This window comes from Crotalus tigris, unplaced genomic scaffold (assembly GCF_016545835.1).
Source record: "Crotalus tigris isolate CLP2741 ecotype Arizona unplaced genomic scaffold, ASM1654583v1 scf7180000017685.4511686, whole genome shotgun sequence".
NCBI lineage: Eukaryota > Metazoa > Chordata > Lepidosauria > Squamata > Viperidae > Crotalus > Crotalus tigris.
The window spans coordinates 10,894-155,072 of NW_024096565.1; positions in this window are offsets into that span (position 1 = coordinate 10,894).

The window sequence follows — 144,179 nt, forward strand, 5'->3', positions numbered from 1 at the left end:
TGTCAGGTGGTTCTTTAAAACAAAAATAATCCGTATTAAATAAATTATAAATACATATTTATTTATTTATGAATAAAGGAATAATGAATAAATGCTGAAGTGACCAGAAGAGATAAAAATCAGAAATGAAATCATAAGAGAAAGAATTGGCATAGATCCAATTTTTTAAAACTACATACAAAAAGAGCAAGTAAAGTGATTTGCTCATCTGTCTTGGGATTCCATACCATACAAGGCATATACAAAAAGAGAAGAAGGCCATAGAACATGGGGCAGGTCCAGAAGAAGATGGAGAGACAACATCAAAGATTCACTACAACAGCATCAATTAATAATGGTTGAGATTGCCAGAAGAGCAAGACCTCAGAACTTTGCATCTCTCTCAACACACAAAATAGTAAAAGAGGAGGAGGAAGAGGAGGAGGAGGAGGAGGAGGGAGATTTGATCCAATTGCATATGTTTTCATATAGTGTGTTAGCCAGTTGGAAATATAATTAAATAAGATGTGGCGTTCATGGCTCAACAATTTTGTTCATAGTTATACTCACACACATACAAAACAAACAACTAATTAAGTTTACTATTCATTGCAATTAAAGAAATACAAAACTTGAATTTCTGAATTTGGGGGACATGAAAGGAGCTTCCCCAAAGATTATATTACTTTGGCAGTCGGGCATCCCCAACAGTGTTGTTAGCAGCAAATCCTTTCAATCCAAAGTCTAATCCCTTTAGTTAGCTTTATAGGTGCTTCTGACATGAATACAGACTTCTGAATTTAATCTTTAAAGGCTACCTTATAATATTTGCAAGTATGAATATGAACTGGAGGAGGTCCTCTAGCCAGCTGGAGTACACATGTTTTTAGTAACTAGCTCCTGCCAACAACATATATTTAGCTGAATCGATTAATATCTTTAAAATTTCATCATTTAATTCCAATATAATAAAATGAAGGAGTACAATTGGGGTATCTAATAATAATAGTAAAGTTGGAAGGGACCTTGGAGGTCATCTAGTCCAACCCCCTGCTCAGGCAGGAAACTCTACACCATTTCGGACAAATGGCTGTCCAGTCTCTTCTTAAAAACTTCCAGTGCTGGAGCATTCACCACTTCTGGAGGCAGGTTGTTCCACTGATTAATTGTTCTCACTCTCAGGAAGTTTCTCCATAGTTCTAGGTTGCTTCTCTCCTTGATTAGTTTCCACCCATTGCTTCTTGTCCTGCCTTCAGGTGCTTTGGAAAATAGCTTGACTCCCTCTTCTTTATGGCAGCCCCTGAGATATTGGAATACTGCTTTATTTAAAAACAATCAGCCTTACTCCAGAAGGGATTATGTCTGCTTTCACATCAAACAGAACCTCAGACTGGGCTGTGTTTGTGTTGCTTTGTGTGATCAGTTGGTTTGTTTAAAGTCAAGGACATACTGTGGGAATCCTTGTAGTTATGCTATTGAACTAAAAAAAAAAAAAAGGTAAAAGTTGCTATCTTTGCCAGGCAGGAATCTAGTGTAATGTGATTCCTCTTTTCGTTATGATACGACAGATAATCCCCCAGCTGGAAAAGGCCTTTGCTTCAGCAACATGCTTTTTATATTTTTACAGCAGACAATGAAATAACCACCTGGTTAGCTTTCTTTTCATGTTTCATTACTTAATTTTTCATAACACCTCCTTGGCTATCTTTAAAATTCAGGATTTTCAGCCAATTTAGATTCCTATCATTCCACAATTGAAATCTTAGGGGATCCTCCTCCTTGCCCAAAGAGTTATGGTGTGTGGGTGTATGTGTGCATGTTTGTGCAGATATACACAGTATAATTAACTTAATTGATGTATAGAAAACAGTGTTCCTGTTTCCCTTCAAGTGAAGACATTTTATGCTAGAATTTTGTGAACAGCTCAAAAGAGCAAAAAGAGAAAGAAAAAAAAATGTTCTCCTTGAAAGAATTAGTGCTGTCATCTCCTACAAAATCTCTTGAGGATAGGGGTAGTATTGGATTTCAGAACTCAGGGTAACCATTTTTGCTGCAAAGTTTTTCCATCTTTCCACAAATTTCCACAAAATTAGTTCATTAGTATTTTAAGATGAATTTATTTTAATTCATGGTTAAGTTCTTAAGAAGTTCTTTGAAGAGATGTTGGGTGATCATCAGTCAGAGACCCTTGAGTGGACCTTGTACCAAGCAAGGATTAGACTAGTCGATTTCTGGAGGCATTTCCCAACTCTAGACTTTTATATATCTATTCTTTCCTACAAGTATGGAAAACAAAACAAACTTTGATATTTCACTGGTTGAAAAATGATGATGCTAATCTTGAACTCAAGCATGGATGTGTCACTCAGTCTCTCAATCAGATAAGGGAAAATCCTGTCAGATGAATTTACACAATAGCAATAGTAATAGCACTTAGATATACATCACTTCACAGCGCTTTACAGCCCTTTCTAAGCAGTGTATAGAGTCAGCATATTGCCCTCAAGAATCTGGATCTTCATTTTACCAACCTCGTAAGGATGGAAGCCTGAGTCAACCTTGAGCCGGTGAGACTCAAACTGCCAAATTGCTGGTAGTCTGCAATCAGCAGAATTAGGCTGCAATACTGCATTCTAACCACTGTGTCCACCATGGTATGAAGAAATATAATAACACAAGCAAAGATATTGCTGTTTAGCCAAGGAACCAGGAATTATTTATTAGAATAACCTAGTTGCCACCATGTTTCTATGCTTAAAGAAAAGCTAAGAAAAACAAATCTGAAATAAGATTATCTGCTCTATAACCTACAATGTTACTTACTACTAACTCTAATGTGAGGAGGTAATGGTCCAGATAATGGAGAATGAAAGCTTTAGAAAATTTGAACAATAAATATTGGTTTTATTATATTTGCTAAGCTATGGGGGGGGAGCCAATGTAACATTAGACTATTATCTCATTTGAAGATTGCTGCTGTTTTCTTGCACTTTGACCATCTGATCCAAATCAATATGCAGCTATCATGCTTGTACTCCAAGGAGGAATATTACAAAGGCTAACCTGGTTTCCACAAAAGGAAGAAGAAGAAAACTATTCATAAAATTTAAGAAAAAGCATGGCCAGCAAGCAAAAGCCTGAGGGAGTTGAATTAAAATGTCATGGTAATAAGGAGTGTCAGTCTGCAAAGATGGAGTCTGCTACTTAATACTTAAAAGCTTTGGGAGAGTTCAGATGAGGCAGCTCAGTCTATAGTAAAAAAGAAAGAAAGGAAGAAAGAAAGAAAGAAAGAAAGAAAGAAAGAAAGAAAGAAAGAAAGAAAGAAAGAAAATGAAAGGAAAGGAGATTTCCCCCCCCCCAGGCTTTTTGAAATTTCTCCTTTTCTCAAGGCAAAAATAAAATTCTACTGGTTATTTAAAATAATTAATCAGTGGAACAATCTGCCTCCAGAAGCTGTGAATGCTCCAACACTGGAAGTTTTTAAGAAGAGATTGGACAGCCAGTTGTCTGAAATGGTATAGGGTTTCCTGTCTGAACAGGGGGTTGACTAGATGACCTCCAAGGTCCCTTCCAACTTTTATTATTATTATTATTATTATTATTATTATTATTATTATTCACAAGAGATATCTTATCTTTTGTAAATAAATACAAATATAAAGCACAAGCTGGGTGACTTTGGCCCAGTCATCCATCTCAAACAATTGTTGAGGGAACAGTCAGAGGTGGGAACATTAGATATGGCTGAATTATACTATATGTTCATTCAGTGAGGAAGCTCTATATCAAATAACTCTATTTAGTTGAGATATGTAACCAACTTTATTGCTTCAAGCACACTAAGGGGGAAAAATCAAAACCCTCCCCATTAAGAATGTATAAGTATATATAATATATGTAACATGGATAGGTAGTCCAGCACTGAAGGAAAATATCAAGAAATTATGATTCTGAGTTATTCCTGAAACTGAGTTAATATCGTCATGTTTTTCTTTGTTCAGTTCTTTAACTGATTCCCATTTTGAATGCATGTCTCTTCTGACTGCCACTCCGAAGAAGAAAATGATTATTGCTTCCCCCTGCCTTTATTACACTCTTTGTCATAAAAATTGGTTATAATGTGCTGTTGTTCAGTTTAATAATAATCTTTGCTGTGGGACAATAAAAAGATGAACATTCACAAACACATATAAAAATACACTGAAATTCTGTGAAATAATGCATTCTTACCTTATATCAAGTTTCATACAAAAATCTTGGGTCTTTTGTTCACAGTGAAAGGTGAGCAACTTAGCCACTGCAGCAACGGCATCTCTATTTTGAAGATTAAAGCAACAGCAATACTTTGTCTTATTTCATCAGTGAGAAACACAGAGATAAGAATCTTTTGCTGTGCCTTCATGATTATGATGTATATATACACACACAAAGAAATTTAGGGCAAGTAATATTGGCTTGTGCATAGCTGAGCCGGCATTTAAAGATTTATCAAGTAATTGTCTCCTGCTTCTATCTGTAATCAGCTCTGGATTAGTCTGTTAAAGAACCCATATAAAAGTCAATTTCCTGCTTTGTATACTTGCTGAACGTCTGATAAATAATGGCTTAGATAGTGATCAAGTAAGAACTGGTAAAAGCAATTTGTTCCAGATTAGCCTAAAATAATCTAGGTTTGACACTAGTCACATGAGAACTACAAGAAGCACTTATGAAAAAAAAACATATTATTTCTATTATCCCCAACTATATATGGAAGAACAGCTGAAAATGGGCCGAAAAAAATCTGTCCTTTGTCACTTCTAAAGCTAGTGCTACAATTCTAATGAGAAGGAAGGATTCACTGGAGAAGGGCCTAATGCTGGGAAAGATTGAGGGCAATAGAAGAAGGGGACGACAGAGAATGAGATGGCTGGATGGAGTCACTGAAGCAGTAGGTGTGAATTTGAATGGACTCCAGAAGATGGTAGAGGACAGGAAGACCTGGAGGAACATTGTCCACGGGGTCGCGATGGGTCGGACACAACTTCGCAATTAACAACAACAACAATTCTAACCATTTACAGTATCTCTCTTGCTGTTGATAGATGGTGATGATGTCGTCCATCCAGTTGAATTTGATTCTTGGTGATTCAATCAGGACTCCTCATATCTTTTGATTTTGCACTATTTCTTTGACTTTTTCTATGCTTTGGTTGATGTCAGCTTTGATGGTGTCCAGCCACCATGTTCTTTGACGGCCTGGTTTCCTTTTACTGCTAACTCTTCTATACATAATTGTTTTCTCCAGTGAATTCCCCCGCATGACATGGCCAAAGTAAGTGATTTTTGCCTTCTAGTGACATGTTATGTGTTCCAGCACTTGCTTGTTAGTCATCTTTGCTGTCCAAGGAGCTGATGATGGAATGGAACTATAACTCTCTCACATAGGGATGGTATGTAACACAAACATGCTCAAACTATCAGAATTAGGCTCTGCCCTATAAGATTTCTCTATTGGGTAATCAGTCTGTTTCTCCCTACCCTCAGTTTTCTTGGTCTAGAAGATGACTTCTTGCCCTCTCCTGTGGCTACTAAGTTTGCTAAAAAAAAAAAAAAGCTTTGGATGAGAGATGTGATTTCATACCCTTTAAATAAAATAAAGCAGAACAAAATGCCCACTCCTTTTAAACAGGCTGCAATTCTATGACCTTGAACATTGCACTTCACTTTTTGACTGATGGATACCTCATCGCCACCACATACATAGGTCTTTTTTAGAAGCTCTGGTGGGATATTTTTATGCCATCAGAATTTCTCAGCTGTCTGTGAGCTCTCTGGTGACAAACGTTAAAACATCTCATTCTTAGGATGCCACTAAGGTTTCATACACTGAAGTGCCTGAACAGATAAATGCTACATTACAGCCACTTTTCTGACATTTCAATTCCAAGTGAAGGCCACTGGAACTTAGAATGACTGCTGTTTTCTGTTAGATATATTTTCAGGGGATTAGATCAAGCAAGACCTTTTTCCCCCTTAGAACACTTGTATGTGCTCAGCTGAACCCAAGATTAAAAATGTAAGTTAAAAATATAAGTGTGAATGTCTTTGCTTGATAAGAGAAATCTAATCTTGCCTATACATATTGCCCTTTTTAGATCTCTTAATGGAACACAAAGTATTCTGTTTTATTGAAATCAGTGTAGGTAGATAAGTGTCCCAGATTCAATGCAAAAGGTAAAAAGAGTAAAATAGGCTTTGAACTAAGCTAGAAGTAGACATTGTTCTTGTATTAATAAGAACAAAGTAAAAATATCCATTTTGCCCTGCAAAGATTTTTACCTGCTGCTTCTGAATTCAAACTAGAGGGTTTACGTTGCTTCTGGCTGCTGTGAATAGCACTCCATGTCTTCTACTTTTCTCATTCACTTTTGTTCGATATGCTGAAAATAGGCTTCACCTAGAGATCCTCTGAGCAGATTTTGTGACATGCAAAAATCTGAAAAGCCAAATACAGTCAACCAGGCTTTTCCTAATTTTTGTAAGCCTTGGTAAGTGGCTGTTTTACAAATCCTTTAAAAATATATTTGTCTGTTTGAAAATGCATGAGGTTTCAGTGCAGATCAGATGTTCCTCCTCCCTTCCCCACATCCTTTAATGAGGAACAGAATTTTCAGATGACAAAGAAAAGTTGGATAATAAGCAAATGTATCACAGGATATTGTTTGCACTGCAAACTCTTTTCGCTAGATTTGGCAAATTGTCCACCCTGTGATAAGTGAAGAGAAATGTAATATATCCACAGTCTTTTGTAGCCATTTTTATAGGCTGCAACATGGGCATCTGTTAATTGGGGAGCTGCCCACAGACTTTGCCTCTCTCCATATTTCAGGAGACCCCTTTGAAAGAAGTGAGATATTCCCATTGAGATATTCATTCCAAATACGATAAATACAATACAATACAATACACAATACAATACAATACAATAATATCCTTTCTGATAAGTACTGAGAAAAGATATAGATTTTAGTCCAGAAAGAGACACACTTTAAGGATACTTTAAGTGCATGCTCTGAATCAGCTTTTCCGCTTCAGATCCAGATCAAGCTCTACTATATAAGATGGCACAAAATATGAGCATGAGCACACTTAAATAGTAAGCAGGTCCTATTGTTTTTATTCACTGAATTATTTATACAAATCTCATCAGAGAATATAGCCTGCTGCTAAGCTGACTAAGGTTACAAATGGAGTCTTCTCCCTAGAAAAGACAGTTTTCTAAGGTCTATTGTCTGCTTGAAAAGAAGTTAAGATTTTTCTGCATAGGCCATATGCTTGGAAAGAGGTCATGCTGTATCATCACTGGCTGTGTGGTTTGTCCAGGCTACTTTTTATGATCAAATTTACTCAAATCAATCATTTATTCTATGGGAAAGAAATTGTTTTGTAAATGGTAAATGTAAATTGGTACCAAAGATACAAATCAAAAATAACCAAAGAGTTATAATGGACATATTGGAATATGAAATGCAGGGAAATCCAGGGAAACAACTGGCACTAGTATTTTTAATTTTAAATTAATATTTCAAATGCTCAAAAGGCATTTGATAATGATTTCTGGCAATTTATGACTCAACAACTAAAAACAATGGACTTTGGACAAAACTTTATAAATATGATTGAAACAATATGCCACAAACAAACAGCAAAAGTGATTGTAAACGGAGACTACACAGAGAACTTTCAGATAAGAAAAGGTACAAGACAAGGATGTCCACTATCTCCATTGTTATTTATCCTAACTTTGGAAGTTTTAAATAGCAATATTAGGCAAGATACAGAAATTAAAGGACTAGAAATAAAAGGTGAAACTTATAAACTACAAGCATTTGCAGATGACTTGGTATTCATCCTAGAGAAACTTTTTGAGATGATTCCTAAATTATTGGAAAATATAGAACAGTATGGAAAGATAGCAGGACTGAAAATAAACAAAAAAAACTAAAGTGGTAGTTAAAAATCTCACAGATAAACAAAAAAATGTCAGAAAAAATAGAACTACAAATAGTCAAAAAGGTTAAATACTTGGGGATATATCTAACAGCAAGATGTTCAACGATAAAAGAAGATATAAAATTACTGAATCAAATAAAACTGGACCTGGAAAAATGGGAAAACTTGCAATTGTCGATGTTAGGAAGAATTGCTACAGTGAAAATGAATATGTTACCAAAAATATTGTTTTTATTCCAAATGATATCTATAAAACTAGAGAAAAATTTTTGAAGACTTAAATTTACTAATTTTGAAATTTATTTGGCAAGGAAAGAAAGCTAGAATCAAACTGAAAATGTTACAAGAAGCTAAGAAAAATTGAGGTTTTGGCTTGCCAAAGTGGGTTTTATATTATCAAGCATCTGTACTAACATGGGTAAAATAATGGATAACTCTTAGAAATAAAAGGTTGCATGTCTTCCATTTACTAATCAAACTAGAACAGACATGTCAAATTTGTGACATCATGTGACGTCACGCAATGTATTGGGACGGTTTTGCCATTGTCGGCAATGGGGTGGGTGTGGCTTCTGGATGACATATCCAGCCCACATATCCTGGCAGTTTGACACTCCTGAACTAGAAGCTGTTGAACTATCAGGAAGTGCTTCAGGTTTTGATGATTAGCCTGAAGATTAGCTATTGCTTGTAAGGGGCTGCTTTCTTGGTGAAATTATCTCTGTTTATTTACTTAATTTATAAGTTGGTCAACCTTACATGATTTATAATACCTAAACTGAGCTTTTTCTCTTATCTTGTTTCCCTCCTTTTCTTTCAAGTTATTTATTCCCTTCACCACATTCCCATCCTTTTTTTTAAATTATTACCATATAAACAACATTGTGAAACCACAGCTGCCAGTTCTTTAGCTGTTGGCAATAGTCTCTAGAATGAGATGACTAGGGCTTGAGTGACTGAGCACAGGGACTCACAGTCCAGGAAAGGATGCAACTGAGGCACAATATAAAATTGTGAAAGGGGTCTCCTAGCCATGACTGCCACCTGCTCTTCAAGCAGGAATTGAGAGTCCAAGTTGGAGGACCCAAAAGTTGTGCATAGGATCTTGACTGGGCAGATGAATCCCGTCTATAGTGAAAAGTGTTGTCCTGGATTCTGAAGCTGCATGAAATTAATGCTGCTTGGTTTTAGTAGGGTTCATCTGAAATCAGTTGTCTCCCATCCAGACCTCCACAGCTTCCAGGCACTGCAAAAAGGCAGTGATGACATCACTTGGATCACCAGGGATTGAGATGTAAATTTGAGTATCATTATTGTACTGATGGTACATCATCCCATGCAGCAGATAATCTCACCCAAAAGCTTTACTGTACATGGATTTTAAAAAGGAAGCACTAAATCCTGTGGTATGCCACAAAATAGTTGCCATGGATTGGATGTCTCATTCCCTTTCAACACCAATTGGGGCTGTCTTTGGAGAAAGAAGCCAGTACAGGACTGCACTGCACAACCCAACATACCACAAACAGTCCAAAATGATGCAAAAGTTGATGGTATTGAAGGCCACTGAGAGGTCAAGGATGGATACATTACCCCAGTCCTGCTCTTGCCAGAGATCATTAACAAGTGTGACCAATGCTATTTCTGCCCAATAACTGGAAGGGGTCCTGATAATCCATTTCATCTGGGACCCTTTGAAGCTGCCATGCCACCACTTTTTTACCACCTTCCTTAAAAAGGGAAGGTGAGAAACTGGATGAAAATTGTTCAGGCAGATGTGATCAAGAGATAGATTTTGAGGAGGATTCAGACTGGTGCTTGCCTGAAAGGTCCTGGGAACATCTCTTGCAATGAAGAATTTACCACTGCCTGAACCCACATGGCGGTCACCATACTAAAGGCTTTTACCAGTCAGAAGGGACAGGGATATAACTGACAGGTGGTTGCACTGCAAGCATTGAGGACCGTGTCCACTTCATCAAGTCTAATAAGATCAAGCTATTCCCAAATAACCAGGTAAGACCATTCCCCAGTCCACTCTAAAGGACCTGTTTCACATTTGGATTCCAATTGGGAATAGATCTGAGCAACGTTGTCTATCAGGTGTTTCACATGAATAGTCTGTTCAATTGATGTTATAAGGATGAGATATGGACTTTTTTCAAACCTGAGTCAATTATCTGAAGATGTGAGCTCACCAGTGTCAGCATAGAGTATTTTCCATTTGATTTTTTTAAATTCCCAAAGTAGGCAGCATTACTCATTATTTTCAGGGAGAACCAAACATCACTCTTCTCATAATGCCTCATTCGAACTGTAAAGCTGCATTTTCTAACAATATTGCCCCTGCAGACTGACAGAAAAGAACTCTGCAGATTGATTCCAGTGATATATAGTTCACTCCGTTCCTTTGGCTCAAAATACATATAAATCTCTATTCTCAGATATGTCAAGCATCTCTTTTTTAATAATGCAGAATGAAAATCAACATGTACTCCCAGCTAAATCAGAGAGCCCCTAAATCCGTTTCTCTCAAAGCCTGGGCTCTGAATCGTATCCTTTGACAGATATGTTTGCCTCGTAAATATTTGTTTACCAAATCTACTCTTGAATTTGTGATTCTTGCAACATATATTCAGAGAATATCTCCCAGAAGACTTCTGTTCCTCTCCCATACTGGTAGACATTTTATCAAATGCTGCTTTTTTTTATCATCCATTTCTCAAGCTCCACTGTAATACAGCTAGAATGAGCAAGGAGACTGGACATTGTCCAATCAGAGTCTCTGGATAGCACTAAACAATTTCTAAACCCCTTTTTTTTCAACATGGAGAACTTGCCATGTCTTTTTATTCCATTGATATGAATTGTAAATGACATGAGGTCAAACAAGTGAAAATGATCTTGGCTGATTTCAGTTAGAGCTAAGCAAGAGTTGGACCTGCTTAGTACTTAGATAGAAGACTCCAGAATGGATGAATTGGGGAAGTGGGAAAACAACAACAGCAAATGGCAAACTCTGCATCACTGCCAAGGAAAATACATGGACATTTCTGTGTAATTCCTAGGAATCGAGTTCAAGTCAAGGGAATATTTACTTGATCATTCATTCATCATGCAGCCTATTTTGAAGGTGATAGCTATGGACAAGGCTTTCAAAAATTGTGCTAGGGAGAGAGGAAGCCCAGAGGCCATCATGTTTACAGCAAGGCCAGTCTTCTAATTAACCAAGTGAGACAGCTGCCTCAGGAAATGAGAGTGGAAGATAGGAAGACATTGAAGGATTGAAGTTTGCTCTGTGGTCCCTGAGCTACACTAGCTTATGGCCCTTAGACACTCATAATAAAACTTACTGCCAGCATTCAAGTAAAATTCAGTTCCACTTCTACAAGTTTCCATACCTGAAATGAGAATAATGATTATAATCATTATCTTTTTCTTCCTAGAAATCACTGGTCCTAAGATGCTTTGTGAAGACCAAATTAAAATATAATAGAACATTAAATGCAAAATTAATTAAACTTCATTTAATAAATTAAACGAAAAATTAATTTAGTGACTAAAAGTAGGATCAATAAAATATATGTGCTTGGAGTTGAAGGGACATCAGCATGTGCCTAGTATTGAAAGACCAAAGCTATTTGAGTTTATAGTTTATAGCAAAAGCTTAACTCTGTGCTACATGGGAAAACTTCTAAATGAACCAACTTTATTTTATTGTCTTATAAGGTATTATGGAATTACAATCCATTTCATAAGCTTTATGGAACAAAGTTCTGAGAGAGGAACTTCATATATACATAGAGTTGTTGAGAACAAGGGAATAAAAGAATCATACAATTGGAAGGAACATTAGAAATCAGCTACTCTAGCCCCATTTTATGCAAATCAACTAGACATTTTCTAACCATTGACTGCTTGGTCTCTGTTTGAAGATTTGAAAAAAAAGGAGAACTCATCATATCACATGGCAGTTTCTTCCACTGTTGGGAAGTTCCTCCTGATGTCTACCATGAATTTTCTTTTTCACAGTTTTAACTCATTAGTTCTGCTCTTGCCCTCTGAAATAGTAAAAAATTGTATGATACTCCTTCAGATATTAATTTATTATTAAGAAAATTTGTATGTCCATTCAACACACTCTTGGTGACTCTAGATAGATTACAAGGATATAACCCCAGTACAAAAGCCAATAAATCCTCACCCCCTGGTGACAACAATTTGAATACTGCTGTCATATTTCTCCCCCAAGCTACACATTTCTAGATCCTTTAGCCATGTTTCACAGGGTTTAGTTTCTGGATCTTTGTCAACTTGGTAGAACTCTTCTAAACATGCTCCAATTTGCCTTGTTTTCAAAAGTTGGAGTCCAAAAGTGGTCCCACCAGTGCAGGTTAAACAGAATATTTACATCCTGTAATGTGGTTTCTATGTTCCTTTTAATGCTCTGCAGGATAACAATTGTTTTTGAAACCCTAAATACTGTATATTAATTTCATTTTTTTTAAAATAGATGCCAGGTCAATCTCTTTCGTGATAGAATAGCATAATGAATTAAATTTCTATACTTTTTAAAAATACTTTGAAACTTTCATATTAAATCATCAAGGCACAAACCTCAATAGTAACTCAAACAAAGTAATTAAGGAAGCTCCCACTAATGCCTATGTGCCTAAACAAGAAACAAGATCTTATCAAAAAGGAAAGGAAGAAAAGGAAGGAAGGAAAGGAGGGAGGGATATCTGATGATCTCTGTCAGCTTCCCATTAAGAATCTCAATGGGGAAGCTGGCAGGAAGTCAGAAGTTGCTTCCACTCCCACTGCCTTTTGCCCAGCCATTTCTCTATTTAGCTGATATCTCTGAAACTCTGACCCCCATGGAGCCCAGTTTGTCTAGTTCTTTACAAAAGGCTCTACCTATGACAGGGAGCAACAATTCAGGGCAAAGGCCCAATAACTGGAATTTTCCTGCAACTGATTTTTTTCTGATAATAATGATGGGAACTAATGCTTTGAGGTATACAGAACAAACTTTGACTCTGATGTCTTTTTTCTCTCTAGCTTGACATATCACCAAGTGACAGATAGAATAGAGAAAATGATAATGGTGCATCATCACCATATGATGCATCATATAATGATGCAATGTTTTAAGTAGGATCACTAAAGTGCTAACTGAACATAATTTCAATCAGAATAGAGCTGGAAAAGACCTTGGAGGTCTTCTAGTCTAGCCCCCTGATCAAGCAGGAGACCCCACCATCTCCGGTAAGTGACTGTCCAGTTTCTTCTTAAAAACCTCCAGTAATGAAATATCTACAACTTCTGATGGCAAGCTGATCCACTGGTTAATTGTCCTCACTGTCAGGAAGTTTCTCCTTAGTTCTCTCCTTGATTAGTTTTCATCCATTGTTCCTTGTCTTGCCTACAGGTGCTTGGGTAAATAAGTTGACCCCCTCCTCTTTGTGGCAGCCTCTCAAATACTGGAATACTGCTATCATGTCCAGTCCTTCTTTTCTCTAGACTAGCCAAACCCAAATCCTGCAACCATTCTTCATATGTTTTAGTTTCCAGGCTTTTAATCATCTTAATTGCTCTCCTTTGCACTTTTTCCAAAGCCTCAACATCTTTTTTGTAATGTGGTGACCAAAACTGGATGCAGTATTCCAGGTGTGGTCTTACTAAGGCTTTATAAAGTGGTATTAATACTTCACGTGATTTTGATTCTATGCCTCTGTTTATACAAGCAAGGATTGTATTGGCTTTTTTTGGCTGCTGCCGCACATTGCTGGCTTATGTTTAAGTGATTGTCCACTAGGACTCCAAGGTCCCTCTCACAATTATGAATTTAAGCCAGATGTCATCTAATCTGTATTTGTATCTTTGTTTTTTCAAAATTTCATTTTGATGGATAGGGGCCATTGTTCAAGTCTGTCAATATCTTTTTGGATCCTGAGCTTGTCTTCTGGGATGTTGCTTATTTCTACCAGTTTAGTGTCATCTACAAAGTTGATGAGTTACCCTTCTATTCCCTCATCTAAGTCATTTATGAAGATATTGAAGAGTACTGGGTCTAAGACCAAACCCTTTGACACCCCAGTGCTTACTTCCTGCCATGTTGATGTAGTACCATTAAGAATGACTGGTTGAATATGGTTTGTCAGCCAGTTACAAATCCATCTGGTGGTGATTTCTCTAGCTTGCCAAGAAAAAGGTTGTGGTCTACTTTGTTGAATAACTTGCTGAAGTTTAAGTATACTATGTCCACAGCATTTCTCTGGTCTATTAATTTAGTCACTCTTCTCCTTGAACTCATTTTCTTTTTGTCTTATGAATTTGTGGTATCTGCAGCATACAAAAGCACATAAACACACATAAAAACAGGTGGAACTTTAATTATATTGCCTCTGCCACCATCTTGACTTATTTTCACCATACCTTGCAGTCATCTGTTATATATTTAATCTAATTCATGTACACACAAATTATATTCTGCATAAAATTAGATATCTCTGAATAGGAAATATTAATACAACTTTAAATATTTTCTTAGATTTTGTTGAACAAAATAAATAGCTTCTCTGCCTTTTATTTGCATACTCTGCCATGTGCCATCCCTCCCTCCCTCCCTCCCTCCATCTATCCATCCAGGCTCTCTTATATTTGATGTCAAAAGGAGTGAGAGAGTAGCAGCAAAAGTCTCTTGTGCCTTGTAATACTGACTTTTAACAAGATGTCAAAAATATTATAAGCCTAGTAGTGAAGTGCTAGCAGTGAACATAGGCATCGATCTATGGATAAGAAAGGTTGGAGGACTTGAATTGTTTAACACCAGAGGCTCAAAACACCAGCTGCTCATGGATAGAGCAGTTGCCCAAGACTCAAGATCTAGACAAACCAATCTGAACACAACCTGGATTGATTATTGGAAAGCCTGTGACTAAATGCCATAAAAATGAATCTGTGAATGCCTGATACTATATGAAGTTAACAGGACATTATGAATCTTTCTCAAGAACTCAGTGAGACTGTGGGGGACAATAATGGAGGCCAACTCAGTACAGCATACAAGTGGCCATCAAGTGCAGCACATGCCAAGGTAATGCACTGTCCCTAACTACTGTTATGCATAAGCTTGAACCCCATCAGCCAGATAATAAGAATGGACATGGATACAAATTCAAGAGTGGAATGACCATAACCCACCTCCTTTACATGGATGACATCAAGTTATATGCAAAGAATGAACAAGACATTGACTTGCTGATCCACCTGACACAGATCTTCAATGAGGACATCAGGATGACATTTGGATTAGAGACGTGTAGGAAAGGAAAGGAAAGGAAAGGAAAGGAAAGGAGGGAAGGAAAGAAGGAAAGGAAAGGAAAGGGCTTCTGATCTTCTTAACAGCAGTTAACAGTACATTAACATTTGGCCTTCTCTCTCTAAGATTACAACATCATGTTTTGCCTTTCATAATTTACCTTTTCTAATCATCAAACCCATAAATCACTTTTTAATCTTTTTTCAGCAAAAAGTCCATAAGGGGTTTCCAGTTCAAAATGTAGTTATCATCAAACCAATCAATGTTGCCATTTCTGCTAATTCTATTATCTTCTCCATTCAGTCTTACATTGTGGTTATTTCAGAGTCTTTCCATTTTTGTGCATATAATAACCTTGCAGCTGTTATAATATACAAAAATGTTTGTCCATAACTATTTTTTCTGATTGTTCTGGTTTTAGCTGAATATTGGTGTTTAACATTCTTTATGTATTTGAATCCAGAATTTGTTGGCTTATTTTGCAATTCCACGAGTGATGATAAAATGACCCTACATGTTGTCCAAATTTTCAACATAGATTTGAAGTATCATTATACTTTCTAGATGATTTTTCTGAAGTCATGTACGAATGGTATACCATTTAATGAAAGTTCTATTTTAAATTATACTGTGATATAAATTTTAGTCCTTTAAGCCACATACTTTCCCATTGTTCTATCAATATATTATGTCCAAAGTTCTTAGCCTATTTTATGATACACTCTTTGACGTATTCTCTTCCATCTCAAATTTCAACCAAACATACAAGAATATATCCAATATTTTCTTAATGTTCTATTACATTTGAACTCCATGAGTAAGTCCATGTGTAGCTGTGTGTATAGAATGGTAGAGAATATACAGCCCCTTTTTAAGTCTAACTATAATCCCCAAAGTCTCAGGCAGCATAGCCAATGTTATGTTTAAAGAATGGTAGAAGATGTAGTTAAGCCTCATCTGAAATTCATGTGCTGCTATCTCCTAGGAAAAGATTAAAAATAGCAATAATTTAGCCAAGTGTTACAAACAAGGACTGGCCAATATAAAACCCTCAATATAGACATATGGATTTCTCAGTACCTTCTGATAATGTCCTTGGTGTGACCGGTTACTGGAAATACAAATTTGGTTTATTAGCATGTGTAGAATTGACTTGAAATGCAAGGAAGTTGTTGTGCTTGTGTGAAAAATATAGCAACTTATTCTCTTACATATACAAGGCACTCCTGACTGCCTTTATTCTCCTATAGGATGTATGACAATTTGATAACAGAACTTTAGATGCCTGGAAGATATTTTTGTGAATTGCAAGGTATTTGATAAAAAGATTTATCATAAAAAGTGACACATCTCACACTAAAGTTTATCAGAATATTATTGTTTCAGATTCCTGTCTGCCAAAACATGCCTTTTTCACACCTGAAGGAAGTATTAAAAATCGATTACTTCCTTGTGGAAAAGATATATAATGAAACACTTCTGTAGAAAATACTACAGAATGTGGGTTTGCAAGCCTCTAACTGTTCTTGCTGTAATACTTTATGTGTATGATGTCCATGTGCTTGAAATGACTTCGTGCAATGGAAATGAATGATGTACAGTAATTTTCTACCTCAGTGAATGGATAGCTATCATAATAATGGGGAGAATATGTCTTAACCACTTGTTCCATAACTACAGCTTTCAACATTATAAAACGCAAGGAAATACTACGAGTGAATGTGAAATGTTAAAATAGGGTAATGACAACTCTTAGATGAATCTTGCTACAAATTTATCTTGCTACAGCTTTCTCTTTGTTCATACTGACTTACCATGGTTTTGGATTTTGGGAGTAAGTAATATTATGCAGTGCACAGAAAAGAAGTAAGAAATAGTAACTCAAAGAAATGGAATTAATTAAATGAACAATACATAATCATATTCCAATGCTAATGGGAATAGTAATAAAGACAATGGTGTTATCAAAAGATAAAGTCCATTCTCCAGTTAAGTTTTCTTCTGAAAGTTTTGTTTGGCTTAAATGTTAAACTGTTGTCATGCTTTTGTTCCCCAAAGCACTCCTGACTGACTTAACATTTTGTACTGTCCCTCCACAGAGTTCTGATAAATGCTAATACTCCCTGACAATTAAAATGGTTCCCAATAAACATCAGTAATGAATGGATTTATGCAAAGGACTGTATAAGATAGGATCACAATGTTATTCTAATATGTGTAGAAGGATAAATATCAATTGCGAATTCTCTGGGTTGCCATCCCTAAACAATACAGTTCAGTTTAATACCCAATGATATTAAAATGATTGTTACCAAGAAAACATAGATATCACAACATTATACAGGCATGTTGCACTATTATACAAATATAACCCACATAACCCAGCATCACCATGATTATGTGATCAAAATTCAGCTGCTTGACAACTGGTTCATTTTTATGACCGTTGCTGTGTTCCCTTTTGTGACCTCCTATCAAGCAAAGTCAATGGGAAAGCCAGATTCACTTAACAACCAGGTTACTAACTTATTGACTGGAGCAATTCACTTAACTACTATGGCAAGGAAGGTCATAAAATGAGACAAAACGCACTTTACAAATGTCCCACTTAACAACAGAAATGTTGGGCTCAATTGTGGCCCTAAATTGAGGACTAACTGTATAGATTATTATGCCAACTGAATCTTTTTCAATGAAAACTAATATTTATCCACCAACAATTTTTTTCTGAAAAACATTTAATTTCTGATACGGAACTGTTGCTTTCGTAACACAGTCTTATCTGAGATGTTGTTGAATTAAACTAAATCAAAGTTCATAATATTGATTGCGGGGGGGTGTGGGGGGAGTGAAGATAACTAAAAAAAAGTATTTCAGTAATGAAAGGGGTGAAAATGTGACCTTGTCCTAGTACTTTGATCTCAGAATGTTCTCTCTCTTCTTTTTAAAATCTTCTTCAGAATTTAATTGTTTGGGTTTGTCCTAAGGTGAATGCATTTGATTAATTGATGTCATTACCTCTTAACTGTACTAATTAAACATCTATTTAAATACTATCTATTAGCACTGCAATAGATTTCCTTTTTATATATGAGCTATTAACCCTTTGACTTGCCAATGTCATGATGCCAGAGTTCAATTTAGCACATTAACTGGTTGACATTCATTAATACCAAAGGCTTCCTTTAATGCTAACATATGTATTTACTTAAGACCCTATCAGTTGTGATACTGACAGATGAATGGAAGACCAAAAGATTACAGCAAAACCTGGATGAAACCTCTTTATAGGGAATTGAACAGATTGTCTCAACCTAATGAATGTGAATATGTCCATTAGCATGGCTTTATCCCTGTGCATTTCTAAAAACTAGAAAGTAGCCCCCCCCCACCCGGAAAAGTAGGGAAAGTAAAGTCTATGAGCATGGACTTCTGAGTCTCAGGGCTCCTTGGTCTATATATAAGCTTCATTTCAGCTGGAAATGAAGACAAACATAAAAGTTCCCATCATCTCAGCATTTATTTTTGGTGACTTCATGGACACGTGCATTCATTTCCTTGGCTGCAATGTGTTCTGCCTGTGCTGACTTCTGATATTTGTTTATTTGTCTTTGTTGCTTGTCAAAATAAGTCAGAATTCTGGGATTCCCTGGCTGCTTGCTATCCTCATCTTCTCTAGGACCAACCTTAATTCCAAATTAAGCTCAAGAACAAAGCAGAAGTTAGAAGAACTAACTGACATCTCCTGAGAAATGTAGTCAACATCTTCCTTTTTCTTCCATTTGGAACTTATTTGTGTTGTCTTCTCTACTACTATCTTCAGTGGTAGAGCCCATGTTTTGTTTGGGGAATGTCTCAATTCATTTCCTGTCCATTTTCAGCCAGAATGTTAGATGTAGATAGCAGAAATCAAGAAACTACCACTTGTGTCCCAGCATTGGAAGCATATAGAATGCAATAAACAATAATAATCTAACTTGCTACAAGTCTGTTTCTTATCTTACTTGTTTGTTTAAAAACGAGTGAAGAATTTTTTCGGGACCAAACAATGGCAACTTTTACAAGAACACTAGTTAAGGAAAAAAAACTACCTAATCCTCAAGGCGATTATTGTTCATTAATCTAGATATCAAACAGCCTAAAAAGAAGATTGCTTTGCTTAGAGTGGAAAGACAATTGACAGCATTGAGCTTCTGGACTTCGGCTTCCTCAGGCTATGGATGTCAAATCTGCAAACTGAATTTAACATCATCAGCAGTGGTTATGGCTTTAATGCATCCACTAAAATGTCATTGATTTAACAACATGTCTGGGCTTACCTACTGAAATTTAAATTCAGTTAAACTACCCAGTCTCTCAAACTGAAAGACTCATCTGTCTTTGTAACATGGGATTATGGCAGTGAAGTAAAAAAATCTGAGAAAAAACGATCTGTTCAAAACCAATGAGAAGTTAAAGAAAAACTAAGTAGGGGACAGGAAACTAATGTTGCCTGCCCTTCTACCTCGGTAATCTGGGCCATAAACCTCTATCTGTAGACATTGACACAGAATAACAGAGTTGGAGGTCATCTAGTCCAACCCTCTGCTCGAGCAGGAGAGTAAACAGAGGTAAATGTGTGAATCAGGTAAGGTATGTAATAAAATGTACATTTCCTGTTTGTTTCTTTTTCAAATCAAGTAGAAAGTATTCAGATTCTGCTGATTTGCAGAATTCATTCATTCATTCATTCGTTGCTTCAATTTGTACATCTCTGGGTGACTCATAAAAGCAAACATAAAATGCAATAAATGCACAGACTATATCATCTCAAAGGTAATCCAGAAATAATCTAATCCTGAGCTTCTGGAAAGCAACATAAGTAAGAGCAAAGTACAGCTAACTGGAACATCCAACAGTTGTGAAATCGATACATTTCTTCACATAACTTCATCAATTAAGGATTGAGACATTGAATGGTATCTTTCACAGATAAACCATCCTGCAGTCAAACATCAATCATCCAAGATAATTTGAACACAATTGTTTTTTGTTGGAAAATGTATTACACTCAGCTGATAAGTATTTTTGTAAATGTGTATCATATTAAATCAAGTGAAACAGACTTCAGCATTGGAAATTTCCAGATTCTGCAATGTATTAAACATGAAAATTAGTACGGAAAACCAAATAGACAGTCATCAGAAGTGGTATAGCAAAGTTTCAATGTAATTCTTGGACACCATTTAGAAAGTGGATTACAGGTTGTCCTTGACTTACAACAGTTTGTTTAGTGACTGTTCAAAGTTACAATGGCACTGAAAAAAGTGACTTACGATTGTTTTTCACACTTACCACAGGATCACCACAGACACGTGATCAAAATTTGGACGCTTGGCAATTGGCTCATCTTTATAATGGTTGCAGTGTCCTGGGGTCATATGATCTCCTTTTGTGACCTTCTGCCAAACAAAGTCAATGGAGAAGCCAGATTCACTTAACAACCATGCTACGAACTTAACAACTGCAGTGATTCACTTAACAACTATGGCAAGAAAGGTCATAAAGTGGGGCAAAATTCACTTAACAAATGTCTCACTTGGCAATAGGAAATTTTGGGCTCAATTGTGGTTGTAAGTCGAGGACTACCTGTGCTGTGTTTTGCAGCAGTGGAAACTGCCACAGCTTTTTCAGGAGTAGCATAAACTCGTGTTTCATATAAACCTAGATTGTCACTTTAATAGACACGTTATAACTTTGTTTTCTATCAATCCTGAGCCTATGATCTGCTCAATCAAGACCACGACAGGGGAAATTATATCTTCAGCTATACAACCACAAGGTAAAAGATTGTACAGGGCCTATAGGACTAAGACACAACTTCATCCATATAGATTTGTAGGTGAAAAGCAAGTGGAGCTGGGGGGAGGCAGAGTTAAACAGTCTAGAGTCTTTGCATTGCCCCAAGAGATCCGGTCCAGCCCCCCCAACCCTCTGAACTCCATTGATCCTTATATAGTGCCAATTTAGATTTGAAATTTAGTTGACCAAATTCATATGTACAGGCTTGAATGGATCTTCTATCTTGTAACCTTATGAATGGTTCTGTTCCTTTATGCCAGACAGGATATCACATCTATGGGAAAGCCGCTGGAACGACCCAATCATGTTTGCTTTCCCTTATTTTGTTTGAGCTTTAAGCTTTAAATTTGTACCTTTAAGCAATAGCAGCAAATATATTTTGAGCAGTGTGTCTTGCTTTATATTGTCCAAGAAAAGTGATGGCATGTAATACATAATGAGCTCTAAATGAAAATGAGCAATGATGTCCAAAGTAAAGTATACAAATATTCAAATAGCAATCAGTGGCCAGGAAAAAAATTGGGGTAGAGGGAGAAAGAGAGAGAGGCTACCATAATGCCTTTATAATAATTTTAAGAATTTAAATTTAATTTCAATAATTTAATGTAATAAATATTTTTATTTTGTTATTTTTCAAAAAATGTTTTTATGTATATTTTACTTTGATGTTACATCTTCTAAAAACTTTTGCGGGTCATACAGTATATATATGTATATGTATGTATTTATGTTTACATATGTATATGTAACTTTTTTTTGCTTTTTTTTTTTTGCATGGCTCCTTTTACAACCACATTGCTTAGCAATGAAAGTTCCAGTAGTTACAAATCAAGCACTACCTCTCTCTCTCTCTCTCTCTCTCTCTCTCTCTCTCTCCACATATATCCTGTTTTTGTTTCTTTTTTTAGCTTTCCCCTGTTTTTTTACAATTTTGTATATTTTTTGTTTTTTCTATTTATGTAATAAAAAAGAAAAAGAAAAAAAAGATAGTTGGCCTCACCAGCAATCTGATAAGTAAATTAAGGATGTCCCAAAGGTGCATTTTCAGGAGGCAACTGGACTTTCTTGTTTTTCTTTGAAGACGTTTCACTTCATCCAAGAAGCTTCTTCAGCATTGACTAGATCAGTGGTTCTCAACCTTTTTAATGCCGCGACCCCCAACCGGTCGTAAGTCGAGGACTACTCAACCGGTCGTAAGTTGAGGACTACTCAACTGGTGCAGCACCGTTTGCAGAATGGGACTTTTGGTGGGCTCAGCAGGGCAGAGACAGCCTGGACAATTCCTATTGGCTTTTGAAAGCAATAGAATTAGACTCTATTCAAGAGAGTCTATTCTATTGGCTTTCAAAAGCCAATAGAATAAAAGGGAGTAGCACAGCTAAGGAAAAGGGGAAAAAAATGGCGGACTGTGTTGTTCGGTGACCCCTGTGAAATGGTCGTTCGACCCCAAATGGGGTCCCAACCCACAGGTTGAGAACCACTGGACTAGATGGTGGGGAACGGAAGGATTTATATTCCTTGCAGACAGGAAGAGAATCCTTCCATTCCCCACTATCTAGTCAGAGCTGAAGAAGCTTCTTGGATGAGAAGTGAAACATCTTCAAAGAAAAACAAGAAAGTCCAGTAGCCTCCTGAAAAAGCACCTATGGGACAACCATGATCTGGATGACTGAGAATCTCCACAGGCATTTAAATTAAGGATGAATTAAAGCGAGAATCAGTGAATAGAAAATATAAGTGTGATTTATTTTTTAGCCGTCTGATTAAAGGTTGGTGCATATATTGCATTAATCCATGATTTGCTTCTTCCCTGATATGCTATAAATGACTGGTTTTGTGTAACATCATATGCAAACTATATATTAGCCACAGTTCACAAAATGAAACCAGCCCCATTATGGCTTAGCAATTCTTCTTTCAGTATCTGTCTTTACTGCAGCAATTTACTGATCAACTCTGGATGAGGACACGTTCTTAATGGAAGGAGGCTGTAGCAATTTTGCATCTCTTCTCTTAGTGCCTGAAATTTATTATTAGAAGAAAAGTCAACATGGCAGATTTTATACATCGATACAAGTCTTCTTTGAACTTAAGGTGAACTGTACTTTTCTCTGGCTCTTAGAATTTTATGACAAAGAAAGTAATTGCTTGCAGGGCATTGAGTTGGCCACTGATATAATACCACTGGATTATTGAGAAAAGGCTCAGCTAACATCAGAGTTGAATTAGGAGCTGAGGGTTATTGTCTAGTATAGTCCCCAAGCTGTGTGAAATGTCAGTTAATTGAAAATTGTAATTATCCCACATTACAACATAAACTGTTTCATTTTAGAAAATGTTCTGCTGTTAAATTAATAGTCATTGATCCCCAAGCTATTTCACAAAATTCTTTCCATCCATTTATCCAATCATTCAACTTTCAGTCTTTGGGATAAAGAAAAAAACCCCCACCAATTTTGTCATTCTTATTGACCACAATTTAATGACTGCTCTACCCTCCCTGTTTAGATAAAAATAGGTTCTATCCATCTGAGTGATTTTTGGCAAGTTTTGCCTCAAAAACATTCAGAGATAGATATAATATCTATTCACAAAGGGATCACAAGAGTGATTAAATTTATTGTTCTGCTTCTGCTAATAAAGAAAAAAAAATACTTGGTCAGTAAAATGGCAAACAGTGTACCTGGCAAACATTTCTTTGAGTTTCCCACTGTTTATTTTAATCTTTGTTTTGTCATGTGTATATAAGTACCTGTGATATAATTTAATACTTTAATGAACTCACTAAATATTAATGTGATGCATTTAATAAACCTGATACTTTAATTAATTTGGTTTCATGTCTAGTTGCTGAAGATTTAACCAGCAAATGCTGCCTGAGGTGGGTGATCTAAAGCATGATGTTGCCGCTATCATGAATGAGGAAAATGTTTATATACATTTGGGTCCTCATTATTATATTTATTGAAAAGGATTTCAACAACTTCCACTTTCATTAGACACATTTCTACCTTCAAGCATGCACATGTATTTCCTTCAAAACCTGAAGTAACTTTTCTCCTTGAATATTTTTCCCTGGACTACGGTGGTTATTATTCATTTATTTAAGTATAGAAGAGACACAAATTCAACAGTGCCATTGTACTCAAAGTATAGACAAAAGGGCTTAGAGTTTATATAAGAACAAACTACATGTTAATTAACTATATTTTGTATGTGGGAGAGCCAATATGAACAGTAGCTAAGATAGTGGTTAAATCATAGAAGTTCCCTGGGGAAGTCTGGGTTAGTCTGACATTCTCAAGCAAACAACTGACATGAGATAGCAGTGAAGATATTGGAGTAAAAATAGAGATACCAGAGGTTTTAGTCTCCCTACAGAAGATCCTGGGTGATGCTCTCTTTCTGCTCAACATATCTTACAGCAGACATGTCAAACACAAGGCCCGGGGGCCGGATGCGGCCTGCGAAGTGGTTTCATGTGGCCCGCGAAGCCATCCTGGAAACAGTGAGGGAACGGCCCCCGCTGCCTTGGCCCTGGCCCAGACCGGCCAGGAGGGAGCCAATGTACAATTTTGTGGTGGCCATCTGTGCTGAAATGCATTCAGTCTTAGCTCCACAAGGCCATCTGAAAACAGCAAGGAACCAGCCCCTGCTGTGTCGGCCCCGCCTCCTGGGTGCATGCTGGGGAGGTGACACCCTTTGTGAGGAATGAAGAACTGCATCATCACCTGGAAGTGGTCCTGGTCCCACCCCCTTCTGGCAGAAACCCTCAGATCTGTCCCACTCCTGCCCAGGCCCCCACAGGTGTAGATGTAGAGCTGGCCACGCCCACCCAGTAGACCACACCTACTCCATCAATGCCCACTCAGTATGCTGCACCCACCCTGGCCACACCCACTCAGCTCCCTGAGGGCAATCGCAATGCTAATGCGGCCGTCAATGAAATTGAGTTTGACACCCCTGACTTACAGTGGTGTTGTTGCAGAAGCAGACAACCTACATGTATGCCTCCTTCTGCTCCTGAAGAAAGTGTGGGATATCTCTAATAAAGCGTGAGGCAATTGAAAAGGAACAGAACTTATCTAAAATTCAGTTTCAGTTTCTTGCAAAGAAGTCCTAGGAAACTTATGGTGTTTCTGTGATATTGTATTGAACAACTCTTATATGCAAGTTGAATCTAAGATGTGGGGATTGGGGTATTTGCATCCCATTTGTTTCCTGTTTCTCATGAGGGTTTCAGAGGAATCATACAATTCTTGTCAAGTGCTTAGCTGCTCCCTTTTCCTATATGCTAATAAAAAAAATAAACAGGCAAATTTGCATTCTTCCCCTTGGCAAATTATCACAAGTGCTCAGATAATCACAATTCCCTCAGGGAGGAGATGCACCTTCACAGAGTTGGCCAAGCAAATCTTAGCTATCCAGGCTGACTCATTCAGTCTTACCTTCCCAATTCCAAATCTGCAAAATTAGGAGAAGTGTTAGAGAAAAATTAGATTACCCATCCACCTCTGATCTTTTTTACAATATTGGAAGAAATGTCAATTTTTATCATTTAAAAAAATAAATAAATAATAGAAGCCATAAGATAAGAACATTTTCTGTTTCCCTTCTTTCTTAGCTTTCTTAAATTTAGACATTTAACACTTTTCATTTATTTAAATTAAATTTAATACTGATATGATTTAATACTGATATTTTTCAAATCTTACCTTGCCACTTCTTGAGAACCAAGTATAAAATTATGCCTCTGTTTTTGAGCTACTAGAATTCTTGCTATTGCAAGCAAATTAGTTAAAAGCAAAGCAAAACCAAAAACAAACAAAAAAAATGATTCTGTACTGGGGATGAAACCAATAACATCTCTTTAAAAAATAATGACTAGACAATATGATCCCCTGTTCAGTGTAGCAAATCTATAATAAAGCTAGGGTCATTAAAGCTTCACATCTAAGAAGAACATAGGCTGAGGAACAGTTAGAGCCTAACATATAAAGCTCAGAGCAGAGATAAAATATAAGCTTTATGAAGCCTTAAGAAGTGAATCCACAGATGAACCTTTTTAGGATCATTAATTGGCCATGTCTGCCTTTGAAGAAGTTAGAGTTGTTTTATCACCCTCTTATATAAGTGAGATGTATGTGTGCATGCAGCATTAAGATATCTACCAATTTTGCACTTATCTTGTAATTTCACCAAGACAGGGCAGAGTCACAGGTTCATATTTGCTTCCGTATTTTTCCCTTCTCCTCCAATTTAACTTGCCCCTCCCCAAAGCCCCATATAACAAGATCCATATGAAACACTCCTAGATGGCAATGAGACAGATGCTTAAACTAAGTAATTTCCTATTCTTTGATGCAAGGTAAGCAAAAGAAGACCTATGCTAATTCAGTGTCATTTCTTACAGTTAAGAGATTTGTATAAATCTTATTGTATACATTTAGAAACTATAGATGGTTAGGACAAAGAGAGAGAGAGAGAAAGAGAGAGAGAGATTAAAATGAAGGTGAATGTCCTGAAATAAGTGGTGACATGAATGTAATAAGAATGTGAATGAGAAATTGGGAATGGATGATAATTATGAGCAACTACTTAGGAAAAAAGATTTGTTTCAAATACAAAATTAAAGCAAAGATAAGAAGAAAAAAAAGGGGAAAGGAGCACAAGTAAAATAGAATAACCAAAGGAAGAAAAGTACAAGTCCTATATGAAAAAAAGTGTTAGAATACAGATAAATCTCTCCAAAGGATAACTGGGACATGAACAGAGCAGAGACATTGGTAAGATTCAACACATTTTATAAAAAAATGTAAGAAACGGCTCCCTTCTTGTGGTATACAATATCATAATGCATATACAAGTTTTCCTCCAACTGGTATGTGACACTGTTTTTTGATATGTGCATTCCCCTTAACACTCCCCTTAACACACACAGACACACACACAGAGAGAGACACATACACACAGAAAGTTTCTGGCTCTGGAGCAGAATTGTTTACAGGCAGTCCTTGTTTAATAAACACTCATTCAGTGAAATTGCAACAGGACTGAACAAAGTGGTATTTATCACTGGTTCTCAGAGTCTGCAACACCTCCATACTTACATGAGCACAATTAGATGCTTGGCAACCAGCTCAAAATTACAATGGTTAAAGCATCCCATGGTCACTTGTTCATAATGTGTGACCTTCCCTTCTGCCAATGCAGAAGCTGACAAGAAGTCGGAAGTTGTGGTCACATGAGATCCTCAATTACTCTAACAACCCACAGGGCTCAACAACAACCAACAGTTGTCATGTGGCATTGCCATTGTTAAGCAAGTACCTCATGAGTACCACTGAAGTAAGTTGAGTGGTGTTAATGAAAACTAAGAGAAAAGAATACTTAGTAGAAAGGAACTGTAGATGAAGAAACAAATGCCTTGAAAATGACTGCATCTGTATGTGATGATTTGAAGAACATGAGATTGTTTTCCAGTGAAAAGGATAAAGTAACCAGAGTAAACACAAAAATTACAGGGGATCAGGTTTGTTAAGACAGGAAGCTATGGTGAGGTAAAGTAAATAGGGTTAATGTACCTAGTATTAGCTATGCTTCCCTTTTCTTCCATATAGAATCATAGAGTCATAGGGCTGGAAAGGACCTTGCAGGTCTTCTATTCCAAATCCATGCCCAAGGCAGAAGAGTTTATAGCATCCCAGATAAATGGAGGTTGAATCTTTTCTTGAAGATCTCCAGTGATGGAGCACTCCCAATTATAGGAGGCAAACTGTTCCATTGAATAATTGCTCTTACTGTCAGGAAATTCCAGGTTAGATATCTCTTTAATGAACTCAACCTGTTGCTTCTTGTTCTTCCCTCAGGTACGTTGGAGAATACATCAAACAATCCTGATAGTGATAAAGATTCTGGAAAATATCAACTAAAATTGATCAAATCATGTTACTTATTTTTAATTAAATTTAACCTCATTTAAATTAATTAAATGTAATTAAAATAACCATAAAAGGAAAGAAAGGATGTTCATGAGTATTTGTGCATGCATATGATATATGGATCCATATAGATACACATTCTTACACATATGAACACCCAAATGTGTGCACATATACAAAAACATACGCATACATATTTCCTTGGTCAATACCAATATGTTATGGCATGTATTTCTGTGAAATTTATGGCCATGGGGAATAAGACCCTTGAAAGTTGTGAAGTACAATACCTATGTGTCACCTCCAGCTTCAAAACAGGTACACTTCTTAGTTTTGAGCAAGCTTTATGATTCTGGAATCTACAGTATTTTGTTGTTGTAACAGAAAGGTCTACCAATTTGATCAATCAACTGGCACAAAAGTGTTAGCTAGAGAATGTTTGGAACCATAAATAAAATGGTGGCCCAAGACTCAGATATGTTTTCTCCTATGTTTAATGGGTACCATAGACATTAGGAGTCTATATCTGAGTAACCACACATACAACATAATTTAGGGGAAAGAAAATAATCCAGTGTTAAGCATTGTTCAATATTTAAGAATCCAAAATGCTTGCTGATGTACTACAAAAAGATCTTGATGTATTTTCTGTGAAGTAACGGATGATTTTGTAGTTTAAGGTTTGCTATTAAAAGTTACATTTTAGTCTATTGTATAAAAAAATGAAATGGTCAGAGAAATACATTATCTCTTAATTGCTGTGAGCTTTGTGCTTTTTTTCCTCTCTTACCTTTTAAAAATCTACAATTTAGCTACTTTTATATGCTGTGAATTTGGTGAGTGTGTTCCAGGAATCCTTACTCCGTAAACTGTCAACACATCAGGAAACTTGGTATGTTCTTAGTTAGCTCTGCAAAATTCATTGTCCTGACAATTTGACATTAGCTATTTTTGTTGTCAGTGGCAGGGAAAAGAAGTGTAGCTACTTTGTTTTAAAGCCCACTTGGAAAGTTCAGGCCAACTGCTTGGTCAAAGAAGTATTTAAAATGAGGGGCTGAAAACTTTCTCTTTGTAAATCACCAGTTCTGTAATAATCCCACTAAAGCTGACAGGACTATTCCCAGAAGATATGGTATGGAATTATTGCCACAATATGTTTCATTTTATATTGTTGTGTAGTATATAAGTACAGTTTACGATTTCCTCTTCCCCCAAGCTAAGGAGAAACAAGGTTTTTATTTTTCTTGGTCTGGCAAAGGAAATAGAGGAAAAATGTTCTGGATACTTCTAGAAAGTATTAAAAGTGTCAGGCAGACAAGACATCAGGGATGGTGAGGCAATAAAATATGCACGATTGAAGGCACAGTAACAAGGACAAGAGAATTCTTTTTCCCATTTTACTTTCCTTATTTTATATCTGCAAAATAATACTATGTTTTACTGTTGGTAGTTTTGCCTGCAACACAGTGGTCAATCCAGACAATATGGTATGTGTATCATAATTGCTATTCACCAAGAATATTTTGTTGGTTGAAAGGAAGATCCAGAGATAATGTTCCTCTTGGCCATGTTCAAAAGCTGACTAGATGAGCATTTTAATTTAATATTTAACACTGGTGGCGGGACTCAATCTTCTTCCATACTAAAGACAGCTAGGGCCCCTCCACACAGTCTGCTTATCTCCACGTGAAGAAGCTTCTCTAACATTCTATGTTTATTTCGCTTAAGTCAGGCTATAACTGAATTTCTATGTTCAGTACTAATTTCCCTGTTATTTGCCCCAGGTCTTCCCATGTAAACATTGTAGTACACATAGAGATGGAGTCTTCAGAGATTAGCAATTTTCTGAGAGAGTGCCTCATCGGGCCTTTTGCAAAAGGTTTGAAGGGAAGCCTTGTGACTTCTGCTAGCTTAAGGTGGACTTGAAATCACCTCCCACAAGTGAAAGAAATGCTGGTCTATTCAGGAAAAAGCAGCTCTTCTCCATCCCACATGCTTCTAGGATTTTGGCAGATGCTGTAGGCGATGGTACCTTTGCCATACTCTACCTCTAAGATGTTTGTAGGAGCTCTAACTCCCCTCTCATCCCTTTCTCATCTAGTCTCCTTTGGTTTGTTGTCTTCCATGTATTGTGGTCTACAGAGTACACCCAGGGGAACAACTGGTGGTGATAGAAAATAATATGGAAAAGACAGCAGGGAAAGGACACAATTTATGCTGTATTGAACTGAGTACATCTAGCAACATACTGGCCTCACTATTATGTCATGATAAATGTAGGCTATGGGGACATTTTTCTACCAACAACAGCACTTTGGCACTGTTGTGTGTATCAATCCTTATAGAATGCAAAAGTCTCATGGACAATATCTTAATGACATCACCTAGCATCAAAGAAAACCACATCACCCTGTGCAATGGAAGGGCCTATTCATATCAATAGATGTATCTATTCAGTCTAATTGTCTTAATGAAACATTATGAGAAAGAAAGAAAATAGATCCTGATGTGTAATGTACATACAAGTTATCATATCCTTTCTTGCTGCCTGAGCACACCTATTTACAACTTACTTAAATACATTATGTGAAGTTGGGAAAAGAGAATATAAGTTAATTGTAATCTATCTCCATCTACACATTTATGTATTTGAATTTTACTTCTGCTTTTTCCAACTGAGAAGGAAAGGAAATAGTTATGACTTGTAACTAAGCAATAAATACATAGTTTTTAAGGCAGACATTGTCTTTTTTTTTCCTTTGTCAGGAAGAAAATGCTTTCTTTATAAGTCATTTTAAGTCTTTAAATCAGATCTCTAAATTGATATTGTAGTCTAAGATTCATGCCTAAAAGTCATCTTATTTGCCTAAAAAAAAGGAAGCAATTTTTAAATTACTAAATGATGAGTGGCTTCTCTCCTATGTGACTTTGGTTCTAATTAATCTTCAAAATCCAAGGGTTTACTTAGAGATTTTGGAAATTCAAACCATTCAATCGGGCAATTTCTAACTTCCCTGAGAGACTGTTTAGTTTGTCAGAAATATTCTGCATATGCTTTTAAACATGTTGCTTTCATTAACATCATTTAAAGATGTTAATGCAATTTCACTCCACATTAACCATTAAACAATGCAGTAGCTTCTTCATTTTATACTGAGAAAATATTTTTTTTAGTGCCTGCCTTGACTCCTGATGATTGTCTGGTGACTCTCTGCATTTTTCATGTCAAGACATTTCAGAAGCGATTGGCCATTGCCTCCTTCCTAGAGCTGCAAGAAAGTGGCTGGCCCAGCATCACACTCAGCTGGCTTTGTGCCTAAGTCAGGACTAGAACGCATGGTCTCACAGTTTCTAGCCTGTTGCCTTAACCACGATGCCCAACTGGTTTGCTATATTGAGAACTATTTTTCATCAAGCTATCTAGAAATAGGTACAGATAATGATATAGAATGTAATTGTTGAAATTACTACGTAAACACAAGGAAGCAACAACAGAAAATTCAATACCCTAAGATCAATAAAGAAAATTTGGCTATCATATAGCAGTAATAAAAATAGTAAACACTGAAAATATGAAATAATTCACTCATGGTTGGCTTTTATAAGCAAAATGTGTGCCAATATCACTATAAGGAAAACTTGTGGCTGCTAAATTACCTTTTATCTGCCAATAATTTAAGGAAATATTGCCAGTTATATAAATATTGAGAAGATATACATACATCTTTGTATATGACTAGTTGTCTTACTCATGACTGAATATTGATGAGTTTCTCATTCAGATGTCAATCAAAATCAGCTAATTTCCTTCCTACATCATTTGTTGTTAAGGTCCCATTTTGGAATTTATAGCATCAGCAAGAGTCTGCAATACCTACTTTTAGATGTTGCCATGTAACTTGAATCAAATCCTGCTCCTTGAATTTATCTTTTAAAAAACAAAAGACATTTGTTTCTATCTCTTTCATGGAGAATATTATTATTTGGGGAGAAGAATTAGCAGAAGTACTTTAAACATTTAGGAGATGGTAAATGGTCTGTCTCTTCCTTTAATTTTTTCAAAAGTCCTCCAGACACAAATATTTTTCTTCTTGCTGCTTGTCTCAAGAATATCATACAATACAAGCTTAATTTAAGGGCATCTTTATCTTCTGACTTGGTCATTATAAATTAAATAGAAACACACTATAACTTACTATATTTGGGAAAACTCTGTAGCCCTTGTGCTAAGCATCAAGAAGCAACCTGAAGGCTGATGTTTTTTCTTGAGGTTATATATAAATTACAATTGGATCATGTAGTCCTTCAGAAAAGATACTTTTAAGCAGAAAACTATTTTATGAAAACTCTTCACAAAACTCTGCCTAGCAGTGATGATATTACATAGTTGGATAATGTAAGGTCTGCAAGAAAACAATCCAACTTAGAGGGTATCAAGGACACCACAATTATAAAATCATAGGGCTGGAAAGGACCTTGGAGATCTTCTACTCCAACCCTGCTCAAGGCAGGAGACCTTATATCATCCCAGTCAAATGGTTGTCCAGTCTATTTTTGAAAATCTTCGGTGATGGAGCATTACCACTGCATTTTGTTAGATAGAGCACAGTGTTCAAGTCTGTGAAGATCTTTCTGAATCTTAAGTCTATCATCTAAAGTGTTAGCTATTCTCCCCAGCTTGGTGTCTGTAAATTTGATGAAGTCCCCTTTTATTCCCTCATCTAGATCATTTATGAAGATGTTGAAGAATACTGGGCCCAAGACTGAATCCTGACATACCCCACTGCATGCTTATCTCCATGTAGCTGTAGTCCCACTGAGGACTACCCACTGTGCAGTTGGTCAGCCAATTAAAAATCCAACTGGTGCTGATGCTGTCTATCCTACATGGTTCTATCTTACCAAGAAGTAGGTTGTGGTCTATTTTGCCAGATACCTTGTTGATATCCAAGTATATTATGTCTAAATCTTTTGCTGATCCATTAATTTAGCTACTGTATGAAAAAGGGCAAACAGAAATTCAGTACTGAGCTATAAATTTTTTCTTCTGTTGTTAAGTCTGGTTCTCTAGATGTTGCTGAATGACATCATACGGCCTGGCTTATTGTGAGGGGAGATGGAAGTTACAGCTAACTATCATCTAAAAAATCAACAATGCCCCAATTCTGTACCATCTGATGGTGTTGTGAGCAAAAGAGCAATTGGACTCAACTCTAGTTGATATTTACACAATTGGTCATGTTGTCTGGAACAATATTCTATTCCCCAGAAGAGTCATAGCTATCGCTGAAGCAGAGACACTAAGGTCACCTTTTTGATTTAACTGACCTTTATATTTTCTTGTCTCCACATTAATTAGCTTCTGGCTTTCAAGTCCATTTCTGCCCACTGCTTTGGACAGGAGGTTGACATTATAATAAACTGTTTTTCTTTCATTCTTGGGTCTCTTTTTGAAAAAAAAAAAATAGAGACTCAGAACATATACCACAATTGACATGGCTGACCTCTTTCAGAGCTGTCACAAATCACAACTAGTCTGCTCTATTTGTATGTGAGAAATATTATGCAGCTATGTGGCTATATGAAGCCCCAAAATGAAGTTACTGAGGGGGAAAAATCTATATATAGGTTGAGAATTGCTACACTATATAAATGCAAACTGAGTGAACGAAATTTTTAAGCATAAAAATAAGACTTTCCAAGAAGAAGAGCTATCATGAATTTAAAATATGGAAAAATAAGTGCAATCCTATATAAATAACTTGGTCTAGATTTTTCTGTGTCTCAATCTTTCTGAATTCAGTTTTTAAAAAGTATCCAAAATTGATCTCATTGTTATTATTGTTGATTGAACAGTCGGCCAGATGTTTAGACTGGATTAGGCATTTTGCATCCACATATAAAGTCCTTCCCATGGATCTGGGATAGGCAGACATTGTTGTTTGATGGTGTTAAATATTACACTGAAGGATGGGTAAGTGGGTTCAAGTACAGCTGCCTTTTGCAATTGACTGATGGAGATTTTGTCAGTGCCAACGGTGGTCAAGTAATGCTCAGCATCAGCATTATTATTATCATCTAAGAGTTTCCTACAAGCCAACATCAGGGGGACACACTTCCCCAAGAATTTGTTTAGAAGGATGTTGAAAAAGGGTCTGCAAAGGGACACCCACAGGTTACAATTTAAAAAGTCAAGATGATGGCCACAGTGGTGCAATCAAAATTCCAGTTGTTTTTTTATATGTGTTGCATCTTTGATCACATTCTTATGGTCACCATCTTGACTTTTGTTAATAAAAAAGCTCATTGGCTGCATGTATAATACACAGAGCCTATCCTGCATGCAAGTGAAGATGGTCACAAAGAGGAGAGTCTTAAAGATGCTACAAATATTGATAGGAAGGTTCTTATTTTGAGCTTTTGATGTTTTTTGTGGATTAAGAAAGTGCTTTAGGTTTATTCAATTATGAAGGCATATTATTTATGCCTGAACATTTTTCAATAGATAGATAGATAGATAGATAGATAGATAGATAGATAGATAGATAGATAGATAGATAGATAGAATAGAATATAAGATATTTCTTAGCAGCTATATAATTCTGGAGCATGGTCAAGACAATACAAAGGCCAAAGAAATGATCTCAAGGGTTACTGCTCCAAACAGGAAAGAAGCAACTTCTGAAGTTCATTGAGGTCAGGTCCTCCATTCTGGAACAACATTGCAATGAGTGAGAAATTTCCATCTACTTTCCACAATGATAAGTAGAATACAATATGAAGGCTCAATTTACAGCTTAGCTAAATGTCATAAGACATTATTATTTTATTGTTTATGTATTTATTAACTAAGGTTGTTTGGACAGATTGCTAATTTAAAAGACTTTTTTAAAAGAAAGTAATTAGCCTGGGAAAAGAAACAAAGAAAAGAAACTAAAAACCCCATCATCCCAAAATATAGTTATAAAATTAAAGTTACAAATCTAAACAAATATTTAAAAGCTACGTAAGAAGCAGATTGCAATTCACAAAAAAAAAAAAACTAGTCAAAACTGCTGAAATACTGTTTTTCAGATAGAACTTTTGGTTGAAAAGAAACTTTTCAGAAACTCTTAACTCTATTTTAAATTCTAAAGCAAGTCTGAGCACAGTCGTGCCATAAGCCTCCCATTCCAGCCATGATGATGCTAAAATAAGAAAAAAGAGTGACAGGATGCAAGCTCCTTCCTTTTGTACTTGTGTTATATTATACATAAATATATAAAGGCGGGAGATTGCATTGTGATATCACAATGCATGTTTCATTAGTTCTCCCCCTCCTATGGATGTTTTTGTCTAAAAATGTTCATAAGCATTATACTCATTCAATCTGGAATCAACATTTTCCCCACCAAAAGAACATGGAGTTACTTGTAATCTTTAGCAATTGCGAGATTTAAAATATCTTTTAGTCAGAATGGAACCAATCCCATAGATGCCACCAATATTAAAAACAAAACAAAATAACAAGAACAAGAACAAAAATCCTACTCCCAGAAGGAAAAACAAATAAAAACATTTAAGGCTGGAAATGGGATAGAAATTCACAGCAACTGGACACCTTGTGTGACAGCTAACAGGACTAAGAAATGGATGCCATATGACATTTGACTCAGTCATCAAGAAGTTTATTTTCTAGGGATGAAATGATTGGATTGTTTGTGTCATACAAATACAGCCATGTTGATCTTCCAAACTCCTTTTTAAAGAAAAAGCCCAAACCTTTGCTTAGCAGTACAAATTCCATAAAAAACCTTTCATTAGACTTTAATAAGAATAGTTGGCTATGCCCTCATGTGTAACAATTAGGCCTTTTCAGAATCATTACAGAGTTCAATACTGTTGTGTGTCATCTTGAGTTTGCATTGACCATCTTCATTTACTAGAAAATGGAATTTAGATAGTAATCTTGTTAGGATTCAGCACAGTCTAAAAAGCAACAAAACCTATATACTCCTAAAACTCTCCTTGTCATGACCTTTAACTGTGTGCAAAAGTGCATCAGAGACAACAATTTTTGGATTTAGATGTCTCAAATTGATTAACTCACAGAACGTACCCAAAATCCAGGAGCCATGACTCTCAAGGGAATGAAATTTAGGAAAGTTGTAGCTTCTTCAATGCTACTGGTTGTTGCTATGCTGCTGCTGCAGTCATGTGATCTTTGTTTCAACATTCTGTGACAGTTTCCCAGCCACTCTTGCAATCGCTCCTCCACCCAGTAGCAGCTGGAAAGTGGAAGGAAGGAAGGAAGGAAGGAAGGAAGGAAGGAAGGAAGGAAGGAAGGAAGGAAGGAAGGAAGGAAGGGAAGAAGAAAAACCCATGCATTCTTCTTGGCTCATGCCAATCCCCCATTGCCCTCAATGTGCCTTCCCTGAAATCCTGAAGAATTTTACACTGGTTGGAAGTGTCATACAGCACCTTTTCCAGTGCCATTGTAAGCTGTCATTAAGCAACTGGTCATATATTGAGGACTACCTATATAGAACTCCACAAGATAGCACTGGTTTCATTTTGATGTTGATTAAGTTAAGAATTTCACAGAGGGAAGGTTTGGAAGAAAGGAAAGGAAACTAATTACCTCCCCATCCCATTTCTTATACTGTCAGAACTAGAGAAAAGAAGACCTGGATAACTGCAATGTGTCAGATTGATGTTAGTCATTGAATCATAAAGTTGAAAGGTACCTTAGAGATCTAGTCCAATTCCCTGCCCAAGACAGGAATCCTCATTCCATCCCAGATTATCTAGCATTTGCTTGAAAACTTCCAGTGATCCAGCACTTTCACTGGAGATACAAGCTGATGTGATAATTTATAACTCCAGTGGTCAGGAAATTCTTCCTTATTTTAAGCTTGGATCTGCTCTGTAAAGCTTTCACCCACTGATTTTTATCCTACCTTCAGGTACTATGAAGAATAAATCCACACCCCTCCTAGGTAAATACTTATCAAATGGATTTGCTTACTCTTAAGGAATCAGTTTGTGAACAGCTGGAAAAGAAAACACTACTTGGCAGGAGTCATCCTGGGGTTCCTAAGAGCAAATTATGCCGAATTAATCTAATACAGTGATCAGTTTGCTTATTTCTCAATTTGTATGTGGCATCAATCATAGGATAATTCTATCTGACTTTGGGAATGTGGTTAATATGGTGCACCTTGACTTTCAAAAAGCATTTGACTAAATCTTTTACCGGGTTATAGTAGAGAGTTTATACTATTGTTACATGGAAGCAGAGTTGCTTGAATAAGATAGCAAAGTGTGTGTGTTCCAAGCTGGAAAAAAATGTCACATGGCATACAACAAGATTGTTCTACCACTTGTTTTATTTAACATATTTAGAATTAATGTGGTTGAAGGATTAAAAGATATGATCACATTTGCAGATGACACAAAGATAAGAGCTTTGGGTAAAGACTCAATTTTCAGGAGGACAAACAGAAACAGCAGAAACCAGAAAGGTGAATTTTAGCAAAGGCAGATGAGTTAAAAATCAAAATCCCTAAGGAGAGTATATCATGCTTCAATTTCTTTCTTAGTAATAGTCCCCAGCTAGAGGAAGTGATATCCTCTAGCACACTTCCACCAATATAATTGGCCTGATCTTTTACTCAGGGCAGAATTTGAATAAACGGTAAACAGCAACACAGTCCATGCCTCTACCCAACTGTCACCCTTTGAGGTCAACTTTGACTGCCACCCTCAGTGTATCCCAGAAGTATTCTGATTCTGTCAAGTGCTTTAGGGAGTTAAATGCCTCTTTCAAAAACAGTTACAGGAGTGCTGATTTACCACCAGCTTATTGAGTACTTAGGAGCCAAGGATATGGCAGCACAAGGAAACAACGACCAACCATTTAATAGTTGGCCATCCACACCCCAATTAGTAACTACAAGCCACACAAAACCAGGCATCACACAAATACTATGCACAGGACAGCCCAGTGCACACATTCATGTATTCATATTCAAATCTCAGAAGGGTATGTTTGGCTGATGAGAGCTAAATAGCTCGAAATAGCTATTCCATTCTCCCTTAATTCTTTGTTAGCAATCCAAATTTTATATATATATATTTGATTTTATAAGGATGGGGGAGGGAATGAAATAGGTAGGGGTATAACATAGGGTAAAGAACAAGGATTAAATCAAAGGTAGGGATAGGTACAATACTACCCCCAACATTAAATCGACACTTTAGCAAGCAGACTACCATCTGGGTGTACTTGTTAAATGTCCGTAGTTAATATAATACTAAACAGCTATGTTAAATAGATTTATCACTAATAATAAGAATGAGAAATTAACCAATACATATCATTCATTCTACGAATAACAATAATTGATATACTATTAATAATATGTTACTAATTGAATATAATTACTTAAAAATACTGATATATTGCTTATTAATTATAATTACTTATAGGTAAAATCAGAAATGTAAGAGTATTCACATCAATGAGATAACATAAAAGTTGAATAAAAAGTATCATTTATCCTATTTAATTTCATAACCTTTTCTCATTCTGTCGTGTTGCTAACCATTGATAGAATTTTTCCCATGTTTTAAAATAAATTGTGTCTTCTTTTTCTTTGATTTCTAAAGTTAATCTATCCATTTCTGCACATTCCAGTGCACACATTCTGATGAGAAAGAAGTTCCCAGGGGATGGGCTCCAGCATGAGTCCAAAAGCTTGGAAGACTAAAATTCTGGTCTTGGTGACCAACTCAGATTAGATCCTGCAACATTATTCTGGAACATGTATATTTGCCTTCATTTGTAAATATTTGTTGGTCAGAGAATGATTCATAACTATTCTTAAACAGATGAAGTGGACAAAACAACTGCAAAGTAGCATTGATTTTGTACAGCTGAAAGTAAGATCTCATCACCATCATCAGAGCCTCTAACTTTATGAAGGAGAATTTCTTCTGCTTTAGTGACTCATCAATGTTTCCGTGATTTGAGGTCAGTGGCCTGGGAGGCATATTTTCATATCAAAAGTTAAAGCCCTTACCCAACAGGTTTCTAGTGCTTTGATCCCTTTGGCCTTAGTGTTTCCACTTGCGGAGAAGAATGATGATGGGAGCTGACTCTATTCTGTCCTATTCTGTATTCAACCAACAGCACATGATGGATTTCAATGTCAGACTGGATTGTTGTTTTCTAAATACAACCCACTCACCAATCTGTCTCATAATCTAGTTATCTATCTCATAATCTACATTCTGCATGTACATTTTGCTTATTGTGGATTTTGAATATGATTACTAAAAATATTTGCAAATATTAATGAATCAATCATAGTTGCTTAACCAGCACTACGGTGAGGGTAGTATTTGCATTTATAGACAAACATTGATTTTAACATATAACCTTTCCAACTTCCCTGTTCTACATATTTATTAAGATCATTAATCATTTGTCAGCATATTTAAAAAGGTTACACTCAGGCCTATACATAAAAGGACACTGTGATTTTTTTTAAAAAAAGGTTGTCTGTCAAACTCTGAAAGTAATGTATCTAATACACAGATTTCCTTAATTGGCATTGCCTTCACTGAGAAATACCAAATACAGTTTATACTATGGCAGGCTCTGACAAGCTTTGAAGAGATGCCTTGATCCATCTTTGACAGAATCATCCCATTAAAGCAGACTTACAAACCAAAGCAGAAATCAACCCTGAAGCAGCAAATCAAACCAAAATTCTTGAATTTCAAAATTCTTCACAATTCCCCAAGAGCTTCATGGAGTCAATTCCTTTTCTGATTTTTATGATCAATAATATGTAAATTACAAATTCATAAATGGGAAATTCAGGGGTGGGGTAGGTTGAATGATACAATGGACTCTCAGATACTGAGAATGTTGAGAATAATGGATGAAAGATAATATACAGCCAAGCTCGTTACTTTGGTTTATTCCAGAGAGCTGAAATTTTTTGAGACAAATATGTTAAGCTTTTTCTTCTCATATCTGGGCTGCAAAAACATGTGGAGGACCTCTAAATAATAGCAACCATCTAATTATTTGCTGCCATTTGGTAATCATATCCTACCTACTTTTTAGGCAAATAATCAGCTTATTCTACTTTCTTAGCAAAATGCTACCACTTTTTAAATATGTGCTATGAATCCAACAAATGCATAAAAGGGGACAGATACTGTTGTGTCCTGAGCCTGCAAGAGCTGAAAGCAGGCTCAGAATGTTGCAAATGGTCCCGGGCATTCCAAAAGCTGCCCGGGACCAGACAGAATGGCACCAGCCTTGTGCGCATGCGCAAGGCGTGAAAATGTTCAATTCCTATTGGTTAACACTGTCTGGGTTTCTGGCCCTATAAAGGGCCTTGGTGAAGGTCGTAAACTTTACGATGTTGAAAATTGGCCGCTTGACTGATTTTGATGTCTCCCACCCAGAGAGATGGAATTCCTACGTAGCATGGGTGGAGAACTACTTTAGAGTAAATCAGATAAGAGAAGACAGCCTGAAGGCAGCAACTCTTTTGTGTGTCTGCAGACAAGAAGCTTTTGACATTGCAGAAAATCTGGTGGCCCCTGCACTTCTAGAGTCAGTAACATATGCTGACTTGAAAAAAGATGGTGAAGGAACACTTCCAGCTGGAGTTATCTGTCATTGCTTGGAGGCATGCATTCAAGCAGAGACACCAGAGGCTATGGACTTTATTGCTGCCTTAAGGCAAGCGGCTAGGCCTTGTGAGTTCAAGGATCTGGAAGAGAGGCTGTGAGATCACTTTGTATGTGGCTTAAGAAGCAGAGACTTACAACAGAAGATTTTTGCAAAAGAAGATGTCTCCTTCCAAGACGTGTTACAAGAGGTGGCAGTTGAGGAAGCAGCAGGCGGAGCTGTGAAGGCTTTGTAGCTCGCCAGAAACCCTCCAGACACAGCTACCATCCATCAAGAGGATGCTTGAGAAGAATCAGAAGTGGATCCTGAAGAGGAGGTGGACAGACTTCACCAGCCAGCTGAGAGGAGGCCGAAGGGACGTCCAGACAAGGCCCCAGCATCTCTTCAGTGCTTTGGGTGTGGAGGACACCACAAGCAAGCTGACTGCAGGTTCCGCTCCGCCATTTGCAGGGCATGTGGCAGGCAAGGCCACATCGCGTCCATCTGTTTGGGTCGTCAGAAGGTCCAACCTCTGGAAGAATTGCTTCAGAAAGGTACCAAGGTCCCCAGCCAACACAGGGTGGGCTTCTGCACATCGCACAGGATTATTCTAAGGATAGGGACACACAAGCCCCTTAAGAAGAAACTTTGCATTAACGTGAGGTTGCAAGGGGTTCCCTTATTGATGGAGTTGGACACAGGGTCCGCTCTCTCAATTATTTCAATTAACACCTTCAAAAGGATTTGCAGCAGCAGTGGCCTTCAAGTTAAACTCAGGCCATCGAACCTAATACTCACTGATTTTCAAAATTCTAAGATCTGTGTGAAGGGGGAGGCCACACTCAAGGTACAGCATAAAGATTTTGAAGGTTTCCTGGATGTGGTGGTAGTTGGGGGTGAATGTATGAGTCTTATTGGACTCGATTGGTTCGAGGCTCTGGGAATCCAAGTAACTGGGCTGCACAACTTGCAAATGTTGGGCCTTGCAGAGGTTTGCAAGGAGTTTGCAGATGTGTTTAGTTCAGAGCTAGGATCCTACAAGGGGCTTCCCATTGCACTACGGTTAGACCCAACCATTACACCCATTAGGGTCAAGCCTAGGAGGGTATCTTTTGCCCTCAAGAGTAAGATAGATGCTGAGCTGGACAAATTGCTCCAGCAGGGCATTTTAGAACCTGTGGATTCTAGTCCATGGGAAACCTCCATAGTAACGCCTCTAAAAGCTAATGGGGAAATCCGTATATGTGCAGACTATAAGTGCACACTGAATAAAGTGTTGCAACAGCACGTTTATCCAGTGCCTGTTGTAAGCCACATTCTGGCTTCCCTCAAGAGGGGGCACATTTTTGTGAAACTTGACCTGGCACAGGCCTATCAACAGCTACCTGTTGATGAGGCATCTGCAGAGGCCCAGACTATTGTAACTCACAGGGGGGCCATCGAGGTCAAAAGACTGCAATTTGGGGTAAATGTAGCCCCTGGCATATTCCAAAGTGTCATGGAGAGCACACTTCGAGGTATTCCTGGGGTCTTTCCCTACTTCGATGACGTCCTCATTGCTGGGGAGTCATCTCAAAATTTAGCAGAAAGGTTAAGGGCTGTCTTGCTTCATTTTCGAAAAGCAGGCCTTAAATTAAAGCAGGATAAATGCAAGATAGGAGTCACTTCCACTGACTTCTTAGGTTTCAGGATTGATGCCCAAGGCATTCACCCTGCTGAATCCAAACTGCAAGCAGGCCCCAAGCCCCAAGTCTAAGAGTGAGCTGCAAGCGCTTACATTTTTACCATGCATTTCTCCCACATAAGGCTGCAGTGGCAGAGCCGTTACACAGGCTTTTAGACAAGCAGGCTCCATGGCAGTGGACCAAAGTCCATGACAGGAGTTTCAATGAGGTTAAGGCCTTGCTCACTTCAAATGCTGTTTAAGCGCATTTCAATGGGCAATTGCCTGTTTGCATCGCATGCGATGCATCTCTTTATGGGGTGGGAGCAGTACTTAGCCATCTGAAGGCTGATGGAACACAAGTCCCTGTGGCCTATTATTCAAGGACTCTGTCATCTGCAGAGCGAAATTACGCTCAGATTGACAGAGAAGCCTAGGCCATAGTGGCTGGCATAAAGAAATTCCATGATTTCTTATATGGCCACCACTTCATGGTCTATACAGACCATAAGCCTCTGCTGGGTTTGTTTACCACTAACAAAAGACACCACATATCATTTCTCCTAGTATGCTGAGATGGTCCATTTTCTTGTCAGCATATGACTACACTCTAGTTCACAAACCTGGTAAAGAGATGGGTCACACAGATGGCCTAAACAGGTTACCTCTGAAACAGGTAGAGGCAGACCCTGCTCCTGCCATTAATATTCTTTCCATTCAGGAGTTGCCTGAATCTCCCCTAAATGCTAGGGATGTGGCTGCAGAAACTGTCACTGATCACACACTTACATGCGTGCTGACCTGGGTGTTGTCAGGATGGCCTGACAAGTGCCCAGATACTGAGTTCCAAAGCTTCTGGCACAAGAAGCATGAGTTTTCCACTTTCAAGGGTTGCCCATTATGGGGTAGCAGGATAGTAATCCCAGCCTCATTGAGGTCTAGAGTCTTGCTCTCTCTGCATGAGGGACATCCTGGTATAGTCAAGATGAAAGCACTTGCGCGCAGCCATCTTTGGTGGCCTGGGATTGATAAAGCCATCGAGGCTCAGGTGCACGGGTGCCAACTGTGCCAACAGTCATGGCCTGAAATGCCTCAGGCCCCAGTACAAAGGTGGGAGGAAACTCAAACCCCATGGTCAAGGGTGCATATAGATTATGCTGGGCCCTTTCAAGGGCAATTCTTCCTGATTGTTGTTGACAGCCATTCCAAATGGCTAGAGGTTGTTCCTGTTTCCTCCACTACTACTGCCAGGACCATCCAGGTGTTGAGAGGAATTTTTGCATCGCACGGGCTTCCAGATGTCCTGGTTTCAGGTAATGGCCCTCAATTTACCTCTTTTGAGTTCCAGGCTTTTCTTCAGGCCAACTTGATCCGGCATGCGACTTCTGCTCCCTTCCACCCATCCTCCAACGGACTGGAAGAGAGAATAGTGTGCACTACCAAAGATGCTCACAAGAAACTGACTTATGGTAACTGGCATCACAGGTTAACAGATTTCCTTCTTGCACACTGCACCACACCATGCACAGCAACGGGGAAGAGCCCTGCAGAACTCCACTGGGGTCGCCGCCTCATTACCAAATTGGACAGATTGCACCCAGACTGGGTGGCTTCACAGGTGTCACAACTGCAGGCACCTAGGAGACTTCAGGTGGGCGATCCGGTATGGGCTAGGAACTATGGGCCTGGACATCTTTGGGTCACAGCTGTGGTCTGCAAGGTCTCTGGGCCGTTGTCATACGAAGTTGCCTTGGAAGATGGCCGTGTTCTTCGCAGACACATAGACCAACTGCTGGACAGCCACGTCTCCGCTCCTGGCTCTGCTCTGGGGGGGGGGGGAAGACCATAACATGGGTTCTGAGTCACCGTGTCCTAGGCCTAACAGGGCCTCACAAGCTGCTGGGTCATAAATGCATACAAGGGGACAGATACTGTTGTGTCCTGAGCCTGCAAGACCTGAAACCAGGCTCAGAATGTTGCAAATGGTCCTGGGCATTCCAAAAGCTGCCTGGGAGCAGACAGAGTGGCACCAGCCTTGGGCGTATGTGCAAGACACGAAAATGCTCAATTCCTATTGGTTAACACTGTCTGGGTTTCTGGCCCTATAAAAGGCCTGCGTGCCTTTTGCTGTTTGCTTGGTTGTATGAGAAAGAGAATAAAGTGTTTGTTATTTGTCACCATGTGTCTTCATTAATTGCACACGAACCACGAACTCAACAGATACATTTTCATGGCCACCATATTGACTTTTTTGGAAGAAGACCCTGGTTCTTCGGATGTGGGGGGGAGGTTGCTTAAATAAGCACAGAGCAATGTTTGTTCTCTTGCCAAAATGCATTATGTTTAGCACACAAATGAGATAACGTGTTTTTTTCAAGGGTATACTACCTTTACAAAAAAAGAAGCTTATGGTATAGCCTTGGTTAATAGCTATGCCTAATAATAGCATGGGTACCAGTGTTTTGCTCTATTTTTTTCTGGAAAAAATGTGATAAGTAATATTAGATCCAATCTCCAATTAGGAATGCACTTTTTTTCTCTTTCATTGCCACAATATTGCAACAACTCAGCTGTCTTGTTGACTGCAATACCACCGTAAATAAATGGGTGTTCCAGTACTTCTCTTACACAACCAAACTCCCTCTATCACCCATCTAGTTTCCAAAAGCTGCTCCATCTTGCTATATTCTCCCAACTGATAGGTTGAGATGATTACTTTCTATATCTGATCATTCACTATCTCTAAATATCTGAAATGTACCTGCAGTAAATATCCTAGGATAGGACAAACCTTTCCATTGAGACTTGTTCCTGGAGACTTTCTGGGTGATTTCCATAAGGAATTAGACTTCCTAGGCTTGAAGAAGGGCTGTCTAGGCTGATAGCCAAGAAAGTGGATGGCAGTGATGGAATAGTACACTTGTCTCCTCTGTAAATTTGGGGAAGTCTGGGAATTCTATCTACCTGAGATACACTAAAAGCTGCTCTCTTGTCCAACAAGCCACAGATCTCAAGGTGGGATTAAGTCTCAAATCAACACTAATTGAAAAATTAGTGAGAGCTATACCCAAGGGCTATTGGGTTACTTAGTGAACAGGTAGACATAGACTTATACAATGCTTCACAGTGTTTTACAGCCCCCTCTAAGTAGTTTACAGAGTTAGCATATTGCCCCAATAAACTGGTCCTCATTTTACTGACCTCAGAAGGATGGAAGACTGAGTCAATCTTGAGCTGGTGAGAATCGAACTGCTGGCAGTCGGCAGAATTACCCTGTAATACTGCATTCTAGCCATTGCGCCACCACGGCTCATGCTGCATCTTTACTTTCTCTTGTGCAAATGGGATAAGCCATTTCTACACTGCTCCTCCAAGCACATCTGGAAATGTTTTGCAGATTAGCCTAAAACTCTTGGAGCAAGTCTCTTATATTCTGATGAAGGTAGGTGAACGGTTGCCAGGGTAACAGCGAGGCACTGGTCCATACATTATTAGAATTAATAGTGTACAATTCTATATTCTCTTTGTATTTTATTTTTCAAGTTGATAAAAATAAGAATATGGGTAAGGTGCACATATCAATAAAGGGACCACATATTGACTTTGTTGGTGTTCAATTCAGAAAATAATAATAGGTGGTTAAAAATGTCAAATCTAGTCTAAACATCTGGATGACTATGTGAATACTAATACCAATACATAGTGCGCAATATTGCAGTTGGCATTTCACCCTAGACTGAAATAACAAAAGCATGAAAGCAAAGTCATTAAAATGCTATTTCTGAAGAACAATTCATTATGTCCAAAATTATCTACTTCCAAATTAAGTAAGTAACAAGTTATAAATGTATTTTATTTTCAGGCATTTTTAGGAATATCATAAAGATCCTATGTCGTCTTTTCCATACAAGGCATAGGTTTTCATCAAAGAACAAAGCAGAAAGCAATTATTCTGTAACTACACATTATGGATAGCTTAGTCTTCAGAAAGACTGAAGAGCAAATCAGAATTTCACTGAGGTTGACTTATAACAAAGTCATTTAAAATACAGAAAGAAGGCTGATTCATGCCTGTCAGACATCTGGTAAGCACTTAAGCCCTGTTGTGCAGACTGAAATGTTATAAGATAAATTAGTAATAAAACATAAAAATTGCTCTCCTGTGAGGAAGGATGGAGTTAGCAAATATAAACATCTCCAGGTTTGAAGCAGAGCAGCAGGAGGAAGAAAGTAGCAGAAAAGAAAATGTGGTTTCAAATTGGGCTAGGTACACTTAAATGACAGCTTTATTAAGTAGGCTGATTTAAACTGTACAGCCTGCCTTGTTTGTAATCAGAGTCATTCTGACCATCTGTCTATTTCCCACTGTCCTCCTTTGTAGGTCTATCACTTTACAGTAAAATGAAGAATTCATCCTGAGACTTGGTAACTTGGTAATTGCCATTCACTTTTAACAAAAATAAAGCAGTATGTTTGGAGAGCAATGCATGTCAAGTCACTCATCTTCTACCCACTGGCGGGACTCTCATGAGTGTTGCTATGCCTGCCTTCACACAACACAGTAGCCTGCCCACTCAAAGACCAATTTCAACTACTAGCAAGCTTGGCTAACATTGGCCTCAGTGAATTTATATGTGTCTGTATGTGACTGACTTGGACATATTTACATAATTTGCAGAGGAGAGGAGAGGAGAGGAGAGGAGCATCATAGGGCTGGAAGGGACTTTGGAGGTCTTCTAGTCCAATCCCCTGCCCATGGCAGGAAATCTTATATCATCCCAGACAAATGGTTGTCCAATCTTTTCTTGAAAACCTCCAGTGATGGAACACCCATAACTTCTGGAGGAAAGTCATTCCACTAATTAATAATACTCATTGTCAGGACATTTCTCCTTAATTCTAGATTGGTTCTCTTTGATTATTTTCCATCCATTGCTTCTTGTCCTGCCTTCATGTGCTTTGGACAATAGATAGATCCTCTGTACTTTGTGACATCCCCTTAGTTATCAAAACACTGCTATCATGTCCCCCCTAGTCTTCTTTTCATTAAATTTGACATACCCAATTCCTGCAACTGTTCTTCATATGTTTTATCCTCCAGTCCCATAATCATCTTTGTTCCTCTTCTCTGCATTCATTCTAGAGTCTCAACATCTTTTTTGTATCATGGTGACCAGAACTGGACTATCTACATTTCTTTCTTGCAACCACTAATAACAATCTTCCCAATGAAATTATGCACATGGCCCATTAGCACCTTAAGCCAGTCTAGGGAGTGCAGTGCAGGTTGGAGAGGGTGCACAGGGGTGAAGAAAAGGTGCTGGTAAGGTTGCATAAGGGATACTTACTCAACCCATTTTCAACCTTCACTGCCAGTTTCTCCAATCACTTGTGGGAAGTTGTGAAGAAATATTGGAAAGGATTGCATGACCATGGCTGACCAGGACAGCATGGCAGCAGTGAAGCAGCATAGTGCTGAAGTGATCACAACTTTTCTAAATTTAATTTTTGCAGGAATAATGTTTCCTAGAATTTTGTAGGTCCATACATTTTGTAGGCTCAGTAATTGTTGGTCTATGACACATTGTTTCATAAGAATTTTAGTAGTATGTAGATTTAAATTGTGGTTTTATTCATTTTGTGTATTTTACTAATGTATTTTGTTTTGTTATGTACAATTGTCCAGAGTCACAATGTATGATAGATGGCTATACAAATATGATAAATAAATAAGTGTTCCAGTTAATTTTCAGATGACATTGGTTTCCTGATGGCACTTGTGTGTTCAGCATAACTGCTGTCAAGGAGACCAGCTACTGAAGTACAATTGCTCATATGTAAAAAAAAAATCAGACTTTATGCACAGGGAAGAGTTCACTTCTGCAGATAATATTAAAGTGCTGCATTCATCTGGAGCACTTACACATTAACCCTCTTGACTGCAGCTGGAAATTTAACTCAATTATTGTGACATTCTTTGGAGTTTGATCTATAGGATATGATCCAGACTCTTTCAGGAAGGCATTATCAAGTTCAAACTGTCAGGTTCAAATCCTAGAGAAAGGTTGATGTTTCCATCCCTCTTTTATGCTTAGATCTCTGAAATATTTGAACCAGGCTTCTGGTTTTAAACAATTCAGCATTATAAGAAGAACATCTAAAATACTTTGGGTTGCGTATTTTTTTTTTAACCAAACTGTTGCCCTTCTAATGATGAAACATAATTATACATGCTCCATTTGGATGGTAAATTTATGACATTTGTTACAATTTCCATTGAGTCTGATTTCCAATTAGTCCTATTTCCTCCCCCCCCCCAAAAAAAACACTTTTGATTTAGGACTTCGATGTGAACTTCTGTTGAAATTTCCACTTTATGACTAAAGTCAGTATTGTTTCTTGTCATAAAAATGCTGAGACAAACAGCTCTCTGTTGCTTTTTCCTTCTTTTCTTCCCCCTTCCCTCTTATTTCTTGCCTTAACTTTTCTTTTTAATAGAAACAATTTATTTGAAGAGGCTGAAATGGAAAAAAACTAAAAGTGGGGAAAGACTAATAAAAAATCAATACCTCTCTCCTCAGAGGAGCATCTGTCAGCATGACTGAAATGGAAGGTAGTTCTGCATGTTAGTGTTTTGTTTTTTTTAAAAAAAGGCCTTTATGCTAGATGCAGTTTAGTATCCTCATTAGCTGGTAACACCCGCAGCCTCTATTTTGGCACCATTTCTTCACTCACATTTTTTTCTCCACTAACTATGGGAAAAAGCCTGCAGGCCTGCAACATACATTCAGAGCTTAAGTACTAGTAGACTTAAACTCAGGAAGACTGATTGGAGGTATCCCCACTCACTGAGAAACCATTAAGAGGAACTACTTCCTCTCTAATGGTGATCTTCACCAGTCCTTCACTTAGGAAGAACTGAAAGGGTTTGTTAAGATATTTAAAATTTAATAGCTGGAGCTGTGAAGGGTTGGACAATGAGTAAGAACACAAAGTTACAGCTAATTGGTTAAAGAGAGCTGGCCACTGAGCTGTGATTGGTCATTCTAAGTAAAGGGAGAGTTTCCTTGTTTCCCACCTTTTTCTTCTATGCCCTGTGCTCTCTGTGACTTACCTGATGATGTTCCTGCTGTGCTGACTATGCTCCTATTTGCCTATCTTACATACTGTAAAGTCAAAACAGTCTGACTTCATTTGGACGCCAGCTGCACAATTCCCTGACAGGGTTGCTCTCCAGCTGCAGATCATAAACTACACATGTTAGTGATATTTTTATAGTTAGGACCAGGTTAGTCAGATTTGCCAGATTGTCATCTTAGAGTGGAACCAAAATTTTTGGATGCCATTGTGAAATCCATTGCCCAATGTCCTGAAGGACATACTGCCATTGTTGTGGTTTTCTCAAGGGCAAGGCATTTACTTTTGCCCTTTAAGCTAGTTCCATTTTCACAGAACTAAACTTTTATGTTCATCATCACAGGATTGCCTTATAACAAGGAGGGAAACATCATTATTCATTTATTTATACACACTTACAATTATTCTTGGGGTCCATAGGATCATGAAGAATCAGGCACGACTTAGCAACTGAGCAGCAACAACAATTATTCATAGATTGCTTATTTCCCAAAGGAGTCAAGATGGCTTACTATACCATATAGTAAAAATATGGCAATTAAAAAACATTATTACCCAAAAGCTTGAAGATGAAAAGCGTACTTAAACTCAAGAGTTGGGAGGCACTCTCAAGAGAGAGGGTGATCCCTGAAGGGTGTTTGGTATTTAGAGTTATATTAAGAATGGACCTTCTGTGACCCCAGCCTGTTTTCTAAATCTTCTAAATGAGATAAATCAGTTCATGCTTTTTTGAAATGTGGTATCTTCTCCCTGTCTGTGGAAATTCTCTATCATCCAGGTCATGATTATCTCAAAGATGTTATTTCCAAAAGGCATCTGGACAATCCAGTTGCCTTTTTGGAAATAGCACCTCTGGGACTATCTGCTCTCTGGAACAGAAGAAAGAATATGTGAGAAAGAATTATCTTTAAGAAAGAGACCAAGAAACAACTATTTTTTTCCTTTCTTTGCTTGCTCTGGCCTTGGTCCAGTGAATCACCCCTGAAGATGGTTAAGCAGTGAATAAAAAAATAAAACATTCTACTGTGCAGAAGAGTGACAGTGCACAGTTGTCTCAGGATCACCCATAGTCAAGTCCAGCTACAATGCTTGGGTTGGGAGCAGTGGTGGGATTCAGTCAGTTTGCACCACTTTGGCAGAACAGGTAGCTAATATTTTGTTTGCCCAGGCCCAGAATGGACTTCTGGAAGTGGCATCCACACAGAGAACTGGTTGTTCACATATTTCAATCCCACCACTGGTTGGGAGGATGGGGCTACAACTGCTAGGGAAAAAGCAGAGCACCTGCTGGAGTTCTATATTGGTGTATATAGCCAAGATTCCTGTGCAGTGGATCAGCCATATTGTCTCATATCTATGTTTTCTTTATAATGTCAGTTAAATCTTTCTAAATATGTCTAGAAATGATTTTAATTCTTTCTATATAGATCCTTCCGGAATACTCATTTGGTTAAGGCTTTGCTTTATAATTAATGTGTCATCTCTTGTCCTCTGGATGAGGGCTGTTAAGCTTGTATCTGATTAGTAATTTTGAATATTTATTAATTTCCTTTCATATCTTCTTTGAGATTTCTTATTTCCCTGAATTAATAATCATTAAAGCAGCGATTGCTGAAGTCAATCAAATACCACACCAATTTCCACACTAGTGTGATCTGATTGGATGTTGATAATTATCTGACCTTGTCAGTAAACCAAAGCCAAAAGTCTTTGACAAATAAATTCCTTACAGCTGAGTTGAATGGATCATTCTATGATAACATCACTGATAAATGCAACAGACTTGCTTTTCTTTGACGATTGGCCCATTTTTTCCCCTCTAGGGCTACTTAAGACAAGTGAGCCAAGGAGAAAGAGAATTGAACAAGACTGAATCTGAAAGGCTGTATTATTCATTGCTAAGGTAATCAGTCTGATGATGTTTCAATATTCTATATTTTATAGTCTTTCTTGTACTGTATTAATAGTTACAGTATAATGGTACTATATTAACGCAAAGATGGTGCGATGGCTTAGCAGTTAAAGACGCTGAGCTTGTCAGTTGGAAAGTTGATAGCCCGGGTTCAAGACCTGAGTGCTGTGCAATGGGTGAGTTCCCGTTACTTTTCCCAGCTCCTGCCCACCTACCAGTTTGAAAGCATGCAAGTGCAAGTAGATAAATAGATGCAATATCAATGGGAAGATAACAGTGTTCCATGTTTTGCTGCAAGCTCTGTGCTGCAGCACAATGTTATGCTGGCCACAGGATCACAGAAATGTCTTCAGACAATGTTGGTTCCCTCAACTAAGAAATGGAGATGAGCACCCAAATACAAAAATAGAGTAGTGATATTCAGGATAGAATTTTAGCCTTAGAAATGGTCCTGGATTTTTTCTTAAAAAAAAAAAAAATCAGGTCCCTGCCTGGAAAGAAAATTTCAATAGCAGGCACAAGTGGAGGGAGGTGAGAAAAATTTCAATCCAAACATTAAAAGAGATGAGATTTAGGGTGGGCTGTTATGTTTAGAAATGGTCTTGGATTCTCTTTTCAAAAATCAATTCTACTCATGTAATTCTCCCTGGCTTAATTAATTCTCCCTGGCCTAATTCAGCTGCTCTGAACTTCCTCCTAATGTCTCCCTCTCTCCTGGGTTAAGAATCTCTTCCTCAACAGTGCTGCTTCTTTTCCTCCATATTCCCCAGCTCCTTTGGGCATCCTGTCTTCCTGGCTTGCCATCTGGAAAGGAGTGGACCCATCTCCTCTGATTTGAATCTCTCCTACCTCCAGTGCAATATTCCAGAGGGGTGTTTTGTTAACTACCAGTTGTCAGGCCACAGATGTTGAAGCGATGTCCAGTGATGAAATGGCGATTGAGAAAGGGGCAGAGTGCCTAAGAATCCCTTTGTCTTTTCCCAGTCCACATACAGCACACACACACACACACACACACAAACAATGCGAGTGGAGTAAGTATGTTTATGTCACACAACCAATCCTGTAGATCTTCGAGTTCTAACTTCAGTGTGGAGTCTTCTAAAGTTTGCTCCAAGTGATTGAGACAGAACAAAGGCAACAGGAGCAAACCATGCCACAATCTTTTCTGCACCTGTGGCCCAGGAACAAAGCTGGCAGAAAGACAACACCCGCAATGCTCTGGATTCAAGGCATGGCAAATGCAATTTTAATGGGTTCAAAGCACAACAGGACAACATGACTCCAGCAGGTTCAAGGCATGATGAAGGCGACTTGGCTTCAATGGATTCAAAGCACGATGGAGACATGACTCCAGCAGGTCCAAGGCATGGTAAAGGCAACTTGGTATCAATGGATTCAAGGCACGATGAAGGCAACAAGACTCCAGTAGGTTCAAGGTTCAATGAAGATGACACGACTCCAGCAGGTCCAAGGCATGGCAAAGGCAACTTGACGTCAATGGATTCAAGGCACGATGAAGGCGACACGATCCCAGCAGGTTCAAGGCAAGACAAAGACAACCCCCTCCCCACTCACTGTCCCCCTCCCCTTCCCTCTCCCCTTCTTCCTCATCATTTTCTAATCTGGCTTCACCCGTCTCCACCCCTCACTTCCCCTCCTCCACCACATCCCGATCTCTCTACCCTCTCCCTCCCAATCACCTTCCCTTTCACTATTCCTCCTCCCTCTCCTTCCCCTCTCCACTCCTTCCCCATCATCCCCCAATATGGCTGCAACATCTGTCACCCCATTGATTGCCAGGGTTGATTCGGCTGATCTGGCTTGCTGGGCAGGTGTCCCCTTCCTCCCTCACTGCTCCACTTTTATCCCTTCCAAAGCTGCATTGTCAGTGGAAGAGGTCCCCCAGATAGGAGTTTGGCGATCTTCGGTCAAGGGTCAAGGGTATACGATAGCTGCGCTCCTCTGCTAGAACCTCCAGACAAACATGCCTCTTGGAAGGGATTTTCACTTTGATACTTGTCCCCCTCCCTCTCCTTCCCCTCTCCCCTCCTTCCCCATGATCCCCCAATATGGCTGCAACATCTGTCACCCCATTGATTACCAGCGTTTATTTGGCTGATTTGGCTGGCTAGGCAGGTTCCTCTTCTTTCCTCTGCTCCACTTTCATCCCTCCCAAACCTGCATGCTCAGTGGAACAGAATCAGTCCAGATAGGAGTATAGTGATCTTAGGTCAAAGGTCAAGAGTCAAACTATCCAATAGCTGCATTCCTCTGCTAGAACCTCCAGACACATATGCCCCTTGGAAGGGATCCTCTCTCGATAATTGTTCCCCTCCCTCTCCTTCCCCTCCTTCCCCATGATCCCCCAATATGGCTGCAACATCTGTCACCCCATTGATTACCAGCGTTTATTTGGCTGATTTGGCTGGCTAGGCAGGTTCCTCTTCTTTCCTCTGCTCCACTTTCATCCCTCCCAAACCTGCATGCTCAGTGGAAGAAAATCAGTCCAGATAGGAATATAGTGATCTTAGGTCAAAGGTCAAGAGTCAAAACTATCCAATAGCTGCATTCTTCTGCTAGAACCTCCAGACACATATGCCCCTTGGAAGGGATCCTCTCTCGATAATTGTTCCCCTCCCTCTCCTTCCCCTCCTTCCCCATGATCCCCCAATATGGCTGCAACATCTGTCACCCCATTGATTGCCAGGGTTGATTCAGCTGATCTGGCTGGCTGGGCAGGTGTCTCCTTCGTCCCTCCTGCTCCATTTTGTCCCTTCCAAAGCTGCATGCTCAGTGGAAGAGGTCCATCCCAGATAGGAGTTTGGCGATGTTCGGTCAAGGGTCAAGGGTATACAATAGCTGCGCTCCTCTGCTAGAACCTCCAGACAAGCATGCCTCTTGGAAGGGATCTTCACTGTGATAATTGTTCCCCTCCCTCGCCTTCCCCTCTCCCCTCCGTCCCCAATATGGCTGCAACATCTATCACTCCAATGATCACCAGTGTTGATTTTGCTTATCTGGCTGCCTAGCCAAGTTCCCCTTTCTCCCTCCTGCTCCACTTTCATCCCTCCCAAACCTGCATGCTCAGTGGAAGAGGATCAGCCTAGATAAGAGTATAGTGATCTTCAGTCAAGGGTCAAAACTATCCAATAGCTGCACTCCTCTGCTAGAACCTCCAGACACATATGCCCCTTGGAAGAGATCCTCTCTTGATAATTGTTCCCCTCCCTCTCCTTCCCCTCCTTCCCCATCATCCCCCAATATGGGTGCAACAACTGTCACCCCATTGATTGCCAGGGTTGATTCGGCTTATCTAGTTTTCTGGGCAGGTGTCTCCTTCCTCCCTCCTGCTCCATTTTGTCCCTTCCAAAGCTGCATGCTCAGTGGAAGAGGTCCATCCCAGATAGGAGTTTGGCGATGTTCGGTCAAGGGTCAAGGATATATATGATAGCTGCGCTCCTCTGCTAGAACCTCCAAACAAGCATGCCTCTTTGGTGATCTTTGGTCAAGGGTCAAGGGTATACGATAGCTGCCCCCCTCTGCTAGAACCTCCAGACAAGCATGCCTCTTGGAAGGGATCTTCACTGTGATAATTGTTCCCCTCCCTCGCCTTCCCCTCTCCCCTCCTTCCCCAATATGGCTGCAACATCTATCACTCCAATGATCACCAGTGTTGATTTTGCTTATCTGGCTGCCTAGCCAAGTTCCCCTTTCTCCCTCCTGCTCCACTTTCATCCCTCCCAAACCTGCATGCTCAGTGGAAGAGGATCAGCCTAGATAAGAGTATAGTGATCTTCAGTCAAGGGTCAAAACTATCCAATAGCTGCACTCCTCTGCTAGAACCTCCAGACACATATGCCCCTTGGAAGAGATCCTCTCTCGATAATTGTTCCCCTCCCTCTCCTTCCCCTCCTTCCCCATGATCCCCCAATATGGCTGCAACATCTGTCACCCCATTGATTGCCAGAGTTGATTCGGCTGTTCTGGCTTGCTGGGCAGGTGTCCCCTTCCTCCCTCACTGCTCCACTTTTATCCCTTCCAAAGCTGCATTGTCAGTGGAAGAGGTCCCCCAGATAGGAGTTTGGCGATCTTCGGTCAAGGGTCAAGGGTATACGATAGCTGCGCTCCTCTGCTAGAACCTCCAGACAAACATGCCTCTTGGAAGGGATTTTCACTTTGATACTTGTCCCCCTCCCTCTCCTTCCCCTCTCCCCTCCTTCCCCATGATCCCCCAATATGGCTGCAACATCTGTCACCCCATTGATTACCAGCGTTTATTTGGCTGATTTGGCTGGCTAGGCAGGTTCCTCTTCTTTCCTCTGCTCCACTTTCATCCCTCCCAAACCTGCATGCTCAGTGGAACAGAATCAGTCCAGATAGGAGTATAGTGATCTTAGGTCAAAGGTCAAGAGTCAAACTATCCAATAGCTGCATTCTTCTGCTAGAACCTCCAGACACATATGCCCCTTGGAAGGGATCCTCTCTCGATAATTGTTCCCCTCCCTCTCCTTCCCCTCCTTCCCCATGATCCCCCAATATGGCTGCAACATCTGTCACCCCATTGATTGCCAGGGCTGATTCAGCTGATCTGGCTGGCTGGGCAGGTGTCTCCTTCGTCCCTCCTGCACCATTTTGTCCCTTCCAAAGCTGCATGCTCAGTGGAAGAGGTCCATCCCAGATAGGAGTTTGGCGATGTTCGGTCAAGGGTATACGATAGCTGCGCTCCTCTGCTAGAACCTCCAGACAAGCATGCCTCTTGGAAGGGATCTTCACTGTGATAATTGTTCCCCTCCCTCGCCTTCCCCTCTCCCCTCCTTCCCCAATATGGCTGCAACATCTATCACTCCAATGATCACCAGTGTTGATTTTGCTTATCTGGCTGCCTAGCCAAGTTCCCCTTTCTCCCTCCTGCTCCACTTTCATCCCTCCCAAACCTGCATGCTCAGTGGAAGAGGATCAGCCTAGATAAGAGTATAGTGATCTTCAGTCAAGGGTCAAAATTATCCAATAGCTGGACTCCTCTGCTAGAACCTCCAGACACATATGCCCCTTGGAAGAGAGCCTCTCTCGATAATTGTTCCTTTCCTTCTGCTCCTTCCCCATCATCCCCCAATATGGCTGCAACATCTGTCACCCCATTGATTGCCAGGGTTGATTCGGCTTATCTAGTTTTCTGGGCAGGTGTCTCCTCCCTCCCTCCCGCTCCATTCTGTCCCTTCCAAAGTTGCATGCTCAGTGGAAGAGGTCCATCCCAGATAGGAGTTTGGCGATGTTCGGTCAAGGGTCAAGGGTATACAATAGCTGCGCTCCTCTGCTAGAACCTCCAGACAAGCATGCCTCTTGGAAGGGATCTTCACTGTGATAATTGTTCCCCTCCCTCGCCTTCCCCTCTCCCCTCCTTCCCCAATATGGCTGCAACATCTATCACTCCAATGATCACCAGTGTTGATTTTGCTTATCTGGCTGCCTAGCCAAGTTCCCCTTTCTCCCTCCTGCTCCACTTTCATCCCTCCCAAACCTGCATGCTCAGTGGAAGAGGATCAGCCTAGATAAGAGTATAGTGATCTTCAGTCAAGGGTCAAAACTATCCAATAGCTGCACTCCTCTGCTAGAACCTCCAGACACATATGCCCCTTGGAAGGGATCCTCTCTCGATAATTGTTCCCCTCCCTCTCCTTCCCCTCCTTCCCCATGATCCCCCAATATGGCTGCAACATCTGTCACCCCATTGATTACCAGCGTTTATTTGGCTGATTTGGCTGGCTAGGCAGGTTTCTCTTCTTTCCTCTGCTCCACTTTCATCCCTCCCAAACCTGCATGCTCAGTGGAACAGAATCAGTCCAGATAGGAGTATAGTGATCTTAGGTCAAAGGTCAAGAGTCAAACTATCCAATAGCTGCATTCCTCTGCTAGAACCTCCAGACACATATGCCCCTTGGAAGGGATCCTCTCTCGATAATTGTTCCCCTCCCTCTCCTTCCCCTCCTTCCCCATGATCCCCCAATATGGCTGCAACATCTGTCACCCCATTGATTACCAGCGTTTATTTGGCTGATTTGGCTGGCTAGGCAGGTTCCTCTTCTTTCCTCTGCTCCACTTTCATCCCTCCCAAACCTGCATGCTCAGTGGAAGAAAATCAGTCCAGATAGGAATATAGTGATCTTAGGTCAAAGGTCAAGAGTCAAAACTATCCAATAGCTGCATTCTTCTGCTAGAACCTCCAGACACATATGCCCCTTGGAAGGGATCCTCTCTCGATAATTGGTCCCCTCCCTCTCCTTCCCCTCCTTCCCCATGATCCCCCAATATGGCTGCAACATCTGTCACCCCATTGATTGCCAGGGCTGATTCAGCTGATCTGGCTGGCTGGGCAGGTGTCTCCTTCGTCCCTCCTGCTCCATTTTGTCCCTTCCAAAGCTGCATGCTCAGTGGAAGAGGTCCATCCCAGATAGGAGTTTGGCGATGTTCGGTCAAGGGTCAAGGGTACGATAGCTGCGCTCCTCTGCTAGAACCTCCAGACAAGCATGCCTCTTGGAAGGGATCTTCACTGTGATAATTGTTCCCCTCCCTCGCCTTCCCCTCTCCCCTCCTTCCCCAATATGGCTGCAACATCTATCACTCCAATGATCACCAGTGTTGATTTTGCTTATCTGGCTGCCTAGCCAAGTTCCCCTTTCTCCCTCCTGCTCCACTTTCATCCCTCCCAAACCTGCATGCTCAGTGGAAGAGGATCAGCCTAGATAAGAGTATAGTGATCTTCAGTCAAGGGTCAAAACTATCCAATAGCTGCACTCCTCTGCTAGAACCTCCAGACACATATGCCCCTTGGAAGAGATCCTCTCTTGATAATTGTTCCCCTCCCTCTCCTTCCCCTCCTTCCCCATCATCCCCCAATATGGGTGCAACAACTGTCACCCCATTGATTGCCAGGGTTGATTCGGCTTATCTAGTTTTCTGGGCAGGTGTCTCCTTCCTCCCTCCTGCTCCATTTTGTCCCTTCCAAAGCTGCATGCTCAGTGGAAGAGGTCCATCCCAGATAGGAGTTTGGCGATGTTCGGTCAAGGGTCAAGGATATATATGATAGCTGCGCTCCTCTGCTAGAACCTCCAAACAAGCATGCCTCTTTGGTGATCTTTGGTCAAGGGTCAAGGGTATACGATAGCTGCCCCCCTCTGCTAGAACCTCCAGACAAGCATGCCTCTTGGAAGGGATCTTCACTGTGATAATTGTTCCCCTCCCTCGCCTTCCCCTCTCCCCTCCTTCCCCAATATGGCTGCAACATCTATCACTCCAATGATCACCAGTGTTGATTTTGCTTATCTGGCTGCCTAGCCAAGTTCCCCTTTCTCCCTCCTGCTCCACTTTCATCCCTCCCAAACCTGCATGCTCAGTGGAAGAGGATCAGCCTAGATAAGAGTATAGTGATCTTCAGTCAAGGGTCAAAACTATCCAATAGCTGCACTCCTCTGCTAGAACCTCCAGACACATATGCCCCTTGGAAGAGATCCTCTCTCGATAATTGTTCCCCTCCCTCTCCTTCCCCTCCTTCCCCATGATCCCCCCATATGGCTGCAACATCTGTCACCCCATTGATTGCCAGAGTTGATTCGGCTGTTCTGGCTTGCTGGGCAGGTGTCCCCTTCCTCCCTCACTGCTCCACTTTTATCCCTTCCAAAGCTGCATTGTCAGTGGAAGAGGTCCCCCAGATAGGAGTTTGGCGATCTTCGGTCAAGGGTCAAGGGTATACGATAGCTGCGCTCCTCTGCTAGAACCTCCAGACAAACATGCCTCTTGGAAGGGATTTTCACTTTGATACTTGTCCCCCTCCCTCTCCTTCCCCTCTCCCCTCCTTCCCCATGATCCCCCAATATGGCTGCAACATCTGTCACCCCATTGATTACCAGCGTTTATTTGGCTGATTTGGCTGGCTAGGCAGGTTCCTCTTCTTTCCTCTGCTCCACTTTCATCCCTCCCAAACCTGCATGCTCAGTGGAACAGAATCAGTCCAGATAGGAGTATAGTGATCTTAGGTCAAAGGTCAAGAGTCAAACTATCCAATAGCTGCATTCTTCTGCTAGAACCTCCAGACACATATGCCCCTTGGAAGGGATCCTCTCTCGATAATTGTTCCCCTCCCTCTCCTTCCCCTCCTTCCCCATGATCCCCCAATATGGCTGCAACATCTGTCACCCCATTGATTGCCAGGGCTGATTCAGCTGATCTGGCTGGCTGGGCAGGTGTCTCCTTCGTCCCTCCTGCTCCATTTTGTCCCTTCCAAAGCTGCATGCTCAGTGGAAGAGGTCCATCCCAGATAGGAGTTTGGCGATGTTCGGTCAAGGGTCAAGGGTATACAATAGCTGCGCTCCTCTGCTAGAACCTCCAGACAAGCATGCCTCTTGGAAGGGATCTTCACTGTGATAATTGTTCCCCTCCCTCGCCTTCCCCTCTCCCCTCCTTCCCCAATATGGCTGCAACATCTATCACTCCAATGATCACCAGTGTTGATTTTGCTTATCTGGCTGCCTAGCCAAGTTCCCCTTTCTCCCTCCTGCTCCACTTTCATCCCTCCCAAACCTGCATGCTCAGTGGAAGAGGATCAGCCTAGATAAGAGTATAGTGATCTTCAGTCAAGGGTCAAAATTATCCAATAGCTGGACTCCTCTGCTAGAACCTCCAGACACATATGCCCCTTGGAAGAGAGCCTCTCTCGATAATTGTTCCTTTCCTTCTGCTCCTTCCCCATCATCCCCCAATATGGCTGCAACATCTGTCACCCCATTGATTGCCACGGTTGATTTGGCTTATCTAGTTTTCTGGGCAGGTGTCTCCTCCCTCCCTCCCGCTCCATTCTGTCCCTTCCAAAGTTGCATGCTCAGTGGAAGAGGTCCATCCCAGATAGGAGTTTGGTAATCTTCGGTCAAGGGTCAAGGGTATATGATAGCTGCGCTCCTCTGCTAGAACCTCCAGACAAGCATGCCTCTTGGAAGGGATCTTCACTGTAATAATTGTTCCCCTCTGCTCTTCCTCCCCACACCCCACACCTCCAACATCCCTCAATCTGGCTGCCATATCTGTCACCCCATTGATTATCAGGGTTTATTCAGTTGATCTTGCTGGCTAGGTGGGTGTCCCCTTCTTCCCTCACCTCTCCCCTTTTTGTTCCTCCCAAAGTTGCACACTCAGTGGAAGAGGTCCATCCCAGATAGGAGTTTGGTGATCTTCGGTCCAGGGTTAAAAGTATCCAATAGCTGTGCTTCTCTGCTAGAACCTCCAGACACATATGTCTTTTTGAAGTCTGTTTCATTCTGATAATTGATAACTGAAAGTAACTGACAGTTATCTGTTTGGATGAAGTGATAAAGCCATTAGAATTCATAAGTTAATGAAGGCCCTCCTTCCTTCTCCCCCTCCCCCTTCCAATTCTTCTTCTCCCTCCCCTTCTCCCTAGCACACATATACACCTTGTCTGCCTTGTCCCCTCTTACCCTCAATTCACTCATCTAACATATACTTGTTCTTCTTTCCATTCCCCCTTTCTCTTCTCTTCTCTTCTCTTCTCTTCTCTTCTCTTCTCTTCTCTTCTCTTCTCTTCTCTTCTCTTCTCTCACTATCCCTCTCCATTCTTAACTTTACCCCTCCTTCTCCATCTCCCTGTCCCCCTCCCCTCTCCCTCTGTCTCCCTGTACCCACAACCCATCTCCCCTGCCCGCTTTCCCTCTCTATCTTTTTCCTTTCTTAACCCCTGCATCTCCCTGTCCCCCTCCCATCTCCCTCACTCTCCCTGTACCCTCTGTTTCACAGAGTCTTGTTGAAGACCAACCACCTTTTTGAAGATCTTCACTCTTATAGCTGATAACTGACAGTAACTGACAGTTTAGCCTGCAGGAATGAAGTCATAAAGGCATTAGAATTCCCAAGTTGGTGAAAGGCCATCTTTCCCCCTCCTCCTCCCCCTCCCTCTCCTCCTCCCCCTTCCCTTTCCAACTCCTCTCTTTCTCCCCCTCCTTCCCACTCCCCCTAACACACACACACACATACATCTTACCTTCCCCCTCTTCTCCTCTTTCCCTCCCCCTCCTCAGTTCCCTCCTAATTGCAGACCCCTGCCCTCAATTCCCTTCTCCACTATATACTCATCCCTCTTCCCATTCTCCCTGCCCTCCCTTTTCTCTTCTCTTCTCCTTCTGCTTTTCCTCTCTATCCCTTTCCTTTCTTAACCCCTGCATCTCCCTGTCCCCCTCCCATCTCCCTCACTCTCCCTGTACCCATAACCCATCTCCCCTACCCCCTCTTTCCCCATTTCCCTCATCCTCATCCTCTACCTCCCCATCCTGCTCCCACTTTCTATCCATCTCCTCTATCTCTCTTACTCTCTCTCTGCCTCCCCTCCCTAGTCCCAACCCTCACCCAAAACCTAAACCTAATCACAACCTTCACCCTCATTCTAAGTTAACCCTCATTTTAAAACTTAAACCTAAACCTTACCCTCACTCTTTATCTAACTCTGATCCTCATCCTTACTCTCATTTACCTCTTGGATACTTGGCTATAAAAAGAGAAGGTTTCACAGACTCCAGGAGCCCTGTTGAAGACCAACCACCTTTTTGAAAGTCTTCACTCTTATAACTGATAACTGGCAGTAACTGACAGTTTAGCCTGCAGGAATGAAGTCATAAAGACATTAGAATTCCCAAGTTGATGAAAGGCCATCCTCCCCCTCTTCCCCCTCCCTTTTCTCCTCCCCCTCCCCCTCCCTTTTCTCCTCCCCCTCCCCCTCCCCCTCCCCTTTCCAACTCTTCTCCTTCTCCCCCTCCTTCCCACTTCCCTTAGCACACTCACACATCCCTTGCCTTCCCCTCTCCCCTCTTCTCCCCTTTTCCTCCCCTCTCTTCAGTTCCCTCCTAATTGCAGACCCCTACCTTCATCCTCATTCTAAACACTAAGCCTAAACCTAAACTTACTCTCATCCTAAATCTAACTCTAATCCTAACCAGTGGTGGGATTCAGCCAGTTCACACCAGTTCGGTAGCTAATTTTTTGTTGTCCAGGCCCAGAATGGACTTCCGGAAGCGGCATCCACACAGAGAACCAGTTGTTCACATATTTGAATCTCATCACTGATCCTAACTCTCATCCTCATTCACTTCTCTGATAGTTGGCTACAAAAAGAAAAGTTTCCTAGAGTCCAGCAACCCTGCAGAAGACCAACTTACCTCTTTGAAGGCATCTTCACTCTGAGAACTAATATCTGACAATAACTGACAGTTTAGTCTGCAGGGATAATATTGTTGTTGTTGTTAATTGTGAAGTCGTGTCCGACCCATCGCGACCCCATGGACAACGTTCCTCCAGGTCTTCCTGTACCATTTTCTTGAGTCCATTTAAGTTCACACTTACTGCTTCAGTGACTCCATCCAGCCATCTCATTCTCTGAGGGATAATATACTCAACTCTATTCCCATTCCCCCTGCCCTCCCTCTTCTCTTCTCTTCTCCTTCCCCTCCCTATCCCTTTCCTTTCTTAACCCTTTCATCTCCCTTTCCCTCTCCCTCTCTCCTGCCCCCGTCCCTACAGTCCATCTCCCCCTATGCTTTCTATCCCCATCCCATCTCCCTCATCTTCATTGTCCTCCTCCAGATCCTTCTCCCACTTTCTATCCACCTTCCCTCTCTATCTCTCAATTCATTGTCTGCCTCCTCTCCCTGATCCCAGTCCTCACCCTCATCCTTTTGTTGTTGTTGTTAATTGCGAAGTTGTGTCCGACCCATCGCGACCCCATGGACAACATTCCTCCAGGTCTTCCTATCCTCTACCATCTTCTGGAGTCCATTTAAGTTCACACCTACTGCTTCAGTGACTCCATCCAGCCATCTCATTCTCTGTCATCCCCTTCTTCTATTGCCCTCAATCTTTTCCAGCATTAGGCCCTTCTCAAGTGAGTCCTTCCTTCTCATTAGGTGGCCAAAGTATTTGAGTTTCAACTCAAAGTTTCAAAGGATCTGGCCTTCTAAAGAAATCCTAACCTTCATCCTCATTTACCTCTCTGATAGTTGGCTACAAAAAGAAAGGTTTCCTTGAGTCCAGGAGCCCTGCTGAAGACCACCTTACCTCTTTGAAGGCATCTTCACTCTGAGAACTAATAACAGACAATAACTGACAGTTTAGCCTGCAGGGATAATAAAGGACTTAGAATTCCCAAGGAAATGGGAATTCTCTCCCTTTGGATCTTACTAAACATCACTTGTTCAATGTTTTCTATACACAATGCCTGGCAAATGCCCCTAGGAAGTTAGCAAACCAATCACTAAAGCTGCATATTTCTCATTTTTTTGCACAGAAGGCGTAGCTCTTTGGATGTAGATTGTCACATTTTATAGAAGCTCCACTAAGCCAGTTAACTAAGAAAGACTCATTTTTTCAAGAAATGCAATGATATTGCATTTTTTCAAGAAATAGGGTCAAGAATAAGGAATAAATAATAGTTAAGAAGGATTAAGTTGGTGATTGTAGAAAAGGGAAAGAGGGATAATCACGCTAATATATAATGGTGCTTTATTTTCTCTCTATAAGTAATAGCAGAATTTTATCCAGACACATTCTGTCCTTTGGGGGGGGGGTGATGCTTTAATGCTTATTGTATATCCTATCATAAATTTAAGCCATTTCATTTCAGTAGCAAACTGCTACTGAGCATAAAAAAATTGTCAAGATGAAAGAATTTGTTTTGCAATATTTGCCAATATTAGGAAACTATATTTTCAAGTTTATTCTCATTAGAAATACAGAGCAATATTGATTATTATTCTAAATATATCACATCTCTACTTGCTGTCTATAGATTTTGAAACAGCAACCAGTTGATAGAATGGAGAGACAGGGAGAATAAGAGAGTCCTTCTATGTTATTTCTCCTCTTGTTCCTAATACATTAATATCTTCTGGTAAAACCTGTATGAATAACCCTTTCCCATATCCCACAAATAAATGAGATTATGCAAAATGGGATTAGGACTGTAGCTGTTCATATGATGGATTTAGCCAACAAGCTTAGACTTAATATTGACACATTATTAATTTGATTTGATTAATTAAATGAGGTAAAGGCTAGCATTATGAAATACCTAGGGGAAATTTAGTGATTCAGTAATAGATACTTTGAAGCTAAAACCGGACACATGGTTAGCCAATTAAAAAAAAACCTCTGTGGCATTATTAATTTACTGCTTTAATGGTTATTGTTTTCATGATCAAATTTAGTTAAAAAACTGATGAAGGCACCAGGCTCAAACCCAGAAGACTAGAAGTTCAAGTCCTATTTTAGGCATGAAAGCTGGCTTGGGTGACTTTGGGCCAGTCAATTTCTCTCTCAGCCAACCTTACCTCAAAGGGTTATTGTTCTGAGGAAAATAAGAAAAGGAAGGAATTTTAGGTATATTTGACCACTTGGGTTATTTATAAAAATAATAAAGAATGGGATAAAAATAAACTTAAAATGATTAAAATATTTCTGTTAAGTTGAACTAACACTGTGTCTAATGCAACATAAATTAATTGTAACCAGCAAATATATTTGAAAAGTCATAATTCATTCATTTTCTATAATCTATTAATTCTACTTCAAAATTTTTGAGCTTTTAGCGTCACAGGAGGGCAAATGATTATAATTTAGAACAAGAAAAGAAAAAAAAAACAAGAATAGCATTAGTGAAGTAGCCATGCAGTTAGAAAAAGTACAGAAGATTAATCCTTCAAGTACTGGGGGAAATGCATGCTTCCTCTGTTATTTATAGAGTGGTTAGTAAAATCTACAAGTGCATTTATGATTAAATAGTTTTATTGTTTTCATGACTCAGGAACTGATGAGATATAACAAAAATAATTTTAAGTGTGTTTACAGTGAAAGCAATTCTCCAAAACAGGTGAAAATTTATTTATTTATTTGTTTGTTTGTTTGTTTATTCACTTATTTTACTTATTTATTTATCTTATTTATTTATTTATTTCAAAAATGTATATACTGTAGTTGCCTATTCACTCACAGCAATGCTAGGTGGCTTACAATCACCCAAACAAAGATTCAGAGTCCCTTAGTATGCAGGCAGGAAGAGGTATTCCCACTGAAAAAAGAAACATTCAGAATGACTCAGAACAATTTCTCACCAAGACTTGCAGTGAGCAAACTAAACACATATGTGATGGGATCTCCAGTTGAATTGTTGGGAGACATTTAGTTCCTAAAATTTAATTCTGTAGTTTTGATATGTTCCCTTTCCTCTCTCTTCAAATAACACTTACCTAACTTGTAGGTTATGAAGTTGAGAATCTTGTCAGGATAAAGAGATGACAATTGAAATTCAGGGCTGACTATACACCATGATGAAGATGGTGGTTTTCTACAGACTGCTCCTGTTCTAAAAAAATGATATCTTTGAATGCACAAAATGACCTTCAGTAGTACTTCACTGACATGAGCACAAAATGGCCTTCATTGGTACTTCAACAACATGAGCACAAAATGGCCTTCAGTGGTACTTCATTGACAGGAACACAAAATGGCCTTCAGTGGTATTTCAACAAGATAAGCCTAAAGGAGGGGCTAGAACAAAAAGTTTTGGAAACATTCCTCTGGCTCTTACTAATTATAGGGAGGTTATGCTGTCACAGCTGGAACTGAAATAGATTTATCAGAGAAAGGGGTGAAATAATAACCTCGAAAACACATATAGTATTCAATGCATACTATATTCCTAGTCTTCTGAGCAGAAATATCCTGGGTTGGGTGGGTGGATGCATAACAACAGAGCATGGTGTCTCAGCCATGTGACCATTTGAGGCTTGTATTTCAGCTCTTTGTATATAAAACGGGAAAACATCTGATTGCTCTTACAGAAGAATTTTGTTTTAAAAATTTCCTCCTTCAGCAGAACTGACCTTAGTATTTTTGGGCGGTGGGGAGAATTCATTTATCACACTGTAATAAGCCAGCCAACTTTCAGAAATGTGAGGCAACTTTGTCATTCATCTCTCCCAACTTCCCAACTGGGCACAAAATATGTGATTTATCAAATTCTTGCAACCAAAATGGTTTTTGATGCTGATGGTATGTAAATGAGAGGGAGGGAGAATAATCAATATCTAAATACAATCTGCCAATTTTATGTGATTGTCAATCTCCCTATGCTAATTGCTTTTCATGTACAGCAGCCTTTGTTAATATGTTAAACAACAGGGGCATTAATTTTAATTAATTAAACCAAAAGAAAAGTTGGTCTGGAACACTATTTATGTTTCCTGATGAGAAGAACATGCCTGAAATGAGGATGATCTTTGGCAGTGATACTAAAAAAGGTGGTGTGACAAATGATCAAGGGCCTGTTCCCTTTATAATGTGTATCGCATCCTATAACATAAAATACAGGTAGTCCTCAACTTACAACAGTTCATTTAGTGACTGTTCAAAGTTAAAATGGCATTGAAAAAAGTGACATGACCCTTTTTCATAGTTATGACCTTTGCAGCATCTCCATGATCACGTGATCAAAATTCAGACGCTTGGCAAAAGGTTCATATTTATGACCGTTGCTCTGTCCCAAGGTCACGTGATCACCCTTTGCGATCTTCTCACAAGCAAAGTCAATTGGGAATCCAGATTCACTTGACAACCGGGTTACTAACTTATCAACTGCAGTGATTGACTTAACAACTGTGGCAAGAAAGGTTGTAAAATGGGGCAAACTCACTTAACCAATGTTTCACTTAACAACATAAATTTTGGGTTCAATTGTGGTCAAAACCCAAGGACTATCTGTTTGTGTGTGTGTGTGTGTATACACACACACACACACACACACACAGAGTTGTGCCTTTTCAATTCTCCACATAAAGTATTTTGCTACAATCTGAAATGTAAATACTAAATCTGTATTTCACATCACAAAGCTGCATTTGAAACTTTAGACAACTGAGCCAAAAATTTTACTTAGCACTTAGCAATGTGGTTAAGCAATACAGTTGTTAAGTGAGTTTTGTCCCATTTTGCAACCTTTCTTGCCACAGTTGGTAAGTGAACCCACTGCAGCTGTTAAGTTAGTAACACAGTTGTTCAGTGAATCTGGCTTCCCCCATTGACTTTGCTTGTGAAGAGGTCGGAAAAGGTGATCATGTAACCCTAGGACACTGCAACCGGCATAAATACCGTGTTTTCCCGAAAATAAGATCCAACAGGAAAATAAGCTCTAGCGTGATTTTTCAGGACACTCATAATATAAGCCCCACCCCCAAAATAACCCCCAGTTAAGATTGTCAGCCAGACAGACACATTTAGTACCATATTTCCCCAAATATAAGTCCTAAATGGAAAATAAACCCTAATGCATCTTTTGGAGCAAAAATTAATATAAGACCCGGTCTTATTTTTGGGGAAAAACGGATATGAATCACTTGCCAAGCATCTGAATTTTGATCATGTAACCATAACAATGATGCAATGGTTATAAGTTTGAAAAATGATCATAAGTCACTTTTTTTTCATTGCTGTTGTAACTTTGAATGGTCAATAAATGAACTGTTGTAATAGAGGACTACCTGTATTTGTTATATTTATAGCCTGTCTTTCCACCACAATATATCATCTTCAGCAATCCCTCATTTTTTCCTGAAAGCATCTCCATGAGGAAGGTTGGGCTAAGTAAGAAAAACTGGCTCAAAGTTATCCATGGAGAATTGGGGCAAAAAGGGAATGAATGGGGCAACAAGTCATGCACAACACTGAATGCTGACATTTCTACCATTCAATTGAGTTGATGTCTGTTGTGGGGGCTACCGTTTTCCATAAATGTTCAGCCATCCTTAATCCCTTAGTGTGTTTTACAATAACATTATTCTCAGTGGTATTATTTAATGTCATATGAGGTTTTATAGGATTTTGACTGTAATGTAGAGTTAATTAAATGTTGTTATGAATTCCCCCAGATAAGTTGAGCTTTCCAATGGACCAACAATTATCAGATCCCTCCTTTCATATCCTGTATTGTTTGGGAAAGTCTTGAAAGTACTTTGGTTTGCCATTTGAATCAAAATATCATAACATTTAGAAAACAGTAATGATGGTTTTAAATACAGTCACAGCACTGTCTGATTTTCAGACAGTTTAGAGGCTGACAGCGGAAGTGAGTAAGTGGGAAGCTAAAGATCAGCTCAGTTGGGAAAATTAAATTATGGCAGAATTATCCACTTCATAGGACCTGAGGGAATTTACCAGACTGTTGCTGAATCATTGCAAGGTGGCCCCTGGGCTGAAGTGGCTGAATAAAGAAAGAGATGGAGAAAAGTACCAGGGAAAGATGATAGTGATGGTGATGGTGGTGGTGCTTAAAACTCAAGTTTTCTAATTATTATATTATTATGGCATTACTGTTACAGATAATTCTAAAAGATATCAGAGACCACTGTAACCACTAATTCCATTATGGGAGTATTTTCTTTTTCTCTAAGAAGTAAGCAATGAATTGCTAGGCCACGAAATAGATGGAGCCCTTGAGGTGATGAAAGAAGGAAAAGAACCAGAAGCAGGACAATGTGCCCGATATTTGCATTTGCAATGGAAGGCAGCCACTGCTGAGCAACATTGTGTGTTCCTGCCTCCCTAAAATGGCTTCCTGTTTTGGTGATGGGGTAACCATAGAAGTGTCATGAGTTATGTGAGAGTTTCCCCAGGAAGTCTGATATAAATTGGCTTTAATATACCTCTTGTGCAAATCATAAGACCATTCAATCTTGCTTTTCACAAGTTCCCTCTTCATTCTGCTCATCATTTCCATAAGTAGGCTAGGACTCTATTGCCAAACATATTTCCTCAAACCCATCCTGTGAAGAAGTCTTTCTTCACAATTATTTTATTTGTTCTGCATATTATGGAAAGCAGACAGAAAGTGTCAGACTCCTTCACCTTCTTGATGCCAGTAATAGCTGAAAATGGTAAAGAAAGAACAGAAGCAGCTGTAAAACACAGGTAGGAGCAAAGCAAAATTTATAGTCTCAACATTAGAGGAATTTATAGCATATGGTTCCTATCATTGTCAAATAGATTTAAGTCCACTTTTGCAAAAAAATTCCAAGGCCTGTGAAGCACAGAGCTGCTCAGCAAAGATTATTCATGGCTTATGTGCTGCCATGTAGCAATTTGAATTAAAAAATGTTTTAAAAAGATTCATGTCAGGAATAATAATGATTATGAATATATTTTTCTATTGAAGCTGCTGAGCAGCTTATTAAAAAAACAAGGATAAAAGGAACAATATATTATCACTGAAGCCTAAACTGACCAAGTCTTAAATTGTTATATATGTCTGTATTTATTTTATGTTTCTGGGTGTATTTGTGTATAGCGTTAAATAATATGGTACCCCTGAAAGTTACAAATATTCAGCAGCTGCTCAAAGTTGCTTGCTATGGAGCACGTGGAGTTAATTGCATTGCATGTTTATTTAGCAAACAAAAGGCAGCAAAGCAAACCTGCATCTGAGGAAGGTAGATTTGAAGAATCTTTAGGAAGTACAAAATAATTACTGCCATGCATCAGGAATATCAAACCTTCGCCCAAACCGACTCACAGACTTTCTATAATGGTTCTTATAGAGCTGTACCACACTATCCTGCTCCATATCTTTAAAACCTTTTTTGCTTTCTGAGGAAGAAGCTGTCAGGCCATTGTCCCTGCTTCCTGCCATAATTCTTCCCCTGGAGCTCAGTGCTCTTATAGGTAGTCAAGGACTTGAACTGAGTAGACAGGCTTCTTTATTATAGATACAGGCAACTGTAGCAAAAATGAAAGGCAGAAGCTTGAGGCAATTTAACATGGAAAATATGTTTCAGAAAATGGTTGGGGAAGATGATGAACTTGCAGAGATGGATAAATTAACTTATTGGATTAAAGAACATCTACATTTATGGCTGACTAGAAATCCCTTGCAGATTTTTGTGTGCACTTACAATTTGTGGTCTTGATGATTAGGAAAAAAAATTGGATAACAGAAATAAGTGAGAGTCTTTTTTTTGTTATCAAAGGGCAAGAGATAACTTTCTAATTATATTTCCATTTGCTGCAAACGAAATCAGAAGCTTTTTTTTCTCTCTCCCTGTACTTTTTTTCTTCCTCTTTGTCTCCTTTCTTCTGTATTAGTATCTGTTAGTTTTTATGCTCACTTTAAAAATGTAATCATGTTTTAAATATTGTAATATTTAAACATATTAAATATATATATTGATGGTAAACAGGAGAGTAATAGATCGCTTTTGCTCCCCCCCCCCAAAAAAAGGTTGTTAAATCCATTCTGGCAACAGGAAACATGGACATTTAAAGAGAAAGAGAAATTTAAAGAAAGAATCCCCCTTTCCAACAGCAGATGGGATCAAGATGGTGGTTGTGTCTGTGTAATTAATACCCTGCCCTCTGATGTGCACCACAGGGGCTTCAATCCCATAGTCACAGCCACCATCTTGACTCTTTGTGCCTCCCCGTGAAAACTTCTGTTCCCCTCCCCCCACCTTTGTTTGACAGAGAACAGATAGTTTAGCAGGCAGTAGATCAACCTAGAGTTTCAGCTAAATTTGACAGAAACAAAACCACAAAATAAAATATGCTCTGTATGGCACTGGTGAGGCCATACTTGGAATATTGCCTTCAGTCCTGGTCACCATGATACAGAAAAGATGCTGAGGCCCTAGGAATTGTGCAGAGAAGAGCAACAAAGATGATAAGGAGTTTGGAGGCTAAATAGTATGATGAACTGTTAAGGGAACTAGATATGTCTAGTCCAGTGGTTCTCAACCTTTTTAATGCTGCGTCCCCCAACCGGTCGTAAGTCGAGGACTACTCAACCGGTCGTAAGTCGAGGATTACTCAACTGGTGCAGCACCGTTTGCAGAATGGGACTTTTGGCGGGCTCAGCAGGGCAGAGACAGCCTGAACAATTCCTATTCAAGAGAGTCTATTCTTTCGGCTTTCAAAAGCCAATAGAATAAAAGGGAGTAGCACAGCTAAGGAAAAGGGGGGAAAAAATGGCGGACTGCATTGTTTGGCGACCCCCGTGAAATGGTCGTTTGACCCCAAATGGGGTCCCGACCCACAGGTTGAGAACCACTGGTCTAGTCTAACATAGAGAAGGTCTAGGAGTAACATGGTAACTGCATTGCAGTACTTGAAAGACTATCACAGGGAGGAGGGGGGTCAATTTATTCTCCATAGAACCTGAGCAGTGGTGGAATTCAAATATGTGAACAACCAGTTCTCTGTGTGGATGCCGCTTCCAGAAGACCTTTCTTGGCCTGGGCAACAAAAAATTAGCTACCGATTCTGCCAAACTGGTGCAAACCTGCTGAATCCCACCACTGAATCTGAAGGTAGGACAAGAAGCAAGGGTGGAAATTCCTCAGAGGGAGATCTAATATGGAACTGAGGAGGAATTTCCTGACAGTGAGAACAATTAATTAGTGGAATACTTGCCACTTGGAATTGTGAGTGCTCCATCACTGGAGGTTTTCAGGAGAAGATTGGACAACTATTTCTGTGGGATAGAGTAAGACCTCCTATGCTGGACACAGGGTGGACTAGAAGACTTCCAAGGTCCCTTCCAGCCCTATGATTTTATTATAAAAAGAGCCAAACTTAACAGCTTGCCACTTTCAGAGCCCTTTCCCATGATTTGCTAACTTTTAGAATGACTGAATTTATGCAGAAAATAATTCTAGCAAATTAGACTAAATATTGAAAAATCTGGGATTGATTCATGTGAAACAAGAATTACTCAGCTGGAAAATATGGATAAACAGTGTGCTACAGATGGACACAGTTTTGGAATAAATTAAAGATTTTCAGCAAGAAATAGCCCATTTATGTATCGCCATCATCAACAATAATTTATTATTTCTCAATATTCCATATAATACCAAAAATCCATCTGCACTGTAGCAGCTCTCACAGAAAAAAAAATGTATAGGAGATTTTTCCCCCTCTGGAAGCAGCATAAAAGCTTGAAATTTAAATTCTTTATTGTGGGGGTTTTGATGTTCATTCAGCCCCCCCTCCAAAAAAATCCCAGTCCCATTATTATGAGATAGTCATTTCAATATTGTATTTTGCATTTATCTTGGCAAAGGGAATTTCTGGAATGAAAAGCAAAGAGGATAATAATCCCTCCAGATCTTTCTATAGTGCAAGGTTTTCAATGCAGCTTGTTTGAGGGCTAAATAAAAAGGGATTGGTCTTTCTTATTTCATTTTCCAGCATATTTTTTTACTATTATTGGATAGAATGTGGACTCCAATATTAGCCTCTCTCTTCTCTTTTATTGATTAGACTGCAATCAGTCCAAAAGATCAGGGCACATCAATAATAACCTCTATTTATCAAAAGGGGGAAAGAGATTTAGCAGCTTATTATTGCCCAATCTGTTTATTACTGTAAGTATCATTAGCAAACTGTACGCCAATCAACTCAACACAAAATTGTTGGACAGATTGGGAATAAAACAACCTGCAGGGAACAGCTTTAGGGCTGATCGCCTCCCGTGCAGACCATCTTTTTATCCTATAACATATGGCAGAGAAATATAAAGCAAGAGCAGGATCTGCATTATATGCTGTTTTTATTGACTTTAGGTCTACCTTTGATTTGATATTGAGAGTTAGACTGTGAGAAAAATTCCATGATATCTAGACATTTATTACTCTTGCCAATTCCATAATAGCTAGGCACCTATTACTCTTGAAATACAAGCTTCATGAAAAATTCAAAGTTGAAAATTCATTTTATTCCACAAGGGCATTTAACTGAAGTAACCAGTTAAAGGTAATATTTCTGCCCATAGGTTTGACTGAGAATAGCAGATACTGTAGTTTGAGTGATATCCCCTTGAGAAGTTGCACTTTTATGGGTTCTATGAGGAAGTTATCAAATTCCTTGGGTACAAATGGGTTTAACAAAGGTACAGACACAACATTCTTGGTCATACAATAGAAAGAGAATTACTCAGGGATGTTTTCTTATTAGCTGGTCTTTGTCACCCAGGCCTATGGGATATTTAAATTGTCCAGAAAATATGTCTGTCAAACATATATGATGCAATCTGAAACTCTGCTAGGAGTACAGTGTTTAACATTTATAGTGAAACAAGTAGTAAATATTCCAGGAGGATTTTTGTTCAATACTGGTGATTGTTTTAATAAAAGTATTACATGCATCAATAATCATAATCTAAGTACAAATTATATGGGTATATTATACAGGTGCATTTAACATTTTTTTATCAGTCACTTAAATCATTGACTAGTTACCTTAATGAATTGTTAAATTCTCAGTTAAATTGTAACACTATTTCACCTCAATTGAATTCTTCTTAGTGAGAAATAATGCAAGCTTATACTGCATATCTGTGTTCAGTTTGGTAAATATGAATATCTTTCACAACTATATTTTTTTTCCAATCTCTAGCTTAATTACTTTTAGTATCTCAATCCTTAGTTGAAAGGATAAATACATGCACTGTTTCTATTGTGATATCCAACCATGTTCCAAGAACACCATCAATTAGTACAATAAAAAGTCATCCCATATTTTTAGGTAGTATTTTAATGTCTCTGCATTATGTTTTATAACAAGGAGAGAGCTGACTTTAATTTAATGTCTTTGCATTATAAAAATAATAACAAGATGAAGGAGTCCCTTGGAGTTTTATTCTGCTAATTATAGCTGATTTTAGGGGACAGTGCTGGTTTAAAGCCACTGAACCAGCATCATTCGAAGATGTTACCATGGTCATGTGGTCAGCATGACATCATGCTGCAGTGGTATTACCTTCCCAATAAAGTGGTACCTATTAATCTACTTGCATTTGCATGCTTTCAAACTTCTAGGTTTGCAGGAGTTGGGGCAAGGATGACATTCTGGTCTCGAACCTGGGATATTGGCTTTCCAGCTGGCAAGCCTAGCATCTTAACCACTGAGCCATCTCACCACCCAAATATAATAAAGAAGGTGTTTATTTAGTTTTCTTGTTTTTTATGGTTGTTTCTACAATTTCTGTTTAATGTTTAATGTGTCATTATAAAATAATCAATTTTTTTACAAAGCAATGCAACAAGAATGTGAAGAAATACTCTGAATGTTAAAGAGGAACGTGATCCAGTACATTCAATGAATATTACGGGTGATGAAGAGGAGGAATGGAATTACTCCACCACCCCTGGACAGTATACCCTGGATGTACTGAGAGATAGATTTGGAGAAACCGGGTTTCTCCCTAAACATGGGGGGGTCCCTGGCTCCCAACCTCCAATGGGTTCCTCTGGCTTTCGCCTAGCAAGCCCACGGTTGTGCTTATCGCAGTCCCAGCAAAGACAGGGAGCCCAAAGTGGGACAGCATCAACATCCGCACATGCTAGTCGCTCTACCTCTTTCCCTCTTCCTCTGGGTTCAGGGGAACTAGGACGTCAACCTGGTTTGGGCAGCAGCCAACAAGCAGGGCAGACCACCACAATATGGCCTACAGGTATGACATGGATTCCTCCGCCTATTGGAGTGACTTTCGATGGAGACCCAGATAGACTAGCCATGTTCCTGGGACACATTCTTAACCATCTGGATTGATTCGCCTATCTCATATTACTATTAAAGCATTGTTCTTCATGCCTGGCAAGTGAGCTATTTGCTTTCAAATGGATCCATTAGGTCAGGACGTTGTTAACAATGAAACAGAAAACAAATAATTGAAAATGAGGAAAAAGATTGGCAAATATTGGCCTCTTGATGGAAACAGTTATGGCAAAGTTATATTATTTCCATTGATGATGCTGGATGGTGGTGGATGGGGACGATGAGGATAAAGTATACAATGACTAACATGTAATAAAATAAATTTTAAAAAATATTTCTATTTATGTAATATACAATTAAGTCTAAGGAAAAATGAAACTTTATACAAGATACGTTATCCAAAGTTAAATGTTATTGATCTATTAATTTAATTTCAACTTTATTTCTTAAATAACGCTTTAAAAACTAAATTTTGGACAAATATGAATTTCTAACTTGTTCTAATTAATTGGATGAACATGTGGTGTTCTAGCTCCTCACACAGAATTATTATAGATGAAATTATTTCTACATCTATAAAGATGTCTTGCAGAGCCCTTCATGGATTTCCCTGTAGGTGTTTTTTTAAAAGGCAATTTGACTTTCTTTGTTTCTCCTTGAAGACGTTTCCTTCTCATCCAAGAAGCTTATGAAGTTTCTTTATTTCTGTCAGAGCTGAAGAAGCTTCTTGGATGAGAAGCGAAATGTCTTCAAGGAGAAACAAAGAAAGTCCAGTTGCCTTTTGAAAAAGCACCTTTGGGACAACCATGATGACTGAGAATATAGACCTACAAGGATTTCTTATTTTTAATTTTATATGAAACTATTGGCCTGTTTTATTGCACAAATTGAAGAGATTTGAAGTATAAGTATAGCTGGAGCTGAACATGATTTTTTAATTTATGCTGATGATATCTGCCACATTGATACCGTAATTACGTGTGTATTTCAAAATGTACTGTAATTGCGCAAACTTTTGATCAATTTATCAAGCTATTCAATTAAATAAAGCCCCAATACTTCCTATAGACTCTAATGTTTCTATTGCAAGTTGTAGGCTTTCATTTTTTATGTGAAATCTTTTGAACACTTGGGCATAATTATTAGAAAATAACCTTTTCCATTTATGGACATAAATATAACAAGCTGTATTTCTTATATTAATTATGATATAATTGGTGGTTAAAAATCCTGTTCTGTTTATAGCAAAAAATAAGTGCTATAAAAATGAATATTACATTAAGATTGATATATTTACTCAGAGGCATTCCTATGTTAATTTTTTAATATAATTTAACATAAGCAGAAGACAAATGGAAAGAATATTTATCTATTTATATAATAATAATAATAATAATAATAATAATAATAATAATAATAATAATAATAATAATAATAATAATAGTAAAGTTGGAAGGGACCTTGGAGGTCATCTAGTCCAACCCCCTGCTCGGGCAGGAAACCCTACACCATTTCGGACAAATGGCTGTCCAGTCTCTTCTTAAAAACTTCCAGTGTTGGAGCATTTACTGCTTCTGGAGGCAAGCTGTTCCACTGATTAATTGTTCTCACTGTCAGGAAGTTTCTCCTTAGTTCTAGGTTGCTTCTCTCCTTGATTAGTTTCCACCCGTTGCTTCTTGTCCTGCCTTCAGGTGCTTTGGAGAATAGCTTAATTCCCTCTTCTTTATGGCAGCCCCTGAGATATTGGAACACTGCTATCATGTCCCCCCTTGTCCTTCTCTTCGTTAAACTAGACATACCCAATTCTAGCAACCGTTCCTTATATGTTTTAGCCTCCAGTCCCCTAATCATCTTTGTTGCTCTTCTCTGTACTCTTTCTAGAGTCTCAACATCTTTTTTACATCGTGGTGACCAAAACTGGATGCAGTATTCCAAGTGTGGCCTTACCAAGGCATTAAAGAGGGGTATTAATACTTCACGTGATCTTGATTCTATCCCTCTGTTAATGCAGCCTAGCACTGTGTTGGCCTTTTTGGCAGCTGCAGCACACTGCTGGCTCATATTTAAGTGATTGTCTACTAGGACTCCGAGGTCCCTCTCACAGTTACTACTATTGAGCATGGTGCCACCTATGCTGTACTTGTGCATTTGGTTTTTCTTGCCTAAATGTAGAACCTTGCTTTTTTCACCATTGAATTTCATTTTGTTAGTTAGTGCCCAGTGTTCAAGTCTGTCCAGATCCTTCTGTATCTGAAGCCTGTCTTCTGGAGTGTTGGCTATTCCTGCCAGCTTGGTGTCGTCTGCAAATTTGATGAGTTCCCCATCTATCCCTTCATCCAAGTCGTTGATGAAGATGTTGAAGAGTACTGGGCCCAGAACAGAGCCCTGGGGCACCCCACTACACACTTCCCTCCATATAGATGCAGTTCCATTGAGGACCACTCGCTGAGTACGGCCGGTCAGCCAGCTACGGATCCATCTGGTGGTGGTTCTGTCTACCCCACATTTTTCTATCTTGTCAAGTAGTAGGTTGTGATCTACTTTATCAAATGCCTTACTGAAGTCCAAGTAAATTATGTCCACAGCATTCCTCTGATCCACTAATTTTGTCACTTGGTCAAAGAATGCAATAAGATTTGTCTGGCATGATCTATTTTTGACAAACCCATGTTGGCTTTTAGTAATGACTTTGTTTGCCTCTAGGTGTTCGTTGATTCGTTGTTTGATTATCTTTTCCAGGATCTTCCCACCTTTATTTTTATGCCACCTTTATTTTTATTATTTTTAGAAATAACTAAAGGCACCTAATACTCTTTCTTCCTTTTCCTCTTCACCAGATCAACAGCTCTGTGAGATGAGTTGATTGAGAGTGACTGCCTCAAAATCACCCAACACGCTAAGACAGGACTAGAACTCACAGTCTCCTAGTTTCTATCCTGATATTTTCACCACTACAGTAGACCAAACTGGTTTTCATACTCATATATGAAAAAAACAAGAGAAAGAATAATAATTAAAGAAAGAAGAATCAGAAAAATATAAAAAGCAACTTCCAGCCTTCTTTTCAATAGTTAGAGACAAACTCTCGTGTTGTCCCTGTTTCATGACACAAAAAATCCCTTCAGCCCCTCATTTAATCCTTTTTCAAACATCAAATCCAGAAATCATCTTTTACTTTTTTTTCCATTTTCAGCAAAACATCTGTAAATTTTAGATTATTTTTCATTTTTTATAAAAGATATTACTGTCTTGTCCCTGACCAGTCAGGTCAATTTTACCATTTCCGCCAATTCTGTCATCTTCACAATTCATTCCTCCATTGTGGGAATTTCAGTATTTCTCCATCATTGTGCATATAACAATCTTGATGCAGTCAGCATATATAAAAACAAACTTCCATGAGTCTTTTCTAACAGGGTATCCATAAATCCCCCCAAAAGAGTTCTGTCTTTTTCTTAATATTATTTTTAAAATGATTTGTACCATTGTATATGTTTGTATCCAAAACTGGCAATGATTTTGTTCCAAGAAGATATGGATAACAGTAGTTTCAGAAGTAACAAAGGGACTCAAAAGAGTTTTTTTTAATCAAATATATTGAATATATTTTTATATATACCTTTAAACTATGAAGCAATTTTTTGCCAAATACTTTCATTTTTGAGAGTTTATATTGTCTACTTCCAAGGGTAATTGTTATAAAATAATGACTGATACATGTACCATCAAGTTGTTGTTGATTCTTAGAGACCACATAAATATTCTTCATGACAATCTGTCTCTTATTCAGGCTTTGTTTGTTTATTTATTCATGTCAGAAGCATCACAATTAAAATAAGGCATACTATATGACATAAGATATAAAATATAAAACATAAGATCTTTCTAATCCCAGCTTCCTGGCTCCAATCTTTTTGACAAGATTATTACATCTGCATTTCTGCAGACCTGGTTTCTGTTTGGGGCAGAGAGACTTGGGGGGGGGTTGGTTTCTGCCTTTAAGATCCTTTGGGGAAATATAATATTCTGCTTTTTAATATTCCCCAAAAATATTTCTTTCTCGGGGGGGGGGGCTGACTTCCCACAATACAAAATGTTGTAAATATCTCTGTTGTTGTTGTTGTTAATTGCGAAGTCATGTCCAACCCATCGCGACACCATGGACAACGTTCCTCCAGGTCTTCCTGTCCTCTACCATCTTCTGGAGTCCATTTAAATTCACACCTACTGCTTCAGTGACTCCATCCAGCCATCTCATTCTCTGTCGTCCCCTTCTTCTATTGCCCTCAATCTTTCCCAGCATTAGGCCCTTCTCCAGTGAGTCCTTCCTTCTCATTAGGTGGCCAAAGTATTTGAGTTTCAACTTCAGGATCTGGCCTTCTAAAGAGCAGTCGGGGTTGATCTCTTCTAGGACTGACCGGTTTGAACGCCTTGCAGTCCAAGGGACTCGCAGGAGTCTTCTCCAGCACCATAATTCAAAGGCCTCAATTCTTTGGCGCTCAGCCTTTCTTATGGTCCAACTTTCACAGCCATACATTGCAACTGGGAAAACCATGGCCTGGACTATACGCACTTTTGTTGGCAGGGTGATGTCTCTGCTTTTTAGTATGCTGTCTAGATTTCCAATAGCTTTCCTCCCCAGGAGCAAGCGTCTTTTAATTTCTTGGCTGCAGTCCCCATCTGAGGTGATCTTTGATCCCAGAAAAATAAAATCTGTCACTACCTCCATTTCGTCCCCATCTATTTGCCAGGAATTGAGAAGGCCGGATGCCATGATTTTGGTTTTCTTAATGTTGAGTTTCAAACCTACTTTTGCACTCTCCTTCTTCACCCGCATCAAGAGGCTCTTTAGTTCCTCTTCACTTTCTGCCATTAGAGTGGTATCATCTGCATATCTTAGGTTGTTGATATTTCTCCCGGCAATCTTAATTCCAACTTTTGATTCATCTAGCTCTGCCTTTCTCATGATGTGCTCTGCATATAAGTTAAATAGGCAGGGCGACAGTATACAGCCTTGCCGGACTCCTTTTCCAATTTTGAACCATCAGTGGTTCCGTGTCCAGTTCTCACTGTTGCTTCTTGACCCGCATATAGGTTTCTCAAGAGACAAATGAGATGGTCTGGTACTCCCATCTCTTTAAGACCTTGCCACAATTTGTTGTGATCCACACAATCAAAGGCTTTTGCATAGTCAATGAAGCAGAAGTAGATGTTTTTCTGGAACTCCCTAGCTTTCTCCATGATCCAGCGTATGTTAGCAATTTGATCTCTAGTTCCTCTGCCTCTTCGAAATCCTGCCTGTACTTCTGGTAGTTCTCGATCCACATACTGCTGGAGTCTAGCTTGTAGGATTTTAAGCATAACTTTACTAGCATGTGAAATGAGTGCAATGGTGCGATATTTTGAACATTCTTTGGCATTGCCTTTCTTTGGAATTGGAATGTAAACTGACCTTTTCCAATCCTGTGGCCACTGTTGAGTTTTCCAAATTTGCTGGCAAATTGAGTGTAGCACTTTTACTGCATTGTCTTTTAAGATTTTGAATAGCTCAGCTGGAATACTGTCCCTCCACTAGCTTTGTTGTTGCTCAGATTTTCTAAGGCCCATTTCACTTCACATTCTAGGATGTCTGGTTCGAGGTCAGTGACCATCTCATTGTGGTTATCTGGGATGTTAAGCTCATTCTTGTATAGTTCTTCTGTGTAGTTTTGCCATCTCTTCTTAATCTCTTCTGCCTCTGTTAGGTCTCTGCCATTTTGGTCCTTTATCATGCCCATCTTTGCATGAAACGTTCCCTTCATATCTCCAATTTTCTTGAAGATATCTCTGGTCCTCCCTATTCTGTTGTTTTCTTCTATTTCTTTGCACTGTTCATTTAAGAAGGCATTCTTATCTCTTCTAGCTACTCTCTGGAATTCTGCATTCAATTGGGTGTATCTTTCTCTTTCTCCCTTGCCTTTCGCTTCCCTTCTTCCCTCAGCTACTTGCAAAGCTTCCTCAGACAGCCATTTTGCTTTCTTGCATTTCTTTTTCTTTCGGATGGTTTTAGTTGCTACCTCTTGTACAATGTTGCGAACTTCCATCCATAGTTCTTCAGGCACTCTGTCTATCAGATCTAATTCCTTAAATCTATTTGTCACCTCTACTGTATATTCATTAGGAATATGATTTAGTTCATACCTGAGTGGCCTAGTGCTTTTCCCTACTTTTTTCAATTTAAGCCTAAATTTTGCAACGAGAAGCTCATGATCTGAGCCACAGTCAGCTCCTGGTCTTGTTTTTACTGACTGTATAGAGCTTCTCCATCTTTGGCTGCAGAGCACATAGTCAATCTGATTTCTATGTTGACCGTCTGGTGATGTCCATGTGTAGAGCCGTCTCTTGGGTTGTTGGAAAAGAGTGTTTGTTATGACCATCGTATTCTCTTGACAAAATTCTATTAGCCTGTGCCCTGCTTCATTTTGTACTCCAAGGCCAAACTTGCCTGTTATTCCGGTTATCTTTTGGCTTCCTACCTTAGCATTCCAATCCCCCACAATGATAAGGACATCATTTTTGGTGTTAATTCTATAAGGTGCTGTAGGGCTTCATAAAACTGGTGAATTTCATCCTCTTCAGCACCAGTGGTTGGGGCATAGATTTGGACTACTGTGATATTGAATGGTTTGCCTTGGATTCGAATTGAGATCATTTTGTCATTTTGGGGATTGTATCCCAGTATTGGTTTTCCTATTCTTTTATTGACTATGAAGGCTACTCCATTTCTTCTGAGGGATTCTTGCCCACAGTAGTATACCTGATGGTCATCTGAGTTAAATTCACCCATTCCTGTCCATTTTAGTTCGCTGATTCCTAAGATGTCAATGTTCAGTCTTGTCATCTCTTTTTTGACTACGTCTAGCTTGCCTTGATTCATGGATCTTACATTCCAGGTTCCTATGGAGAAAAAATCTTTACAGCATCGGACTTTCCTTTCACCACCAGATATATCCACAGCTGAGCGTCCTTTCTGCTTTGGCCCAGTCGCTTCATTCTTTCTGGCGCTACTAGTACTAGCCCTCTGCTCTTCCCCAGTAGCATATTGGACACCTTCCGACCTGAGGGGCTCATCTTCCAGCGTCATATCTTTTTGCCTTTTAGTAATGTCCATGGGGTTTTCATGGCAAAGATACTGGAGTGGTTTGCCATTTCCTTCTCCAGTGGATCACATTTTGTCAAAATGACAAAATGTGACAAAATGTAAATATCTCTAATCTATCCTATATATAGTACATCAAACCTTGGCTAATTGCCAAGTCACTTCCAGGTCTCTTTCAGTTCATTGATTACTCTTTTAAGATTCCTGAATCCCCTGGACTTGACCACATGCTTTCCTCTGTAAGATTCTCACTGCCTATTTAAATCATCTCTAGATGTCCATCTCTGGTGGCAGTCTGTTAATCTGGCCATCACATAGAATAGGGCTTTTCACATGATAGGGAACTCAGCAATCCAATAAATAATCTTATTGTTGGTATCTTTGGGTTTAAAATGCTTGATATTTTTTACACCACCTATCTAAAGAATTCTGTAGAAAGTAATCTAGAAGTTTAATAAATAAATTACTGATTTAAGTGGCAGATTGGGATAGATAGAAACTGACTCTACCTCCCCCCATTCCTTATCCAGAGAGGGTATCCATTCCTCAGGTGTAGGTGTTTGCCTCCCTAGAATTTAATTGAAGTGATCTAAGAACCAATTACTATGCAATGGCTGAAGCAGCCGGCATGTCCAGAACTGTATCCTCTTCATATAATATAAATGACCCAGCCAACCCTTCTTTCAAGTTTTATTTTGCTAGCAGCACATGCATGATTCTGTTTCAATTATCCAATGGCCATTCTTCTGCTCTTTTGAATCAGTACCTTCAAGTGCAAAGGGGTACATATGTATTCCCAAAGCTACAGTCCTTTCTCACATTTCCCATTTGAGCCCTGGGGGTATTAATGCTAAAATACATTGAAATGGAGTGTCACATAAAGTTTGTTTTGTGCTACCTCCCTGGGAGTTTGTCTCAGTTCTGGACAATGGAAGAGAATTCTCCAGTAAGTGGTTCATACAACATGGGAAAAGTTAATTGGCTGGGGGAAATTAATTCAAGTTGGAACAAGATGTGGTAGGAAGGAGTAATCAGGAAATTTCTGCAATTGTATTTGGATATTCTTGTACCAAGTCAGAATGAAGTGAGTATTGAATCCAAGAAGACAGATTAGTAGCTATGACATAACATCTATCCCCTCAAAATTTAAGCCCGATTGCAAATAAACTTGCCCACAGGTATACAATACCTATATTTTTCCTGCATATTCTAACACAGCTCCAGAAATTTCTGGGAACTAGAGGATGTTTTCAGCTCCCACTTTGAGAATGTTGAGTGGTGGAGGTATAATGGTCCGATTCTTCTACTTTAGAAAACCCCAGAATGAGAGCAGTGTGCATTTGAATGTTAATTCTGCCCTCATTGTGCCTGGTTCTTAATAGAGAGGCTACTAGAGCATCTTCTGTCTTCAAACAAAAGTAGAAGCATCATTTTAAGTTAAATGGCCTGGTCCAGAGTAACAAGAAAAAAGAAGCTTTTCTAGTAAACAGTGTGAGAATCATGTTTACTTACAGTCCTTCCTACCCACAATCACTTGAAATGCTTTCCCGATTCATAGCCTGCAAAATGGATTTCTTAAGAGGAATATGCCACTTAGTCCTGAGTATGGCTATTTGAATTGAGCTGCTGTTTACAAGTAATTTACCTTTGGGGAATTTAAAGAGTCGTAGGGTTGCTTCCTTTACCTTGTGAGAAATTTCTGTGTGAATAGCTTGAAAGCAGCTTTGGACACTTGCAAAAATTCTCTTTTCCAGCTTTCTCTGCTGGAGTAGTAAAATAGTACCATCTTCAGCAAATGGTGGCATGGGGCCTATCTTGGGTGACCTCAAAAAAAAAAAAAAAAAAAAAAAAAAGCCAAGCAAGGATGGAGTTTTTAGCATTTGAGTAGGGGACCAGCAGAAAATGCCAGGGGTATGGCCCAGACTGGGAAGTTGAAATATCCCAAGAGAAAGGAATGGCAGATTGTTTTAATGTGGTTGCCAAGGTATTAACACAGAGAGTTCTATATGATTCTTGCAAGCTAAATCTCAGATTAAGAAAGATTTTATCTTACATCATACAACTTTGTTTTTGAAATGTTAAACTATTACTTTTTACGTTCAGGAAACATTATGAATTTAGCATTAGAGGACAGAGAAAGCATCTTTTGTCACTGTGGAAGCATCTAAGTCCATATAATAAGATGATCTCACCCAGCACGAAACTTGTTTGGTGCATTGGTATGTAATGAAGGAGACAGGCAAAATATATTTTACTAGCTTTATCTTATACTAATAATGAAGGAACTTTATAAATTTTATAAATAATGAAGGAACTCTATAAATTTTATAAACAGAGGCTAACTTGTGTTATGGAAATATTTTATTTGCTTTGTAGTTATAGGATTTTCCAGCAATGAATTCAGGCTGCTTACTATTTATTCTATTTATTTATAATGTAGATAATGTATCATATACACTCATACATACACCTGCCATATTAAGTCATGCTCAGTAGAGTTGTGCAAAGCCTCAGTCTGGAGATTCAGTTTCAATTTTGAATCAACTTTTCAAATCATATTGCAAGGCCCTGCCTCAGCTGATTCCCTCAAGAAAGCAGAACTCTTGAAACTGGCAGCATTTCAAAAGCAACTTTTATTGAGAGATAGTGAAAGCAGGAAAAGCAGGCAGGATCTGAAGTTCCCGTACAAAACTGTTAGGTTTAAACCCATTGTTCAAAACCCCTCCCAACTGCCCTGTCCATGGGGAACCAATCCAGAGATGCAAAGGTGTTGTGAGAACTCCAGCCTTTTGTGAAGAACTTTTACATATGTGCATGTTTTCCCAAATTGATTCAAAAAAATCAGATCAGAGCATTTTGATATTCAGATGCATACTGTATCTAAAATTAATTCTATTTTCCAAATGGATTCAAATCTGTGGTTCAGATTAATTCTTTGGAAGGAATCAATATAGATGCTCCTTATACTGATCATAATTTAATGGTTAAACAATAATTTGCCTGAGTTAGCACAATGCTAACTCATAAACTGTGGTTTAACAATTAATGAGGGATAACTACATCACATAAAGGCCCAATCAAAAAACATAATTAATTGTGTTACTCTATCAGTATTTATTTGATTGTGTGCATCATTGTTATATCGCTGTCCTCTGTTGTATATGGCATATCATAACTCTCAATTCCAAGGCAACATTAATTTCTTTTTTCAAGGTATATACTCCATTGATTTTCCCAAGCTAATTTTCCTGATTTGAATTAGTACTTCATTTACTTTGTCATACATCATCCAGATATTCTTTCCCTCATAATAGGCTGTCAATCTTCCCCCTTAATGAAAAGTACACTAACGCAAAAGTTATGTTCCATATGTTGAGGCATAAAGGTCAACCACCTAGCAATATGTATCCTTAATAGTTAAATGAATAATTCAGTAAGAAGCAGCACCAAAACAGTGGGGGCAACTTTTGTATGTTCATGAATATAGAACAGAACTCAGACAGGCAGGCTATTTAAACCTGAAAATATTCCATTAACCTTATGTCCAGATCTGTGATTCATCATGGGATCTGCTGGTGATAAATTCATAAGGAGAATGTTGGCAAGTTATTTCACCCAGGCATCTCCATTATTCAACTTCTCAGTCTTAGTTTGCTGTCCAGCAACTTTTCCAACCTGGCATTTCACACTTTTGGGGGAATGAGCCCAGGACCCTTCAGGATGGAGATTCTGGACATTGTAGTACAAGCATTGAGAGCCTGTGGGAAATGCTCTGTGTGTTGAATGGGCATGCAAACCAAGTATTCAAAAGCCCACCGCTTGTACAACAATATACAGCAAAAGCTCTGCATGTGACAACTAAATAAATGTTGATTTAAGAACATCGTTTAAGTAGTTGACATGAATTATCTCCAAATTATTGAAGCAGCCACATCCTTTGATGTTCACACAGTTGTTTCAAAAGCTGTTTCCAACTAAATGTGCATATTCCTGCCATTGCATTTTGCTGGCACCCTTTAAAAGTATTGTGTGTATATGCACATACTGACCGCCAGAAACAATATTCAAATTGGCTGCCTGGGCCTTCCAAAACATGGGCTTGCTTAAACAGTTCACAGAAAAGGGCCAGTGCAGATTTGTAAAGCACTTGTAAGCAACAGATAGCTAGACAGAGTTTAAAAATAATAAACATTAATGTACTTTCATTATCAAACAAGCCAAGAGTGCCAGCAAATTTAAAATCACAAAAAGCCCAAGCTTACAGCCTGCAAATGATATTCAGTTATAATGAGGTCACTAGTATCCAATTTCACCCAGCTCATAGCTCATGCTATAATGTACAATTGTATGTTCCGATGGAAGGAACTCTTTATCAATGTGGCTGATACATCAATTGTGCCTTTCTGGAAAACTGAGATCTCATCAGCTGAATGACCAGAGATCTTGCTGATACTGGAAGCATTACTGTTTTTATCTGAGAGAGCCTTTTTCTGGACTGCTGAAGCAAAAGCTAAAGTAATCTTCATACAGCCATCGTGCATATGCAATAAGTATATGACCCTAGAAACAATTTCTTGCAATTTATAATCAACCCCAGGAATTCCAGCTCTCTGACCATGTAATGTACTGTTTTTCACAATGTAGATTTGTTTCTGTATGGAAGCATTCATTGACATTTTCTGTTCAAGAATACTCCATAGGTCAGCCTGTTTCAACATCCATTAATATAATACCAGTATATAATATCACCCTCGTCATCCTGTTGATGACTCTTGAAATGAAAAGACAAACATATTAATACACTGTGCTTAAGTAACTTTTATGCAGTTGAGTGCTAATGTAATTTGGTATCCAGCCTAGAAAACATTAGTACAAGTAGTTCTTATATTGATTTAGCCAATTAAAAAAAAATAGTTTCCAGGCTTTAGCTCCATGTAGACAGAAATTCATTTATTGTTTATCCTATTGTAAATTCTGCTGCTAGATGACCTGCACTGATTATGTTGGGTAACTTAAGTTTTCTGTTGCAAAAGGTAATGGATGCCTGATCTGGCAGAGAGGAAACAATCAAGCTCATTTGTAAAAGTAAACAGATGTACATTAACATTAAAGACAAACTCAGTCAAGGACAAGCTTTTCAAGGATGTTTTTTAATTGAATATTAGGAACATTTGTTAAACGTCTATCTAATTTCAATTAAATGTTATTAAATTTTGATTTTATCCATTATCAAATAAACAATTATTCCCCCTTGGTCTGTCTGTTTTTATCTCTATCTCTCTCTTACAGACCTGCACACACATACCCCCAAGCCATTGGAACCCAGGAAAAGGATAAAAGTTGGTTGAAGACTTTGCTATACCTTTTAAAACTTTCCTAATTCTCGGATCACATTATTGGCTACCTTGTTATGGTAACACTTCAGGAGCTTCCAGGAAATTACAAGTTGATTACTTTAATGCTCCTTCAGAGAAATTTGGTGGAAAGTTGTTAAGGATAAATTATCAGGTCTTTGAATTAATCCAACTAAAGGTGAATCAACATGGCTTCTGCACAATATGACCTATCTTTTTCATAAATTTTTATTTTTTTTCCATTTAAACATTATAAAAATACAATACAATTTTAAAATAAGATAAATTCATAACCATTGGTGCGACCCACCCATTCCCCCCAGGCTGTGTCCACCCTTTCTTAAAACATTCCCTACTTCCCTCCTCTTTCTCTCCTCCCCTCCTACTCTTTTCCCCTCCCCCTCTCCTCTCAATACCCTACTTCCTCTCTACACCTTCTCTCCTCCCATCCCTATCAAACCCATGAACGCAGCATAAGGGAGTGCCCGGGCCGCACTCCTATAAACAACCATTATCTATACTACACTTACCCCCCCTCTTACCCTCCCTCCCACCCCCAACCCCCCTCCCTCACTTCCCAGAGCAGAATACAGGGTTAATAATAACAAAATTTATAATAATGAAAAAGAAAAGAAAAGAAAAAAGAAAATATCATAATTAACCTTTAACTCCATAACCTATAAGACAATTCTCTATAATATTTGTTATAATATTCATTCATAAAATAAGTGAAACTTTTTAATTCCATACTTTTTCTGAATATAATCTATCCATCTTCTCCATACAGTGATATATCTTTCTTGTGTATGATCCTTTAAATAAGCAGAAATTTTTGCCATTTCTGCAAAACTAGATACTTTAAATGTCCATTCTTCTAAAGTAGGCAAGGAATCTTTCTTCCAATATAAACCTACTAATAACCTTGCTGCAGTTACTAAATTCAACATCAAGATAGTTTCTTTTTCATTTAAATCAACGAAAATACCCAATAAAAATAGTTGAGGAGTAAACTTTATCTTCCTTCTAAAAATCTTTTGAATATTCCACCAAATCATAATCCAAAAAGCCTTTACTTTTTTACAATTCCACCAAATATGAAAATATATCGCATCATTATTACCACATCTCCAACATTTGGGCTGTATATTAGAATACATACAGGATAATTTTTTAGGATCTAAATGCCATCTATAAAACATTTTATAAAAATTTTCTCTCAAATTTTGAGCTTGTGTAAATTTAACATTTCTAGTCCAAATTGTCTCCCATAAGTCCAATGAGATCGGTTCCTGTATATTCTGAGCCCATTTAATCATACAATCTTTAACCAGTTCTGTTTCCGAGTCTAACTCTAATAACACATTGTAAATTCTTTTTATATGAGCCGGACTCTGGTTTTTAATCTGAATAACCAATTGTTGTTGTTGTTGTTAATTGCGAAGTCGTGTCCGACCCGTCGTGACCCCATGGACAATGTTCCTCCAGGTCTTCCTGTCCTCTACCATCTTCTGGAGTCCATTTAAATTCACACCTACTGCTTCAGTGACTCCATCCAGCCATCTCATTCTCTGTCGTCCCCTTCTTCTATTGCCCTCAATCTTTCCCAGCATTAGGCTCTTCTCCAGTGAGTCCTTCCTTCTCATTAGGTGGCCAAAGTACTTGAGTTTCAACTTCAGGATCTGGCCTTCTAAAGAGCAGTCGGGGTTGATCTCTTCTAGGACTGACCGGTTTGAACGCCTTGCAGTCCAAGGGACTCGCAGGAGTCTTCTCCAGCACCATAGTTCAAAGGCCTCAATTCTTTGCGCTCAGCCTTTCTTATGGTCCAACTTTCACAGCCATACATTGCAACTGGGAAAACCATGGCCTGGACTATACGCACTTTTGTTGGCAGGGTGATGTCTCTGCTTTTTAGTATGCTGTCTAGATTTGCCATAGCTTTCCTCCCCAGGAGCGTCTTTTAATTTCTTGGCTGCAGTCCCCATCTGAGGTGATCTTGGAGCCCAGAAAAATAAAATCTGTCACTACCTCCATTTCTTCCCCATCTATTTGCCAGGAATTGAGAGGGCCGGATGCCATGATTTTGGTTTTCTTAATGTTGAGTTTCAAGCCAACTTTTGCACTCTCCTTCTTCACCCGCATCAAGAGGCTCTTTAGTTCCTCTTCACTTTCTGCCATTAGAGTGGTATCATCTGCATATCTTAGGTTGTTGATATTTCTCCCGGCAATCTTAATTCCAACTTTTGATTCATCTAGCTCTGCCTTTCTCATGATGTGCTCTGCATATAAGTTAAATAGGCAGGGCGACAGTATACAGCCTTGCCAGACTCCTTTTCCAATTTTGAACCAATCAGTGGTTCCGTGTTCAGTTCTCACTGTTGCTTCTTGACCCGCATATAGGTTTCTCAAGAGACAAATGAGATGGTCTGGTACTCCCATCTCTTTAAGAACTTGCCACAATTTGTTGTGATCCACACAATCAAAGGCTTTTGCATAGTCAATGAAGCAGAAGTAGATGTTTTTCTGGAACTCCCTAGCTTTCTCCATGATCCAGCGTATGTTGGCAATTTGATCTCTAGTTCCTCTGCCTCTTCGAAATCCTGCCTGTACTTCTGGTAGTTCTCGATCCACATACTGCTGGAGTCTAGCTTGTAGGATTTTAAGCATAACTTTACTAGCATGTGAAATGAGTGCAATGGTGCGATAGTTTGAACATTCTTTGGCATTGCCTTTCTTTGGAATTGGAATGTAAACTGACCTTTTCCAATCCTGTGGCCACTGTTGAATTTTCCAAGTTTGCTGGCAAATTGAGTGTAGCAATTTGTAGAATAGTATAGAATAACCAATTGTTTATCTTCTAATGTTATTCCCTCTTTCTTATCTACAGTCCATCTATCCACTATTTGTAAATATTGAAACCATGACTGTAGAATATTTTCCTGCCTTAATACATCTAGGGATTTCAAATGCCAATTCAAACCAGACCAGATTAACAATTCTTTATATGAAATTTTATCAAAATTTATCCCCTTAGATGTTCCCTCAATTGCATGTCTGGGAATCCCCCAGATAGGTATTTTATAATTTAATCTATAATAATACTTTTTCCAAACACGAAATAGGGCATTCCTCAAAATATGTGATCTAAAAGTCCGATCGACTTTCTTATTAAAAATTAAGTATGCATGCCAACCATATATTAAATCCCAACCTTCCAAAAAAAGAATATCCATATTTGTTAAATTAAGCCAGTCACTTAACCAAGTTAAGGTGGCTGCATCATAATATAATTTCAAATTTGGTGCCTTAAGTCCCCCTCTTTCTCGAGCATCCTGTAGTATCTTAAACTTAACCCTTGGTTTCTTCCCGGCCCATATAAAATTGTTGATACCCTTTTGCCATTCATCCAAATTTGCCTCTTTTTTTAAAATAGGTATCATCTGAAACAAAAAAAAGAAACTTTGGTAGAACATTCATTTTTACAGCTGAAATTCTCCCCAACAATGACAATTGCAATTTTTTCCAGTCTTTTAAATCCTTTGTACTTTTACCCATAATGGTTCAAAATTATTCTTATACAATTTTCCATTTGTATACTCCGAGATATTTAACCTTTTTTACCATATGAAAACCTGTGGCTTTAATCAAACTTTCCCTATCCTTAACTGATATATTCTTAGATAATATCTTGGTCTTGTAATTGTTAACTTTAAAACCAGAAACATTCCCATACTGTGTTATAAGTTCTAATAAACAGTCAATCGCTTGATTCGGTTGTTCCAAAATTAAAACCAAATCATCCACGAAAGCCCGCAAATTATACTCATTCTTCTTTATCTTTACACCCTTGATTAGCTTTGATTCTCGAATCTGAATCAATAAGATTTCCAGCATTAAAACAAATAACAATGGGGATAATGGACATCCTTGTCTTGTCCCTTTTTGAATATTAAAATTCTCAGTCAGTCCCCCATTTACGACAATTTGTGCAGATTGTTGCTGGTATATAGTTTTAAGTGCATGTAAAAAATTATCCCCAAAGTTCATTTTCTCCACCAATGAAAATAGAAATTGCCAGTCTAATTGATCAAAAGCTTTTTCAGCATCCAAAAAGATAAAAGCCACAGGAATCTGGTTGTTCTTATCCAAGTACTCAATTAAGTTAATAATTTGTCTAACATTATGTTTCATGTATCTCCCTGTTATAAATCCTGCTTGATCACTATGAATCAAATCTTTCATAACCTGCATTAATCTATTTGCCAAAATTTTTGCAAAAATCTTATAATCAACATTTAATAATGAAATTGGCCTATAATTCTTAGGCTCTGTAAGATCCTGATCCTCCTTTGGAATCAATGATATAAAAGCTCTTTTCCAAGAAGGAGGAACTTGCATACCCAACAAAATACTGTTAAAGAGTTCCTTTAATGGCCCTATCATTTCTTCAGATAAAATCTTATAATACCTCGAGGCCAGTCCATCTGTTCCAGGAGACTTTCCAATCTTTAACTGCTTGATAGCTAAACCAATTTCCTCCACAGTAATTAAACTATTCATCCCATTTTGTTGTTCCTCTGAAAGTTTAGGAAAATGTACTGATTGTAAATATTTATCTATGTCAAAACCCTTTATATTATCACTTGAATATAATTTTGTGTAGAAGTCTAAAAAACTCTTTTTAATCAGATCTTGCTGAAAAACCTCAGTACCTTTATATTTTACTTTCTCTATAATTCTAGCTTTCTGTTTCTTTCGTAACTGATAAGCCAACCACCTCCCAGGCTTATTCGCATTACAAAAAGTATTATGTCTCATATACGACAGATTAGTAGCTACCTGATCTGCCATCAACATATGAAATTGTTCCTTAAGCATCTTTATGGATATCTTTAAATTATTATCAGTTGGGTTAAGAACCAATTCTTGTTCTTTTAATTTAATCTCTTCTTCTATTTCTCTACATCTTCATAACCCTTTTTCCCTAAAAACTTTATTCAATTGAATCAAAATTCCTCTCATATATGCCTTACTGGCATCCCAAACCATAGACATCGATGTACCCTTATTCATGTTTATAGCAAAAAAATCCTTTAAATGTTCTTTACACTTTTGTACGAACTCTTCCCGATTAAACAAATTCTCATTCAGTCTCCAAGATCTTCTATTCCCATCTTCCAGATGTAGTTCCATCCACATCGGACTGTGATCTGACAATGTTCTGGGAAAAATCTTCATCTTCCTCACTCTAGAGAGGAAGTCACTAGTGACTTGAAAATGACTGATGTCTATCCAAATAGAAAGTAAAGTCTCTATCACTTATGTTCCTTTCTCGCCAAATATCAGTAAGCTCCAATTCTTCTTTCAAGTCAAAAAAAGTCTTAGGTAATTTGGTTTGGATAAAAGTTTTAGAAGAGCTCCTCTTATCCATAGCTGAATCTAAAACCCCATTCCAGTCACCCATCAAAATTACCGATTTGTAATCCAACTGAGATATCTTCCCATGCAGCAACTTATAAAATTGTTTCTGTTGTTGATTGGGAGCATATAATCCAACAATAAAAAATTTTTGGCCTTGTGATAATAGTTCCACAAAGAGATATCTTCCTTCAGAATCAGCCTCAATTAGTTTAGATGAAAAAATTTTCTTCACATAAATTACCACTCCCCCTTTTTTCCCTGGAGCTGGAGCAATAAAATGTGAACCCAGATGAGAATTTATCAAGAATTTAGAGTCCTTTAAAGTTATATGAGTCTCTTGCAAACATATCAAGTCGTTATTATGTTGTTTCAAATAGTGAAAAATCTTTCTTCATTTCTATGGCACATTTAAGCCATTAACATTCAAAGTCAGGAACCTGGCCATCTCCACCAGCCTGGAGCCTCTGGAGCATGGCCTGCAAATCAACTGTCGAAGATCTTTTTGGTCTTGCTCCTCCCACAGGCTCTGTAGTAACTATACTTTCAACTTTATCACCATTCTTCTGCTGCTGCTCTTTTTCTTTACGTTTATGGGCAGCTCGTGTCATCCTTTGCTCTTTTATCTCAAGATTCTGTGCAGCTTGTTCCATAACCATCATTGATGAGACTCCTGCCATAAGAGACTCTTCCGTTATCCTTATTTGTGGAGGTGATGATGATGTTGCCTTTAAAATAGAATGATAAAAATCTCTTGCCTTCGAGACAGTGGTTAATCTGTGACATATCCCCTCATAATTCACTATTATTCCTCTTGGAATCTCCCATCTAAACTGAATTTGATGATGTTTTAACTCATCAGACAGAAAAGTAAAATCTTTTCTGCCTCTTAGAATTTTTGGAGGTATTTCTTTTAAAATTATCACATCTTGGTCTGCAATTTGAAACTTTTGTTTATAAAAAGCCTGTATAATTTCATTACGAATAGATCTTCTGGAAAAATAGATAACCACATCTCTTGGTAAATTTCTCTGTCTGGCAACCCGTGAGTTAACTCTAAAAAAATTTTCTATCTCATTCTCAATTATTTCAGGCCTCCAACGAAGATTAAGAGCAACATCTTTCACAATAAGCATCTTTAAGTCCTCCTGAGAATTCTCTCTCAGCCCTCTGATATGCAATGCATATTCCATCTCTCTATATTGTGAAATGATTTGTTCATCCTGTATGATTTCTATCTTGTTCTCTACCTCCTGCATTCTAGATTCAGTTCTTGTTGCATTTTCAGTAATCTCCTCCATTTTGTCATCAATTCTCTCTATATGTAGAGCAAGACCCTGAAAAGCAAAAAGTATGTGATCCCTTACTTGCTTGTTCTTTTTCTCCAATAGTTCTTCTGTATTAGCCCTCTCTGCAATTATAAGATCTTTTACTTCCTCTTAATGTCCAAAGCATGCTTTTTTAAAGCTTCTTGTAAATCACTAAGAGAAATTGCAGGAGGAGGAGAGGATGGAGGTGATTTTGGTTTCTGAGAAACAGACTGAGGCATTATGGAAGAGATAGGAGCTTTAGGAGCAGGAGGCAGGCATTTTGAAGCCATTTTCTTAAGTTCCAAGAAGAAAGATTCTTATTGAAGAAAAGAAAAGAAAAGAAAAGAATCACAGTTCTTAATTATTCTTTAAAAAAAGGAAAAAGAATAAAAGCCAAATTCTTAATTCTATATTTAGAGAATTAATCTATGTCTAGGTTTTGCTTTATAACGCAAATCAAGCAAGAAAGACAATCACCATTTTGCCTTTCACTTTCCCTTTCTTCTAAAGGGAAAGTGAACAAAGGAAGAAGAAGAGGAAACTTGCTGAAGTTAAAGACACCATCAAACTTGAGCGCAGTCTCTCCTGGTCTGCTCCGTCTGCTTTCAAATACTCACAAGCAGCTAAAAGAAGCAGATGTGGAAGCGGCAGCTTGCTTCATCCCAAAACTTCGGGACGAAGGCTCCCTGGAACACGGAGATTGCTCAGGCTCCGAGGGAGCTCTACCCTCCGATCCCCAAAATAACAGGGATCCAGGGGAGCTCTTACCTCTACTTGAGAGCTCTCCTCCTCCCTTTATCCAGGGAGGAGATTCAAGCCGCGGGACAGCTGATTGTCAAAGTCCCACGGCTTTTACACGGACCAGGAACGGGCGGCTTTGTAAAACGCCGCCATCGTCGTCGCTGGAACCACCGGAAGTCACAATATGACCTATCTTGATAACATTTTAAAGTTCTCTTGAGATTCTCACAAAAGCTGATCTAGCACACAATCATTTATTTGGACTTTCAAAAGGCATTTGATCAATTTGTTTACCAATACTCTTCAGTTTGCCTACCAATAATGGAGCAAGAGCCAAGGATTGAGCCAATAAATGGCTCATAATGAAAGGAGTAAAAGTTAAGTATTATTAAAGATGTCTTCAGGGACTAAAGTTTTAGAGCTAGGATTCATAAATTATCTATAGTTCAGGCAACAGAACCTGGCAGAAGGAATTTTCCAGCATATATATGACTAAAATAAACAACAACATGAGATCTGAAAGATCCTAGAAGCAGAAGTGAAAGAGGGAGGCAAAGAAAAACTAATTACAACATTTGTTGCTTGTCATGAAAGATTGGCTTGCTAAAAATTAGAATTAGTCTAAAATAATGTAGCATCATTAGCAAATTTGACCACCTAATTCATTGCTCAAATTTAATTCTAGACCAGATATTCAATGAGGAAGAACATCTGATTAAAGAGAAGAAAATGCTGGTTGTTTATTTATTTATAAATAACAGAATTCACTGCAATAGTTTTAAGGATGAAGGGAAAGTATCTTGAATCCACCATGACAGAAAAGAATTTATGGAATCTACACTGAAAACCAACATTGATTGTTCCGAGGTATTTCATCTTTTGGACTCAAAGAACTCATTATGAGGAAGATTCCAACCAATGTTACAATAACCAAAGCATGGCACATGAACCAAATAATGAGGAACTGACAGAATCTCTAAGCATTCAATAAATAGAAATTCTATATTTGAAGAGGGTTTATTTTTTAATGAAGGATAGTGTTGAGTCCCTCGCGAAATGGCAAGACACGAGAAGCAGTTATAGTTCTCAGATTTGCTTTATTCTTCATTTAGCTTACAGATCAAATGCTCCGGCAACGTCCAAAACTCCCGTCCTCTTATATAGGCCTTCCCCGGGTCAATGTGTTACTTTTCGTGCGCCAGCACCCGCGCATGCGCACAGGCGCTGGCGACAGCCTGTCTGGTCCCGGGCAGCTTGCACCTGCCCGGGACCGCCTGCAAACGCCCCAAGCCCGTTTGCAAGGCTCGGGACATAACACCCCTTTCCCCCGGGCTAAAACTACTACCAACATACAACCCCTTTTCTTGATGCAGTGCTCTACTCCCCAGTGCTCCTACCCTTCTACTGGTTCTGTTTAGCCAGCAATGTTATGTAATCCTCTAAATACTTAGGAGATTTCCTTGCTCTCTGTGACCTCCTAAGCTCTGGGTGTCTGGCAGGTGCCCCCTGACCGAGGGGTGACGTGTGCCTGTTCCCCTTATCATGCCTTGCTGCCTTCCAAGGACTGTGCCCCAATGCCTGGCCTGCTTGCTTGCCCACCGGGCTCGTCAGGCCAGGGCTTCTGTCACTTTGTGACCTGGTTGACCTGCCTAGCTGTAGGCTCTCTGGCCCTTCTAAATGATAGCCACTGTTGGGCGTCTCTGTAGAACCTCCTAGGTCCGTCCAAGACCTGTCAGGAGGCTGTCCATCCCCTGAATCCCGTTCTGTGTCCGGGCTTGTGTGGGTTTCTGTGCCTTCCCAAAACTCAGTTACTCCCTGATTTGGGCTAGAGGTGTTGTAGTCGGGACTTGGTTCCTCGACCACCTCCCTGTATGTTTGCCCCCGTAGGACTAGGGGTAATGACTAGGGGTAAGGTCAGGCCAACTCTGGGGATTATGTGCCAGCTCTCTTGAGGGGTATGATTTATTGGGATGCTCCCGGGTATCCTCCCTGACTGGAGTACTGTGTGGTGCAGGTGAATAGTGATTGTGCCCCCGGGGTGACTCCCTGGCTGGAGTAGGTGTGAATGCCTGGTGGTTGGATAAGCTCCTAGAATTCCTGTTTGGAGCTCTCGTGGAATCTTGGAATGGGCCGTTTGTGGCTCCATCATTGGTGATGGGCAGCAGCTCGTGCCCTTCCCTTTGCTCAAAGGGGTCCCCCTCCCCCCTGGAAAAGACTCAGGAGTCTCAGCTGGAAGGTCCCACCTAGGGCGGAGTTGGTCAATGTCCGACGCAGGACACGACCGTTGTCCAGGGAGACCTCGTAGGACAGAGGACCTGTGACCCTGGAAATAGAAGCGGGGACCCATGTATGACCAGGCCCATAATTACGAGTCCAAACTGGGGCACCCACAAGTAGTTGTCTAGGTGCCCTAGGGTGTGAGGTAGATAAAGGCAGTCTGTCCGGATGCAACCGGTCAAGCTTCGTAGTCAGTTTGCGCCCCCAGCGAAGTTTAGCTGGGCTTCTTCCTGTAGAAGTGGATGGTGTGGTGCGATAAGAAAGGAGAAAGTCAGCCAACCTGTGATGCCAGTCCCCATAGGTGAGTTTCTTCAAGGCGTCCTTGGTGATGCGAACCATGCGTTCAGCCATACCGTTGGTGGACGGGTGGAAGGGTGCAGAAGTGGCGTGACGAATCATGTTAGCCTGCAACAAAGCTTGGAATTCGGAGGAAGTAAATTGAGGGCCGTTGTCAGACACAATGACATCTGGGAGCCCGTGTGCAGCAAAAATCCCCCTCAGTACCTGAATAGTCTTTGCAGTGGTGGTGGATGAGACAGGTACAACCTCAAGCCATTTTGAATGGCTATCAACGAGGACCAAAAAGAATTGGCCCTGAAAGGGCCCAGCGTAGTCAATGTGCACCCTAGACCATGGGGACTATGTTTCCTCCCATTTATGCAAAGGAGCTTGGGGCATCTCTGGGCGAGAGCGTTGGCACAGGTGGCATGCATGCATCTTAGCCTCAATGTCCTTGTCTAGGCCAGGCCACCACAAGTGGCTGCGCGCAAGGGCTTTCATTCGAACAATGCCAGGATGACCCTCGTGGAGGGACACTAAGACCTAGTCCTCATTGAGGTGGAGATGACAACTCTGCTTCCCCAAAGCAGACAACCCTGAGAGGTGGACAACTCGTTCCTTTTAGACCAGAAACTCTGAAACTCAGGACTAGGACAGTGCTCAGGCCATCCAGACAAAACCCAAGAAAGGACACGTGAAAGTGTATGATCTGTGCCCGATTCAGTGGCTACATCCCTGGCGTTCAGAGGGGACTCGGGCAAGGCTTGGATGAATAGAATGTTAACAGCTGGCGCAGGGTCAGCTTCTATTACTGGCAGGGGCAATCTACTGAGGCCATCAGCATGGCCCATTTCTTTCCCAGGTTTGTGAAGTAAAGAAAAATCATATGCAGACAAAAAAATAGACCACCTGAGCATTCTAGGTGAAATGATTTGGGGAGTTTGCTTACGTGTGGTAAACAGTCCCAGCAGAGGTTTATGGTCAGTGAAGACCGTGAAATGCCTGCCATATAAAAAATCATGGAATTTTTTAATTTCAGCAACAACAGCTAAAGCCTCCCTGTCTATCTGAGCGTAGTTGCACTCGGCAGAAGACAATGTTCTGGAGTAATATGCAACAGGAACCTGAGTTCCATCAGACCTGAGGTGGCTCAGGACAGCTCCAACCCCGGAAGGGGAAGCATCACAAGCGATGCACACAGGAAGGGACTCATTGAAGTGTGCAAGTACACTGTTAGAAGTGAGCAAGGCCTTGACCTCATTGAAACTAGCCTCATGTGTTTGTGACCACTGCCACACTGCTTGTTTATCTAATAGCCTGTGAAGAGGCTCAGATACACTAGCTTTATGTGGAAGAAAAGAATTGTAAAAATTCAGGAGGCCCAGAAAGGCCTGAAGTTCGGCCTTAGACTTTGGCCTAGGTGCTTCTAAGATGGCAGTTAGTTTGGATTCAGCAGGGTGAATCCCAGCAGCATCAATTTTGAACCCCAAAAATTCAGTAGAAGGCACCCCTATTTTGCATTTGTCCTTCTTGAGCTTGAGGCCTGTTTTCCTGAATCTTAACAGAACAGCCCTTAGTCTTTCAGCTAGAATGTGTGTGGAGTCTCCTGCAATTAAGACATCATCAAAGTAGGGGCAAACCCCCGGTATACCCCGTAGTGTGTTTTCCATTACGCTTTGGAAAATCCCAGGAGCGACATTCACTCCGAACTGTAGCCTTTTTACCTTAAAGGCCCCTCTGTGGGTCACAATAGTCTGAGCTATAGCAGCATCATCATCAACAGGCAGCTGTTGATACGCTTGAGCTAGGTCAAGCTTTGCAAAAACACGCCCCCCCTTGAGAGAGGCCAGGATATGACTGACCACAGGAACAGGATAGGCATGTTGCTGCAATGCCTTATTCAGAGTGCATTTGTAATCAGCACAAATGCGAATGTCCCCATTTGCCTTTAGAGGCGTGACAATGGGGGTCTCCCAAGGACTGGAATCAACAGGTTCTAGAATTCCCTGTTGGATCAGTTTGTCCAACTCAGTGTCAATTTTACTCTTTAAAGCAAAAGGGACCCTTCTTGCTTTAATTCTAATGGGAGTGACAGTGGGGTCTAGTTTTAAGGACACAGGGGGTCCTTTGAATGTGCCCAGCTGGGGGCTGAAAACATCTGCAAATTCTTTGCAGACTTCCTGCAGGTCGAGTGTTTGTAAGCTGTTGAGCCCTGTGACGTGTATCCCCAAGCCCTCAAACCAATCGAGTCCTATGAGACTCGTTCGTTCACCACCTACTACTAATAGGTCTAGTGGACCTTCAAAATTCTTATACTGTACGTTAAGGGTGGCCTCCCCCTTAACACACACTCTCGAATTCTGAAAGTCTGTTAACACAATGTCAGAAGGCCTTAACTTGGCCTGAGTTCCATTGCCAGAACAAATCTTTCTAAATGTATGCAAGGAGATGATTGAAAGTGCAGACCCCGTGTCTAGTTCCATAGTTAATGGAACCCCTTGTAGCTTCACCTTGAGTGATAGCTTTTTCTTGATGGGCTTGTGTGTGCCTATCCTAAAAATGCTCCTTCGCGAAGCACAAAACCCCACCCTATTCTGGCTGGGGACCCTGGTACCTTTCAGGCGCAATTCTTCCTGAGGTTGTACCTTTCGTCGGCCCAGACAAACAGCTGCAATATGTCCTTGTTTTCCGCACGCCCTGCAGATAGCGGAGCGGAACTTGCAGTCAGTTCTCCTGTGGCGACCTCCACAGCCGATGCACTTGAGGGGAGCTGAAGAGCTTCCTTTCTGGTTCCCTTCCTTCATGGGGTGGAGACGGTCGACTTCCTCGTCCGGATCCTCCGCGGAGTTCCCTTGGACTTCTTCTTGGTGCACGGATGCAACATCTGGACTGTTCCTGATCGGCCACATGTTCTTGATGGCGCCGCCTGCTGCTTCTTCTGCGGTGACCTCTCTCAAGGCATCTTGGAAGGACAAGTCCTCTTTGGCGAAAAGCCTCTGTTGTAGCTCTCGATGCCTTAGCCCGCACACGAATCTGTCCCTCAGTCGTTCTTCGAGGTCCTTGAACTCACAGTGCTTGGTGGCCTTTCTCAATGCAGCGATGTACTCTTTGGCTGATTCTCCGGATCATTGATCCCTCTGCTCGAAGGTGTGGCGCCATGTGATGACGGACATCTTAGGCTGGAAGTGCTCCTTCAGTAGCTTCTTTAGATCTGCGTAGCTGACATACTTTAATGGGACAGGTGCTGCAAGGTTCTCCATGATTTCGAAGGCGTCTTGACCGCAGACACACAGCAGGGTGGCAGCCTTCAAGCTATCTTCCCTCACTTGGTTCACCTTGAGGTAGTTTTCCACCCTGGCTACGTAGGACTCCCACCTCTCTAGATGTGAGACGTCGAACTCCGAAAGCCTTCCAATTTTTGCCATCTTCAGGAGACGGGTCTATCAGCCAGCCTACCCCCGAATGCGCACTGGATTGGCGGGTAGCTGCCAAGTCAATGCCGTTCTGCCACTCAGGAGTCACTTGGGTAAGCTTACACCTTTTCCTTTTCAGTCGATGTAAGGCATCCCATCCTCGTCGCCAGTGTTGGGTCCCTCGCGAAATGGCAAGACACGAGAAGCAGTTGTAGTTCTCAGATTTGCTTTATTCTTACAGATCGAATGCTCCGGCAATGCCCAAAACTCCCGGCCTCTTATATAGGCCTTCCCAGGGTCAATGTGTTACTTTTCGTGCGCCAGCACCCGCGCATGAGCACAGGAGCTGGCGACAGCCTGTCTGGTCCCGGGCAGCTTGCACCTGCCCGGGACCGCCTGCAAACTCCCCGAGCCCATTTGCAAGGCTCAGGACATAACAGATAGGACCTTAGATAATTGGAAAACCCATAAATAGCAACTTTGAAACTCATAGTGAGAACTGGGAAGGGGAGAGATAAGATGTTCAGTTCTCTCTACTTTGTGTTCAGTTTAAGATGCTTAGGCAATTGGAAAGAGATGCCTACGTTAAAACACCCAAAATAGGGATACATGAACAAATCTGAAAATTGTCTACATGTTTGTATTTGCAATTAAACCTCGGATATGATTCAAAAGAAAACTGTACAAAGAGAATACATTGATTTGTGCATGTAATTTTCAATTTAGAGAAGAATCATAAGCAAGACAGTATGCATGGTAGCCTCTTATTAGAAAAGGAGGGTGATGGTGAAGATAGTGTGTCTTTGTCTATGTTCTGCAGTGTATGTACTGAGATTAAAAGTAAAGGAAAAGGCTTAGACTTCTGCAGTCTACATTTCTCTCTTTTCCTTTGTGAAAGACAGCCATATTCATTTGATGGACAGGTCCATGCCATTTTCAACACAACACCGCAGAAGTGGTTTGGCATTATCTTCTTCTAGGACCAAGAAAGATTAATTGGCCCAAAGTCATCCAGTTGGTTTCATGTCTAAGGAAGAAACTAGTATTCCACTTCCAGTCCAGCACTTAATCCATGACCCCATTCTGGCTCTTAAAACAGACAGAATAATTTCAAATCAGAAGGCAGAGAAATATGGAGGATTCTGCTGTCACATAGATTATTTTGTACAGAGGGGACTCAGACAGTGACATTCTGTAAAATGAGCTCATTTCTTTTTTTTTTTAATGAAAGTTTTTTATTTTTTCCATATAAACATTATAAAAAAAAGTATACAATACAATTTTAAGATAAAATAAAATGAGCTCATTTCTGATGTTTCTGTAGCAGACAAAAGTGGAGGGGGACTTTGGAAGGGATTAATTTGTCTCCAGGAAGGAGAAAATATTTATTCATACATTATTAAAACTCTAGCAAACAGATAATGAAAGACTTTCAGAAAATGTATGGTGAAAATAACATAAAATCCTGCAAAAAAACAAACAAACCACACGCTTTTTAAAGAATATCTCAGACATAACAGCAGCATTAAGAAAAAGCAAAGAGACAGACAATTGGAAAGCTTCTTTTGGTCCTAAGCCTTGGGATGGCTTTTATCTGTTTGAATATTTCCTGAGATGTTCTTGTTATACAAACCAATGCAAAAGGCTGGCATTGTCTGGTTCCCTTTTCTGTCAAAAATGAATGACATCCACACAAAGTGAAACTGGGTTTACTCCCATGGATTTCTGTAGAAGGATTCATGGACATACTTAAATGTCTTCTACTGAAATCAATGATAATTCAAAACATTTAACAATAGCATTTTTTATGCCTCAAAGAGTAGAAGGAGTATGAAATATTCTAAAAGTTTTAATGAAGAGTTTTGTGTGAGATGCTAAGCCTTAATTATCCGTCCTATTATAATGCTAAAAATGGATAGCCTTATAGATGGATATACAGTGTAAAATCTATTCAATTGGATAATTAGTTTGTTTTTTTTTTTAATAGGAGCCTGAACCTTGAAAAGAGGAAGAAGGGGTATCTGAGAATGTGCAAATCTTTGTTCGGGCCTAATATTTGTAGTTTAGAAACAATTGTAGTTTTTTGAAAACTGGAGAGCAAATGGTACATTGATACATAATATTAAAACATTTGTTTCAATCATGTTTTATTTACTATGTATGTTGTTAATACAACTGACTAGGTAATGTATGTGCAATTCAATGACATAAAAACATTTATAAATAAAAAAAAATTGGGTGCACACAACTCAATAAACTAAACCAAAGAAATCATAGCTCAGTGTTTTGTCTGTTAGTAGTCACTCGTTAGAGCAGTTGTCTGATTTGATATTGGAAGCTTCCAATGAAATCCATGACATTTTGTTATTTATAAACACATGCAACTAGGAGATATAATAGAAAATATCTGTATGGCTTAGAACAGGGGTCCCCAAGCCCCGGGCCGCAGACTGGTACCGGGCTGCAGCATGCCAGCAACTGGTCCACACAAACAAGCAAAACCCCATCTATGGGATGCAGGCAGCACACAAAACCACACACACTCTGGTCCACAGAAAAACCTTTCTCTGCAGAAATGGTCCTTGGTGCCCAAAAGGTTGGGGACCTCTGGCTTAGAAGCTAAAGCAAGTCAATACTGTCAAACCTATAATAAAACATAACAAATCAACTGTTAAGTAAAAATGCCACTTTAAAAGGGGAAACAAGAAGAGCACACAGCTCCAAGCACTAAATCAATATAAAACTTAGAGCAGAGGAATAAATATTCAACTATCTGTGTAGTGCTAGTGTAAAGATAATACAACTATTCAAAATACACTGCCTTCAGTTTTTCAGAAATCTGTGGATTCTTAATACAATAAACAGTACATATTAAATTAACACTGCCTCATATTGAGTAGTATCTTTGATTAGGCAAACAGTGATTTAAAATTAAAGCTTTGTTCAGTGGTTAAGGCATGATGCTAGAAAGCAGGAGAATTTGAGATCTAGTCCAGCTTTGGGCATAACCAGGTGGGTTACTTTGGACCAGTTATTTTCTCTCAATCCTAAGAGGATGGCAATGGCAAACCATTTCTGAAAAACCTTGTTTGGAAAACTGTAGGTACTTGCCCAGGCATTTTCTGAGAATTGGGCACACACACAAAAAAAACAAGTTTAAAATCACAGTGATTTTAATAACTAGGTTCAATAACTTAGACAATTACTAAAAATGTTTTCCTATTTTGAGAATAGAAAAATGTTAAGTGGACTTATTGTGTAAGTGGACTTATGCAAGGTTAGAAACTGATCAGCGTGAACTTTCTGTATGGTTGCTAAGAGTCAACAATAAGTTTGGGGCTCATAATCAGTCAACAGTATAGCTGAATGTTGGCTGCCCTATGCAAGTGACATGGCCCCATCACCCTGCATGCTCCAGCTCTTGTTCTTGCAAATAATATGAAGTGTTTTATCACCCACAATGCACAAACGTTGCTCACCTTGCATTCAGCACATATCAGTTAACTATTACTAGCTTAGGCCCAGTTATTGGGGGCAATATGTTGACTCTGTAAACCACTTAGAGAAAACTGTAAAACAGTGTGAAGTGGCATATAAGTCTAAATGCTATTGCTATTAATTCATCAAACAAATACAATAACCAACTTCTCACATTGTACTTTTGTTCCATTTCACTTATCATGATGTAAGATGAGAGCTGACTTGATCTAATAATTAAGGCAACCAGGCTAGAAAGCAGGAGATCATAAGTTCAAGTCCCTAGCCATGAAAGTCAGCTGGATGATTTTAGGCCAATTACTTTCTCTCAGCCCAACCTACCTCATAGGGTCGTTGTTGTGGGGAAAATAGGAGGAGGAAGGTATGTGTCAACACTGTAAACATTGGATGTTCCCACTCTGACAACTGATGAAAATTGCAGCCATTTTCTCTTTGCTTTTAACATGTTTTTTCTGGTATTTAGAAATTAGGTGCAGAAGCGGGGGTTGGGATAAATGCTCCGGTTCAGCTAGCCATAATAATAATACTGCTCTGTGGGAACCCAAGGACGAACTGATAACATTTTGGTGGGCTGAGGAGCTGGGGAGAAAGCCCACATTTTAGGCCAATTGGAGAATGTGATTTATGACAGCTTATTGGGAGTGGGAATTGCATTTTGTTACTTTGTATCTGGGGGATGGAAATTTAGTTTTGGGGTTCAACTATGTAATGCTGATACTTTGTTTCCTGAATAAAATGTTCTTTAAGGAAATTTTTTGCCTTGAAATTCTTTTGATGGGTTTCATCTATCGGAACCATGACAGTATGCTGGATATGTTTGTAGCATTGAATTATTTGTAAAAAAAATAAAAGTAGGGGAGACAAATAAATAAATAAAATGAGACCCCAAGCAGTATAAGGTAGCATTATATACAAACATGTACAAATCATGTTCAACTTGATTTAAAATACCCAGCTCAGCACAATATCTAAAGAAAAAAAACAGAAGAACCAGAGCATTACATGAAAAAAAATTGCAGGAATTCTTTTTAAATTAACGTCAGGTGGTAGAATACAAAAATACTACACATATAATATGCAATATAATTCATGAAAACCCTCTTATGGAGATGCCTATTTGTGCAGCACAATATCCGTGCAATACACATATGTATTGTACAACATAGGTTACATGAAACAGAACATACTGAGCAGCAGAATATACACAACACACTATTCTCTCCACCCACAGTGCAAAATGATACATGCAATGCACAACACAAATGGTGGAATAAACTATTCTACAATATCCTGTAGGCTGGATATAATTTTGGAAGCCCTTTGAACTTAGATAAAAATCCCCAGAGGAACAGAGTCTGACTAAATCTTTCTCCAACCCTGCTTTTTCTTACATGAGGCTACCATGTTGAATGTTCCCCTGATTTCCAAAATGATATATTCCACTTGTTCCTTTTCTTCTATAAATGTCCCCTGATGATCTTTGCCCATCCAAAGTGAATGTTACACTAGTTTGGAGCTTGTTGCCGAATAACATGTTGTCAAGCTGCTTCTGGCAGTTCTGACTAGCATGCTAATGTTGAGATACGTGGCTACCTCTTGTTAGCACCATTTTTCAGTACTGCTGTTTGCAAGGGATAATGTTGGAGATCTTCAGAAACATGAAATGAAACATTTACAATCACTATAAAGTTGCAAGAATGAACAATGTGCAGCCAAGTATAAAATGGACTAACATGCTTCTTCCTTGCAGGGTTTATATTTTACAGAAAATATTAAAAAAACCTACAGAGGGTTTTTTTTAATATTTTTTTTCGGACTTTCATTGAGAAACAATCAGAGCAGAAATGAAACAAGATTCTGGAAGTTTTTCCTGCTGGAAATTATAAGGATTATTGTACTCATTCATTTCCTTTACATAAAAAGAAAATAAATTATTATAGTACAATCCATTCAGGTATAACATGAACTAAAGCTTTTAAAATTGGGCTCAATAAATAACAAAATAACAATTCCCGTTGCCTCAGTTGTTAAGCTGTAAAGATATTTAGCTGATGTAAGCAAACATGATTTTTTAATTCATTGGTGTTCCATATTAATAACCTTCCCTCTAAAGTTTGTTTTAGCATGATCAAACTCTTAAGCCAAAATATATTTTGCCATGCACACAAAATTTAATTCTAAATGTCAGCTCCATGGATACTAGTAGGTATCTGTATAAAAGGACCAAGTCCAAAACTAGATTTAACTTCTAATAAAAAATAAAACACAACAGCCCAAATCCTATCTTCAGCTCTGAATAATTTAGACCTTAAGCAGTAAATCTTAGAAATTTGGATAGGCACACTTCTGAGAAAGAGATAAATTATAGCATAAGCCAAGGAGAGTTCCAATATATTGCACTAAGTCTTTACCTTTAAAGGCCTTAGGTATATATGACATTTTTGTTCAAGGAAAATGCAAATATTGCATCAATATTCTGCTAGACAACTGGGGCCTACTGTTTACTATGATCTAGAGTCATGAAAAACAAGCCCCAGATATTTAAACTTCAGAGCTGTTCAATGATACGTTTTTATAGATAAAGATTTGAAGTCTCTTAACAAAAACTTTTGGTTTATGATAATTAGCTTCTCTCTTATTAGGGTTCCACTGTGAAAGTGCACTTGATGTACTCATCAAATCACTCTCCTGTTTTTATTTTAGGAGCAAATGGTAACCTAATCCAAAAAAATCAGGATTTCGATTCTCTAAATTAACATTTGGAGAATGGAAACCATGTCCTGTTTTTTCTTTCTACTATTGAGTTAATATTAAAATTGAAGCTTGATGGGCCAAAGTTGTAATCTGGTTTCACTTTTCTTAATGTAGATACAGGAGCCATAAAACACTCATTAATACTGTGTCAAAGTTGTTTGTAAAGGCAGCTGTTCAAGGAGAATAAATACTTCTCAAATAAGATTTCACTCAATTTTTTTTACACTTTAGTTCTGGACAATGAACTGAACAGAGTTTTAAAACCAGTGAACCCTATATAGAATACATTGTTGGATTTTGAAGTATACTTCCCAATTATGTATTTTAAGAATTAACTAGTGGACAAGAAAATATTTCCCTTCACCAAAACTTGTTCACTCCTCCAGTTCACTTTCTCTGTTCATGAAAGTGTCCTGTGTTGAAAAAAAAGGTACAAAATTGAATGAATGAATGAATGAAGTTGATGGTTTAAGGAGGAGGAGAGAGAAAATGGCCAAAACAATTTTAGATGGGACAGGACAAAAAAGGGATTCCCCCCCCCAATTGAGACATATAACATATTTACCAGAGTGTTCCTTTTTTAAAAGAACATTGTGATATATCAATGGAATAATTTTGCTTATTATTAGTGATTAATTAATTAGCTATTAATTAAAAATATTCACATTATTTTTTCAGATTTACAACAGAGTCTGACCAGCTGCTGCTCTGGTTAGCAAAGTCATAGCAAATAAATATTAACAGAAAAAGAAGGTTCTTACGCTGCTCAAAAGCCTAATTTGTAAAAAATGCTTGATAGGTATCCTCTGCTATATCATAATGCAAGTTCCTACAAGTAACCAATCAGAAACTATCCATATCCTGTGATAACGTCAAAACAAGTTGCAAATTGCCAGATAGACATTTCTGATTACTGTTATCAGCAATGAGGGAAATTGTTCTGTAATGGAGCTCTTGAATAATGTATTGCCTTTACCTGTAGGCTAAGAGTCATATCTGGAATTTGATCATCACTGATAAGGCAGAAAGCAAGACTTTAAGATGTATAGCCATAGGAAATATGAAGATGTGTTGATTTATACTTTGAGTTTCTAGGATTCCTTGCCTATCCTGGTTCTAGACCTGAAAGAAGATGAAATGAGTAGTGCTAAAATTGGGGTATCTATAAGTTGATGAACTTTCAAGATCCTGAAAAATACAAAGGATGAATTATTGAGGGATCTACTCTTGCTAGTCAGATATTGCTTCAGCAAAGTTCTGTGAATAATTGAGGCCTTCAGGAGGCTGGAATACTCTGATCTTCCACTACTCCATCTTTGTTGAATACTATTGATCCTTAGACAGATTTTGTCCATTACCCACATCTTAGACTCCTCTAAAATAAGAAATTCAGAATTCAAAGTTGAATATATACTTATATCCTTGGTTGGAAGAAACCCAGGATAAGATACTGCTGCTAAATAAATAGGAACAAATAGAACTCAGTTAAATAACCTCTTAAATGACCTCTGGTCTGGCTGAGATGCATAATATATATATTATGGTACCTGAATTTCGAGAATAGCTTCTTCACTTTTTGGAGAAGAACCACAAAGCTTTTCTTTCATTCTGTACTTGATGCTTCAGATTAAATCTTGGGTGTCCCAAGTTTTCACAGCAGCACCTGAGGATTGACAACAAAAGTATCCTGAACCATTTGTACCTTCCTTACCACACTAAAAATAGGACAAATTCTTCTGTTGTTGACCTAGAGCAGTGTTTCTCAACCTTGACAATTTTAAGGCATGTGGACTTCAACTCCCAGAATTCCACAGCCAGCAATGCTGGCTGTGGAATTCTGGGAGTTGAAGTCCACATGCCTTAAAATTGTCAAGGTTGAGAAACACTGACCTAGAGGCAAATGAAAAAATAAATCTCCTATTTCTAATCCTGGTTTCATCCTGCAAGCCAGATTACCAGGCTTTTGGTAACCTTGCTTTTGAATGCCAAGTCTGCCTGTCCTTGGTTTGAACATGGCTGAAAGGACAAACCAGGCTTGCATAAATGAGACCTGAATGTTTCCATGGCAAGGGAAGAGGGCTGCTGATTGTTATTTGGGAGGCTCTGCAAGTTACCAAGTACTATTCTGTACATAGTTGGGCAGGAACAGTGCTTTTTTTGTAAGAGAAAAAGGTGCCGGAACTCACATCTTGTTAATCTTTTATTTAAAAAATTATACATTCAGTTCTTAGCAGGATCGGTGGTGAAGTAATTAGTATTTTTTTTTTCATTTTTAAATTTGGAGTCACACTTTTACACTAAAAATTTAGAAAAGATTTTCAATTCACCAATGATTTTTTAAAATAAAGAAGTTATTTACTATTCACACTGTACACACACTCACACATGTCAGTTGTGTAATGAAACATAATGGTCGCTTTTAAGTATTAGGGTTTGTGGCATTGAAGCGACACACAAGTTGTTAACCAAACTCTTCTTTATTCATTCCACGTTACCACTCAGTAACCCAGTAGGCTCGCAGGCCTTTTTTAGTTTTCCAAACAATCAATCATAAATCCCCTTTATTCGCGCCTTGTGCCTGCGCGCAAGACCGGCGCCAACCAGTCTGGTCCCAGGCAGCTTTTAGGTTGCCCGGGACTGTTTGCAACATTTCTGGGCCTGCTGAATTTCCTAAGCAGGCCCAGAACAACAGTCGCTGCCTGCAGTAAGCACTCAGCGAGTGACCACATGAGCAATCGCAAGCCGAGCAGTGCCACAAGCCGAGCAACGCCATCACAACCAGTGCGGACAATGTACACATGCATCGGACCTGACACACAAGCAGCCTGCATGTACCATTTTAATGATTTTGCTGCCGACCTGCTACGCTCGACAGGGCAATTCAAGTACACGTGGACCAAACATCAAATTTTCAAAAATTACTTTTAAAACGTGGAAAATCTGTCGAAAAAAGATGCCAGAACTCCATTCCAGTGCGTTCTGTGACAAAAGAAGCACTGAGCAGGAGTATATCAAAAGTATTTCCCCATGCTTCTTGCATCTGCCAATTGTCATCCCTTGTTTAGAGTAAACTACATTTACATATAGTCAATGTACCAAGGTTTTTGTAAATGACCAGGCTTTGTCAAATAAGGTGAAAGAGCTCACTACAGAGAGAGCTTCTTCAATCCATGGAATCTCTCTCTGTAATGTAAACTCTTGATCACGTAGAGATTACACCATCATGACAGCAATGATGAGGAGAAGTAGACTTTCCATAGTTCTTTGTTGTAGCTAAGTTTAGCTGATTGGGGCTTGCTTCTTCTATGATTTACAAGCAATAGGTATGTGATTATTTGACTTAGGCATATACTTTAGCTTTCACAAATGAAAACCACAATTTTATACTGTGACTATTCCACACTGTGAACTAGAGCAGCCCTTAAAGCATAGGGACTTCAGTATCCAAGTTCACAGAAGGAACGTATATATTTATAGACTAGCAACTTTGTGTAGGCATTACAACAATGATGTTTTATTATTAAAATTTAACAAAATTCTATTGAATCTTCACAGCTTTACCCACACATCCCTTTGGAGGAATGAATGCAAGAGTAGTTATGAATCAAATATCATTCTGGCTACAATAAATATACTCAAGTGAAGAGCCCTGAGAGTAATTTCAACACAGTAATTTACTCCTTTTACTAGCTATAAAATGGTCTCAAGATCTTGTGATATCCTTATTGTTCTTCCCGAATCATTTGCTTCTTTGTGTTTAAAACTTATAGTACTGTATGTCACTCAAATCCAGAGACCTTTGATTAATCTGCATGGATAATGAAGGCTGATGCATCTTTGTGTAAGTATTTCAAGATAACCTTAATCATCTCTGAGATTCTATTCTGTTTATCCTATATTTCAGGGTTGGTACAAAGCATTTCCTACTAATGTGGTTCAATTTTGTCTTTTTATACTGATTTATACTGAATGACTAGAAATTTTATTTTTAAGTGGGAAAGGAAGCTGAAATAATACATAGCAAATTATTTTTGTAATATTGACTTTCCTCAAGTTCCCATTTCTTTTTTCCCATGTTACTTTCACCCATTAGAACATCTAGACATCATGAATAATTTCATTTAGGGGGGGACAATCAATATAATTTAATAAACAGTATTTTTTTTACTTATCAGTGTTGTAATATTTAGCTTAAAAACATTACAGCCTAACACAAAAACTGACTACCTCTTCTAGCCTTGTGCAAGACTGGCGCATCTAGTTTGAGAATGACAAAATCCCATAAGGTTTCAGTAAGCCTTTATAATGTTTTGCCCCTTTTTATTTAAAAGGGCTGGGGTAGGTCTAGGAAGTATATTAGAGACCCTCATGCTCCAAAATGCAGCATTCCAAAACTCCAAGCCAAAGTAAGCCAAATTATTATTATTACAAATACACTGCAATAAGAAGCTATATTATCATGATATCTGTCTTCAAATATCTGATGTTCACACACGTTGTGGAGGGTTCAGGTTTATTCTCTCTTGTTCCATGTGGTAAGGGTATACCTAATGGGATGAAACGTCAAGGATGTAAATAAAAAATAGACATTAGGAGGAACTACTTCTCAATAAGAGCTATCAATTAGTGCAGGGGTGTCAAACTGCCAGCCCGTGGGCTGGTTTCATCATACTGAAGCTGCGCCCACCCCATTGCCGGCAATGTAAAATGAGTCACGATACGTCATGACATGTCACATGATGTGGCGAGTTTGACACCCGTGAATTAATGGAATAAGTTATCTTACACAGAGGTTTGTCCCCCTTCACTGGAGATTTTCAAACAGAGGTGGATAGTCATTTATCAGGTGTAGTGTAGTGAATCTTGCAGGGACTGGAGTTGATGACCTCTTAAGTCCCTTCCAACACTATGGTTCTGTCATTTTTTGTACTGGTTTCTAATATGGCAACAAAAATTCATCCTTCTGAATGTTTTCAATGGAATAGCATTGAGCTTCCAATGCACTTCAAATATTAACCCCTTGAACCCTGAATGAAGGCTTTTATTGACTGTCTTTTTGCTGTCTTAATATTTTTGTTGCTGTTGAAGGAAAATATGCAGAGCATGACTTATTTCCAACCCCTTTATAACAAGGGGAAATATTGGAAATGCTTGCATTTTTATCTATATAATTAATTTGTTGGCTATACAGACTTTATTCCCCAGGATTGCTTAGAGTGTGCTCATGTACGTTGCTTTTGTGTGTGTATATCTATATGATTGAAGATCTAAACTGGGTGGATACATATTGTTACCTCTGTGTGTGGAGAAGAATGTGCTCTCTGCTCTCCTTTCATGCTGCATCTGCTTTGTTTTGAACATATATAGGCACTAAAAAGCCCAGGGCAGAATGTATCTACTCTGTTCTTGACCACCTGATGGAAAGGGTTTCTGGCTTAGAAGGAAAGGATCAGCATGAAATGAATTCTGATTTAGAATGAAAGGGTCATAGCAGTGCTCCAGTATTTGAGAGGCTGTCACAAAGAGGAGGGAGGCAAACTATTTTCCAAAGCACCAGAAGGCAAGACAAAAACCAATGGATGGAAACTAATCAAGGAGAGAAACAACCTAGAACTAAGGATGTTTTTGGAGATTCTCAGTCATCCAGGTCATGGATGTCCCAAAAGTGCTTTTTCAAAAGGCAGCTGGACTTTGTTGTTTTTTTTCCTTGAAGACATTCCACTTCTCACCCAAGAAACTTCATCATGAGAGTCCCACATCTGGGACTAGAAGTAAGGAGAAAATTCCTAACAGTGAGAACAATCAACCAGTGGAATGGCTTGTCCTCAGAAGTTGTGGATGCCCCATCATTGGAAGCTTTCAAGAAGAGACTGGACAGTCATTTGTCTAAAATGGTATAGACTCTCCTTCTCCAACAGGGGGATGGACTAGATTACTTCCAAGTACCTTCAATGTATTCTATTCTATTCTATTCTATTCTATTCTATTCTATTCTATTCTATTCTATTCTTCTTCAAGCTCTGATCAGATCTGAGCAGATTCAAGTTCATTTCTCCTCCTCTTCCTCTTCCTTGCTGGCTTCTTCTCCCAGAGCAAAGAAGAGGAAGTGACTTCATTCCGTTCTGTCTAGTGTTCCTCACTCTTGGCAACTTTAAGTGGAAGATGAGAGTTTATTGGGTTTGTATTTGAGGTTTTACTTCTGTAAGCTATCTGGAGTCAGTCACTGTGAGTGAGTTGGGCAGCCCTATAAATGTTCTTAATAAATAAATAATAGTCTCAGAATTCTGCAGTCAATATACAGTCACAACCCCTTTACATAATTTATTCCCAATATTATGTTGAATTGGTGTGTAAACTCAGAAGGGTTGTAACTGAATATTTACTGCATTTGACTTCTTTTTTTGAGGCTATAGAATTGATTAATAATAATAGTAATGATAAATTTGAAAATATCCCATATTAGTAGACATCACTACCATTGAATATAATTTAATTTGCAAAAGAAAAACACATTTTCAATCATGCCTTATTCCCAACTCCAGTTAAATTTGTCCACTCTTTCATTATAAGTAGAACAACTTTTGAATGTTCACAAAAGATGATTTATATTCTTCCCAGTTCCTCAGAATTAAATCTGTGCATTAGACTGAAAAGTAAAATTATGTCCTAAATGGGCAGATTAAATTTCATTGCTTTCCTACAATGAGTATGGCAGATATTGGATTACACTCCAATATAAATCTGCAAACCAGAAGAAAGTTAATTCAAGGGCTCACTTTTAAACCACTAGCTCTTTATTTCCTTGTGGCTGGCTCAGGTTTTCAGTAAGATATTGGCCAGATAACCACAAGGTTTGCCTTATACAAAAAAAAAAAAAAAATCTTGTATCACTTCCTTATCTTCTGACATATCTCTTCTTCACTCAATAATGCACTGATAAAAGCAGACACAAGATTTTGTGGGTTGTATCTAGGCCAGTAAGTAACTTACACCTCTTCTCGATCTTTGCACTTCCTCATGTGAGTCCATAGCAGAATGGCAAATTATAATTCTGAAGTAAATTTATTTAAAAGGGAGTAGTTACAAATACCAAACTTATTTTTTTTGATTCCAGCAATAAAGCCATTTCCTAACCTAGCCAATCAAGTTCATTGTTCTATACCAGCAGCAAACATCTCTAGAGAGCACCTTAATACTGGAAAAGGTTGGAGAGATGAAGAGGATGACCACCAGCAAAGTGCATTGAGTCAATTACAATTATAGGACATGTAATTGGAAGACCCAAAGGCCAGATTAGCGACAGATGGAGAAAATTTATCTACCTAGTTGTTATGAATCAACAATCACTTGATGGCAAATAATCAGTCCATCAATCAGCAGCATGCAATTGTGGATATCTTTTGCTGATCCTTTCTACAATTCTTCCTGACCCTCAAAAAAATTCTTTCTTGCCCAATTTCTTTCTCATTTTTCCCCAAGACAAAGCAGAAACAAAAAAAGGGGGAACAAAGTGATAGCAAAGTAATCAGGTGAACTGATAGCGGGAGTCTGCCCACTTACCACCCATTTCTGATCATTTTATCACTTCTATTACCGTGAAAACTTAAAGGATATAGGGATGTACTTCACCCTGAGCTCCAGAAAGCTAAGGTTTAGCCTCCCCCACAGCTGACTGGGAAGAGAGTTAGTTTAACCTTATAACTTGTTCTGTGTATGACTAATACAGCTAACTCCTTCCTGATGCTCCTGCAATGCATAAACCTCCTGATTTAATATATTATGGGGAAAGCACCATTCTGTGTATTTCTGCCTCCTTCCCTTTGCTTTTAGTAACATGACTGTAGCTTCAATTGTCTCACATTTTTCAACTTGTGCTTTACTACCACACAAAAAAACAATCCCTCTAGGGGACAATGTGTCATCTTGCCCCAACCCATCAGAAACTAATTTCTTATTGTTCTTCTGTGATTAAAATTATGTGTTTGAAATGGACTGGTATCTCTGACCAGTTATATGATGGTGGCTCAGTGGTTAAAATGCAGTATTGCAGGAAAACTCAGCCCACAGCCTGGGGTTCAATTCTGACAGGGCTCAAGTTTGACTCAGCCTTCCATCCTTCTGAAGTCTGTAAAATGAGAACCAAGATTGTTGAGGGAAATATGCAGATAATGTTCTACATCAGGGGTGTCAAACTCGCAACATCACATGACGTGTCATGACATATCACAACTTTTTTGCCATTGCTGGCAATGGGGTGGGCACAGTTTTGCTATGATGCATCCGGCCCACGGGCCAGGAGTTTGACACTCCCTGCTCTTCATTGTCAGGTTTACAGAGAATGCTGTAAAGCACTATGGGATAGTGTACTAACCTAAATGCTATTGCTATTGCTTTTTTTAAAAAAAAGAGTTATGCAGTTTGACCTTTATTAATTAACTTCAAATCCAATGGCATAATCATTAAATCCTAATAAATTTATGTAGAATTCTTTTGCTCAAAGTTGAGGTACTTATTTATTTTCTAGACCGATTCCTGCATTTATTGTTCTGAAACATTATCAGAACATCACTCATAGAAGAAACAGAATGAAAGGGAAGATATTTATGAAAGCATGTATTCCCCTGGTCACACTGGAGAAGGTTAATGTGGGATATCTACCCAGCCACAGAAGCATATGGATATGTGGTGTTATGAGCACAGGATGAGGAAAGCATGTGGAAATGAAATCTGTCTGCATCTGTAATGGTGAAGGAATGTCTAAATGATGAAACATATATAGACAGGAAATGTCCCTGGGGTGTTGCTAACAGATGTGAAAAAGTAGGAAATTGCTGTTTTTTTCCTCCATCAATTGCCCATTATCTGTGTTCCTGACTTTTTAAAGCACCATCTGTCCTTCAAAGCTAAGCTCACCTGAATTAATTTTGAGTTCTGTAAAACCAAAAATAAGAGGTGATTCTAATGATAAGAATCTGCTATCAGCAATGTTTTGATGATTTTACTAGTTTTTTTGGCAAACTGAAGAACCCATAGTGGAATAATTAAGACTGATTTTTTTTAATTGTGTATATAGAACGTTATGACTTCTTGTACTCAGTTCATAGGACTTCAGTAAAAGCCACAATCTTCTTTCAATGACAGGCAAGACAGTGGCATTTAGACCAAGAAAGTGTTGGCAAATGTGGTTTTTAGGAAAGTGTAAGGAGACTTATTAAGACTTCTGGGCCTAAATTGGTATTCCCCAGCAATTTCCTGTGCCAGCACCAGCTCAACCCCCAATGAAGCCAACACTAGTTCTCAAGGCAAAACCATGTTCAGTCCACTAGGGCAAAGCAAGTTTCCAGGGCAAACACAACTTCCAAGACAAAAGCAAATCAACAGGCAAAGACAAGGCAAAGGAAACAGCTGAAGAGACACAATCCAAAGTTCAAGGCAAGAACACACAGCAAGAAAACAAACCCGTTGCTCCCAGCATCATCTCAATCTGTCTGCTGTGCTAAATAGCCAACTTCTGGTGCAGCCCATTAAAAAGGGTGAGGCTGTTTCCTCTCAAGTAATCTGGCTGACTTTTGCTGCTCCTGCCTTTTCTCTGCTCTACGTGTTCTTGGATTAAATGCAGAAGGCAGTTGTTTTTCCTCATTACTGACTGGCTGCAGCTGCATGCTTTCCCCACCTGAAGCCTCAGAACTGTCCTACTGCAGCTGTGCTTCAGCCAAATCACTTTCAGATGGCTGCTTGGAGCCATTATCCAACTTCCCTCCTGACATGCCTGGAACTGGTTCATCTTCCTCCGAGCTGACATCTGGAGAGATATCTGGAGAAGAACCAGGGGAGTCACCACAGAAAGTATACTAAACCCTGATTATGTTACCCATATTCTTGATTTACAACTTGTTTGAAATGTTTCAATTAAAAAGGATTCTCTGTTTGATTTCACAAGAGAGAGAAAACAAAGGGAGAAATCACACCTTCCCTTTTATAGATTGCTAATAAAAAAAGTATGAAAGAACATTTTGACTGGATAAGCAAAAGTCAGCAGTCCAGTTACATCATAAGAATTAAAGCATCCAAAAATATGTGAGCATTTAGGATTGAAAAGAGCATTGTATTTTGAAATTATCTGAATTAGACATCAAAAAACATCCAGCAACTTTTCTGATGAAGAGCTGAGAATGGTAATTTAGATTCAGATAGGAAAAAAATTCTCATAGAGGTGGAGATAACGGATTGAAGCAGCAATTGGAAAAACCTTAAGAAAATACTCAGAAGGACTCTGAGAAGAAGCAGCTTAGAAGGTGAGGGCTGCCAGCTAATGTGACTAGCATGAACTTGGACAGTTCTAGAGGCTATTGAAAATAGACTGTCAGTTTCAGTGTGGATACCTAATAAAATGGTTTGGTCAGTTCCACAGCATAAAACCTTTCAGTTCATGAGTGGTTCATTGTCCAGTAAGTCCTCATGAGCATAATTTGTGGAAAAGTGCAGAACAAAGGAACATACATTGGACCTTATCTAATCACAGAGGACATTTACTGGGACTGAAGATAAAAAAATGTGTACATATGTGAAGCTTACCTAAGAGATGAATGAAAAGTGATACCTCCAAAGTTATAAGTGATATGTTCCTTCACATCTGTTCCTCTATTTCAATTGGTAGACACCTAGTATATGAGAAGGTTGCTATTGTTAATAAAATGGAAGCCTGCAGTGAATTATTGAATGTTTCATTTCAAAGGAGAACAGTCCTGCTAACTGAAATTTGCTATCAAATACAGGTTGTTTTTGGTGATATCTGTTAACTTGAATACTGTGCATTGCTGGGCCAAAAAAAATATCAAAATAGTGAATTCCAAAAAGCTAATCTGTATGTGAAAGAGTATTGAAACAATTAAGGGCAATTGGTAGCTTACTGAAAGGAAACTATTCAAGGTTCATATTAATGTTCTTTAATATCAGGTTGGTGCAAGATAAGTTATTTGCATGCTGATGGCAGAGATCAAATTTCAAATTGAAATTTGTCAGTAATTGCTGTCACAATATAAGAATAAAAATGTGGAATTTCATCACAATATCATGACAGCCAAAGAAATATAGGTTCATTGTTATGACCCAGAAGGATAGTATTAGTCTATGGAATATGAAAAAAAAAAAAAACCAAACCAGACCCCAAGTTTCAGCAAAAAGCTCACATTTTTTCCCTTGAAGCTGGCACCATTGCCAACTCAGAACACTACATTGTGACATTCAAAACTTTGAGACAATGATTTGGAAGCAAAAGATATTTTGCTACAACAGTTCAATGTTAAGCTTTAGACCTCATGAACCATCTAAGCGGCAGCTGTAAATTAATTCTCACCACCTTTTTTTACCTACCATGCAGTCCTGACCTGGCACCATGTATCCATTTCCTCAAATAGAAAAAAAAAATAGTTGGTGTGCATCTGTTTGATTCAAATGTGCATTAGCCAGGTTATTTGAGGGATCCCCTATTTTCCTTGGTTGTGCTCAGCCTGTACATGCTGGCAGAGTAGAGCTGCTCAAGATCTCTTTGATAAACAGGGCCATCTCATCAGGATTCAGGAAATTGTGGTGCTTTCTCTGTTGTTGTACCAGCCCTTTGGAATGAATTCTCCCTACAAGCTATGTGACCCACATCCTGTTGGCATTCTGTAAATCTTGGGAACCTGTTTTTCTATTGAGTCAGGATGGATGGGTGTGCCTGTATTATTTTTGTTTCTATCTATATATAATGATTGGATCCTACCTTACTTTGCTGGTATTGAATTGTTTATGACAATATATGATGAACTGCCTAGACACAGTTAGAGTTGGGCAGTGCCTAAATGGAATTAATCAATTAAGATATGTTAAGCACTCTCAGGACCTGTTTGAAGAGACAGTTTGGCGTTCTTCCATGATGGCTTTTAAGACGTTTGGCCATTGTAAAGATAATCAAAAAAATTTCCTTACTCCAAAGTCAAACAATATTGACCAATTCTGCCTCCTCCCCACTTCATTTACTAATCAGACAAGAAAGCATAGCAAAGACTTTTGATCAATAAAATCAAGAAAAAAAGCTATCTCACTAATACCTTTTTGTTTTCCTAATTGAATTGAAAGCAACAGTTTCTTCTCTGTCCTTGATTGAATCAATGCAAGGCTTAATAATGCAAGTACAATATTAATTAAAAGTATCTCCAGTAATTCTTTGAAGTTAATTGTTTAGTAAGGAAAACCCCTTGACCAAGTCCTAGAAAAGGGTTGGTTTTTTTAAAGGAATTGTCAAACCAGCAACCAATTGACACAAAAGCCTTTGAAATTGACAACCAACTGTGTTATTTGTACCAAGAATTCAATTTTCTATATAAATTTACCTTTTGTAAATTGTAAAGTGTAAATTGTAAAGTGTAATAATGTCTCACTTTCATTATAGTTCATATAAGCTTTTAGTTTTCCTTCTTAGTGCTGTGCTCCATTTTTCTTCTTTCATAACATCTATGTTGGCAGAAATGTCTTGTGAATTATGGTGATTATGTGGAGAAATAAAGGTAACAAAAGAGCTTATTTCGGGGATTAGTTTCCTGTTTCATTTATTAATGGAAGTGGGGTGTTATTTTTCATTCAATCCTTGTATCATAATACATATAGATGCTTAGAGTTGATTAGAGCAGAAAATTGGGAGTTCACAAAAATAATTATCCCATGTTTATCTTTGAAACAGTATCTTAACTGGAGCAGGGCAAGAAATGTCTTGTGGGTGTGTAGAACAATTAGTGGCTGCAAATCAAATTTAGCTGGAAATGCAACTATTTCTACTATAGTTTTTATCAGCAGTTGCTTTAAGAGGGGGCAAAACCCTGGAATGCTGCTTTTCACTGTCTCTTTGAATCAAATCTTTCAAATTTTTAAATATATCTCATAAACCTACATTCATAAGCCTAATGGAAAAGTAAAAAGTAAAAATAAAGGTCAACTCGCAAAGGTTGATTGAAATGTATCAGTGTTGATCAGTTCTACAAGATATGCAGAACACAGAATGTTGCTTAAATCATGAAGAAAAAAAATAGCATGTCTCTTAGCTCCTCCCAAATTTACCCCTAATCATGAGTCCTTGCATAAGCACATATCTTCTAAAACCAGTTGATAAAAGATATAACTAAAAACAAAGAAATCATTGCAACATCTGCCTTTTTTTAATTTTTAAAACTCCGAGATGAAACATACAACCCTCCCCATTTTTCTGTAGAAAGGAAATCACCTATCCTTTTTTCTCCATTCCTCTCTCTTCAACCCATTCCTCTTTAGTTTCAATTTAAATAAAATTAATTCTGGGACAGCAGAATAAGCAGTTGTCTATTTTGTGAATGGGTAGCTTTATCTTTCACATGTATTGTTAGCAAGAATTGACTGCAGCCTAAGAAAAGTGTATTTGTATGCATGTATGGGCATGTATGTATGTCTTCTCTAACTAGAGTGACATTGCCACAGCTTCATAATCAAATCCACTGGCAGCAAGAAAGTGGAACAATTTCTTGTATTCATTTGCATATTGCATTTGTTACATAAAGGTATGGTAATTGCTATGATTTGCCATGTTTCTCCTTCCTGTAATGCAAAAATAGGGGGTTTTTTTTGGGGGGGGGGGAATAAAACTGTTAAAAGCTAGCTATTTGGAATGAAAACTCTTTAAAAAGCTCTTTCAATTTGTCAATTAATTAAAAAGGCAGAGATAGAAGTAAACTAAAATATCCAGTGGGGTTATCCTAAATACACCAGCATATATTATATAAACTATATTAGTCTTGCACTTATAAAAGTATGTTATTATCAAGAACCGACATTGGCTTGTCAAGAACAAGTTGTACCAAAATAAACTCTTTTTGTAACCATGACAAATTTGGTAGATTAAGGGAGTATTTCAGAGGTAGAATAATTGATTCCAGTAAAGCATTTAACTCTGAAATAATATCCTTGTGGTCACAATGGGATACAGTAAAGGCAATGGAAGTCTAATAGATTTGCCACAGACTGAAGAACAAATAGGAAATGGTCCTGCGTTCTCCTGGAGGGAAGTGTAATGGGATTCTCCCAGACAAGCACTTATTGGATATCATTATGCATTGCCCAGAGCATCCTCTAGGTCAGTGGTTCTCAACCTGTGGGTCGGGACCCCATTTGGGGTCAAACGACCATTTCATGGGGGTCGCCAAACAAGGCTGTCTGCCATTTTTTCCCCCTTTTCTTTGGCCATGCCCCTGGCATCCGGTGATGTATAAGTGGTTGGGGGTCACCACAACATGGGGAACTGTATTATGGGGTCGCGGCATTAGAAAGGTTGAGAACCACTGCTCTAGGTAATGGAATAGTTGTTTTCAGATGACAAATGGCAAAATCAATTTCAGTTAGTAGGCTTGGGGTATATTGGTAGGAGGATGTTCTATAGCAGTGGTGGCGAACCTATGGCACGGGTACCAGAGGCGGCACTCAGAGCCTTCTCTGTGGGCACGCACTTTGTCACCCCAGTCCTAGGCCTTCAGCTGGATTTTATAAAACCTTTTCGCTTTAGGTCTCCACCACTATGTGCAAAAAAAAAAAAAAAAGGTTCAATCAGTCAATTTCAACTTCTCGCGGAAAAAAAAAAGTTCTTGCAAAGTTGGAATTGATTGATTGAACTTTTTAGTCCCACCCAGTCTACGTTACCACTGCAGTCATGCCCACCCAATGGGCCACACCCCAGCCAATGGGCCACACCCACTTGGCACTCGACAATGCATAAGTGGGTTTGGAGTTGCAGTTTGGGCACTCAGTCTCTAAAAGGTTCGCCATTACTGTTCTATAGTGAAAAATGCACATTTTATATATATTTGGGTAGAGCAAATAAAGAGAGCCATCTGGTGTAGTAGTTAAGACATCAGGTTAGAAACTGGGAGATGGTGAATTCTAATCTTACTTTAGGTGTAAGGCCAGCTGGGTGATGTTGGGCCAGTCACTTTCTCCCAGCTCTAGGAAGGAGGCAAAGGCAAACCATACACCAAAAATTTCCCAAGAAATCTGTGGGGACAAGTCCAGACAATTGCCAGGAGTCAATAATGATTCAAAGGCAGAGAGACAGAGACAGAAACAGAGACACAGAGACAAAATAATAAAATCAAATACATAGGTATAAGAATGAGGAGTTGTGGTTTAGTAATATTGCTTGTGGGAAGAGCTAGTGGCTCAAGTGAACCAGAAGCTACATATGAGCAAATATCTAAATTAACCAGTTCAGGCTTTTGAAAAGAGAAGGTCAAAAGACAATATGATACTCAGCAAATACCTAGAAGGCTCTAATATACAAGAGTAGGTGGACCTATTCACTATGGAACCCAAAGGCAAAATGAAAACTACCAGACTGAAAAGAACAGAGATTTAGAGCAAATATCAGAAGCCTTTTTCCTCATGGTAAGAGATGTTAAGTAGTAGAATAGTCTACAGAGAACAGCATTTAATATTTTCAAATGAGGCTGGATGTTCATTTGTTGGGGATGGCTTAAAGCAGTGTTTCTCAGCCTTGGCAACTTGAAGATATGAACTCCCAGAACTCCCCAATAGCCTGGTTGGCTGAGGAATTTTGGGAGTTGAAGTCCACACATCTTCAAGATGCCAAAGTTGAGCAATATGTGAATAAAGGATTCCTATACTGGTTGGTCTAGACCAGGGGTCTTCAAACTTGGTCCTTTTATGAATTGTGGATTTCAACTCCCAGAATTCCTTAGCCAGCGTGCCTGACTGAGGAATTCTGGGAGTTGAAGTCCACAAGTCATAAAAGGGCCAGGTTTGAAGATCCCTGGTCTAGAGGGCCTATAACTTCCTTTCCAACTCATACAAACATGGACAGAATTTCTGTGGAATAGAAATTATATTATGAATCATTCAAGAGTCTGTTGGTCAGCATAGAAAGGTCAGCATAGAAAGCAATGAACAAAAATCCTGTTATTCTGATTTTCACATTTCCTTTTACCATTACTGATGAGGTTGGACTTTTTTTTTTTTTTTGCCTTTTCATGAGCTAAGCACTGTATCAGCACTTGTTAGGTTGTCAAATGAATTAGGTTAGCATTCTACCTATTTGGCCTAACAGGGCTTCCTGGCTATAGAAACTACAGCTGCTCTTCTCAACTTCTATTGATCCAGATGCATCCTGACAGTTGGCCATATGCTTAATCTGCCACAGACAGCAGGAGTCTCTTCCTTCAGAAACATCTGGAGATACACCAAAGTTTAGCAAGAAACCTTGGGGCAACTTGGTTTGCTAAAGCACACATAATTTAAATCCAAAATTAAAAGAAATTTCAAGGATATTCAATGTATTTCTGCTTAAAGTGCAATTCTGGATTATGCAGAGATTCTATGGAGGACTCCCCAGACACATGGGAATAGGATTTCAAAATTATTTAGCTTTTGCAAAGGTTTTATAGAACTAAAATATTATAAAGCTACAGGTTTAATTAATAATAAAAGCTGCAGGATCTTTTTTAGCTTGAGTGCAAAAATGAGGAATGAGATATTTCCATTTACATTAGAAAGAGTCTTCCTTTAAAAATAAAAAAAAAATCATGTTTTCTCCCATTGCAACCAATGACAAGAAATTATCTTTCTATCTATTCACCATCTCTCCGTACTATGCTTTAAGCTTCGAAATAAGTACTTTCATGACTGCACATCTAAGGATGTGTCTTGTAGTATTAACTTAAAGCTGTTTATTTGCAGAGCTCCAATGCTGATGACTGGGTCTGTGGATTTTTTTTTTTTTTTTTTTTTTTTTTGTCACTGAAGTAAAATACATTTCCACAGATTGTGAAAGGCACAGCCTGGATTATGATTTCTCTGAGTGCCCCCATTTATGCTCATCTAGAGTCAATACCAGCCCTCTACAATCCCCGCAATGCCATGAGGCTTTCTGTAACTGAACCAATCACATAATTCTATGTAGAGCACAAGGATGGTTGATGGTTTGTCATTGTCCTCTTCTATGCTCTATCCATTCTTCACTTGTTAAAATGATGATGTGCTACTTTGTCATTGTTACAAAGTGTAGTTGGGCAAAGGAAGGAAAGGGATAGATGAGGACTTCTTCCCAACTGATAGGAGTACTGGTTAGCTCATCAGGAAGACTTGTAGCAGGAGTAGGGATAGCAGCAAAGAATAGTAAGGCCAGCACAAAACTGTATCTGAGGGCTTCAGACTTCATTGGTGGCTATATGGAAGCCCCTCTACAGTATCTGTTTTCCAAGTGGAACACTCTTTGTGAAGGCTATTTTGAGGAGCCCTGATGACACAGTGGTTAGAATGTACAGTAGTAATGCAGGCTAACTTTGCCTGCTGCCAGGAGTTCAGTTCTGATGGGGCTGAAGTTGACTCAGCCTTCCATCCTTCTGAGGCCAGTAAAACGAGAACCCAAATTGTTGATGATAGTAGGCTGTCACTGCAATCTACTATGGATTATGTAAACCACTAAAGCACTATGGAACAGTATATGAGTTTAAGTGCTATTCTTACTGTTTTTCCTTTATTGTGAAGACAGACTTGAAGTTCAGTTAGAAGATCTCCAGTTTGCTCTAGCCCAAGTTGTATTTAGTCTTAAAATTTCAGAAAAAAAGTAGGATTAATATGATTCTTTTTTATGTATATATTTTATTGCTTTTGTTGTGATTCCTCAACAGCCAGTGGATCCGGCAACTGAGTCTGAGAAATCAGATGAGGAGGATGGGCCTGGAGTGACATTAGAGTCAGAGGAAGAGTCTGAGGAGCTTCAAGACTTATAATCAGACAAGGAGTCTGACCCCTCTACTCATGCTAAGGCTGAGACACAGCTGTGCTGGGAGTCTGAGTTGGACAGTGATGAAGAACAGTTGGGAGAAATCCAGTATGCACGAAAGCGCAGGCAAGAGAAGTGAGTAGGACAGAGGAATGCAATGGGGCACTCCAAAGGCAAAGAAGAAGGCATTAGGAAAACACGCCTTGGCTGAATTATAAAATGGAAGGTATGGGAGGTGCTGGTTGCTGAAGGCAACCGTTCGTGTCGAGGATCGAGTTTCTGTGTACTGTGTTTGTTTGCCTTGGACATTGACTCAGACCTGTGAGAACAAAAGGGGTTGTTTTTTTCTTGCAGTTCCTGCCTCTTTCTTGGAAGAGGGGTTTCTCCTGGTGAGCATAACAAGGACTCACATAGGCTGGGACAGAACAGCTTTTTAATTAATAACAAAAATGGCCATAATAGTGATGAAGATACATACAATTGTTACAAGTACTTACAATTCTATATTTACCTGTCAAATACAAATATTATTCAGATAGACATATTTCTTTTATATTTATAAATAACTTTTTAACCCACTTTATTTTTTTTATAAATGTGTCCCATATTTCATTCTACTTGTTTATACAAAATCTACATCTATAGGCAATCTGTTCGTAAGTCGCAAATGCAATCAGCTCTTCAATCTGTTGAATAAATGATCTATATATTTATCTTTCCAATGCTGGAGTAGCAGTTTTTTAGCTATGGAAAAATCAAAGAGAATCCAAGAATTACCATGATCTCTATTTCTGATATTCTTGTTTCACTGCTTTTATTGAGACTAAAAAAAAACAGTGAAAGATTTTTTTTTTATTTCAAAAGACCCCACTTAAAATTCAAATGGTTGTTCAATTAAGCAAAAAAAAAAATGCTTTGACAATCAGGACTTAAAAGAAAAGACTCTATAAGCAATATTTAGAATTATTGTCATGTTAATTCTTTATCTTATTGGAGGATATATATAATTACTACCTTTAAAAAGATTCAGATAGTTCTGCCTCCAGATGGAAAATAAGGCACACATAGAACAAGAACAGCAAGTGCCTTGAATAAAGTTGAATATAGAATTGGAGCTTCTAAAAGTCTTCCTTCAAACTATCTCATTTCCATGTTTAAGTGATTTTCAATTATTAACAAAGTCTAAAACAAGCGTACTGCATTTTAATCTTTCAAAGGATAGTGGAAATTTCCATGTGTTTGGACTGATGCAAAGAAAAAAAAAAGTTGTCATTCTAAAGAAAGATTTGACTACCACCAATAAAACATTTTTTTCATACAGATGCTGATTCTGCACAAAATAGATTATGCCGTGTTCCAGGGAGTCATTTTAACCATAACTCTGAAAAATATGACTGGAGACATTGCTGCTCAGATGCTCTTTTCCCATGAATATCAGGGAAATATCACCAAAGAGAAATGTTTCAACCCTTAACAATTTATGATTTTTTTTTTCTTTTTTAAAAATTGTTGTGACTACATGGGAGACAGAATTATCATTTCTATATTCAGACCAAGACTGAGATTAAAAGATTAGGAGAGTCAAGCATTTTGTACATAGATGTGAATATTTGTAATAGCTGGGGTCTAATCTGAGAAGTGAGTAGATATTCTACCTGTAATAATGTTGAAAGGAAAATTTTCATCAGGGTCCAGTCCAAGCCAGGAATAACAAAATGGAGACTGCTTTAGAAAGAAGGTTGTAGTTTATTGAAGAGCAGAGCCAGACAGAAATGTGGCTCTGGGAAAACTGGCCACATGTTGCTGGTAGTGGTGGGTTTTTATACCTTCCTAGACTTTTGTGTTTGGAGTTTCTGTTCTTGTGGCATGAACTTTGACTCGAGGTTCAGTGTGTCCTTTTTGGTATTGGTGGGTTAATCCTATTATGTCCTAAAGGTCATGTCTTTAGATTTTGGGTGGGTTATGTAGATTTTAAGGGTCTTTGTCTTCCTAATCTCATCAGCTTCTAGCTTCCTGGCTCCAACATCTCTGAATAGGATTATCAAATCTGCATTTCTACAGACTTAGTTTCTGCTTAGGGCAGAGAGACTTGGGCTTGCTTTCCTTTGGGGAAATATAATATTCTGCCTTTTTAATATCCCCAAAATATTTCTTTCTCAGGGGAAAGGCTGACTTTCCACAGTAGGAATGAGATTTTTTTTTCCCACAATATAGAAATAAGCAAAATCCAGCATCTAATGACTACTTCCTACTAGGATATATGTTTTATGCTTCTCTGCCCATGAATAAAGCTAAACTGAAATGACCTCAGATTAGTAAACTCAGTAAATGAGTAAGCAAAATGATAGACAAATAAGAAGCAAATAACTTACTATGAGTTTCTGGCTACATCATATTCACTCCTTGTGGTCAGTAAGTTAGATGTACTGAAGACTCGGTGCTATTAGATTTGGATCTCCAAAACAATGACTTTGGCATTCTCTAGATATGTGGACTTCAGACTGCTTAATAATGGCGAGTGCAAGAATTTGTGAAGATCACTGGCCATTGAATAAATTACAATTCAATCTTATATATGTTCATTTAGAAATGAATTTCACTATAGGAGAGTAGCTTTCATGGCTTATCTGAACTCTAAACCAGGAATTTTAAACTCTAAAATAATGTTTTTATATTTGAGCTACAACTATATTTGGGAAGAGAGAGAAATTAGGATTGTTTGGGAAGAAAAATAGAGGCTACCCTTCAGAAATCTTTTCTTGCAGATGTTTCGTTACCCTAACTAGGTAACATCATCAGTGCTAGTAAGGACTGCTGTTTGCTGTCAATTTATATTCTGGTGTCTCGCCTGTTTGTGTGGGTGAGGGCATTCTTAGGGATTCTTTGATTGGGCTGTTTGGTTGCAAATAGATTACTACAACCACATGGAATCAGTGTAGCGCATAAGCCAACTAAAGCCATTCAAAACATCCTAAGCAAACCAAAAGACCCAGCAACCCCAGAAGAAAAAACAAGAGTCATCTACAACATACAATGTAAGAACTGCAACAACCACTATTTAGGACAAATAGGCAAAAGATTGACAGAACACATCCATGAACACCAACTGGCAGTCAAAAGGCTTGATGAAAAATTCTTTAATTTCACAACATATAGACAGGTTTAACCATAGTTTCAACTGGGAAAATATGACAATCCTTTGTTGTTGTTCCTAAAATGCCAGGGAATTTCTAGAAGCCTGGCCCTCTGACAAATCAGCCATCAATAGACACATAGACATTAACAGCATCTATAGATTATGCAAAAGAGACAACCAGCTCAAAACAGAAAAAGACTCCAGCAGTTGATTCCAAGGTCAACTTCAGACCAACAATTAAGTAAGCAACAAACTGCCAAAGAGCAGTTCTGTTCTTCGTTTTTTGGGAATCTTGTCACAAAAGGCACAAGTCCTTTTATAAGAAAAATAATGTAACTGTGAATTATTGTATCTTTTATTTCCGTTGCTATCAAATTTTCTGTAAAATTTGAAAAACTGAAGAGAAAAACCAAACTTTGCTTTTCAGGAAGAACTTACATATGAATGGACCTTTAAAACCATTAACTTTTATGCAATCCCTTTCATTATTAATGAATCCCTTTTTCAATTTTTTGAGTACTCAAAAGAAATCTTATTCCTATATTAGGAGTAAGTAATGAAATACCATCATAGAGATTTGGTTCCTTTCAAAGCTTGATTATTGTCAGCATAGAGTTCCTTGCTACAGCTGATACTGCCATGAAATTTTAGTTGGTACAAGTCAGCCTGCAACCAATTATATCATATGTCTGGGTTTGTGCAGTTCTCAAGTCTCTTACATATTCAGTTAAGAAACAAAAATTAAATGAGAAAGAAAAACTGATTTTAGGCAAATGAGTGACACTAGAAAGAAATAATCTGGGACTCTAGTAGTAGACTGTGCTTAGAAAATTGGAATTGAGTTTTATGTATTGCATATAGCTTACAACTGTACAATATGTATGTACAACAGCTACAGTACAGATAATCACATCTTCAAACATTTTATAGATGTAAATTGAAGCACAGATGTAAAACATTTAATATTCTATCAACATTTACTGTTCAATTTCTTCCATTCTCATCTCCAGAGAAATTGAAGAAATGGATTTCTTATCAAGCAAATGAAGTAATCCACTAAAATAGACTCCATCACAGTACAAATAGCTAGGCAATTCACAAAAAACCCATCACCATCCATCTTGAAATATTTCTTGGTTCAGAAATTATATACATAAACTTATATACAATAAAACCTCAATTGAATGCAGCATCAATTATACCCAGATGTCCCTTAAATCTGCATTTATATTATTTGCCTCAGTTGACATCATTTGCATAATTATGATGTAAATTACAGAAATGATGTTAATGTATGTAAATAGTCTGATCTACTTTGGGTACATCTAAAACACATCTAAAATACATCCATTTCGAGTTAATATCTAGAAGAAATCTTCTTCTACTATATCCAAGTCCACCAAGTGAATCTTTTAAATAAAGGCCTTACTATATTTGGAGAAGTTATGGGCCAAAATAAATGCAATAGTGAACCATTGGTTGGTTTAACGACCACCTCAAAAATATCGAGAAATCAGGTTGGTCACATGGGTGATCTAATTTACAACTGTCACAACTTACTACCATGATAGGCAGGCTCCATTATGATTATTAGTCAAGGACTATTTGTATTCCATATAATTTCATTTGCAACATTATAGAACAGCATTCATATTAGCAAGGTTCAATTACCAAAGCACTAAAAAATTGCTGATGTGGTTCCCATCTTCAAAAAAAGCAAAAAAAAAATGGATCCAGGAAACTATAGATCAATCAGATTGACATCAATACCTGGGAAGATCCTGGAAAAGATAAACAACTGCAAAGACCTAGAAGAAAGCAAAGTTATAACGAGAAGCAAACATATGTTTGTCAAAATAGATCATGCTAGACAAACCTAATTGCATTCTTTGACAAGGTGACTAAACCAGAGGACCAGCAAAATGCTGTAAATATAGTATATTTGGATTTCAGTAAGGCATTTGACAAAGTAGACCGCTTCTTGGTAGGATAGAAAAATGTGGGATAGACAGTATCATAACCAGATGGATATGTAACTGGCTGACTTACTGCACAGAACTTGTAGTCCTCAATGGAACACATTTACATGAAGGAAAGTAAGCAGTGGAATACCTCAAGGTTCAGTCCTAGGCTCTTCAACATTTTCATAAACAATGTTGATGAGGGATAGAAGGGGAATTCATCAAATTTGCAGATGACAGCAGTAGCCAATACTTAGAAGATAGGTTCAAGATCCAGAAGGATCTTGACAGAATTGAACACTGAACCCTATCCAACAAAATCAATTCAGTGCTGAGAAAAGTAAGGTTTTACACTTAGGTAAGAAAAATAAAATGTACAGGTATAGTATAGATGGTACCTTGCTCAATAGCAGGAACTGTTGAGGGATCTAGGAGTCCTAATAGACAACCACTTAAGTGTGAGCCAGCAGAATGCTGCAGCTGCCAAAAAAAGCCAATGCAATCCTAGGCTGCATTAACAGAAAGATAGAATCAAGATCACGTGACATGTTGGTACTGCTTTGCACTGCTTTGGTAAGACCACACTTGGAATACTGTGTCCAACTCTGGTCATCGCAATACAAAAAAGATGTGGAGACTCTAGAAAGAGTGCAGAGAAAAGCAATAAAGATGATTAGGGGACTGGAGGCTAAAACATATAAAGAATGGTTGCAGGAACTGGGTATGTCTAATCTAAGGAAGAAAAAGAGTAGGGGTGACATGACAGCAGTCATCCAATCTTTGAGGAGTTGTCATATAGAAGAAGGGGTAAACCTATTCTTCAGAGCACCTGTAGTCAAGACAAGCAGTAATGGATGAAAATTTATCAAGGAGATATCCAAACTAGAATTAAAAAGACATTTCCAGACAGTGTAAATAGTTAGTGCAACGACCTGCCTCTAGAAGTTGTGAATGTTCCATCACTGGAGGTTTTTAAGAAGATATTGGACAGCCATTTGTCCAGGATGGTACAGGGCTACCTGTTTTGGCAGGGGGTTGGACTGGAAGACCTCAAAGTTCCTTTCCAACAACTCTATTAATCTTTGCTTTTGACCCTTGATAGAGAAGGTTGATATAATAATATCCCTTGGGCAGAATGTTTCTTCATTAGTTCTAACTCCACAATCAAATCAGGAAGTCATGTTTTACTTCACTGCCTCCAACACACTTGGCACCAAGAGTTCATAACCTCTCTTCTTAATCATTGTACGAGCTGGACCAAACCTGAAGCAATTTGCTTTTTGCTTGCTATTGCAATTTTCAGGAGAGAACTAAATTTTGGTTCAGTTGCTATTGCTGTTAGAGGACTATGGGTTTGAAGACTATGGTTATATTTTTCCTTTATTATTTATCCTATTCTGTTATATTCTATTTAATTTATTTCTTCTTGTGCACTGTTACCTAGACATCCGGCTACATGTTAATGAAGTCAAAGCTGTGACCTGGGATATACTTTTTGTTTTAAATTCAATAATTAAACATAATATTGATGGTATGCTTTAACAAATAGTATGTATTATTTATATGAATCAGAAATAAACTGTACTTATTTACCTATAGACCTTCATCCCATATTACTATTTAATGCTTTATTCAGCTGTGCCTCTAGAATACATTTGTATTACTATCCAGTATTTTAAACATCTGAAAGTTTGTAAACATCTGTTAGTTTGTAAGAAAATACCCCAATTAACCTCACCTGTGTAATGTCTAGTTTCCTTGACATCAAGCATATACATTTGGTTATTGTGCATTAGAAGCAAAGCTTTGTAGCCAATGGTGGCTTTGCCTTCAGGGAACCTTCTTCTGTTTGCACTTTCCTGATATTCTCCACTCCATACTTAAAGAATATGAATTTTGGAAACCGGACTATAGTCGGAACATCTGTGATTCTCTTGATAGTGTTGGACTCCAGCTGAATCCAACATATCTGACAATAATAATGTATGGGCTGTGGGAGTTGAAATAATAACACCATCAAACAATAGCATTTGCTGGATTAAAAAATGCCAAATTCACTCTAAACTGTGTGATCAACCATAATAATATTTCAAGATCTGAAAACTGAAGTTGAAAGATAATGGCATAAATCAGATGTACTGCTACATCAAATGAATGGCACTTAGAAAATCTGCACAATGACATCATTTCTGTTGGTCAATTACAAAAGGCCACACTGCTTGGATTTGCACATATACTAAACTGATACATTACAACAGCTAAGGTTTTTGGAAACAATTTAGTGCATATGAAGACCAACACCAGCTAAAGAACTGGCAGTTACAGTATAATTTTACACTGTTATGTATTTAATAATTATTTATTAAGCTTGTATTTAATAACATATGGATGATGTAGATTCTGTACCCAGATCTAGCATAATAGGAATTTAATGAGGCACTTCCAAAGTTTTACTTATTTGATAAGCCTAGGTGGAAAAAAATATACCCACCAGTCATTATTGCTGGGGGCATGCATTAATATTCAAGGGGCATGAAGATAACCTTGTAGTATTCACTGGCTGGTTGATGTGTGGAGATAAGTTTAGAATTCTTAAGATAGTAATTGTTAGGGGAAGTTGAGTTGGGATTATGTTAATAATGTTAAGAAGTTAAATGATATGGAAGAAAAATTCTGTATCGTGAGAAGCCATGAGATGAAATGTACTATCATCTGGGCTCCTTTTTAAATTATGTGTATGACAAGATCAATTGCACAATTACATTGCACAATATGTAAAAATAACTAATTATACAATATGATAGAATACTGAAGGTAATAAGTAAATAACCATCCTCTCTGGTCATGAAGTAGATCTGTTTCTTGTTAGAAAACCATGAAGGAGCCACAAAATATTTCTTTTTTTAAAATTCTTAGGTAAAATCTAAGCTGCTGTTATATTGACTTTACTTGGGTCTAAAAGACTGAACCATCCTTAGGTTTGGGACTTGTATAACCTGAGCATTGATACACAAGAGATAACTTGTAATATGAAATAAACAACCCCAGTGTTCTTCAGGCCTGTGATGTAACTGTGATGTAAGTGAGTTGTAATTCAGCCATATATTGATCTACAATATAAGGCTAACTGCTGTTTCTTGTTCAGTTGGAGAGCAGAGTTTCCCTCAAGTACATCAATAATGTTACTTCCTTTCCAGTATCAGTAGCCAAATATTCTTCTCTATGAGACATTTTGAACTTCCTTTTCATTCTCATAATCATCAATGGCAGGGTTGTATGTTTGAGAGAAAGGGCAACTCTCTCACATCCAGTAAAACTGGAGAGCCACTTAATCTCTTTTAAGTTGCTATAGAATACATAACACCACAAAAGTTGGCAGAGTGAACTATAGCCTTCTGTTATTCCATCTGCTATGATTTATGTTATCATTTGTAATCAATCAATTAATCAATCAGAATACAGCTAGAAGGGACCTTGGAGGTCTTCTAATCCAATCCCCTGCTCAAGTAGAATACCTTATAATATCTCAGGCAAGTGGCTGTCCAGTCTCTTTTTAAAAACTTCCAGTGATGAAACACCCATAACTTCTGAAGGCAAGCTGTTCCACTAGTTAATTGTTCTCACTGTTAAGAAGTTTCTCCTTAATTCCAGGTTGCTTCTCTCCTTGATTAGTTTCCATCCATTGTTTCTTGTCTCACTTCCTGATGCTTTGGAACATAAGTTGAGTCTCTCAAATATTGGAGTATTGCTATCATGTCTCCCCTAGTCCTTTTCTCTAGATTAGCCATACCCAATTCTTGCAACCGTTCTTCATATGTTTTAGTCTCCAGGTCTTTGATCATCCTAGTTTCTCTTCTCTGCACTTTTTCCAAAGTTTCAACATCTTTTTATGCAATTGGTGGCCAAAACTGGTGTGGTCTTACTAAGGTTTTATAAAGCAGTAATAATACTTCATGTGATTTTGATCAACAAGGCAATTTTGTTTGGCTGGAAAGCACTGGAGTTGCTACTGCCCTCAGTATCCTGAGCCCTTGACTTGCAGAGTGGGGTGCCATTTGTATTGGGGAAAGCAGTTTGTCTCTAGCCTGGGGAAGATTTAGAGGCTGCATTGCTCAGCCAGATCTGTGCTTCTTTCTTTGGAGTTCTTTCCTGTGTTTGTGTCATATATGACTCCAGCAGATAAATTTACTCATCTCTTTTAATGTTAACTTCACTCAACTGGTCGTAAATGGAGATCTTGTATGCGCATTTAGTAAATAGTTTTTAGTCACTGACTCTATATCTGAATCAGGCCAAAAAGGTTCAGTTTTCTGTTCCTTTTCACTATCTAACTGCATTTATTCTCTCCTCAAAGGTTGTTGACTCTTTGTTTTTCGAGTCAAATATTGTATATTTATTGAAAAAGGTATAACAAAATAGCTTACTCAGGAAGTTGCATGTCATCTCCTATAGTGAACTGCTTAGGGTTTTTAGTTCCCTTCAATATTTCAAAGCTCTTCCTAGGTCCTTTCTTTGATATGTTCCTATATTTCTTTTGTGCCTCCTTGACTTAGTTTGGATGTCTTTTTCTTGCTGTTTCACCCACCAGACAACAGCAATTGTTGCAGAGATCATACAAACTATGTAGTCTAACCATCATTCTACACAAGTAGAATAAAATAAAATAAAAGTCTGAAAAGTAGAATACAAGGCAGGTCTAAAAGCAGAGATAAGAATAAGTTAATAGTAGCAAAGAGGTAATAAAACTGAAAAAAAGAAGGTAAAGGTAAAAAAAGATAAAAGATGGCTTTTAGATGGAGCTGTTGACACTAGATGCTACTTCTTTTTTGTGGGTAAAATTCTGCATTCTGTGTATTTTAATCAGGACTTTACTTGCATTAGAAACTGGACTTATAGTGCTTTGCAATAGAAATAAATTGGCTGTGAAAGTTGGACCATAAGAAAGACTGTGCACAAAAGAATTGAGTCCTTTGAACTATGGTAGTGGAGAAAACTCCTGCAAGTCCCCTAGACTGCAAGGCGATCAAACCGGTCAGTCCTAGAGGAGATCAACCCTGACTACTCTTTAGAAGGCCAGATCCTGAAGTTGAAACTCAAGTACTTTGGCCACCTAATGAGAAGGAAGGACTCACCAGAGAAGAGCTGGGAAAGATTGAGGGCAATAGAAGAAGGTGACGATAGAGAATGAGGTGACTGGATAGAGTCACTGAAGCAGTAGGCATGAGCTTAAATGGATTCCAGAAGATGGTAGAGGACAGAAAGGCCTGGAGGAACGTTGTTCATAGGGTCGCAATGGATCAGACATGACTTCGCAACTAACAACCAACAAATAGCAGAGTAGGACTACTTCTTGACAAAATAAATAAAAAGATACATTTCTAATTTCCTTTAAGAAACCCAGGGAAAAATCAGGTGGGATATGAGTTGAATAGTTTGATAGCATTGTAGGTATAAAATTTTGAACCACTTTCATTTGGTAGATCCTAAACAGACTTGAGAAATCCAGGCTGAATACTATGAGTATTAACTTAGCCGAATAGAATCCAAAATTTAGCTAATTCTTTTAAATCATCTGAGATACCCACCCTGTGTTCTCTTCATTAATGTTGCATATTAATTGCTTTTAACAAAGAGTATATGAAAAGACTTGTAGTAGGCAAACCACAAATACAACAAAGGCCTCTAGTAGAATCATTTTGTGTGGGCTTAACATTCTTATTTTTGGAGTTTACTGATAAAGGAGGGAGAGTGAAGAGATAAAAATAGTTATCTAAAATACCAGTGCTTTGTAATAGTAAAATAAATAAACACTCTTCTACAACCAGGAATGTTAGGTAATTAACCTCAGTGAAGAATACTGCATACATGGTAACTGAATTAAAAATTATCTTCTATATAGTTAAGTCCTTTTAGACCATCTATCTGTCCACTTTAAAAAAAAGATAATAACTAGCTTAAATATGTATGTACTTAACATTCTTGGGAAGGGCAACTTTTGTTATAGAACATAATTTATATACTTGTAGAGTGAATTTTTTTTATTGAAAGTTTTTTAAATTTTACAAAACAAATCCCCTCCCCAAACCCCCCACCCTCCCATACCCTCCCCCAGCTCCCCAAACCTCCCAAACCCTCCCCCAACCTTCCCAGAGCTGAGTATAGGCTTAATTAAAATTTTTCAGAAAAAGAAAAGAAAAACTTAAAACACATATAAATCCTAAACAAATCTAAATACATTAAATTAAATAGGTTATCTTCTCTAAAAATAATAATTGCAATCATTAAACACATTATAATATACTCTAAACATTTTCTAGTATCATACTTATATTATTATCCATCCTGTATAAACTCCCTCCAAAACACAAATTTAAACATTACTTTCTTTGAATATCTATGCCTACAATATAAAATCTAATCTCTCCCTCTTTCTTTATCCTAGAACACAAAAATAAACATATAAACCTTCATTATACCATTAAAACTAAATACTCTTTGAATACTTAAACTAAATACTTAAACTTAAACTTCTTATCTAAGATTTTCATTCAATCTCCATAATCTTCTCTCCTATCAAAAAAAACTTAAAAGACATATAAATCCTAAACAAATCTAGATACATTTAATTAAACAAGTTATCTTCTCTTAAAAATAATAATAATAATAATAAAAAACCCCAATCATTAAACACATTATAATATACTCTGAACTTTTCATATCATACTTATGTTATTATCCATCATTCTTTATAAACTCCCTCCAAAACACAAATTTGAACATTACTTAAAACATTAGAATTCCCTTATACACATTTAAATCTTTACCAATAACAAATTCCATCCACAATAAACACATTCCTTATCAGTCTCTCTTGTCCATAAACCTCAAAAGAAGTGCTTTGAAAACTGCCCTTAAAGCTAACTCCAAAAAGTTTGTAAATCTTGCTTCTCCCACAGACTCAGTACTCTTTTGAATACTTAAACTAAGTACTTAAACTTAAACTTCTTATCTAGAATTTTCATTCAATCTCCATCCTTGTCAGTCTCTCTTATCCATAAATCTCGAAAGAAGTGCTTTGAAATCTGCCCTTAAAGGTAGCTCCAAAAAGTTTATAAATCCTGCTTCTCCCGCAGACTCAGGAGCCAATACTTGTGAGGCTTCCTTAAACTCCTTCTTCTGTTGCTCTTTTTCTTTACGATTATATATTGCACGAGTTGTCCTCTGTTCCTTCATCTCGACTTGTTGAGGCCCCTCAAACTGAGATTTCCCATTTTTCATTAATATAGGCTCTTCAGACTGCAATTCTACCCTTAAAGGTTGCTCCAAAAAAATTATAAATCCTACTTCTCCCGCAGATTCAGAAACCAATAGTTGTGAGGCTTCCTTAACCTTCTTCTGTTGCTCCTTTTCTTTACAGTTATATGTTGCACAGGTTATCCTCTGCTCCTCCATCTCAACTTGTTGAGGCCCCTCAAACTGAGGTTTCCCAATTTTCATAAGTATAGGCTCTTCAGACTGCAATTCTACCTTCTTTTCTTCCAAAGCTTTAAACTTAATAGATGGCGATGAACATACCCCCAGGACCGAAGTATAAAAGTCTTTTGCTTGAGAAACAGTATTAAGTCTATAACATATCCCCAGGTAATTCACCACCATTCCAATCGGAACATCCCATCTGAACAAGATTCGTCTCTTTTTAAGTTCATCTGCTAAAAAAGCAAACTCCTTTCTTCTTCTTAAAATTTTAGATGGGATCTCCTTTAGAATTATAACATCTTGTGAAGCAATTTGAAATCTCTTCTTATAGAAAGCTTGTATAATTTCGTTGCGCAGGGATCTTTTCCCAAAGTAAATTATCACATCTCTTGGCAAATTCTTTTGCACTGCCACCACAGAGTTAACTCTAAATAATTTTTCAATTTCACTAAGTATTTCCTCTTTTTTCTTTATTCAAAATCACAGCAAAGTCCTTTGCAACCATCTCTCTCAGATCTCCTTGCACAGACTCTCCCAAACCTCTGATTCTTAAGGCATATTCCATTTGTCTATATTGAAGCATAAGAATCTCATTTTCCATTTCTTTTTCCATGCTTTCAAATTTTCCCTCCATCAATTCCACTTTTTCTGTTACCTCTTCTACACGAGAGTTCAGCTTTTCAAGAACAGAGGCAACTCTTTTTAGAGCCAAAACTATCTCTTGCCTCAAAATCTTATTATTTTCCTCTAAAATCTCTTTCATTTCTGCCCTAATTTGAGATATAACATTTCCCATCATATCTTGCAAATCCTTCATAATTATTGGCTGTACCAAGGAAGAGGGTGAAGCTATTGATTTAGGTTGTTGCACTGATGATAACACCAAAGAAGAAACCACCTTAGGAGCTGTAGGAATTACTGGACACTTTGGAGCCATCTTAAAAAAAATCTTTACTCCTTCTTAAAAATTACAAAAATTAAGCAAAAGAAAAAGAGAGATTAAGTCCAAAAAAATTCAAAAAATCCTTCAAAAGGAGATCATTATAACAAAAAGATACTGAATGCTTTGGAGCCATCTTAGAAAAATCTTTACTCCTTCTTAAAAATTATAAAAATTAAACAAAAGAAAAAGAGAGATTAACTCCAAAATATCAAAAAATCCTTCAAAAGGAGATCATTATAATAAAAAGAAAAGAGTTAAAAAAAGAAAAGGGAAGAAGAAAAAAATAATTAAATAGAAAAAATCCATTCCATTTTTTTAAAAGTACAAAAAGCAAAACAAAGAAGTTAAACAAAAATAATAATGCTTCTAAAATCCAAACCCAACATCAAAATCAAATCCACATTCCGTTCCAATCATTAAAAAAAAAGGAAAAGGATAAAAAAAAACACCAAAAAGCCTGCCGATCGCCATTCTACCTTCCCAAAGGGAAAAAAAAACCGAAAGGCTTGCCGATCGCCATTTTACTTTCCCTTTCAACAAAAGGAAAAAAATAAAAAGAGGGAATATAAAAGTAAAAGTAAATCTTTAAACTTAAAATCCAAATAAAAGCAAAGAAAGCAAAAGCTAAATCCTGTACTCAGCTCTGTCCGCCTCTAAAAAAGAAACTCACCAGATCACTTTAATCGCGGAGGTGGTTGCAGCGGCTTGTTTTGTCCCTAGGGACAAAAGCAGCTGGGAAGCGGAGACAGTCTGAACTCCGTGGGAGCACTCCTCTCACCCCCCCAAAAAAGCCTTGGGGGTGCATGAGAGTGGCTCTACCACTATTCAGACAACCGTCTTCCCCCCCTTTGCCCAGGAGGGGGATTTTGAACCGCTGAACAGCTGATGGCCGCTGTTCATAGCGATTCAAACACTTACCCAGGAGGACGGCTACAAAGTAGCTGCCATCGCACACGCAGATCCACCGGAAGTTCCATGTAGAGTGAATTTTTAAAGAGAAATGTAAAGTGGGATGATTTAGATATTCAGGAGGACCTGAATTCAGTACTTGGATTTTATTTATTACACAATCTTTTGTTGTTTCCCACAAAGAGTGGGGAGAATTAGGGATGGCAAAACAAAAAACTAGAGGAGCATCCAGAGGGCATTCAGTCCTACTTCCAGGCAAGATACTTATTTCATCTATAAAAATTTGGTTCTTCACTACTTTTAAAAAACTATAAACAAAACATTTTTTAAAAAAGGGAGAGGAAACAGGGGGCTAAAATAAGAATTCTGATTTTCATAGCATTTGAAAAATCAAGCTTCTGGCAATGTGTCTGTCTTTTGTATTAGAATCCCAAGCTGTACTGAAACTTAATACATGGTTCAGAGGACTATTATCTAATTCAGCAAATCACCGGCTTTGGAAAAATCAGAGTTAGCATCTCATATATCTGGTTTTGCTCTTAAGGGGCTTTTCTTTTATATTCTTTTTTGCATCTTGCTTGGAGCACTCTAGAGGATGTCACTCAGTGTGCTTTGCAATACAATGTAGTTGATTTTCTTTGGAGGTTGCAAAAGGAATAATCAAGCATGGGAGTTAAAAGTAGTCCAAAATCATCGTTTTTGTAATAATTCATAGAACATAGGAAAAATAAAAGCAATCAGCAAGACAGAAGTTAGGGTAAAGAATATTAATTCTGGAAGAGATGGGAGATGATGAAAGTCATGAACTACTCTGTACCTGTAGGCATAACAGATTCTAAATATTTTTAATCCCTTTACTATCTCTCAATATTAAACACCTTAGCCTTCCCTCTGGCTAACCTCAGTAAAGGGTTGAAAATTCTGTTGACTGAAATTTATGGGCGCTTTTTACCTTGATCAGAATTAGAAATGAAGAAAAAATTGTCGATCTAAGCCACAGATGGAATCAGTTGTTCCTGACTTGCAAGTTGGAGAAGTGCAAAGGGAATGTAAAATCAAAGCAACTCTTACCTAAATTGGTTGCAGATCTTGGTCTGGATAAGAGAATGATCAGGATTAAATCATAGTCTATATTTCTGGCTGAACAAAAGCAAAGAAAGAGAAACTTTAAATTGTGAAGGACTGTATCATGTAGAAGTCATTTTTTTTTGCAGCCAACAGTGATATTTTCTGATTAATTGACCATTTGGGTTAGAGTTCTCCTGCTCAGAGGATCAAGTAAAATTTCCAACAATTGTATTTTGAGCACCGTCCTCCATTTAAGTATACATTAAATGGGCATTCTAGTAGTAAAACAGAGTCACTTCTGTGTCAGCAGAATATCAGAACATGTGCTGAACATCAGAAAAATATGAGCTTTTTGTGGTAGATACTGATGTACAGTATCTACCAGTTGACATCTTTATAGATAAATTGGAGATTTGGCCAAGACGAAGAATCTACTTTGTGAAATAGGTGTAGTAAAATAAAAAAAAAAATATTTGGGAATGAAGCAAGCAAAGATGATTACTGAGCTGCATTGGAAGTGGAAAAACCTGTTTTATGCCCTAGATCTTCCATTGGACAGAAATGCAACTTAATTCTAGCCAGATAAGGAAGTCTGATATGTCCATGGTTAGAATTTGATTGCTTTTGAGTACTATTGGGCTATTGTATTTCTGTGTTATTATTTATACTTCTTTTCTGTTGTTCTTTAATCTCGTGTTTGCTGCTCCAATTGACAACTACAAGATGGGTGGCTATAGAAATCAAATAAATAAATGCAGCCCACAAAGACTCCAATTTAATCTCTGATATATTTATTAAAAAGAAAGAAGAAAGTCATGGGAAAGACTCATGGGTTAGAACCAGCTATAAATAGAGCAGAACAGGCAGAAATAAATGTATTGCAATTATACAGCGTTCCATAGAAACAATTCTTCATTTCAGGACTGCCACAAACATATGTCATCACACCCAATTTTATCACATATGCTGGCTGTAGTATGTTGCATTAACTCAGTTGACTCTATTTAATAATAGAAAGCTGAGCATGGCTTAGCATGAGTTAACCGGCTCCATTGCAAAATCAGTGCTGAAATAAAAGACACATATATCAGCCCCACCTCAGTATCATGTTAGTTTTTTTCCTAAGCATCCTGGCACATATTGCTCATCCAATCAGCAACCATGACTGTGCTTTGAAGTCAGAGGTGATTATTTTAAAAGATTTTCTCCTAAAAAGATGACCAAGCAAGGCCAACACTCAATAACAAAATTATGTGGTTGTAGTCTTTTTCTAGGGTGTTACCCCTGCATATATATTTACATTTATCTACTTGCTTTTTTCAAATAGGAAAAAGAACGTTAACAGTTGTTAACTAGTATTAAACAGTCAGTGAAATAAGCTGCTTAATCAGATGCTTAATATCTGGTTGAGTGTAATCTTTGTAACAGCATTGGAAAACAAATCCATATTTCCAGCCAAATAGAAACAGGATGTCATTCAGTATCTTGAACAGAAGCTTCTCATTCACATGATTAATACTCCTTGAAACAGGAAACTGCTCTGTATGTCTGAGAAATGCAAAAAGGACATAAGGACACCAGTGGAACATAGCTCTGGTGTCTTGCCATGGTCAAATAGTAATGGTTTCTAAGGCTGCCTAATGGATCTTCTAGGACCTTTGCCCTGAATAGAATGTTTTTTAAAGAATTGATTATTTTACTTCTACTGTGCTTCCCCGAAAGTAAGACCTATCCTGAACATAAGTCCTAGCTTGATTTTTTGGGGGGTGGGTGGGCCTAAAATAAGCCCTACCTCAAAAATAAGCCCTCATTTTGGGGCAAGGCAGATGGCTAAAAATCCAGCTAGGGTGGGGGTGGGGGGTAGAGTTGCACCCACTTACTGTAGCCAGGCCTCCCAAGAATCAATCTGTAGCTCGGTTCTCCGCTGCAGAGGCCTTTCTGAAAGGCCTCTGACAGTGAAATGCAGGCTGGGGGGCACCGCGCATGTCAATCTGGAGGTCTATTCTTAGCTGCAGAGGCATTTCCTTCAGCCGCAGAAGAAGTGGACTGACTGGGCAAGGCTGTCGGTGTCGCTGTCACGAGACCGTGGAAAAGATACCCCCCAAAAATAAAACCTGGTGCCTCTCTCCCACCCACAAGGTTACCTAAAATGGGTCCAAATTTTTCTTCCACATGTTGGAAATGTAAATTGGCAAAAGGGACCTATTACCATATGTGGTGGGAGTGCTCAAAAGCCCATGATTTCTGGAACAAGATAAAAAAATGGCTGGAAGAAATATTAATGATAGAGATAGAGTTAAAACCAGAACTCTTCTTATTAGGCATAACCACACAGAAATACAATAAAAGGATATTTTATTTGATGCTACTGCTGACTGTTGCATTCCATCCTCATTCTTTGGCACAAAACAAGCAGGGAACATATAAATATATTCACTAAAAGCCAGAGAGAAGTAATTAAATGGTGGGTGTGACTTATGGTATGTGTTAATACTGAACTTTGAACAGCTGGCTTTGGAATAACACTCTGAGGCATGTTTTGTGTAAAAACCTGTGTGGTTATTTCCTTCTTTTAAATACAATCAGACTTTATGTCTATGTATCATGATATTTTATTATGAATCATTATGGTTTATTTTGTGTAAAAGGTACTCAGAATTACTTTGTGAAGAGAACACATGTGAATTGTTTTTATTAAAAGCTGTTATCTCAGAGCTGTTATCCACAGGCTGGATTAAAATTTGTATTGGCCAGTGGTCCAAACAAAACCTATTTTAAAGCTGAGCCAGAAGATGGAAGTCATTTTTTCTGAGCTCCTTTGAATCACATGTTTTTGTTTTTTGCATTATCTCATTCAGTGGGGAAAAAAGTAGTTTGCAGAACTTTATCTGCATATTCTTCACTGAAAACCAACAGTGTAACTCAGTATGTGAAATGAAATCCATGAGGAAATTTCACTCAAGAGAGCCAGCTGGGTGAAGACAGTAGACAAGAAACAGGGAGATGCTGAGTTCTAGTTTCATTTTAGGCATGAAAGCTGTTTCTCAATTCAACTCACCTCACCTCCCTGGGATGTTGTCATTAGGAAAATAGGAGGAGTATTTAGGTATGTTCTCTTCCTTATTTATAAAAATAATGAAGGTGGGATATAAATAAATTAATAAAAATATTCAATCCTGTATCGAACAGATGGAAGAGTAAAATGGAATAGGAAGGAACACTGTATTTGTGTCTATGTCAGCCAATGTGCTGGTTGTTATTTTTCTTATAGTTCTGTAGATATTAAATTCTGATGGGCAGTGTTGTGTCCCGAGCCTGCAAAGGCAGGCTCGGGACGTTGCAATGGTCCCAGGCAGTTGCAAGCTGCCCGGGACCAGACTGAGTGGCGCCGGCTTCGCGTGCATGTGCAAGGCGCAGAAACGCACCAGAATGTTACCTTTTTGCCCGGGGATTCTATTAAAGGAGTCAGAGAGGCCTGCGAGCCTCAGAGCTGTGACGGAGAGAGAACTACTGAAATAAAAGGCTGTTGGAATTACAGAATGTGCTCTATTCATTCGCCGTTGACTCAAGGACTCAACACTGGTGATGAAGGTGGGATGGCTTACAAAAACAAAAAAGAAGAATTGTAAGCTTACCCCAAGAGTCCTCGAGAG